General features: G+C 40.4%; 1 protein-coding gene, 1 long non-coding RNA gene and 1 pseudogene across 2 annotated transcripts; all 3 read left to right on the forward strand.

Moving 5' to 3' along the window:
* Nucleotides 1–19514: 19514 nt before the first annotated feature.
* On the forward strand, nt 19515–74149 carry LOC123925924. The gene is made up of 3 exons (XR_006815108.1): nt 19515–19681; nt 59893–59964; nt 74053–74149. It is a non-coding gene; the product is annotated as an uncharacterized LOC123925924 (long non-coding RNA).
* Nucleotides 74150–76950: 2801 nt separating this feature from the next.
* LOC123925681 (60S ribosomal protein L29-like) lies at nt 76951–77268 on the forward strand. Its single transcript, XM_045979045.1, has one exon. The coding sequence runs from the start codon at nt 76951–76953 to the stop codon at nt 77266–77268; it is 318 nt and encodes a 105-aa protein (XP_045835001.1).
* Nucleotides 77269–123604: 46336 nt separating this feature from the next.
* Nucleotides 123605–124690, forward strand: LOC123925682 (annotated as a pseudogene).
* The last annotated feature ends 19252 nt before the right edge of the window (nt 124691–143942 follow it).

A 143942-nucleotide genomic window follows, 5' to 3' on the forward strand; every position in this document is an offset into this window, starting at 1 on the left:
CACTGTTGGTGGGAATGCAAGCTGGTGCAACCACTCTGGAAAACAGCATGGAGGTTCCTCAAAATGTTGAAAATAGAACTACCCTATGACCCAGCAATTGCACTACTGGGTATTTACCCTAAAGATACAGACGTAGTGATCCGAAGGGGCACGTGTACCCGAATGTTTATAGCAGCAATGTCTACAATAGCCAGACTATGGAAAGAACCTAGATGTCCATCAACAGATGAATGGATAAAGAAGATGTGGTATATATACTTAATGGAATACTATGCAGCCATCAAAAGAAATGAAATCTTGCCATTTGCGACGACGTGGATGGAACTAGAGCGTATCATGCTTAGTGAAATAAGTCAATCGGAGAAAGACAACTATCATATGATCTCCCTGATATGAGGACATGGAGAAGCAACATGGGGGGGTAGGGGGATAGGAGAAGAATAAATGAAACAAGATGGGATTGGGAGGGAGACAAACCATAAATGACTCTTAATCTCACAAAACAAACTGGGGGTTGCTGGGGGGAGGTGGGATTGGGAGAGGGGGAGCGGGCTATGGACATTGGGGAGGGGAGGCGAACCATAAGAGACTATGGACTCTGAAAAACAACCTGAGGGTTTTGAAGGGTCAGGGGTGGGAGGTTGGGGCAACCTGAGGGTTTTGAAGGGTCAGGGGTGGGAGGTTGGGGGAACAGGTGGTGGGTAATGGGGAGGGCACGTTTTGCATGGAGCACTGGGTGTTGTGCAAAAAGAATGAATACTGTTACGCTGAAAAAATAAATAAAATGGGAAAAAAAAATAAGAGCTATTTTGTTGGACACCTACTATGTGCCAGGTATTTTGCACATATCACTTTTTTTCCTTAAGTTTTCTTTTCAACATTTTAAAAAAAGATTTTATTTATTTATTTGACAGAGAGAAAGAGCATAAGCAGGGGGACCAGCTGGCAGGGGGAAAGGGAGAAGCTGACTCACTGCTGATGGTGCGGCTAGACCCTGGGATCATGACCTAAGCCAAAGGCAGACGGTTAAATGACTGAGCCACTAAGGTACCCCAATGTATATCACTTTATTTAACTCTTAACAACCCTGAAACTTTGGTATTTTACTAATGACCAAGGCTGAGAAAGGTTAACTGCCTTTAGTCACACTGCTAGCATTTGGGGAACTGGAATTTGAATTCAGCCTTGTTTAGAAGCTCTCTCTGTACTTCTTTCTATGTTATACTAATACATCAATATGATAGAATATTGGACTACCCTTAAAATAGTAAATATGATGACTTTATCAATATAGAAGAAAATGTATATGAAGAATGTAAATACAATATTATATAAAAACATAAAAATTCAGCCTAAAATCGTTTACAAAAGGGAACTCGGAGAAAATAAAATAGTTGTTGCTTTAAAGCAATGAGATTATGTTTTGATAATTTTTTAAAGATTCATTTATTTATTTGAGAGAGAGAGAGAGCAAGCATGCATATAGGGAAGGAGAGAATCTCTAGCAGACTCACCTTTGACCACAGAGCCTGATACGGGCTTGATCTCATGATAGAGACCTGAGCCCAAACCAAGTCAGTCGCTCAACTGACTGAGCCACCCAGACACCCATTGTTTTGATAAATTTATATCTATGTATTTCTTTTTTTTGGAGGGGGGAGCAATTATAAATATTACTTTTAAATTTTTTGTTTACAACTGTTAGAATATAGAAATTTGTGTGTTGACCTTGCTGTATCTTGCAATCTTGCTAAACTCAGTCATTAGTTCTAGATTTTCTTTTTGGGGGGATAGATTCCTTGGAGTTTTCTTTGTAGACAATCATGTCATCTGCAAATAGGGAAGATCTTATTTCTTCCTTTCCGATCTGTATGCCTGTTATTTCTTTTTCTTAACTTCCCCTCGCTAGGACTTCCGTGTGTTGTTGAACAGGAGTAGAGGGATGGACAGCCTTGACTTGCTCTTTATTTTAGGGAGAAGCACATAGCCTTACATCATTAAGTACGATATTAGTTGTAGGGTTTTTTTTTTTCCTCCCTAAGATTTTATTTATTTATTTGAGAGCAAGACAGAGAGAACACGTGTTGGGGGGAGAAGCAGAGGGCGATAGAGAAGCAGACACCCTGCTGAGCAGGAACCCCATGTGGGGCTCGATCCCAGGACCCTGAGATCAGGACCTGAGCCGAAGGCAGTTGCTTAACCCACTGAGCCACCTAGGCACCCCTAGCTGTACGTTTTTTGAGGATGCTTTTACCATGTTGAGGAAAGTTCCTTCTATCCCTATTTGGTTGAGAGGCTTTTTTTTTTTTTTAAAGATTTTATTTATTTATTTGACAGAGAGAAACAAGTAGACAGAGAGGCAGGCAGAGAGAGAGAGAGGGAAGCAGGCTCGCTGCTGAGCAGAGAACCCGATGCGGGACTCGATCCCACGACCCTGAGATCATGACCTGAGCCGAAGGCAGTGGCTTAACCCACTGAGCCACCCAGGCGCCCCGAGGCTTTTTTTTTTTTAAATCATGAATTGATGCTTAATGTTTCAAATTCTTTTTCGCATCAATTAATATAGTCATGTGATTTTTCTTCTGTAGACTGTTAAGCTAATTTTATTAATTTTCTAATATTGAACAAACTTTTCCTTCTTAGAATAAACCCCACTTGGTCATGATGTGTTACTCTATTTTTATATTACTGGATTCAATTTTCAAATATTTTGTTGAAGATTTTTCTATGTTCATGAGGGACATTGATACGTGGTTTTCTTTTCCTGTAATGTTTTTGGTTTTAGTACTATGGTAATAATATTTGTATCTTCTATGTTTTTGTCAATTTTCTGTTTGCTACTCTGTTACTGAGAGAGAAGTACTGAAGTTCCCAACTATGATGTGAATTTATGTATTCCTTTTTCACTTCTGACAGATTTTGCTTCCTGTATTTTGAAAATCTATGGTTAGATGCATAAACAATTGGAATTCTTACACCCTCTCAATGAACTGACTCCTCTATTGCTATGAAATGACCTTCTTTATCCCTGCTGATTTTCTTTGCTGTGAACTCTGCCTTTTCTGATATCAACCTGTTTCAGTTTTCTTTCAGTTAGAGTTTTCAAAGTATATCTTTTTTCATTCTTTAGCATTGAATCTATAGATCATATTTGAAATGAGTTTCTCATATATAAAAGGGTTTTTTTGTTATTGTTTGGTTTTTGGTCCATTTTGACTAATCTGTCATGTCTCACTGGCTCAAATTCCACTTTAGCCAAGGAAATAGTGAGCACCGATTTGTTAAGCCTGGCATTTATCGTGACAAGAGGGAAAAAGATCACCTGACTGGGCAGCAAATTAGAGAATAAATCAATAAGTAGAATTGAGTCTCCCTTTTCCCATAATCCTATGGCTGCCACACAGCTGACCAAAGTTTTAGAGAGGGGAAAATTGTTCTCTCACAGAAAAGTGTTTTAACAGATATTTTTGCTGAGATCGTATCTCAAGGATAGGCTGGCGCAAAACTAACTTGTATTTGCACAATAGCAGTTGTGTTCCCGTGTTAGTGCTGAAGTAAGGTAAAGGTAATTTTAAGTAATCTGATGTACAACTGTGGTCTTTCTGTGTAGACTGAAGAGTATTGACTCCCGCTTGGAGTCATATCCCCACCCTGCTGAAATATAACAGTCATGTGATTTGCTTTGACCAGTGAAATATGAGTGAACAGGATATGCATCAACTTATAGGAGGAAGTTTTAAGAGCCAGTGGTTAACTATGTTCTCTTTTTTTCTTTGCCGTCACGCCCTTCAGTGTTCCAAAGTAGTATGAGTAAGAAACAAATTCGTAGTGATGCCTGGGTGGCTCAGCTGGTTAAGCGGCTTCTTTTGGCTCAGGTCATGATCCCAGGGTGGTGGGATCGAGTCCCACATTAGGCTCCCTGCTCAGTAGGGAGCCCTCTTCTCCCTCTCCCTTTGCCTGCTGCTCCCTCTGCTTGTGCTCACTTCTTTTTCTGTCAAATAAATAAATAAAAACCTTAAAAAAAAAAAAAAAGAAACAAATTTGTAAGTCTCTGAGATTTTGGAGACATTTGTTACTAATAACTAATAATAATTAGCCTATACTCCTATTTTTTACATATGAGTTACTGCCTTTAAGCTTTCCTGTCTCATCTCTCTCCTGCTTCCATTTTTTTTGTGCTTAGTTTTCCTCTTTTTATACCTTTATATTTTGCCATTATCCTGTCCTTGAGAATCTGTTTTTATTTATTTTGTCTATTTATTGTTTTAACTGTCCTTGAGAATTTGAATCAACAAAAAGCAGAGAAACAGTTAACTAGCCTGGAGCCTTGAAGATTTTAAATTTCCTCTTGTTCTACAAAGTCCAGGTAATTGATTTGTTCGTTTTTTAAAGATTTTATTTATTTATTTGAAAGAGGGAAAGAGAGAGAGCACAGGAGCAGGGCCAGACGGAGAAGCAGACTCCCTGAGTAGGGAGCCTGATGTGTGACTCAGTGAGAGACTCAATCCTACAACCCTGGGATCATGACCTGAGCTGAAGGCAGATGCTTAACTGACTGAGCCACCCAGGTACCCCAATCCAGGTAGTTTTTACAAGAATCTTAGGCTTACTACCATTTAGGCAGAAAACTAGAAACCTGAGAATTAAACATTTCATAAAAATGCTTACATTTGACTAGCGTTATAAATGCTTACCCTTACTTCACTTTTCATTATTGACTTTATAGTAAATACTTAATGTAAATTTAAAGCAATTTAAAGTATATATTGTAATCTTAATTCTATTCTCTATAACAATAATACTAATATAAACTTTAAAATAAAGGTTTTAAATTAACACTCTGGTCACTTGAAGAAAAAGAATGTCAACAAATAAACCTTCTTAAATTCTCTTCCAAGCTCTTAATGAAAAGAATTCCCATGACTCCCATACCTCTTTATGAGTTTGAGAGGAAAGATTCCTCTATAGTGCTCCTAGATATTCTGATTCAGTACATATCTGGAAACCATTGCGTTAAATGGTAGTGAATCCCTAGGATAACTGGAACAGAAATGTTTCATCCTCAATTCTCAGGCTGTACTTTCTTTCAAGTACTAATTAGGAATTTGGAACAGCTGATGCATGTATTATCCCCACCATATGTTGAAGCTCTAATCCCCAATATGATGGTATTGGAGCCAGACCTTTGGGAGGTAGTTAAGTTTACATGAGATCATGAGGGTAGAATCCCCATTATAGGATTAATATCTGCATAAGAGGAAGAAATCCGAGCTCACTATCTACAGTGTGAGGGCACAGTGAAAAGGCTGCTGTTTGCAGAGGAGGAGGAGGGCTCTCACCAGACATGGAATTTGCCAAAGCACCTTGATCTAGGACTTCCAGCCTCCAGAACCAAGAGAATTAAGTGTTTTTTTTGTGTGTGTTAAGCCAGTTGGTATATGGTGTTAACCTTAATAAAACTGCAGTTATTCTATCACTAAAGGATGGGTTTACTAGGGAATAGCTGAGAACTGCAATCTGGCAGACAAGCAGAGGCAAAACTGTACATAAATCCAGAGATCAAAGGGACGGAATGCTTTTTTGATGGAGAAAAGAGATCAGTTGGGAAGGCTGTTATAAACTAAAAGTCCACCGGAGTAAACTGAGTATAGTGGCTTCTCATTGGCTGAGCTATTGCTGTGGGATAAGGAACTCCTCTCTTCCTCCCTTCTTTCTCCTCCCCTTTCCTAAATGAGGCAAACCAGACAGTGTCTTTTATCATGTTAGTATGGTGACTATTGAACCTCATCGAAGGATGGGGGCTGGTAGCGGGGAAAACCAACACTGTGATTAGAGACTGGAACTTTCAGTCCCACTCCCCTGACCTGGGAGGTGAGAGGGGCTGGAGGTTGATTCATTCATCAGTGGTCAATGATTAATCAATCATGCCTATGTAATGAAACCTCCATAAAAACCCCAAAGGATGAGGTTTGGAGAATTTTAAGGTTGGGGAACTTACACGTGATGCTGTGCTGGGCCCCAAACTCCACAAGGACAGAAGCTCCTTTGTTTTGGGAAATACCATCTGTCTCATCTATCCATTGATTCATATTCTTTACTACCCTTTGCAATAAATGGGTAATCTAATGAGTAAATGGGTTTCCTGAGTTCTGTGAGCTGCTTTAGCAAATTAATCAAGCCCAAGGAGAGAGTTAAGAGGAATCTGTGACTTCTAGCCAGTCAGTCACGAGTACAAGTAACAACCTGGGCTGTGCTTGGCATCTGAAATGGAGGGCAGTCTTGTAAGACAGAGCCCTTAAGCTGTGGAATCTGTACTATCAGCAAGTAGGTAATGATGTAGTTTTGGAATGTGCGTGAGGTTTGGGGGGGTGAGGTCTGGTGCCGACAGCTGAGAAAGAATTCTTGAGATGTCTTTGGTGCAAACAGGTGATTTTATTAAAACACAGAGCAGGACCTGTGGGCAGAAAGGGGCACTGGGTTTGTGAGGAGTGACTGATTATATATTGCGGGGTCAAGGGACGTTAGGAAAAAGGGAGGTGTCAGAAAGGACTTTCATATGCTAAAGAAGACCGACACTGGTGGCCTTGCTATTAACAAGCTAAGGCTGTTTTTCCCTCTAGCAAAGCATTAACAATAAGATAGTTGGAAGTTTCCTAGAGGAATTTCACACATATCCCACCCAGGAGTTGGGAGTTTGGGGAAGTTGCAGGGAGTCAATTTGTGCTGTGTCTTCTGCTAGCCTTCTGCTCCCTCATCAGATAGCGTCAGAATTCAGTTAAATTATAGGACACCCAGCTGGTGTGGAAGAATTGGTGGCATGTAAAACCCCCACAAGCTGAAATTGGGAGAAGAACCATTATTCCCAGTCACCTCCTTAAAATTATTAAATCAAGGGGTAGAGCACAGGAATAATTTTTTTAAATTAATAGACTTAATTTTCTTAGTATAGTTTTAGGATTACAGAAAAATTGAGCAAATAATACAGATCTCATATTCTGTCCTTAGATCTCTGTAGTCTTCCTCATTATTAGCATCTTTACATTAGTATGTAATATATTAATTAGTGCAATTAATGAGCTGATACAGATACATTACTAATAACTAAAGTCCATAGTTTATTCAGATTTGCTTCATTTTTACCTGTCTTTTTTATGTTCCAGGATCCTATCCTGGATGTCATATTACAGTAAGATGACATGTCATCCTTTTTTTTCTCTTTTTTTAAGATTTATTTATTATTTATTTGAGAGAGAGAACGAGCACTTGCAAGGACAGGGGGAAGGGAGTGCAGAGAGCAGACTCCTCGCTGAGCAGGGAGACTGATGTGGGACTTGATCCCAGGAACCTGAGATGATGATCTGAGCTGAAGGCAGATGCTTAACTGACTGAGTCACCCAGGCGCCCCACGTTTATTTATTTTTAAAGATTTTATTTATTTATTTGACAGACAGAGATCACAAGTAGGCAGAGAGAGAGGGGGAAGGAGGCTCCCTGCTGAGGATCATGACCTGAGCCAAAGGCAGAGGCTTTAACCCACTGAGCCACCCAGGTGCCCTAGGCACCCCACATTTAGATGGTATGTCTTCTTAGGCTCCTCTTAATTGTGACACTTTCTCAGACTTTTCTTATTTTTGATAACCTTGACAATGTTGAGAAGTACTCGTCAGGTATATTGTATCATTCCCCTCTACTGAAATTTGGCTTAAATTTTTTTCATGATTAGACTAAAGTTATGAGGGTCCCTGGTTGGCTCAGATGATTAAGCATCTGCCTTCGACTTGAGTCCTGGAGTCCTAGGATTGAGGCCTGCATTGGGCTCCTTGCTCGGCAGGGAGCCTGCTTCTCCCTCTGCCTCTCTCTCTCTTTCTGTCTCTCATGAATAAATAAATCTTAAAAAAAAAAAAAAAAAGACTAAGTTTATGAGTTTGGGGAGGAAATTCACCAAGCATTTTTAACAGGTACTCAAGTGATTTTTATGTTCACACAGTAGTTAGAGGCCCTGCTGTTCATATATGTATTATCTAGTAATTGTGACTGTAGGTGCAGCTTTGTGTATTATACAGCTATACTGATATTTTCAAGGACAGAAACCATGTCTTACTCATCTTACTCATCTTTGAATTCTTAGAGTTCAGCATAGGACTTATCACATAGTACCTATTACAGGTATTATAATATACTTGTATATTAGTTGTTGTTATAGTTACACAAGTCCATTCATACCAGAAAAGGTAACTAAATATAAGGAAAGAAATAACTGTTCCTCTGAAAACAAAATGAACATGAATCACCAAAAATAATGGGTATGGACTGAATGTTTGTGTCCCCCAAATGAATATGTTGAAACCCCAACCACCAACAGGACTCTGTTAAAGATAGGGCTTCTATGGAGGTAATTAAGGTTAAATAATGTCATAAGGGTAGGGCTCTCATCCAATAGGATTAATGTTGTTATAAGAAGAACAAGAGACGTCAGAGAATTCATCCCCTTTCATTCCATACTATGCAAGGACACAGCAAAAAGATGTGTGTTCTCACCAGAACTTACCATCCTGGCTCCCTGATCTAGGACTTCCAGCTTCCAGAACTTTGGGAAAATAAAATTTTGTTAAGCCATCCAGTTGGTAGTATTGTATTATGGCAAGCCCAAGCAAACTAAAACAGATTTGGTACCAAGAAGTAGGATGTTGCTATTATAATAAAAACCTAAAAATGTGGACGTGGCTTTGAAACTGGGCTATGGGTAGAGGCCAGAAGAGTTTTGAAGTGCATGTTACAAAATCCTAGATTGTCATGAAGGGATTTTTGGAAGAAATATGTATGTTAAAGGTGATTATGATGAGAGCTTAGAAAGAGAAAAAGAGCTAGAGGGGCCCCTGGGTGGTTCAGTCTTTTAAGCATCTGCCTTTGGCTCAGGTCATGATCCCAGAGTCCTGGGGTTGAGCTGCACTTCGTGTTCCCTGCTTGGAGGGGAGTCTGCTTCTCCCTCTACCTCTGGCCCCCACCCTACTCTCTCTCTCGCTCTGTCTGTCTCTTAAATAAATAAAATCTTTATTTTCTTATAATAATTTTATAGAGAGAGAGCACAAGCAGAGAGAGCAGCAGGCAGAGGGAGAAGCAAGCCTCCCCCACCACCACAGCAAGGAGCCCAATGCCGCTGATCCCATCACAACCCAAGTGGAAGGCAGATGCTTAACTGACTGAGCCACCCAGTCACCCCAATAAAATCTTTAAAAAAAGAAAAAAGAGCTAGAGAGAAAGCCTCCATTGTCTTTCTTTCTTTCCTTCTTTTTTAAAGACTTTATTTATTTATTTGACAGAGAGAGACACACAGAGAGAAAGAACATGAGTGGGGGAGTGGGAGAGGGAGAAGCAGGCCTCCTACCAAGCAGGGAGCCTGAAGCAAGACTCGATCCCAGGTCCCCGGGACCATGACTTGAGCCAAAGGCAGATGCTTAACAATTGAGCCACCCAGGTGCCCCAGGCCTCCGTCTTCTTAGAGAATATATGAATAGTCATGAACAGAATTTTAGTGGAAATATGAATGCTGAAGGCCATTCTGGTGAAGTCTCAGATAGAAATAAGGAACAGTTATTGGAAAATGGAGAAAAGGTGATTCCTGTTATAAAGCAGCAAAGAACTTGGCTGAATTGTGTTCTACTGTTTCACGGAAGAAAGAACTTGTGAACAATGAAACTGGATATTTGACTGAGGAGATTTAAAAAAATTTTTTTTAAGATTTTATTTATTTGTTTGAGAGAGAGCGCACAAGCGGGGCAGAGGGAGAGGGAGAAGCAGACTCCCCGCTGAGCAGGGACAACCCCCCCTCCCCCAACACAGGGCTCAATCCCAGGATCCTGACAGAGCTGAAGGCAGACACTTAACCAAGTGAGCCACCCTGCTGCCTCGACTGAGGAGGTTTCTAAGTAAGATGTTAAAGGCTGTAGCCTCGGTCCTCCTGACTACTACTAGTGAAGTGTGAGAAGGGAGAGCTGAATTGAGGAAGAAATTACTAAAACCAAAAAAGAACCAAAATTTAAAGCTCTGGAAAATTCTCAGCCTATCCATGACGCAAAATAAGAGAATGCTTATTCTGAGGACAACACTAAAGGTGTGGCTGAACAACCATTTGGTAAAGATATTAATATGGGTGTGAACCCTGAATTTAATCATCGCCTCAACAGACAGGCAGAACAAGAAATGGATTATACCAACAGAGACACTGCCAGTTGGCCCTAATATGGACAGAAAAAAATGAGGAAATGAAGAAAGGCTGCTGGACTTTTGTATTGTACAAAACTGGACGATAGAGCTCTTCTGCTGAAACATAGTTTTTTCTTTAAGAAAAAGGAAAGATGACTTTGAAGGTAGTCCAGAGATCTTTGGGGCTTCCATATCCACCATGGGCCCAGTGTGCAAGTTTTTCTCCTTGGTTTCAGAGGGTGGGGTCCTTGTAGAACAGCAGAGCATTGGGCCAAAAAAAATTATTCTCAAGCCTTAAGATCTAGCAGAGTTATATAAGTCCTGGGAATGTAATGTACATCATGGTGACTATAATCAATATTGTATTATATATTGGATAGATGCTAAGTGAGTAGATCTTAAAAGTTCTCATCACCAGGAAGCAAAATTGTAAATATGTGTGGTGATGGATGTTAACTAAACTTAGTGTGGTAATCATTTTGCAACATATCGCTTCTCGGCCTTTTGGCTAAGATCAAGTGTAATCATTTTGCAACATATACATATATCACATCATGTTATACACCTAAACCTAATACAATGTTATATGTCAATTATACCTCAATTGAAAGAATCTTTTAATTAAAAATAAGATCTAATGGGATTTGCTTTGCTTGGTTTAGACTTGCTTGGGACTCACTTGTCCCCCTTCCTTCTTTCCTCCTTCTCCTTTTTGGAATGGGAATGTATATCTGGCCCATTATTGTACTTTGGAAGCACATAACTGGGTTTCACAGATTCTTAGCTGGAGAGAATTCTGCCTCAGGATGAATCATACTTCTTAAGTCTTACCAATAACTGATTTAGATGATAATTAAATGAGACTTTGGACTTCAGATTTTAGAGTTGATGCTAGAACAAGTTAAGACTTTTGGGGTTACTGGAATAGACTGAATGTATTATATATACAAGAAGGACATGAGCTTGGGAATCTCAATGGCAGACTAATGTAATAACTGTCAAATTGGTTGAGGGCAAGAGAATACTAAAAGATGAGAGAAAAAATGTAGAAATCTAGAATTCTGCATTCAGATTGCTCGGTGAGTATCTTTAAGTTCTTAACCTGCATGGAAGAAATTGAAGTTTGCAACAACAGCAGTGCATTATGGGTATGGTTCATGGAAGTATACTGATGAACTCCAATCAGAACCTGAATTCAAAAAGTCTTGGCCCTACATCAAAGCTCTGATAAATATTCATATGCTTTAAGTTAAAACAAAATGTTTAAGTACACCTGTATCAATTAGGAATGACAGTTGAGGGGCACCTGGGTGACTCAGTGGGTTAAAGCCTCTGCCTTCTGCTCAGGTCATGATCCCAGAGTCCTGGGATCAAGTCCCACATCAGGCTCTCTGCTCAGCAGGGAGTCTGCTTCCTCCTCTCTCTCTGCCTACTTGTGATCTCTGTCTGTCAAATAAATAAATAAAATCTTAAAAAAGAAAAAAGGAATGACATTTGACTGTTAGTATCCAAGGTCCACATTTATTGTATAATAAGTAAGTCATACAAGGGCTTATTTTCTCACTGAGAACAAGGCCAGAGATAGGCAGCAAAGTTATCAACAATCAGACTCCTATACCATCTCTGGTGGCATTTAAGCTGACACTTAGAGCCCTAGCCATTATAAATGAATTCCAAACAGGAAGCAAGAGAAAAAGGAGAACAAGAAAGGTCCATCCCAGAAATCACACTCAACAGAATCCATTTGTATCTCAGTGACCAGCTCTAACTGCAAAGGCGGCTGAGAAGTGTCTTTTGTTTAGTACACTGCCTATGCAGAATGAAATACCAGTTTTATTGGTAAGGATGAAAGAGAACGAGTTTCTTTTCAAAAATTCAAGTATAAGTAACATATGGTATTACATTAGTTTCAGGTGTAAAGAATGAAAATTATTTGGGCAACTAACAGACCCTGCCAGTGTAGATAATTTTGTAATGATTCTTTGTTTTAGTCACTTAAAATTAAATGACCAATTAACTGGCCCTAATGGCACGGAGTAGAAGAGCATGTATTCTAGAGCCTATTCAGGTGGGATATGTGGGATGCTCTGATGGGATGGGGGGCCACCAAATGTGGGGTGACCCGATTGGGCGGAAGCCAGAGATGCGGGGGCAGTGAAAGAATTCACCCAAAGCAGAACCAAGGAGATAAAAGTTTATTGAATACACCAGAAGGGAGCAACAGGCAGAACAGTAGTGCAGACTATTTGCAACAATGTGGTGGTGAGGGGCTGGTGTTATAAGGCAGAGTGAGAGAGTATGGGAACACATGGAATTTTCCCTTTTTAGGTAGTCTTAGGAACTGTGCCTGTTTGTATTTGTCAGTTAGGTCAGTGGTCACTGTGAGCCCTTTTACCTTTCTCAGGTTTCCATTACTCAAGCTTGTTGCCTAATAGCTGCCTCTATAGGATACCGCAAAGCTGACTGGTGTACCTTTTTTACCCATGTGGCATCCAAAAGGGATAGATTCAGTGAAAGTCTGAAAATATGAGACTTGAAAGTTCGTTAGAGTTTAGTGCTAGAGATGCAGATGTGAGTGAGTCCTAACCCGTGGTTTGGACAGCCTGTTGGATGAACTCATAAAAAGGTAGAAAGAAGAAAGCCTAGGATATTAGCTCAAGCGATTGCAGTTAAATAGAATAAGAGTGAAGAAAATAAAGAAAAACCAGAAAGGATAGAAAGTTATATCATGAAGATGAAGAAAAAAGGGAGTGACCAGCATCAAATGAGATAAAAAGATAAATGCGGATTCATAGAGCAAGCAGTGGATATAGGATGGGGAGGGTCTCACTTCTCAGTATATAGACTTTCTCATTTAATCCTTTTTTTTTTTTTTGCTTGACCTGGTGTGCCTAAATCTCCTCTGGTTCCAACTCTCTACCAGTTCTAGGGTTAAGCTACTCACTTGGTTATTTGTCCTAAGGATGGTGACCTAGATCTAGAAGTCTAATTACTCTGTACAGATTTTGAATCGATCCTCTGGTGTTTCCTTCCACACCCTCCCATTGATGTGGTATCCGCAATTTACTTATGAGTCTGCAGTATAATACGGCATGTCTTTGTCTCCTGTTCCTGGCAAAGAAAGAGCTTATAAAAACTCTGGAATTTCCTGAGTGATAGGAGTATCTTTTGCTTATTCAGGAGGCTCCACTTTTTTTTTTTTTTTTTTTTTTTTAGGAGAGTGGGAGATGAGTGGTGGTGCAGAGGGAGAGAGAGAATCTTAAGCAAGCTCCATGCCCAGTCCACCTCTGGGGCTCAATCTCATGACTCTGAGATCATGACCTGAGCCGAAATCAAGTCAGACACTTAACCAACTTAGCTACCCAGGTGCCCCCAAGAGGATCCTCTTTTGAGTACACTTGAGTTCATGCTAATTTAGGGGAGGGCCCCTAAATAGACTCAGGATGGTGCTGGTCACCAGAAAGACCAAATGTCTGGAGGGTTAGAACTTTTAGCCCCACCCACAGACCTCCAGGAAAGGGAGAGGGGGAGTAGAGATTAAGCTCTATAAAAACTCTTAAGGAAATCTGATGAGTTTCCGGGTTGGTGAACATCATGGAGGTGCTGGGAGGGTGGTGCATAGAGAGCATGGAAACTCTGTGCCCCTTCCCCCCTTCTTTGTATCTTTCCATGTGGCTGTTGCATTGTATGCTTTATAACAAATCAATAAACATAAGTAAATATTTCCTTCAGTTCCGTGAGCTGTTCTATCAAATTACTAAACCAGAGAAAGGAGTCCTAGGAATTCCAATTTATGGTTATTTGGTCAGAAGTACAAGTGACAGTCTGGACTTGCAGTTGGCATCTGAGGTGGAGGTAGTCTTCACGGCTGAGTCAGGGTTCTCTAGAGGAACAGAACCAATAGGATAGACGGATGATAAGATAGATGATAGATGATAGATAGATGAGATTTGCTGTAGGAGTTGGCTCAGATGATTGTGGAGGGCAAGAAGTCCTACACTCTGCTGTCTGCAAGCTGGAGAAATAGGAAAGCTGGTAATATAATTCTGTTTGAGTCTGAAGGATGCAGAATGGCCCGGTCTGAGTACCCAGAGAATGAGTGCCACAGGACTAGCCAAGAGGGTCCTTGGCTTCATGCAGGATGGAAATCAAATGAGCCAGCAGAAGTGAAAGCAGAGTTTATTGAAGATGTTTGTAGATACAGACAGATACAGACAAGAGTATCCCGGAGACTTGGAAAGGTAAGAAGCATGAGTCTTGTCTTTGCTTGGGTCCTGGAGTTTTTATTGTCCATCGTGGTCTGGTGCACAGTCTTTAACTTCTGGGATCTGATGCTGTCTCCAGGTAGACAGTGTCAGAATTAAGTTAAATTTGTAGGACACCCAGGGGCACCTGGGTGGCTCAGTGGGTTAAAGCCTCTGCCTTCAGCTCAGGTCATGATGCCAGTGTCCTGGGATTGAGCCCCACATCAGGCTCTCTGCTCACCAGGGAGCCTGCCTCCCCCCTCTCTCTGCTTGCCTCTCTGCCTACTTGTGATCTCTGTCAAATAAATAAATAAAATCTTTAAAAAAAAATTTGTAGGACACCCAGTTAGTGTCCACTGCAAATTGGAGAACTGATGTGGGATAATCCCCCCACATCTGGTGTCAAAGGTATTGAGAATAGAGTGAGAAAAACGGAATTTTCCTTTACAGAGGCTTCCTGGAGTTCTGAATTATGAATTACTATACTTCTAATTGTCATTCCCCTCTGCATTCATCTTTCTTAGTTCCAACAATTTCTTTATCCTCTTTCCTTCTTCCACTAAGAACACTCCAACATCTCTCATTCTGTTTCCCACTTTCTTAGTCCTTGTGGGTTTTTATATTTTCTCATTTCGGTGAGGGTTCATAGGGAAACAAGACTAACGTATGTTTGATTGCTCATGTTAAAAGTCACTCTGTATGCTGGCGAGGATGCGGAGAAAGGGGAACCCTCCTCCACTGTTGGTGGGAATGCAAGCTGGTGCAACCACTCTGGAAAACAGCATGGAGGTTCCTCAAAATGTTGAAAATAGAACTACCCTATGACCCAGCAATTGCACTACTGGGTATTTACCCTAAAGATAGAAACGTAGTGATCCGAAGGGGCACGTGCACCCAAATGTTTATAGCAGCAATGTCTACAATAGCCAAACTATGGAAAGAACCTAGATGTCCATCAACAGATGAATGGATAAAGAAGATGTGGTATATATACACAATGGAATACTATGCAGCCATCAAAAGAAATGAAATCTTGCCATTTGCGACGACGTGGATGGAACTAGAGGGTATCATGCTTAGTGAAATAAGTCAATCGGAGAAAGACAACTGTCACATGATCTCCCTGATATGAGGACGTGGAGATGCAACATGGGGGGTTAGGGGGATAGGAGAAGAATAAATGAAACAAGATGGGACTGGGAGGGAGACAAACCATAAATGACTCTTAATCTCACAAAACAAACTGGGGGTTGCTGGGGGAGGTGGGATTGGGAGAGGGGGAGGGGGTTATGGATATTGGGGAGGGTATATGCTATCGTGAGTGCTGTGAAGTGTGTAAACCTGATGATTCACAGATCTGTAAAAATACATTATATGTTTATAAAAAAAAAAAAAGAAAGGATGAATACCCAACTTTTGTAGCAACATGGACGGGACTGGAAGTGATTATGCTGAGTGAAATAAGTCAAGCAGAGAAAGTCAAGTATCATATGGTTTCACTTATTTGTGGAGCATAACAAATGACATGGAGGACATTGGGAGATGGAGAGGAGAAGGAAGTTGAGGGAAATTGGAAGGGGAGGCGAACCATAAGAGACTATGGACTCTGAAAAAGAACCTGAGGGTTTTGAAGGGTCAGGGGTGGGAGTTTGGGGGAACAGGTGGTGGGTAATAGGGAGGGCACGTATTGCATGGAGCACTGGGTGTTGTGCAAAAACAATGAATACTGTTACGCTGAAAAAATAAATAAATAAATTTTAACCCTCAAAAAAAAAAAAGTCACTCTGTAGAACATGTTTTCAAAATTATGAATTCTTTTAAAATCAGTTATGTGGTTATAAAATGCTTAAGTGATATCCTTTTTTTTTTTCAATACAGTAGGTCTCCTTTATCCATGGTTTCACTTTCTGAGACTGCAGTTACCAAGGCCGGCCAACCTCAGGCCTAAAGCGGATGATCCTTCTCCTGATGTATATAGTCAGGTCAATTGTCTAGTGCCACCTCACAATACAAACATCATCCACTTCACTTCAAGTCATCACATGGGCATTTTACCATCTCACAGCCTCACAAAAAGGGTGAGTACCACTGTTAAGATATTTTGAGAGAGACCAACATTCATGTAACTTTTATTACAGTATATTCTTATGATTGTTCTATCTTATTATTGCTTATTATCAGTCTCTTGCTGTGTCTAATTTATAAAATAAACTTTATCATAGCTTTGTATGCATAGGAAAAAAAAACTGTATAGATAGGGCTTGGTACCTTTGCTAATTTCAGGGATCTCCTGGGGGTCTTGAATGCAGGCCCTGCAGATAAAGGGGCAGTACAGAATCTTATTTTTCTGATTAGAAATGTTTGCTCATTGGGACACCTGAGTGGCTCAGTCGGTTAAGCGTCTGCCTTGGGTTCAGGTAATGATCCTAGGGTCCTTGGGATCGAGCCCTACATCAGGCTCCCTGCTCAGCAGGGAAACTGCTTCTCTCTATCCCTCTGCTGCTCCCCCTTCTTGTGCTCTCTCTCTCTCTGTATCAAATTAAAAAAAAAAAATCTTTAAAAGAAAGAAAGAAATGTTTGCTTATTAGAGTAACCCAAAGGATACAGAAATATCTAACAAAGGGAAGGCCTTTCACAGTTATAGCCTTAGACAAAGTTACAGGTTGGTCTTTTTTTTTTTTTTTTTAAGATTTTATTTTATTTATTTGACAGATAGAGAGCACAAGTAGGGAGAGGCAGGCAGAGAGAGAGAGAGGAGGAAGCAGGCTCCCTGCCAAGCATAGAGCCCGATGCAGGGCTCGATCCCAGGACTCTGGGATCATGACCTGAGTGAAAGGCAGAGGCTTTAACCCACTGAGCCACCCAGGCGCCCCAACAGGTTGGTCTCTTGAGTATACTACTGTTTAGTGATTCTGTATTTGTAAAATATAAGATAGGAAAAAAACAACAGAAAGATAACACTAAAATAGTAACAGCAGTTAACTCTAGAGATTGGGACTAAAGGACTTTTTCCCCTTCTACTGACTTAGCTGTATTTTCTAATGTGCCCAAATTAACATCTAATTATTTATTTTTTGAACATTTATATTTTAAAAACCATGAAATGTTAAGATTTAAGTCTCTTCCTCAAAATAAATGTAATTATGTTCAAACTTTTGCAATTTTTAAAAATTAAAAAAATGTTTTTATTAACATATAATGTATTATTTGCCCCAGGGTACAGGTCTGTGAATCGTCAGGCTTACATACTCACAGCACTCACCATAGCACATACCCTCCCCAATGTCCATAAAACTTTCGCAATTTTTGAAATAAAAGTTTTCATTTCACTTAATATTCCAAGAATAAAAAAGAATTCCAAGAATAGTAAAAGGCTCTCTGATGTCTACAGATTATAAAAGAATTTTAAAATTATAATAAAATCAAAGAATCAATACAATCTACCATACAGTTTCCATCACTTAAATACGTAATTTGTGTTTAAGTACTTAAGGGTTTCATAGATGAACAAGCTCTTAATTTTCCCTTTTAACATCATTCACCAGATGGTGTAGAAATCTTTGATCTGCAAGCCTTGAGGGGTTTTCAGGCCTCCAGCTGAGGTGTTACTTCCCCCAAACTTTATGTGGTTCCTGTCCACTCTCTGGGACAGAATAATTAGACGTTTAGAGTAAAGTTATTGATCAATCACCATAAAGTTAGATAATTTGCCAAAGACAACAGAATGAATTTTACAACGCTGTTCATGGATTGTTTTTAAGATTTTATTTATTTGAGAGAGAGAGAGAGAGAGAGAGAGACAAACAGAGATAGCGACAGAGCAAACGGAGCAGGGAGGAAAGGGTGAAGTAGGTTCCCCACTGAGCCGGGAGTCTGATGAAGGGATGGATCCCAGGACCCCGGGATCCTGACCTAAGCAGAAGGTAGACGCTTAACTAATTGAGATACCCAGGGTAACAAATCAGGGTACTTCTACAGAGTATTCTATTTTCTACAGAGTAATTCAGAAAGATTGCCTTAAAAGATGTCAACCTTTCCACCTAAATGTCCTGTTGATATCTCAAACCCAAAGACCATTTATTTTGAACCGTAATCATTCAAAAATTGGTTATCAACTTTCATCCCAAACACAAGCTTAGTTCTATCTGGTTCCTACACGAGTACAGGGACGTGGCCTGTTCATCTCTAACAGCCCCTCCTAGCCATTTCACCGTCCAAGCGAGCTTTCTCGCCCGGATTGTTGGGTATAGTAGGTCTCTCCCCTCCCTGCTTTCCCGGCCCTTGGCTAACCCATGCAGCAGCCAGTAGCTGGCCCGACCCTTCAACCTATGCCTCGCCTTCCCTTCCTCCTCCTCCGCAGTCCCATGTCTGCAGTGGGTCCGGTCTTGGGGAGGGGGTGGTGGTGGGAAACCTCAGTTGACTCCTGCAGCCCACTAACCACGAGTGCGAGGAAGATTAAGACGCTCCCAATTCAAGGACAAGCATGAACCGGTCACTCCCTTCCACCGCCCAGGTGCCCAGCCCCGCGTCCCGACTAGGGCGTGAGAGTGAAAGACCCGCGAGCGCGCTCCCGCCCGCCTCCCGGCGCGCGCGGGGCCTGAGGAGCCGGGCCAATCAGAGCGCGCCTCGCCTCTACGCCCCCAGCTCCGCGCGCGTCCGTCCTCCTGTGAGGGCCCCTTCCTAATACAAAAGCCTGCTAGCGGACCTTCCCTTTGCTACGCACTCTCAAGTCTTCGCCCATAGAAACGCCCTTCCCGGAGGAGGCCTTGAGGCCCCTCCCGAGGGAGGGAAAGCGGGTGGTGGGGGAAGGGTGGGAAGTGAGGAAGGGTTTTTCACTTTCAAGAAAACACCTTTCCCTTTTCAGACTTTCCCCCATTCGCCTCTCTGGATAGAAAGTCCCTACACCGGCGTAAGTCAATATCAAATGTTGTGTTAAAGGACTGCGGTATTAGTTTTTCTTTCAAATGATAAGTTCTCGTAAAGTAATGCGGCCTCCGTGCATTACCCAGAATTCCCAAGGTCCCGCGTGGCGTGTTTCCGGTCTGCGTGCTGCGGCGGAGCCGCAAGGCGAGGCTCCAGCGTTCGCGAGCCTTTTCACGCCGCCCCGCCCCTGAGGGTCCTACCCCCGTGCCCGGTTCCTCCCCCCACCTCCGCAAAGTAATAGTTTCCTTGTATTTTATGATGGTAAGAAGAAAACTGCTTTCAAAAAGCGTCTGCTCCCTGCAAAACTGATAGTAAGTACATAAATGTTTATAAAAGAAAGTTGAACTCACCACTCACCCACAATCTCACCACCCAGAAATAACAGTATTAACACCCTGCTATTTAAAACTGGGAGACTTCACATAGGCACATAAAGTTTTGATTTGTTTTGTTTTGTTTTAAAGACAGAAGTGTCTCATAGCGTTCCAGGTAAATTTAAATAATCATTTTTAATGGCTGTGTGGATATAATTTGTTCAACCAGTCCCTAAATTGTTGGACTTTTAGGGTATTTACAGTTTTTCACATGTACAAATAATACTAGATGCCATCAAAAGGAATGCAGTTTCGTCATTCGTAATGATGTGGATGGAGCTAGAGTGTATTATGCTAAAGAAAATAAGAGAAAGACAAATGCCATATGATTTCACTCATATGGAATTTAAGAAACAGATGAACAAAGGAGAAGGAGAGAAAAAGAGAGAGAGGCAAACCATAAAATCTTATCTAGAGAACGAACTGAAGGCTGCTGAGGAAAGTAGGTGGTGGGGGATGGGCAAAATGGGTGATGGGTATTAAGGAGGGGACTTGTGATGAGTACTGGGTGTTAAATATTTATTTATTAATTTTGAGAGAGAGTATGTGTGCATGCAAGCAGGATAGGAGCAGAGAGAGAGAGAGAAAGAAAAAAAATCCAAAGCAGACTTCGTGCTCAGCAGAGTACCCTGAGGGGCTTGATCTCACTACCCTGGGATCATGGCGTGATCGGAAATCAAAGAGTATGCTGCTTAACTGACTGAGGCACCCAGGTGCCCTTGTTTTTGTTGTTGTTGCTGTTTTTAGAGATTTGTTTATGACAGAGAGAGAGTGAGAGAGGGAACACAAGCATGGGGGAGCTGGTGAGGGAGAAGCAAGCTCCCCGCTCTGTGGGGAACCCAATATGGGGCTCGATCCCAGGACGCTGGGATCATGACCAGAGCTAAAGGCAGCAGCTTAACCCACTGAGCCACCCAGGTCCCTCACCCAGGGGCTCTTGTACTGAGTGTTATATGTAAGTGATGAATCACTAAATTCTACTTCTGAAATTCTAAATGTTAAATAACTAGAATTTAAATAAAAACTTAAAAAAAGAATATTACTCAAAAAACTCTGCTAGGTAAGTATTCTCATAGATAAATCTGTACATATTTCTGATTATTTCCTTATAATAAATTCATGGAAATATAATTACTGGATGAAAGGAATATACTCTTATAAGAAGAGTCTAGATGATGTTACCAGACTCTCCCCATGAAATATATTTATTACTTTTCTACCTGTGTCTTCAACTTCTTGCTAATCTTCAGTACTGTTAGGCTTTGAGATCTTTATCACCTTTTGAACACTTTTATCATCTTTGTCATCTTGTTTTAATTTACATTTTTTTGACTATAAAACAACATCATTCGTATATTTATTGGCTCTGTTTTTGTGCATTGCTTGTCAATTACTCCTGGTTTAAAACTGAAGTATTTACATTTAAAAATTACAAGTGTTTTTGTATAGCAGGAATATTAACCTTTGAATGAAATGTAATTACAGATATTACCATATCTTTAAAGATTTTCTTTATTTCAGATAGAACTTGAGAGAGCACAAGTGGTGGGGGGAGGGGTAGTGGGAGAAGCAGGCTCCCCACTGAGCAGGGAACCCAATGTGGGGCACAGTCCCAGGATCCCAGGATCATGACCTGAGTTGAAGGCAGATGCTTAACCAACTAAGCCACACATTATTACCATTTTTTTTTTTAACGCAGCTACATCTTCCACCTTATAGACATGGTGGGGGTTCAGTTTAGAGAATTCAACTACGGGTGTTGTTTTATTTTAAAGACTTCATTTATTTGACAGAGATCAGAAGTAGTCAGAGAGGCTGGCAGAGAGAGAGAAGGAAGCAGGCTCCCTGCTGAGCAGAGACCCAGATGTGGGACTCGATCCCAAGACCCTGGGATCATGACCTGAGCTGAAGGCAGAGGCTTTAACCCACTGAGCCACCCAGGTGCCCCAATATTACCATTTTTTAATTCATTTTTTAAATATGGCCTATGGTGGTCATTTGCTGAAGGAGAGAAAAGTCTTCCAAAAAAGAAGAACATATAATGTCAGATGGACTAACATAGCAAAGAATACAATTCATCTCTAAGTTATTTGTATGTCAAAAGTTTAAATTAAAATGCAAAAAAATATAGATCTTAAGAAAATGATACTAAAATTCACTTGAGAAAGTACAGTTGACCCTTGAATAACACAGATTTGAACTGCTTCCATCCACTTATATGTGGATTTTTTTGATAACAGTATAGTACTGTAAATGTATTTTCCTTATGATTTTCTTAATATTTTTCTCTGGCTTACTTTATTGTACAAAATATGTGTTAACAGTTTATGTTGTCAGTAAGGATAGTCAGTTTATTATTAATAAAGTTTTTTGGGGTGCCTAGGTGGCTCAATTTGTTAGGTGTCCAACTTTTTTTTTTTTTTTTAAAGATTTATTTTTTTGACAGATAGAGATTACAAGTAGGCAGAGAGGCAGGGAAGCAGGCTCCCAGCCAAGCAGAGAGCCCAATGCGGGGCTCGATCCCAGGAGCCTGGGATCATGACCTGAGCCGAATACAGAGGCTTTAACCCGCTGAGCCACCCAGGCGCCCCTAGGTGTCCAACTTTTGACCTCAGCTCACATCTTGATCTCAGGGTGGCAAATTCAGGCCCTCTGTTGGGCTCCACACTGGGCATGGAGCCTTCTTAAATAATAATAATAACAAAGTTTTGGGGGAGTCAAGAGTTACGTGTGGGTTTTCTACTTGGGAGGGTTGGTGCCCCTAATTCCTGTGTTGTTCAAGAGACAACTGTAAATGGTCATAACTTTTGTTTTTAAGATTTTATTTGTTTATTTGTCAGAGAGACAGAGGAGAGAGTGAGGGCACAAGCAGAGGGAATGGCAGGCGGAGGGAGAAGCAGTCTCCCCACTGAGCAAGGAGCGTGATGTGCACTGATTCCAGAATCCTAGGATCATGACCTGAGCGGAAGGCAGAGACTTAACCGGATTAGCCACCCAGGAGTCTCTGGTCATAGCTTTTTTTTCTTTCTTTCTTTCTTTTTTTTTCCTGGTCATAACTTTTAAAGAAACTTATTTAGAAGGGGGAGAGGGAAGTGGAGTAGAGGAGAATGGACTCTCCTGACATGATTTGTACACTAAATATAAAGATAACTAGAGGGGCGCCTGAGTGGTTCAGTGGGTTAAGGCCTCTGCCTTCAGCTCGGGTCATGATCCCATGTCCTGGGATGGAGCCCCTCATCTAGCCCCGCATCAGGCTCTCTGCTCAGCAGGGAGCTTGCTTCCTCCCTCCCTCTCTGCCTACTTGTGATCTCTGTCTGTCAAATAAATAAATAAAATCTAAATATATATGTAAAGATAACTAGGAATACAAGAAAAAATATGTGGTAAGGTTATATAAAGTGTATACCATAAAATTATGCACAATTTTGTACTATGTAAAAACTCAGTTTATGTAGAATTAATCAGAATCAGAACCCATAAGTAAGTAAAATAAGTAGAAGTTAAGGTGATGTGATTTTTTTTAAAGATTTTGTTTATTTGGGGCGCCTGGGTGGCTCAGTGGATTGGGCCGCTGCCTTCCACTCAGGTCATGATCTCAGGGTCCTGGGATCGAGCCCCGCATCAGGCTCTCTGCTCCGCAGGGAGCCTGCTTCCTCCTCTCTCTCTGCCTGCCTCTCTGTCTACTTGTGATCTCTCTCTCTGTCAAATAAATAAATAAAATCTTAAAAAAAAAACACAAAAACTAGGATGATATTTAAAAAAAAAAAAAGATTTTGTTTATTTATTTGAGAGGTGCCTGGGTGGCTCAGTGGATTAAGCCTCTGCCTTTGGCTCAGGTCATCATCTCAGGATCAAGCCTGGAATCAAGCCCTGCCTCAGGCTCTCTGCTCAACGGGGAGTCTGTTTCCCCCTCTCTCTCTGCCTGCCTCTTTGCCTACTTGTGATCTCTCTCTCTGTCAAATAAATAAATAAAATCTATTTAAAAATACTTATTTATTTTTTTGACGGAGAGAGAGAGCACAAGTGGGGAGAAGGGGCAGAGGAAGAGGGAGAAGCAGAGTCCCCGCTGAGTAGGGAGCCAGACTCAGGACTCAATCCCAGGACCCAGAGATCATGACCTGAGCCAAAGGCAGACCCTTAACCAACTGAGCAACCCAGGCACCCCAAGGTGAAGGGATTTTTGTTTGTAAGTTTCTCATTTTTATGTAGGCATATGTTATTTTTTCCTTTGTTTCTGGCTTTGATGTCCTGTTTATCTGTGTATTCTTGTCGCATTTTTGATATCTTTTAAGAAATTTTTCAATTTTTAATCCATCTAAAATTTATTTATAAGAAGGCAGGGAAGTACCTAGCTTGATTTTTCTTTTTTTCCTCAGTGACTTGCTGGTTGCTCACCCACCATTTATTTAATACTCAGTCTTCACTATAGATTTAAAATCTGTACAGCACTGTTTCCATATGTACTTTATTTTCTATAACATTGATTTATATGTTACTAGATGGCAATATTATTATTTTAATATATCTTAACATCGTTTTTAAATTTGTGGTGGGGTAAATCCCTGCTTAGTAGATTTCTTTTTCAGAGTATTCTTTAAGAACTGTCTTTTAAAAATCTATTTGATATATAGAAAACTTAAAAACCATAACATGAGGGGTGCCTGGGTGGCTCAGTGGGTTAAGCCTCTGCTTTTGGCTCAGGTCATCATCTCAGGGTTCTGGGATCAAGTCCTGCATCGGGCTCTCTGCTCGGCAGAGAGTCTGCTTCCTCCTCTCTGCCTGCCTCTCTGCCTACTTGTGATCTCTCTCTCTGTCAAATAAATAAATAAAATCTTTAAAAAAAAAAACCATGAACTAAGAACTACAACATTACCAGTAACTTGCATCAGTCCATGTTCTCTTCCCATTCTACCCTGTGTCATCCTTGCCATAGATATAGTGTTTCATTGTCTCTTTTATAGTAACTTTAAACTTACTTTGTCAAATTAGAAGAGTTGTGATTTTGATTGAAATTGCATTCGTTTTTTGGATTAATTTAGGGAAAATGGGCATATCATAAAAACAACTCTGTAGTTTTTATTTAGTGCTGTTTGTGTTTTTTAATCTATAGAACTCGATTGTTAACCATCCTCATTTTACAGATGAGGAAACTCATGCATAGATTACTTGTTCAGGTCAGGAAACAGAGTCTGTGCTCTTTACCTCTATGTCATATTGCCTCTCCACAATATGGAATCTGCTCATCTATAACAGACATGCCCTTCAACTTGTCTGTACTACTCCCCCATGTCCCAGTATGCATCTTTATCTTCTGTTAATGAGTAGATGCTTACTTGACCCTCCCCTCCTCTGCTATAGCTGATTAGACTAGCAGGTTGGTAGAAAGCTGGTCCAATCAGATTGTTACTCCCAGAAATTTGCAATTAGTCTTACCTGGTCTCTTGACCTAGAAAATGATGACACAAAGATAAAGCAGGGAGAGATGTCTGACCCACAGATAGGTAGCGTAGAGAAAGTGGGCCCTGAGAGGCAGTCAGGAGAGAAGCAGAGCTAAGAAGCCAGAAGAGGGTGGAAGGACAGCTGCCTGAGATTCTGGGGCTTTTTTCACTTTATATTCACCTGATTACTTTTCCTTTTGAAACCAGTTATGCCATCTAAAAACATGGCCCCTTGATTTACCCATTTTCTTTTGGTTTCCTAGTAGCATTTTCTTTACATAAGTCCTGTACATTTCAGGGCACCTGGGTGGCTCAGTTGTTAAGCTTCTGCCTTCAGCTCAGGTCATGATCCCAGGGTCCTGGGATTAAGCCGCACATCAGGCTCCCTGCTCAGGGGGAAGCCTGCTTCTCCCTCTCCCCTTCCCCCTGCTTGTGTTCCCTCTCTCACTGAGTCTCTCTGTCCAATAAATAAATAAAATACTAAAAAAAAATCCTGCACATTTCTTGTTCAGTTCATCCTTAAATATATTTTAGTTGTTTTTTGCTCTTTATAATGATAATATGTTTACTGTTGCTCCCTTTACATCTTAATCTATAGAAATTTTGCTTTCATCAGCTGAGACTGCTAGATGTCAGTGGTTTGTAAATGTGAATTAGTCTTTTAAATGCATTTTGAAATAGTGTTCCTACTAAATATATTTTTTAGTTCTATACTTTAAATTGTTCTGCTTATGATTCATGTGAGGATGATGATGATTCATCTGATGGAAATGAGCCACAAGAATCCCAAGAAGTATAGAATTTCCTGTAAACTGATTTAAAAAGTCTCACATGTGAATAAGAAACATGGAGTTTTTCAACACTGTTTAGCTGATATTAAAACATAAAACGAGGAAAGCACTTTTCTTTTTTTTTTTTGGAAAGCACTTTTCAATAAGACCACTTTTTCAGATACAAAATAATAAATATAGGTCATTATTTTGAATATAGTAGATAAAAAAATAGAGAGTAAGAGAAATTGATATCTCATACTTAATATAGGCATTCTCCTTTATCTAAAACCCTTGGGCCAGATGTGTTTCAGAACAGAGTTGTTAGGATTTTAGACAGGAATATAATGCATATACCATATTTTCTGTAATACCTCAGTGGGTGTGGAATAGCATCTTATAATGAAACATATTAATATTCATGCCAATAAGAATGCATTAGTATTAACCTTAAGTATGATAAAATAAAGGCTATATAATCTATATAATATTTGTATATATATAGATTATATATCAGGTCAGATTTGCTGCTAAATGAGTTTGCCTTAACCTTATGAAAAACTTTAGGTTTCTAAAGCTTTTCTGAATTTTGGAATTTCAGATAATGATTTATAGACCTATGCAAGCAAATATGTTCAGATTTCAACAACTGGCCAGCTCTGGGGGTCAGTGAAAGACTTCTTTGAAGTCCTGGCTATGTTAGATAGTCCTGTGATTTGGGATGTTTAGTCTGAAGGCAAAGAAGTACATTTTTAGAAGAACAAAATAGATTTTGAAATAATTATTAAAAAAGTAATGGGTAAAATATCTTAACTTCTATTCCTTTTTTTCCCCTAAGATTTTACTTATTTATTTGAGAAAGAGAGAGAGAGGGGAGGATGGAAGATGAAGAGACGATCTTAAGCAGACTTTGTGCTGAGCCCAGAGCTTGGAGCCTAGAGTAGGACTCCATCGCAGGATCCTCAGATCATAACCTGAGCCAAAACCAAGAGTCAGACACTCATTGTTCAACCTACTGAGCCACCCAGATGGCCCATTAACTTGCATGCTTGAGCTTTGTCATCAGTCATTATTTCAGTGTGTGATGTTTTAGTTGAAAAGAATTGGAATAAGCACTAACAGTTCCTAGAAAATCTTAACTTAAAAAATTGCTGTATTTTTCCTTCAACTTATCAATGAAGGGATCCTTTTTTTTTTTTTTAATTTCTTAAAATTTTTTTGTGTTCCAAGAACTGAAGGGATCCTTGATGTTTTTATTTCTACCACATAGATTCCTTTCCTTCTAAATATCCTCTGACTGTGATGGTACTGTTTCAGTTGACTCTTTTAAAGTACCCAGATTAAGTAACCTATTCAGTCATCATTCACATTGAGTGCCTACTCTGTGTCAAACAGTGGGAGGTGCTGAGGATACAGGCTGGTAGTAGAGAAGCACACATAAATAGGATACTGTAATATCGTGAGATAAGTGATGTGATAGGATAAGTACAGTGTGCCATGGAACACCATGTTCTGGGGTAAGAGAAGGACTGAAGGTTAAGTAAAATATTAGGCAAGTGAATGGGGGAGGAAAATAAAAAATGTTCTAACAGGGATTTTCAAAGTGTGATTGGTTCATGGACCAGCAACATCAACATTCACCTGGGAACTTGTCAAAAATTCAGGTTCTTAGGCCCTATCACAGATCTACTTAATTAAAAACTTGGGCTGAGGGGCGCCAGGGTGGCTCAGTGGTTTAAGCCATTGCCTTCGGCTCGGGTCGTGATCTCAGGGTCCTGGGATCGAGTCCCGCATCGGACTCGCTGCTCGGCAGGGAGCCTGCTTCCTCTCACTCTCTCTGCCTGCCTCTCTGCCTACTTGTGATCTCTCTCTGTCAAATAAATGGATAAAATCTTTTTAAAAAATAAAATAAATAAATAAATAAAAACTTGGGGTGAAACCTAACAATCTGTGTTTTTTTTTTTAAAGATTTTATTTGTCAGAGAGAGAGAGAGAGCGTGCGAGAGAGCGAGCACAGGCAGACAGAGGTAGAGGGAGAAGCAGGCTCCCTGCCGAGCAAGGAGCCCAATGCGGGACTCGATCCCAAGATACTGGGAGCATGACCTGAGCCAAAGGCAGCCGCCTAACCAACTGAGCCACCCAGGCATCCCAACGATCTGTGTTTTAATAAGCCTGACCATCTAGGGCACCTGGGTGGCTCAGTTGGTTAAGCCTCCGACTCTTGGTTTCAGTTCAGGTGATAATCTCCGGGTCCTGAGATCAAGTGCCCCATCAGGCTCACTCTCAATATGGAGTCTACTTGAGATTGTCTCCCTCTCCCTCTGTCCCTACCCCTGCCTTCTCGCTCGCTTTCTCTCTCACTCTCTCTTTCACGTGCACACAACACTCATTCTCTCTCAAATAAGTAAATAAATAAGTAAAATCTTAAAATAAGAACCTGACCATCCAAGTGATTCTCATGTACACCAAAGTTTGAGGACCCACTGTTCTAATCAGCAAATGTGATAAAACAAGAGTGTATAGGCAATCTCGCCATAAATGAGGTCTATATGGGATTCAGGTAGCAGAATCTGTCATGGAAGTGCCAGATGAGATTGCAAAGGTGAGCATGCTTCATTTGGGGTCTTTTAGGCCATGTTAAAGAGTTTGGACTTCATTTATTCAACAAATATTTATACTATGTCTACATTAAGAGTATAATGTGCAATATGGATTCCCTGCTGTCAGGGAACTTAACAATATATATGTTAGGTGGTAAAAAAAAAATGCTATGACACAACAACTTGGATGAATCTCCAGAGAATTATGCTGACTAGAAAAAGGCAATCCCAAAAGGTTAATAGTGTATAATTCCATTTATATAACATTCTTGAAATAACAAAACTATAGAAATGGAGAACAGATTAGTGGTTGCCAGGGGTTACGGCTGGGGTGGAGGTTGGAGGGAAGTGGTGTGGCTTTAAAAGAGCGACACAAGCCCTGTGGTGATGGAACTGTGGAAATGTTCCGTATGTTAACCGTATCAATGTCAGTATCCTAGTTGGGATATTGTGTTATAGCTTTATAAAATGTGACCGTTGGAGGAAACTGAGTAAAGAATATGCAGACTCTATCTGTATTATTTCTTACAACTGCCTATGAATCTACAATGTTTCAAAATAAAGTTGTTGGGGTTTTTTTTTTTTTTTAAAGATTTATTTATTTGACAGATAGAGATTACAAGTAGGCAGGGAGGCAGGCAGAGAGAGAGGAGGAAGCAGGCTCCCAGCTAAGCAGAGAGCCCGATGCGGGGCTCGATCCCAGCACCCCGGGATCATGACCTGAGCTGAAGGCAGAGGCTTTAACCCGCTGAGCCACCCAGGCGCCCCTAAAGCTGTTGGGTTTTTACAAAAGATTTTATTTATTTATTTGACAGAGACAGAGCGTACAAGCAGGGAAGCGGCAGGCAGAGGGAGAGGGAGAAGCAATCCCCTCACTGAGCAGAGAGCCTGACACAGGTCTTGACTCCTGGGATCATGACCTGAGCCTAAGGCAGATGCTTAACTGACTGAGCCATCCAGGTGCCCCAAGAAAGTGTTTTTCAGTGCTATAAATATAAATCGGGATAGGGACTGAAAAAGATGAGAGGATTTATTTTATTTGGGATATTTAGGAAAAGCCTAGCTGATAAAGGAAGTTAGAGAATAACATATGAATATCTGGAAAATATTAGGAGTATAAAGGCCATGAGAATATGCTTGGTGTGGGTAAGGAATAGCAAGGACACCATTGCGGCTAGAGTGGGGTGAGCAAGAAGAACAGCAATGGGAAATGAAATCAGAGAGATGATATAGATGATGGTTGTAGAGACAGATCAGATACGGACAGGCTTATAGGTCACAATTAAAGACTTTTCATTCTGAGTAAAATGGGAAGCTATAGAAGAGTTTTAAGCAGAAAAGTAACAATCAAATTTACATTTTTAAAAAATTTATTTGAGAAAGAGAAAGAGAGAGGGTGAAGCAGGCCCCTGCTTAGCAGGGAGCCTGATGCGGGACTCCATCCCAGGACCCTGGGATCATGACCTGAGCCAAAGCAGACACTTAACTGACTGAGCCACCCAGATGCCCTCAAATTTACATTTTAAAAATATCACTTCACTAGGTAAAAAACTGAGTGGCAGGAACATGAGATTATGGGGGTTTGGACTAAGGGGGCAAAAGGTTAGTGGTTTAGTTTTGGGCTTGTTGAGATGTCTACAGATATCTCAGTGGCAATATTATATAGCCTATTGGACATGTAAACGTGTCTGGAGTTTGGGTGGGAGTTGGGCTAGATATATGAATTTAGCAGGCAATAGCATATAGGTATTTAAAGTTATGGTCTGGTGCTCGCTTCGGCAGCACATATACTAAAGTTATGGTCTGGATGAGAACTCCAACAAATGTGTGTGTATATAGATTGGGAAGAGAAGAGGATTTCTACTTTTTAAAGGTTGGAAGATAAAGGAGAACTCAACAAAGAGTGCAGAGAAGAAAAGGACACTGAGATAGGAGAAAAACTGGGGGGGGGGGAGGGTATCTTGGTATTTCAGGAAGAAAAGAAAAACTAATAGAATGAAGTAAGAACTGAGATTTATCCTTTAGATTTGACTGCACGGAGGTCATTGGTGATTTTGGTAAGTGCAGTTTTGATGACAGTAGGAGGAAGACCTGATTGGAGTGAGCTCAAGAGAGAAAGGAGAGTCACTAGAAATTAAGTATAGGCAGTTCTTTGGAAGAATTTTGATCACAGGAAAGGAGATGCAAAGAGAAAGTAGCTTTTTTTTGTTTGTTTGTTTGGTTTTTGTTTTTTTTTTAAAGATTTTATTTACTTATTTGACAGAGATCACAGAGAAGCAGGCAGAGAGAGAGGAGGAAGCAGACTCCCCGCTGAGCAGAGAGCCTGATGCGGGGCTTGATCCCAGGACCCTGGGATCATGACCTGAGCTGAAGGCAGAGGCTTTAGCCCACTGAGCCACCCAGGCGCCCCGAAAAAGTAGCTTTATCCTATGAACAATGGGGGAGTTAATGAGCTCTTGGTGTCCACCCTTTCAAGGACAGTTTAAAGTATTTGATATGACTAGGCACCTGGCTGGCTCAATAGAAAGAGCATGTGACGCTTGATCTTGGTGGTCTTTGAGTGTGAGCCCCATATAGAGTATAGAGATTACTGAAAAACTAAATAAACTTCAAAAGTAATACATACTTCCATACATACATATTTTAGTATATGTGCTGCCGAAGCGAGCACTTCCATACATACATAAAACACTTGATATGACTGCTTCATTAATGTGTCTTCATTAGCTATTACATTGGGAGAGATTATGCTAGCTAACATCTTTATGTACAGTGAAACAATGTCATCGAAAGTCAGTAACTCACTAAAGACTATTGGATATCAGATTTTGGTTGTCTGCTTTAAGTAATAAGATTTGTTCTTTATCTGTGAGTGTTCATATACATATACATTTATACATATATGTATATACACATTAAATATATGTACTATATAGGTATATAGTGTGTGTATATGTATACAAATACACATACATAAATTTGCTTAAAAAGATATTTAAAGTCCCTTTCATGTAGGTTAGACTTAAAATACTCCTTGGTTCCAGAGAGAAATAGAGAAGTGGAACCAATTTTAGTAAATTTTTTTTTTTTTCTTAAAAAGGAAGAGAGAGAAGGGGGGGTGGGGGAGAAGAGGCAGAGGGAGAAAGAGAATCTTAAGTGGGCTCCACACCTGAATCAGGGCTTGATCTCACAACCCTGAGATCATGGCCTGAGTGGAAATCAAGAATCAGACACTTAACCAACTGAGTCCCAGTAGGTGTTTTCTAAATTACATCATTATATTATTGGTTAGAATTCTGCTTTTAATGGACTAGTCTCTTAAAAGGTACAGACATAAAAACTAGAGGTAGGAGGAAGGGAAGGAGGGATCCTGTGGGAGGAAGGGAGGATCATTCTCTTGTGAGGCAGGAGTTTTGGACATTTCTGCTATGTGGGCTGAATAGTATATAAGCCAGTTTTCAGAGAAAATAGTTATATGTAACATTTACCAAAAATGTACTGTCAAACTACAAGGCTCCGTGCAGAGAGGTAACCTGCCCAAAGCCCTACAGCCTATAAGAGGTAGAATCAGGATTTGAACATGGGCATTCTAGGTCAGGAACCTAAGAGTTTCACCATCACTCTCAGCAGATAAACAGAAACAAATGGCAGCAGTGCTGCTTGAAATTGCCTAAGCAGAAAGCAAAAAGAGAAGTAATTATAAAGGCAGCGAACCTGGGTGCCTCCTGGGATTCCAGACCAGGACCCGGACAAAGTCTCTGGAAGGACTGAGTTGGTGATTCATCAGGAAGCAGGTAGGATATTCTAATTCCCAAATGGCAGACTCCGTATGTGCTTCAAGCGATATATGTTTCGGGCTTCTACAAATAAAATATTTTATCTTCAATTAGGTTCTTTTCCATAAATGTACAACAGCAATCAACAGGCAAAATAACATATAAAAGCCTTTCATCAAGTGTAAGAGAAGCAGCACAGCACCATCCTAGGTCCCTAAAGATTTGGGTTTTGCTCATTCATAAATGCTCATGGAAACTTTTGGGAGTGATGGATATGTTTGATATATTTAATGCCTTGATTGTGGTGTTAGTTTTACAGATGTGTACATATGTCAGAACTTAACACTTTAAATAATGTGCAGTTTACTGTAAATCATTTTTACCTCACCAAAGTTGTTTAAAATAGTTTCTGAGTGCCCACAGGGTTGCTGGCACCAGGCTACAGAGAGAATATAGGCAGAACCCTATCCCTCAAAGGACTTTTACTCAAGTGTGGGGCCCGGGCTGGAAGCACACAAGTCACAGAGGAACAGAGAGAGTATGTAACATAGAGAATCATGTGCTTTGCCTCCATTTCCTTATCACATCTGCTCCCCTACCTCAAAGGATATAGTAAAAATCCAATGAAAGCACTTTGTGACAAATGCTATAAAAATATAAAGGGGTTGTTTTCAAAACGGGATTTTTTTTTTTAGATTTTATTTATTTATTTGATAGAACACAAGCAGGGAGAAAGACAGGCAAAGGGAGAGGGAGAAACAGACCTGCTGAGTGGGAAGCCTGATGCGGGGCTCAGTCCCAGGGCCCTGGAATCATGACCTGAGCCGAAGACAGACGCTTAGCCCACTGAGCCACCCAGACACCCCCAAAACTAAGATGATTTCAGTTAAACAACTTGTTTAGAATCCTTGATGAGTCATTTTCAGATAATGCCAATATAAAGTAACTACTGAGCATGTTATATCTACACACAAAGTAATAAAAAATAGACTTGACTTTGCCATTATTATCACAGTAATTTCATTTGTGTGACTTTAGGTAAGTGACTTCTTCTCTAAGCCATCTCTATAAAATGGAAATATTAAAATTGACCTCCAGGGTAGTTGTGAGAATTACATGAAATAATGTATGTTAACTGTTTAATACAGAGCAATAATGAAAAGTACACCTGATTTGAATTTTTTAAAGAAAAACTATTCATTCCTTTTGAACTAACTAGTTCACATCTAACATTTTCTCTTTCATTAAGCTATTTGTACACATAGGGAATTTTTCATAATAAGTTTCACCCCATAACAATTACCACAGTAATTCCAAATTCGTTTCTGTCTTATTGTAGTTGTAGGTTGGAGGATAGAAAAGATGAAGAGTTGGATAAATCTGGTTGTCACCCTGCAGTCCTTGAGTAATTCAGTCTGTTTTTATCCCACTTTGATGGCTCCAAATAATTACAGGATGATAGTTTTATATGTCCTGTTTGGGGTTTATTTGGTCCCTTTGATTGTTGCCTTTGATAGTGGAAGAAATACTGATAAGGTCAGTTGGGGTGAAGAAATAATGTATACTCAACTCAGGCCATTAGTTCCTCCTACTTCAGTGGCTGATCCGTAAAATGAGGTAAAGAATACAATTTTATTTTTATTTTTATTTTCTTTATTTAAATTCAATTAGCCAACATATGGTACATCATTAGTTTCAGATGTAATATTTAGTAATTCATCAGTTACATATAACACTGCAATTTTATTTTTAAACTTTTTTCCTATGGACTTTTTTTTTATTGAGGTATAGTTGACATACAATGTTACATTAGTTTCAGGCATACAATGTAGTGACTTGACAATTCTATACACATTAAGCTATGCTCACTAAGGTAAGTGTAGTTATAATACAACATTATTTAATATTATTGGTGGTATTCATCATGCTGTACTTTTCATCCCCGTAACTTACTTATTTTATAACTGGAAGTTTGAACCTCTTAATCCCCTTTACCTGTTTTGCCCATTCCCCCTAAACTCTTCCCCTCTGGCAGCCACCAGTTTATTCTCTGTATTTATGATTCTGTTTCTGTTTGTTCATTTGTTTTGTTTTTTAGATTCCACATATAAGTGAAGTCATATGGTATTTGTCCTTTTCTGATTTAGTTCACTTAGCATAATACTGTCTAGGTCCATCCTTATCCTGAAAGGCAAGATTTCATTCTTTTTTTTTTTTTTACGATTTTATTTATTTATTTGATAGAGATTACAAGTAGTCAGAGAGGCAAGCAGGGAGAGAGGAGGAAGCAGGCTCCCCGCTGATCAGAGAGCCTGATGCAGGGCTCGACCATGACCTGAGGCGAAGGCAGAGGCTTTAACCCACTGAGCCACCCAGGTGCCCCAATGTCATTCTTTTTTATGGCTGAGTAATATTCCATTAAATATAGTCCTATATATACCTATATGTATTACATCTTCTTTATCCATTTATCTATTGGTGGACACTTAGGTTGCTTCAGATTCTTTGTTCATGCTGTTTTCTCTGCTTTGAATGCCCTTCTCCTTGAATGATTAACATCCTTTTGATTCAGTTTGTGATTTATCTCCTTATTCATTTACTGAATGCCTGCTACATTCCAGGCATGTTCTAGATGCTAAGGAGAGAGCAGTGAAGCAAAGATCCCTGCCCTCAGAGACCTCCCCTAATTACCCAAATGAAGCCCTCTTCCCTGTTACTGTCCTCCTTCCATCCTTGTTTGTGTCCCTTTTTAGTACTCACTGCAGTTTGCAACTATTTTACTTCTTTGCTTGTCTGCCTTCTCCCTCAACTGAAATAGAAGCTCCATGATGGCTGGGGCCTTATCCATTTGCTATTGTATCCCCCATGCCTGGGATGTGGTGTTAATAGACACTAAATGAGGAATCATCAGCATCTGAAGAAATTTTACAATGACGTCTGCTAAGAACTAAAGCTAAAGAAGATGTGAATTATGTTTAGTGCAGATTCAATATAGAAAATTAGTAGTTTTAAAAATGAGTAATCTATAGTAAAGTCCTAGCTCATAATAAATGCCCATCAAGATAATATTTGAATATATAAATGAGTGAATAAGTTTGAATTTTTTGCCATAAGTCCCATATTGGACATTTGTAATAACTTGAATACCAACCAATATTTTTTTTTCATCTCACCTGATTCTATCTCATTTAATGTTCAAATTCTTGGCCAAGGAGCCAGCAAGTGCAATAATTCCCTTTAATAAACCCATAAATTTATTTTCTATGGTACTTATTTTTTTTAAGATTTTATTTTAAGGTTGTCTCTACATCCAATGTGGGGCCCGAATTTACAACCCCGAGATCAAGAGTCACATGGTCCACCAACTGAGCCAGCCAGTTGTCCCTTCTATGTTTGTTTGTTTGTTTTTTAAAGTAGGCTCTACTGGGTGATGGACACTGGGGAGAATTTGTATTGTAATGAGCACTGATATTATATAAGACTGATGAATAACAGAACTGTACCCCTGAAGCCCATAATACATTATATGTTAATTAATTTAAATTTTTTTAAAAAGTAAAAAAAGGAAGAAAGTATGCTGTATGCCCAGTGTGGAGTCCAACATAGGACTTGCACTCATGACCCTTACGTCAAGACCTGAGCTGAAATCAAGAGTGGGATGCCTAACTGACTGAGCCACCCAGGCAACCTGAAAATCTCCATTTTACAGCTATCTTAGTGGTAACTGATTAAGGCTATATTCAAGGCAGTTGGGCGAAAGACTCGAGCACAGAATATTCACACAATCTTACTTTTACTCCACTGATCAGGTATTAATTAACTAGCACATATAAAGATAGATAAAAGAATCATCAAAATTTTATGGAAAACTAACCCCCACGAAAGAAAAGCACTAAATTTGGGGCACCTGGGTGGCTCAGTTGGTTAAGCGTCTGCCTTCAGCTCAGGTCCTGATCCCAGGGTCCTGGGATTGAGTCCTGTGTTGGGCTCTCCGCTAAGTGGGGAGCTTGCTTCTCCTTCTCCCTCTGCCTCCTGCTCTCCCTGCTTGTGCTTTCTTTTTCTCTCTCTGTCAAATAAGTAAAATCTTAAAAAAAAAAAAAAAAGGCACTAAATTCAACAAATGGAACTAAACTCTCAAGAGAGTTGATACAGCAAACAAAAGAACTCTGGGTGAGGAAACAAAATTAGTATTTTTAGTGTGTTGTGAAAGGATTCTGCAACCACATCAAAGACTCAGTTTGAAATCTTGGAAATTACATTTTTGGGTTTTGAAATAAATCAATAGAAGGTTTATTAATAGGAGAGAGGTGGCTGAAGAATAAATTAGTGAGTGGAAGGTAGAGGCCAAGGAATTCTTCTTCAGTGCATTTCAAAATAGATCTGAAAGTTTAAATATTCATATATAGAAGCACTAGAAAAGAGAAAGGAGAGCATGTAGAGGAGAAAATAAAGTAACGATAAAAGCAGATTGCTCAGAGTTAAGAAAGATACAAGTCAGGGCCTTAAGAGGATGAGCAAACTGGGTGAGGGGAATGGTAGAAACAGGTCTCCAGTTATGGAATGAAAAAGTCATGGTGATAAAAGGTACAGCATAGGGCATATAGTCAGTGGCATTGTAATGATGTCGTATGGTGACAGATGGTAGCTACACTTGTGGTGAGCATAGTATAACGTATAGACTTGTTAAATCACTCTGTTGTACTCTTGAAACTAATGTAACATTGCATGTCAAACTATTTCAGTGAAAAAAAGAAAAGCTACAAATCTTCAAATTGAAAATGTTAACCAAGATGAATGAAGTAGAACCAACACCTAGACTTGTCATAGTGAAATTTTAGAAAACTAGGAATAAAGATCAAATCCTGGAAGCTTCCAAAGGGGTAAACAGGTTAAGCTTAAAGCAATGCAAATCATGGCATCAGATTTCTCACTGACAGCACTGCTGGAAGATGATGGAACGGTATCTTGAAAGATGTGGGGGAAATGATACTGAGAAAAACTAGGTTTTAAGTAGAAGTACAAAATAAAATTTCTTTTGTATACCCAAAGGTCCAGAAATTTTACCTCCTACAGATCTTTGTTGAAATAATTAGTTGAGAATGTACTTTAGCAAAGTGAACAATGAATCCAAGAGAAAGGAAGATGTAGGATTGTGAAAGGGAGAGTGGGTAGGCTTGAGGTACAGTGTGTTCTGGGTTACTGCTAATTACCCTGTATCCAGAACTTCCAAGGCCACATCAAATAGGACGCATTCCAATCCTAGATGATACTTAGGATTTTCCATCACCAAAAAGTTTCTCTTTTATAAAGATAATTAGAAATTTTGTTGGATGTAAAGGACTCTTCCAACATAGAATGAAACTCGAATATGGCTTTACTCTATTGTTTCTTATAGGATTAGAGTTAAGGTCACATTTGCTGTGAAAATAATTACACGATAGTACTCATCCCTGCATTTTGCCAGTTGTAAAAGTTTGCATTAAAAGGGACAGCATAGGAAATGCTTTATTTCTTTTGGGTTTCTTTTGGGAGTCACTTGGGTGGCTCAGTGGGTTAAGCCTCTGCCTTCCACTCAGGTCATGATCTCAGGGTCCTGGGATTGAGAGCCCTGTATCAGCCTCTCTGCTCAGCGGGAAGCCTGCTTCTCCCTCTCTCTCTGCCTGCCTCTCTGCCTACTTGTGATCTCTCTGTCAATTAAATAAATAAAATCTTTAAAAAGAAAAAGGTTCTTTCTTAAGAGGCATATAAAGTTGGGAACTGGTATAGTAAATTGTTCTGTGAAGTCAGACCTATCTGGGTTTGAATTACAACCCTGTGATTTCATCTTGAGTAAAATCCTTTCTGAACCTTGGTTTATTCACACATCACAGTCATAAGATCTCCCTCTCAGGTTTGTGTCAGTATTTAAGAAGTTAAAATATGTAAAGTAGTATAGTGTGCCAAGAATTTCAACCCTCCTTGCACATTAGAATCATTGGTGGGGCTTTTAGAAACTATAGATATTCAAGCCTCGCCCCCTAGAGATTAAGTTTCAGTAGGTTTCAGGTTGGTATATTTTACATTTTCCAAAAATTGAGGTGTAATTAATATGCAGTGTTATATTGGTCTCAGGTATATGATGATTTAATAATCATATACGTTCTATACATGCTCAGCACTCATCGCAATAAGTGTACTCTTAATCCTCTTTATCTATTTCACTCATTCCCCCACCTACCTCCCCTTTGGCAACCACCAGTTTGTTCTATGTATTTAAGAGTCTGTTTTTTGATCTCTTTTTTCTTTGTTTTCTTAAATTCCACATATGAGTGAAATTATATGGTATTTGTCTTTTTCTGTCTGACTTCTTTCACTTAGCATAATACCCTTTAGGTCATGTTGTTGCAAATGACAAAATCTTATTCTTTTTTATGGCAAGGCAATATTCCATGTTACGTATATACCACAACTTCTTTATTCATCTGTGGATGGACACTTGGATTCCTTCCATAACATGCCTATTGTAAATAATGCTGCAATAAACATAGGAATACATCTATCTTTTTGAATTGGCGTTTTCATTTTCCTTGGGTAAATACCCAGTAGTGGAATTACTGGATCATGTGGTAATTTTATTTTTAATTTTTTGAGCAACCTCCATGCTGTTTTCTACAGTGACTGCACCAGTTTCATTCCCATGAACAGTGCATGAAGGGCCTTTTTTTCCACATCCTTGTCAACACTTGTTATTTCTTGTCTTTTTGATTTTAGCTATTCTGAGAGGTACCTTAGAAAAAATGTTTTTTTGAGGTCCTCTGCCCATTTTATTAATTGGATTTTTTTGGCATTGAGTTGTATAAGTTCTTTATATATTTTGGATGTTAACCCTTTACAGATATATCCTTTGCAAATATCTTCTCCCATTCAGTAAGTTGCTTATTGTTTTGATGATGGTTTCCTTTGCTGTGCAGAAACTTCTTATTTTGATGTAGTCCCAATAGTTTAATTTTACTTTTATTTCCCTTGCCCTAAGGCCTATGTCCAAGAGACTACTGCCTATGTTTTCTTTGAGGAATTTTATGGCTTCAGGTCTCACATTTAGGTTTTTAATCCATTTTGAGTTTACTTTTTGTTTGCTAAATTTTAAAAGCTTCCCGAGTGATTCTAAAGTATTGACAAGGTTGAGAAAAATTGACAAGTACATATATGGCTCGCACAAAGTAAGCACCTAATAAATGGTAACTTAAAAAAAATTGGGGAAAATGTAATAGAAAACTTCTAGACAGAGGTGGATTTAATTTAAAGCAAATGAGGCTTATGTTTCATGACCCTTAACAAGCACAGTCTCCTCCTAAGGCTCAGAGAGGTCTCTGTGACGGGAGGAGAGTAGTCAGCAGCCTAAGCCCTGTGGAGAGCTGCCCTACACAGGGCCACCTGCCTATGCTACCTAATTCTCTTTCACTTCCCTGTTTCTGTTTATTCCAACTGCAGAAGGAACTTTATTTTTTAAAAGATTTTATTTATTTATGTGACACAGAGAGAATGAGAGCACAAGCAGGGAGAGTGGCAGAGAGACAGAGAAGCAGGTTCCCCACTGCTCAGGGAGCCTGATGCGGGGCTTGATCCCAGGACCCTGGAATCATTACCTGAGGCCAAGGCAGACAGACACTTAACCAACTGAGCCAACGAAGCACCCAGAAGGAACATTAGATAATAAGAATTAGCAAGATTTCAGAACAAGGATAAAAATTATGTCTGTGGTAAGACCTCAGTATACCCCACAAATAGGTAATTCTTGTTACTCTATTTTACTAGTGTTGAAACCAGCACCCAGAGATGATATGATCTGCCTCAAGTCCCAAATCAGCAAATAGTAGCAGTAGCAGCCGCACAGTAATAGTATCTGTGAGTCTTGTCTTACAGCCCTGTGCCTAAGCGCACAAATATATCTCTTGAGCGACTGTGCAGGTCTGTGCTGGCTAATCATGCATAAACTGAAGAGGATGGTATCATTGACCTTTCAAAACTTGCCCCATTCTTTGAGTAATTGATACGTCTTCATGACTTACTAGCTTGTGACCTCAAAACAAGGCCATGTGCCTTAATATCCAGACCATAGCTCTGAGCCCATGGAGCTGAGGAGTCTGTTCCTTTGCTGAATTTATATGCTCCTCCCCACCTCCCCCAAATCCAAGGAGTGCTTAGGAGTGCTTGTCATCTCCATCAGTCCCTCGCTTCCAAAGTGGCTTCCTCTAAGGCCCTGGGAGAAGCCCTTGCAGTACATTCACATGGGTGTGTGTTTTTTTAGAATCTGCATTTTAATTGCAATAATTTCAGACTTCTGTCTATTTCTACTACAACTTTTGCTCCTTTATTCTCTCCCTGTCTGGGGTAGTATTGGAGTGGCTGTGGACCTTTTTATAGGATCTGGCTAAGAGGAGAGTGAATACTACATATGTTGTACCTCCTTTTTTTTTTTTTTTACAGAGCAAGTTAACTTGGAAATAGGCTGTTTTTTACACCTTTAATGTCAGATATTGACATACAATAAAGGGCTTATATTTAAAGTGTATAATTTGGTATGTTTTGACTCATGTATAGCCTGAGAAACCATTACCAAATCAAGATGATGAACAGATCCATCACACTTAAAATGTTTCCTCATGCCTCTTTGTAATTCCTCCCCCTTGTTCTCACTCCCATCCTTAACCACTGATTTCTGTCAGTTTAGTTTGCATTTTCTATAACTTTCTATAAATGGAATCATACAGTATACTCCTTTTTTCTGGCTTTGTTTTCTCAACATAGTTATTTTGGGATTCACGCATGTTGTGTGTATCAGTAGTTTGTTCCTTTTTATTACTGTTATATTCCATTTTATGAATATGAATATATTCATTGGATTTTTGGATTTTTTCTAGTGTAGGGGTTATTACAAATCTGTGAAAATTTGCATATAATTCTTTGTACCTTCATCTCTCTTGGTTAATATCTGGAAGGAGAATGGCTGGGTCAGATGGTAGCTTTATAGTTAATTTTTAAGAAATTGCTACGTCTTCCAAAGTGATTGTATCATTTTGCATTTCCACTAGCAATGTATGGAAGTTCTAGTTGATCTGTATTCTTGCTGATTCTTAGTATGGTCAGTCTTATATTTTAGCCATTCTAATAAGGGTAGCAGAATTTCACTGTGATTTTAATTGACATTTCCCTAATAGCTAATGGTGTAGATTTTCATTGTGCTTGATATCTTTATTCTTCTCAGTGAGGTGTCTTTTCAGATATTTTCACATTTAAAAATGTTTTGTGTTGTTTGTTTCCTTATTATTGAGTTTTGAGAGTTCTTTATATATTCTGAATATTCCCAGATGTGGTCAAGCTCCATATGGCCAAAATGAAGCAATCAGTATGGATGACAGAGTATTTCCAAAGCTGATTACTGTGTCTTGAATAATGCCACTGTGGGACACCCCCTACCATAACCTGCAATGTAGTCCATGCAGCACTGGCCCAAAATACCCCGTATGGGAAAACTCCCTGTGTTTTTCCTCTACTCTCACACGACTGCCACACTTCACGTCACTTCAGACACCAGATGTGTGGATGTCCCACACATCAGGCAATTCTCTGATACCAGCTGGGTGTTCTACAATTTAACTCAATTCTGGGGTTATCTACTTGGAGTTAATATCAGGTCCCACATGTTAAGTCTCAGTCCCACAAGATTGCCTACCCCTACTTCGGATGCCGATCTCAAGCCCCAAGGGGTCATCTGTACTTTTGACTGACCATCTGTAAATCTCATGTCACACTCCTTGGGTTTGATAATTTGCTACAGTGACTCACAGAACTCAGGAAAAAGCTAAATTACTTTTACCAGTTTATTATAAAAAGCTATGATAAAGGATACAAAGTGACATCCAGATGGAAGAGATGCCTAAGGCAAGCTATAGGGAGTAGGGCTCAGAGCTTTGAAGTCCTTGCCAGGTGCCACCCTCCCCAGAACCTCCATCCTCCATCCGCAGTGTGTTCAGCAAGCTGGAAAATCTCTGGAACTCATACTTTTGGTTTTATGGAGTCATCATCATGTATGTATGGTTGATCAACACCTCAATTTTTAGCCTCCTCTTCCTGGAGTATAGGGGGTGCGGCTGAAAGTTCTAAGTTTCTAACCATGGAATGGTCTTTCTGGTGACCAGCCCCTACCTGGAGCCCACCAATCATTGACTCGTGAGTACAAAAGATACTCCATCACTTAGGAAATTACAAGGGTTTTTAGGAGCTCTGTGCTAGGAACTGGGGACAGAGGTCAATATATATATTTTCTATTATTTCACATACTCCAAGTCCTTTTCACAGCTTTTCTTCTAGCATAGGGGAAAGAGAAGTTCAGACATGCAGGTTATCCTGCCTACTGTCTAGTCTTAAAATCTCCCATTAACAAATACTTTAATAAAAATACAAATACCTCTTGCAAAAACAAATACCTCTTGCAAGAACCATCACTTTTAGGGACATTCCAGTCTACATAGGCAGTTAGAAAAACAAAGGAGAAAAACAGCTTTCTTACTCTGAAAGCATGTAGTCCTGCTAATAATACTCCCAATTTGTATCCCTAAATGAAAGGCTTAACATTTTAAGTTTTCAAATGCTTTACAACAGCCTGCACGTCTTCACAGTTGTCTCCAAGAGCAGTTGATGGATTCCTGTTTGTCGTTTACATTTTGCAGGTTCCATTTTCATCTCTACTTTTAGAGACAGAGTATTTGTAATAAATATCACCTCTTCCATTTCTCAAAACACTGAGCTTCCTTATCCGCTTGACACTGAAATGCACGTACACGTGTGTGTGTATGTGTGTACACAAATGTATATACTACTTTATATATATATAATGTATATGAGTTGTGAATGTTCCATATAGAAAAGTATATAGGGGCACCTGGGTGGCTCAGTGGGTTAAAGCCTCTGCCTTCAGCTCAGGTCATGATCTCAGGGTGCTGGGATCGAGCCCCGCATCAGGCTCCCTGCTCAGCGGGGAGCCTGCTTCCCTTCCTCTCTCTTTCTGCCTCTCTGCCTATTTGTGATCTTTCTCTGTCAAATGAATGAAATCGTTAAGAAAAAAAAAAAGTATGTTTATTTGCAACTTTCCCTTCTAAAGAACTTCGGTTGGGAAGTCTCTGGATCAATGAACAAGTATTTTGGAGGTTTCTAATGGTCCTAAATGTGTGAGCCTGGCATCTAGCCATTTTGAAACACTGGCAAAACTGATAGAGGAGTAAGGGAGTTACCCTAAATGGGGCCAAGCAGTGGGTGGCAGAATATTCTTTCCATCCTAAACTTTTCCTTGCTGCTATAACCTTTACCTGTGCAAAAACAAAGGTTTTACAAAGGGGCATAGAATAGGAACATTTATTGCAGAATTTTGAAAGACTTTGGAAACTAAACCAACTCAACCAAAGGAATTTTTAAAATCCCAGTTGTTTGCAGAACATTTATTATAGGATCAAAAAGCATTATACCCCTCAACATCCTCTGACTACCTTGTCATATTCAGTATAGCACTGTCATCATCTTCATCATCATTATCACATAAGCATTGGTTTTGTTTATTAGCATTGGCCAGTTACCAAACTACATGCTTTATACATTTATCTTTCAGGAACTCAGAACAGCCCTGTGTGTTAGATATTATTATCCCTTTTCACAGATTAAAAAGCAGAAGCATGGAGAAATTAATTTCCCTGCAGTCACAAACTAATAAGTGAAGTTAAAAATCAAACACAGACCCATTTAAACAGAGTCATGCTCATAATAAGCTTACCATATTCACCCCTTCACTCAATAATTGATCTTTGTAGAGGCAGATTTACCATGAACTAGTGAAGCTTAAGTTCACACCCATGAGTTGTACAAACCCCTTCCAAAGCCTTGGGCATGGGGGTCCCTAATGATGTGTCCATATGGCCATGTGCCTTTGTAAAACGAGCTATCAGTTAAGATGCTTTTCCTTCCATTCAACTCCTCCTCCATCACACTTCCCCTTACATCAGAGGGCATTGGAATTTGCTGTGGACATTCTAATACTGAACTGCAGATTTGGGGATACATTTAGTTTGGGTTTTGTGTGATATTTTATGTAGTTCATGATCACTTGTGTACAGTCGAACAGTTGCTATCTATGTTGGTATAGGAATGGCTTTTAGTAATAATCACTGATGGTGCCAACTCACCTGGTGTTGTGACATTTAAACTAAAAGAGTTAACTAGCAGTGAGTGAATCAAAGAAAATAGAAAATGGAATTAGAATGAAAATTATATTTTTGACATCTTAAACTAGTATAAGAATTCGTAAATCTTAAGCTCCTTACTATTAGAATTAACTGATTAAACCATTAATGAAGTTAAGTACAGTATAATCTCTAATACATTTTAGAGAGATTTTTATTAAGTGGTTTATATAAATGAGCATCATTTTTCTGAGTAATGTGCTTATAAGAAGCAGCTCATTTCCCTGGTGGTGCCTGATGAAGCATAAATTTGATGAGAAAGAACCCTGGCATATGATCATATGTAATGTGTGATGAATTTGTAACATTGGCCCTCCCAGTTTAAACTGTCAGATGAGCAGTGAGAAACCTGTCTGGCACATATTTAAGGAGGCATTTGTCAAACGAATGAGCAAATGAATGAGTGAATGAATCATTAAATTTATAGGGTTTACATATCATTCGATTTACATGATCAAGACCCCCTGGTTCAGAGAGGCGGAGTGTGATTTACTTCCTAACATTCAGTGGCAGGGTGAGATAAGGACTCAGGTTTCCGAACTCGCAATCCTATGTTCTTTTTTTTTTTTTTTTTAAGCTTTTACTTATTCATTAGAGAGAGAGCACAGGTGGAAGGGAGAGGCAGAAGGAGAGAGAGAAGTGGGTTCCCCACTGAGCAGGGACCAGATGAAACCCATCCCAGGACCTGGAGATCATGACCTGAGCCGAAGGCAGATGCTTAATAACTGAGCCACCCAGGCACCCCTCAATCTTTTGTTCTTTAATAAGATTTCAGATTGTGAAAATTTTCTAGAAGTCTTTAAAAAATCTCGGGTGCCTGGGTGGCTCAGTGGGTTAAGCCACTGCCTTCGGCTCAGGTCATGATCTCAGGGTCCTGGGATCGAGTCCCACATCAGGCTCTCTGCTCGGCAGGGAGCCTGCTTCCTCCTCTCTCTCTGCCTGCCTCTCTGCCTGCTTCTGATCTTTCTCTGTCAAATAAATAAATAAAATCTTTAATAAAAAAAATCTCTACCAATTCCAATGACTCAAAGTACCTCTTTTATATCCTAGAGAGATTATTGTCCTATGGAAAAGAATTCTTCCTTAGAAAATACAAGAAATTAGGTAGTGATAGTTTTAAATATTCCCTCATGTTATCTGACCTGGTTCTGATAAACAAATGCCAAAAGGGCCTTGGGGGGCCATTTTATTTTATTTTATTTTAAAGATTTTATTTATTTGAGAGAGAGTACAAGCAGGGGGAGTGGCAGAGGCAGAAGGAGAGGGAGAAGTGGGCTCCCCGGGGAGCCTGACACAGGGCTCAATCCCAGGACCCTGGGATCATGATCTAAGCTCAAGGCAGACGTTTAACTGGCTGAGCCACGCAGATGCCCCTTTTACTTTATTTTATTTTATTTTTTAAAATGGGGGGCCCTTTAGATCAAGGGTTTTCAAACTGAGGGTCTTGACCTATTAGTAGTTAGTGAAATCAATTTAGTGGCTGAATTTTTTCACTAGAATAAAGAAAATTCAGATTGTATTGCCACATGGTAAGAGACTAGTTTAGGGAAAACTTTTGTATGCAACCGGCCACAATATAATTTTGTTTGTTTTGTTTTGTTTACTGTGGATTACGGTCAAAATTGAAAACAAATCACAAACAAAAAAACTAGGAGTGGTGACCCGAGTGCCTAGAACAGAATAAGAACGTAACATCAGTGAGTCATCTGGGTGGCTCAGTCGGTTGTCTCCCTTTAGCTCAGGTCATAATCTCAGTGTCCTGGGATCAAGTCCTGCTTCGGGCTCCTTCCTCAGCCGAGAGCCTGCTTCTCCCTCTGTCTGCCACTCCCCCTGCTTGTGCTCTCTCACAAATAAATAAATTTTCTTTCTTTCTTTCTTTTTTTTAAGATTACTTATTTATTATTTGAAAGAGAGAGAGAGATCACGAGCAGGCAGGTGGGGGAAGGGAGAAGCAGACTTCCCGGTGAGCAGGGAGCCCAATGCAGGACTCAATCCCAGGATCCTGGGATCATGATCTGGGATCATAACTTGAGCTGAAGGCAGACACGTCACCAAGTGAGCCACTCAGGCTCCCCACTCTGACAAATAAATTTTTAAAATCCTAAAAAATATATATATAACCTCAGCATAATATGTATTTGGGGGGAATAAGCCTGGGGACATAAATTTAATTATTTGGGGTTAAAGAGAAGAGGAGGGAGGAAGACTGCCACAGTTAGGCCAGCTCTTAAGCTCAGAGCTCCTGTGGTATGGTTGGAGGTCAAGGCCTGGAGGTCTTTACATAATTGGTTGGAGACTTAGGACCCTGGAAGTCTCTCATTGGGTCCAGATTCAGCCTGAGCTTAGGCCTCTAATGGAATCTGATATGGACAGGTTTGCAAGAGGCCTGTTTGGAGCAGAGATCTCAATGGGCTTGGGGGACAATCAAGGTTGTTGACTTTAAAGTTGGTTGAGCTCCAGTTATAAGTATAGTTGGGGGGCTGGGAGGCTCAGTCAGTTAGGCGTTTGCCTTCTGCTCAGGTCATGATCTCAGGGTCCTGGGATCAAGTCCCATGTCAGGCCCCTTACTCAGCAAGGAGTCTGCTTCTCCCTTTCCCTCTGGCCTTCCCCACTGCTTGTGCTCACTTGCTCTCTCTTTCTCTCCCTCTGTATGAAATAAATCTTTAAAAAAAAAAAAGCACTGTTGGTTTTATTCAGTCCTAGATTCTGAAGGAGTGGCATTAAGGGTTGTGTCTATGGATTTGTGGAGGATTCTATAGGCAATGGAGTGGAGGTAGGCAAGGATGATACTATGGGTTTAGGAAGTTATCACTATTACCTATTTTTCTTCAGACTGCTTACTTAGTAACAGAACAGTTATATATTTAAAATATTGTGCTATTGAGAATAATATCCAAGTAGAAAAATGATTATAGAAGTGCTATACCCGCCTTTTCATTAGCATTCCTAGTGAATCTTTTTCCATTCCTTTATTATTTTCTTTTTTTGACATGTTGTTTTAAGTGTGTCTCTTGTAAATAGGAGATAGTTATTTTTATTTACTTAAAAGATATCAAAATGTTAAACAGTACTTTGATTCAAATATCTTAAAGAAGCAATTATAATAATTTAAAATGGTAATTATAGGGGCACCTGACTGGCTCAGTCAGTAGAGTATGCAACTCTTAATCTCAGGGATGTGAGTTTGAGCGCCATGTTGGATGTAGAGATTAGTTGTTTTGTTTTGTTTTTTAAAGATTTTGTTTATTTATTAGAAAGAGAGAGAGCGTGCATGCGTGTGCTCAGGGGGAGGGGCAGGCAGAGGGAGAAGAAGGCTCCCTGCTGAGCAAGGAGCCTGGTGTGAGACTGGATCCCAGGGCCCTGAAATCCTGACCCGTGTTGAAGGCAGATGCTTAACCCACTGAGCCACCCAGGCATCCTGGGTGTAGAGATTACTTAAAAATAAAATCTTTTAAAGTAAGTAAATAGATAAAATTCTTAATTATATAACTGGAAGAGTTAAAACAAATAATTCGCCAACTAGTTTGAAATACAATTTGGAAATCTGAATCTGTAAAATTACAATTACTATGTAATAAGTCACCGTAAAAGAAAGAGAGAAGGGTGGGAGCAAATGGTATTATCAGGTCTTATTAAACCAATTGCAGATTATTAGGGATTTGATATCTACCAATATAACTGAGAAGAAGAAAAAAATAAATTAAAAATATAAAAAGTATGGCTATTATATTTATAGAAAAATACAGTTTTATGATTCCACTCTCAAGAATGCAAAGAGGGACATGCCTGGGTGGCTCAGTGGGTTAAGCCTCTGCCTTTGGCTCAGGTCCATGATCTCAGGGTCCCAGGATTGAGCCTAGCATCTAGCTCTCTGCTCAGCAGTGAGCCTGTTTCCCCCTCTCCCTCTGCTTGCCTCTCTGCCTACTTGTGCTCTCTCTCTCTCTGTCAAATAAATAAATTAAATCTTAAAAAAGAAAAAAGAATTCAAAGAATTGAGTATAGTTTTGTTGTTACTTTTTTTTAATATTTCTTTTTTTTTTAAGATTTTATTTATTTATTTATTTGTCAGAGAGAGAGAGAGAGAGAACACAAGCAGGCAGAGTGGCAGGCAGAGGCAGAGAGAGAAGCAGGCTCCCCGCCGAGCAAGGAGCCCGATGCGGAACTCGATCCCAGGACTCTGGGATCCTGACCTGAGCTGAAGGCAGCGGCTTAACCAACTGAGCCACCCAGGCGTCCCTGTTGTTACTGTTTTTACTTGTTTTATCCAGTAGCAGGATAGATTTGGGTTGAAATATTGTGCTCTTTTACCTGATCCAGTTTGTCATGTTGTGAAGAAGGCTAGCTAAGGATCAGAACCAGGAAAATCACCTGGCCCACACTGGCATCGAACATGTGGGATTATATGCATCAGATAACTTGGAGCACCTGGGAGGCTCAGTTGGTTGAGCGTCTGCCTTTGGCTCAGGTCATGGTCCTAGGATTGAGCCTTGCATTGGGCTCCCTGCTCAGTGGGGAGTTTGCTTCTCCCTCTCCCTCTGTGTGCTTGCTCTCTCTCTTTCTCTCTCTCAAACAAATGAATCTTAAAAAAAAAAAAAACAAGCATCAGATAACTCTTTAAATGGACCCACTATAAATAACTATAAAATATATTATTATGCACATTGCCATAATTCCAGCAGCTACATTTTCTGTTCTGATTATCTTTGCAGAGGGTAAATTTCTTCTCTGTTTCAGTGTTAACAGAAAGTGGATTAAAACTAGATGGTCAATGTGGTCAAACACGGACCAACCCAATGGGGGCAACAGATTCCATAAGGATTCATTTTCAAACCCTTGCTAAGGCAAAACCTAACTCATAATAGTCATATTTCCAGGTAAAACAGAAATACCTTGTGGGCTCTAGTAAGCTAACTTAAACAGTAGCATTTACTAGTATATCAAATGTCCCCTGCAATAGTCATGGTTAATTAGTATAAGGCAGTAATTGTACCCATGTTATGGAAACACCAAGATAATATCTGAATAAAGCGGTAATTATATCAGAAAGGATTTAAAAGATAACTCTATCAGAACTCATGTCACCAAACTTATTGGGAAATGATTATTGTTGAGGCTGAATGATACTCAGAGGTTTAATTCTCTCTACTTTTGTGTATCTTTGAAATTTTCCATTAAAGAAGTGATAAGCAAACAACAAAAGTGTGGAAAGACCTAAATCACTTTTTTACTTCTGTGAAAGTAAAAAATAAAGTTTTAAGTGATAGGTTCTAGAAAAAGCAAATACTACAGTGAGTTTAAGTGGCCTTTACAACAAATCGGATTCATAGTCATTAAAATTTTTGCATGGATTTTTGTGTGTATATGTGTGGGCTTCAGTGCTCATAATATATGTGGCAAGTTTGAGTAAAAGTTTTTATAAAATGTATGTCACAGTATAAATGTCAGATATTATTTATTTTGAAAATTACCAGTGGCCAATGTCACTGAAGCTGATAGATAGAGGGCAGCATGGTCTTGTCATTTTAGCAACACATCCTAAGGGATGGGCTGTGATCCCAGTTTTGCTTACTAAAGAAACAGACCAATCTAATTATTATTTAAATGACACATAATAAGGGTTCAACACGGTAATGGAACAGTATGATAAAATGGGTATGGCATAATGATAGGTCTGGAGTCACACTTGGGCTAGAATCCTGGCTTGGCCACTTAGAGCCATGTGATCATGGGCAAATTATTTAAATTTATTAGAGCAGGCTCAGTTTCCTCTTTTCTAAACAATAATAGCTAGCTCAGAGGGTTATTGTAAGGATAAAATGAGATACAGCCCACTAAGTAACTAGAACAGTCTCTGGCATATAGTATATATAATAAATGGTGGTGGTTATTATTATCTGCCCCATTGACTATGATATATTCTCTCCATAGTGGTAAGTAGAAGGTAGAAATATCCACAGTGGTAAGTGGAATATACAAATAGAAATATTTTTTGATTGCTCTAGGTGTTCTAAGATAGACCATGTATGCAGGACAGCCTAGCTCTTGACAGGAGCAGCATTATTCAAATGCAGTTTCTTTGTGTCAGCCTATCAGGCATCTGTACTTTTGGATATCTTAACATCTAGGTGCCTGCAGCTTCCTGAGGCTAGCATTTTGAGGAATCAGCCAAGTAGAAAGCAGGGCTCCTAAAACCTGTTCCACCTTCTAATTTTGCACTTGCCATCTCCACAGCTGGATGATCTTCTAGGCACCCCCAATTCCAACTGATCTGGGTCCAGGTTTGCCCCTGGTGCCATGACAATTGCCCAGAGTTCCCAAAGCCAGATGTCACTACTACTATCTTACCCCTCAGATCAGATCACCTCTTGTATGCCATTGTCTGGATACAGTTTAGCTGCTCTCCCTGGATTTAGATGTTAAGACTTTATACACCTCTCTAGCTAAGAGAGGCTCCACCTTTTCAATCAGTTGCTTTCGTACTACTGCCTTATCCAAGACTCTGTTTCCCACCCACCTCAACCCTCTTAGCATGCTACAAGACATGAATAAGTACCTGTCCTATAGAATATAGTCACTAAATATTTGTTGAATTAATGATGTTCATGTTAGTGATGGGAATGGGAGGATATTCAGCTGGTATGGGCACGAGTTCGAGTAATTCTATAAGTAATTGTGTATCTAATACTTAGCACTAGATCTTATCTTGATGTCTTTCTTGTCAATTGATTTTTTTAAAGATTTTATTTATTTATTTGACAGAGAGAGATCACAAGTAGATAGAGAGGCAAGCAGAGAGAGAGAGAGGGAAGCAGGCTCCCTGCTGAGCAGAGAGCCTGATGCAGGACTCGATCCCAGGACCCTGAGATCATGACCTGAGCCGAAGGCAGTGGCTTAACCCACTGAGCCACCCAGGTGCCCTTGTCATTTGATTTTTGAATCTCATTCTCTGGTATATTCCTGGGAAAGGCACATGCGAACAGCAGTCCTTGATAACCATTTATTTGTGCCCTTTATATATTTTTTTTTCTCATTAAACTTTTGTTCTAATGGGTCTCAAACTTCATTTTTTTTTTCATTTTTTTTTTAAGATTTTATTTATTTGACAGAGAGAGAGAGAGAGATCACAAGTAGGCAGAGAGGCAGGCAGAGAGAGGGGGGGAAGCAGGCTCCCTGCTGAGCAGAGAGCCCGATGCGGGGCTCGATCCCAGGACCCTGAGATCATGACCTGAGCCGAAGGCAGAGGCTTAACCCACTGAGCCACCCAGGCGCCACTCAAACTTCATTTTTTAAAAGAATTTATTAATTTACTTGGAGAGAGAGCAAGCACAAGCAGGGGGGCAGCAGGCATGGGGAAAAGCAGGCTCCCCGCTCAGTCACAGTGCAGGACTTGATTCCAGGACCCTGGAAGGCTCAAGCCGAAGGCAGACACTTAATCAACTGAACTACCCAGGCTTTTGTGACAGATTTTTGGTCAAGTTGTTTCCATTAAAAAGCACTGATTTTAAAAACTAATAACTTAAAACTCACACACACACACACACACACACACACAAATGGTCTACAAAACATTCTCCTTTCCTTCTGAAGGTTTTGCAATGCATTTTTATCATTAACCAGTCTTTACTATTAAACATAAATGGCCAATTGACACAAACCGTTCTGAGACTGTTCTTCCACAACCAAGTAAGACTCGGGTGGCAGGTATTGGGGATAATACTCATTTAGCCTTCTGAGCTTTCTGGGCAGACTTGGTGACCTTGCCAGCTCCAGCTACTTTCTTGTCCACTGCTTTGATGACACATACAACAAGCATCTATCTGTCTCATGTCACGAACAGCAAAATGGCCCAGAGGAGGATAGTCAGAGAAGCTCTCAACACACATAGGCTTGCCAGGAACCATATCAGCAATGGCAGCATCACCAGATTTAAAGAACTTGGGACCATCTTCCAGCTTTTTTCCAGAATGATGATCCATCTTCTTCTTCAGCACAGCAAACTTGCAAGCAATGTGAGCTGTGTTACAATTCAGCACAGGTATATATCCAGCACTGATTTGGCCTGGATGGTTCAGGATAATCACCTGAGCCATGAAGCCAGCTGCTTCCATGGGTGGGTCATTTTTGCTGTCACCAGCCACATTGCCATGATGAACATTTTTTTTTTTAAAGATTTATTTATTTGACAGATAGAGATTACAAGTAGGCAGAGAGGCAGGCAGAGAGAGAGAGAGGAGGAAGCAGGCTCCCAGCCAAGCAGAGAGCCCGATGCGGGGCTCGATCCCAGGACCCTGGGATCATGACCCGAGCTGAAGGCAGAGGCTTTAACCCGCTGAGTCACCCAGGCGCCCCCATGATGAACATCTTTGACAGATATATTCTTGACATTGGAGCCCACTTTGTTCACAGGAAGAGCCTCACTCAAAGCTTCATTATACACTTCAACAGACTTTACTGTAACATTGACTGGTGCAAAGGTGATCACCATTGCCAGGTTTAAGAATACCAGTCTCCACTCAAACCACAGGCACAGCACCAATACCACCAACTTTGTAGATGTCCTGGAGAGGCAGATGCAAGGGCTTGTCAGTTGGACGAGTTGGAGGCAGAATGCAATCCAGAGCTTGAAGCAGTGTGGTTCCACTGCCATTCCCATTTACTGGTGACTTTCCATACTTTTAACCAAGGCGTGTTAGCACTTGGCTCCAGCATGTTGTCACCATTCCAACCAGGAATTGGCACAAATGCTACTGTGTCAGGGTTATAGCCAATATTCTTAATGAAGGTGCTGACTTCCTTAATGATTTCCTCGTATCTCTTCTGGCTGTAGGGTGGCTCAATGGAATCCATTTTGTTAACACCAACAATTAGTTGTTTTACACCCAGTGTGTAAGCCAGAAGGGCATGCTCATGGGTCTGCCCATTCTTGGAGCTACGTGCTTCAAATTCACCAACACCAGCAGCAATAATCAGGACAACACAGTCACCCTGAGATGGGCCTAATATCATGTTTTTGATAAAGTCTGTGGACTAGAGCATCAGTAATGGTCAAATAATACTTGCTGGTATCATATTTCCACAAGGAGATATCAGTGGTGATACCACGTTCACGTTCATCTTTCAGTTTTTCTAGAACCAAGCATATTTCAAGGAGCCCTTACCCATCTCAGCATACTCCTTCTCAAGTTTTTCAGTACTTTTGTCAATCCCACCACATTTGTATATCAGGTGACCAGTAGTGGTAGACTTGCCCTAATCTACGTGTCCAATGATGACAATGTTGATGTGAGTCTTTTCCTTTCGCATTTTGGTTTAGATTGAGCGGTGGTTTTCATGACACCTATGTTGTGGTGGCAAACCCATTGCAAAGAAATCTGTGCCATTTATATTTGAGTCAGTTCTGCCCCACAATGGTGATTTCAGCCTTCAACGTCTCAAACTTCTCAAAGCTCTGGTCACTCCCTTCTATCATTGGCAATAGCAAATCTACCCCTACACAACAAAGGAAATAGAAGCCCCGTTTTCTCAATATAAAACATAAGACTACTCCCCTCCTTACTGTTGTCACAACAGAGAGCCTATTATTATTGCTCTTTAAAGTTAATCCCTCTTCTCTTTGTTTAGATTCCATTCCCTTCCTCTAAGGAAGATTACATTGTCAGTTATCCTTTTATTTTCTTCTATGTTCAAACTTTCTTTCTCCTGATTAGACCCTTCTTATCAAGTTTTAAATACATTCAAATCATCCCCAATTTTTTAAAAGGTCACTCAATCCCACATCCCCCTTCCAACTGTCATTGTATAATCTCCTTCCCTTGTGGACACACTTTTTCAACATATGATTTGTACATGCTGTGTAGCTGCTATGGGTGCCTTCTCAATATCCATCTCCCCTGCTTTCTACAGAAACTGATTCTGTTAAGAACGATAATGAGTCAAACTAAAGAGCTACATTTCCCAGCTGCCCTTCCTTATCACTAGGAGTAGCCATATGACACAGTTCTGGCCAATGATAAGTAAGTTGAAGTCAGCTAAGGATTTACAGAAAGTGTTTGTTTTCCTGGTATTAGGTACCAGACCTTTCCCCTTAATGTGTTTCTTCTGTCTATCTGAAACACTGGCTTGAGAGTTAGCAGCCATCTTGCATGCACAATGGGAAAAAAGCCACATACTAAGGATGACAGAGCATAAAGAAGGACTCTAGGACATTGGTGACATAATGGAATCACTGCCCCAGTCTTAACTGTCTCCCTCCATCATTCTTGTTATGTGAGGAAAAGAACCTTATTTAGTTAAGCTACTGTCATCAGGATCCATTACATGTGACCAAATGCAACTCTTAATCTACAATTCTCCCTACATTTCCTCACCTTCTCCTTATTCTCAAATCATTCCATTCTGGCTTCTGGCCCATCATTCCACTGGGCTCACCAATGACCTGCATGTTGTGAAATCCAGGGGATATTTTCAGTTCTCATATTTCTTAACCTCTCAGCAGCATTTGACTCTTGTCCATGGCCTCCTCTTTGGAAACACTGTCTTCCTATGGCTTCCATGACCAATACTCTCTGAGTTTGTTCCTTCACTTGGAGTTGCTCCCTCTCTGTTTCCTTTGTGGATTCCTCTTCCTCTTCTAGCCACATTCAGTCTCTCAGTCTCCGAGACAGACCATGGCCTTAGTTACATGTTCATCCCTCTGTTGCAAATGTTCTCCTCTCCTTCCTTTTGCCAGCTTAGTCTTTCTTAATCCTTCAGTTCTCCATCCATTCTTCGCTTGCACAGGGAAGCTTCCTCTGACCTCCTTGTGAGGTCATATTTCCCCATTGTATATTCCTTCATAGCTCTTACATAGTTACAACCTCACCTTTTTTAGTGTGACTCTTTGAGTAAGCTGCCTCCCTCAGAATGTAGGCTCCATGAAGACAGGGATGATCTACTTTTGCTCATCATTGTATCCTGAGAATGCAAAATGTTCCCCAACACATAATATGTGCTCAATAAATCAGTTCCTGGATGCATAAATGGGTGAATATATAGTTACATGGTGATTTAATTGCCTACCTGTTTATCATCATCTTCTTCCAGCTCCATGAGAGAAGGAAACATGTCTATTTTGTTCACAACCACATATGCATTGTCTAACACATACTACATGGAACATAGTAGGAAACACAATATATTTTTAATGAATTAAAGAATGAAAGAGTAGGGTACCAAGAGAGACATTCCAATAGTTCCTTCCCTAAGATGTCAGTGTTTGGATATTATTTTACTATCTTTTTTTTAAAAAAAACATTTTTTATGAATTACATTTCCTTTTTTTTAAAGATTTTATTTATTTATTTGACAGAGAGAGATCATAAGTAGGCAGAGAGGGAGGCAGGGAGAGAGAGAGAGGGAAGCAGGCTCTCTGCTCAGTAGAGAACCCAATGCAGGACTCAATCCCAGGACCCTGAGATCATGACCTGAGCCGAAGGCAGAAGCTTAACCCACTGAGCCACCCAGGTGTCCTATTTTACTATCTTTTTATAAAGTTTCTGGTTACAATAGAGTACCAGATACCTTTATTGTCTCTAGAGAAGAGTCTTTTGGAAAAAGACTGCTATCTGCTACCTTGTTCTCCTTACCATATGTCATGTCTAAAATAGGTTGTCTATAAAGATCTTGAATCTCTACACTTTCCCTTTTCATTGCCACCACCCTAGTCAAGCTCACATATTTCCCCTGGAGTGAATTGGACCACACACCTTTCTCTAAGCATGATTTATTAAATTATATATAAGCTTGGGTGATTCAGAGTTTTGACTGTACCTCAGGGCCAAGAATCATATCTGTTTATGTTACTTCCAAAGAAATCTAAGTACACATGGCACATACGTAATTTTTTATTTTGTTGTGGCAGAGAATTATTTCTGTTCTGGATTTGAAAAATATTTCATTTACTTAAGGAAAAGAAGTATCTTTAAACTAGCAACAAATCTTTGTTTTCAAATGACCAAACTGAAAACATTCCAAAAAAGCCAGTAACCTTTTAAATCCTCCTACCTTCCTGCCCCATGAATTCTTAGTCATTGAGGTACCTGAGATGTTCATTGTGGTTGACAAGAAGAGTAATTTATGCAACTGTGACAGATTTGAGGATGCCGCCAGCCTTGTAGTTAGCATATCTGGATCCTGCCCTTCCACCGAGGCCAAGCCACCTGTCTTTCTTCCTCGATAGATCTTCCTTTCACTCACTCATTGCTGTGCCATCTTGACTTATCTTCTCTGTCTAATAAACATGTGTTTGTATATATCCCTTCTCTCCATATCCATGCCTGGGAAGGATGCAACCCATATCTTACACGTTGTTGTATCCTCAGGACCTAGTACAAAGTCTCGTTGATACAACGTTTTGCTGATGCTGATGCTTATTTTCTTTTGCTAATAAAATTTACCCATCACCTATGACTGTGCCAGGCACTATGTTAATGCTCAGTAGGTACTACTGCTGTTCCCTTTTCACTGACGGGAATTTAACACTTGCACAGTGTTGTAGCTAGTGAGTAACAGACCTACGGCTCAAACCCAGGTTATCAGATTCCAGAGCTGGTGCTCTTAACCACTAGGCAATCCTGCCCTTCATGAATATTCATAGGTTACATACTCCAGCCAGGCTGCATTTGCTCCCAACTTTCAGAAGGCAGTGAGACCAGCTTTGCTTACAGCTGATCAGAAGCATTTCAAGTTCGTTTCAAATGAAGTTATAAGTCTGCAGATAATTAAGAAAGAAACCATATTTGGAAACAGCAGGAAGGGGTGATGTATAGAGGCCCACTTTGACATTTTGAAGTGCATTTAAACAAATAGCTCATGGCTATAAAAGTCCCTACACTGAGATTCCAGAAGTATTAAAAATAAAATTGCCTGGGTGCCTGGGTGACTCAGTTGGTTAAGCAACTGCCTTCAGCTCAGGTCATGATCCCAGAGTCCTGGGATCAAGTCCCACATCAGGCTCCCAGCTCCATGGAGAGCCTGCTTCTCCCTCTGACCTTCTCCCCTCTCACGCTCTCTCTCACTGTCTCTCTCTCAAATAAATAAATAAAATCTTTAAAAAAAAACTTTTAAAAATAAAATTGCCTTATTAATTTTTTAGAGAATTGTAAATGACAACCTTTCATCTCTGGGGAAATCTTTCCCTAGAGCTCAAAGCTTCCTGGTGTCTAGGATGAATAAGTTGGCCTCCATCCTTGGCATGTATCCATTCTCTGTCCCAGAGGGTCAAAGAAAACTATCTCATTTTAAAATGTAAGCATTATTTGTTGAAGTTTCTAGCCAGTTAAACTGGAAGCAGGAAAATCCATTTCATGTGGCGTGAGAATAGAAAGCATTTCGCTGCAGTTCAGCATAATGAGGGAAGACTAGTCAAAGTTATTATTAAGGTTTAGTCTCCTCGTCTAGTTGATAAGGACAATTAATACTCTTCCTGACAAGAAAAAAAAAGCTTTATGAAGTCTTGACCATTGATACTTTAACCAGCTTGCCCTTTTGTGTTTTGAGTGAGAGTCTCTATTTCATGAACAACTGAGTTTCCTTGAAAGCCCCAGAGAATCCAACAGTTGCAGAAAAGTCTAGGAGTAAGATAACCCAGAGACTTGAACCTGCAGCAAAATGGAGTTTCTTCAAATTAGGCATTAGAAGCAGCAGATAAAAGCAACTGGCAACTGGAGATATCCTTGTTATTCTCTGGGCTACAGTCATGCTGGCAGAAGCTTTAACTAACTAAATTTACTTGTGAGTTCTCCAAAGGGAGTGACTGTGTTGCACCAGGGTCATTTTTCATAACATACTACTTAACAAATAAGTTCCTAGGACCTTGTAATATACTTGACTTCTGAACCTCAATATAAGGATTAAAATGCCAGTATGTCTATTACATATCCCAACTACAAAAAATATGAGTTTAACTGTTCCCTGGAAATAGAAACTCCAATAATAGTTACGACTTATTGGAGTCTTCATTTTGAAAGACTTAAAGCCTCCAGGAGGTATTTATCCAAAATTAGCATTCAGTAACAACACCTTGGGATATCCCTGTTTTGGCAGCATCTGTAGCCAGATCTGGTTACAGTTAATAAACTAATGCTGGAGCTGCTGACCTTAGGAAGACAACTTCTGTCTAACAGTAGGTCCATATTCTGGTCAATAAGAAGTTTACTTGCTCAATTAAGTTGGCCTGAGGCCTGTTCTATTTGCTCCAATATCTGGCCAGCATTGTAGCCTCTTCACAAAGACTTAATAGAGTTTTTATCTCTTCTTCACATAATTTGCTCTGTAATTGATGGAGCATTACATTTCCTGAAAGAAATACTGTTTTGTGGCTGAATACATACCATTCACTAATTTATTAATTAATCCAATATATATTGAATACCTCCTATGTGTCAAGTACTTGGCAGGTCATGGAGATACAAAAATTAATGATGAGGAATCTCTACTAATAACTCAGTAGCCCAGTAATTGTTTGAGGGATCCAGATTTCTATCTATATTTTATCCAGGCAGCCTAATCTACAAAGCCCCGTTCAGGTCTTATCTCCTCATTCATTCATTTAGGAAAACTTTGTTAGTTTCCCCAAACCGTGAGGCACTGGAATGAAAAAGATGAGGATTATAAGTCTCCAAATCACTGGGAGCTTCCAGCTTTATAGAGAGGTCAGCGATGTAGACAGGACCAGATTATTGAAGATGTTTCACGTCAGGCTAATCAAGGAATATAGGTTTTATCTTTTAGCAGTGAGGAGCTTTGTGACGTTATAAAGGAAAACAGAAGCACGGTTAAATTTACACATTAGAAAAATCAGTTTGACAATGCCAAGGAAGAGTGGCCAGCAAGAAGGAAATCAGAGGGAGGAGAAATCAAATTCCAAAGCAGTTGAATAAATATAAATAACAAGATTTTAATAACAAATTGAATGTGAAGACTGAGGGAGAGGATGAAGTCTAGAAAGACTTCTAAGAGATTTCTGTTCTGAGTGGCACTAGCAGCAGGAGAAAGAGAATAAAGTTAGTAGAAAAATGAATTCAATTTTCCATGTATTTTGGGTGCCTGGGTGGCTCAATTGGTTAAGCATCTGATTCTTGATTTTGGCTCAGGTCATGATCTCAGGGTCATGAGATGGAGGCCTGCTTTGGACTCTGCGCTGAACAGGGAGTCTCTCCCTTTCCCACTGCCCCTCCCACTGCTCATGCTCTTTCTCTCTCTTTCTCAAATAAATAAATCTTTACAAAAATTTTATTTGGAATGTGTTTTGTTGCAGGTGCCTTTGGAACATCCATGTGTCAACATAAAGTTTGCTGTTGTAAATGTTTGTCTGAAACTCATGAAAGAGGTAAGGATTCAAACTCCACAACTTATAGATTGTAACTGAAACATAATTACAAATGATATTGCCAGTTATGTAGCCATCCCATATTACTCCCTAGTCTCAAATGTCTTGTACTCATCCAGCATTCATTTTTAAATTTATTTATTATTCATTAATTCATTCTTTCCCTTGGTTGACTAATGTGGAAGAATCTCCAGTTCATACTCCTGGCGACATTAAAGATCCTGGGTGTACACAGATAAATAAGCTTTAATTCCCTACCCTAAAGGTAACCTGGCTGTTATATTATAGATATAATATAATGTTATATATATATATATTATATATATATATATAATATATATATATAATATAATGTTAGATTATAAACTAATTCTGTAATTCTGTTGTGTGTCTTAGTCTCTAAGAAGAAGATAAACTCTCAAAGTAAGACACTCCCTTAAGCTCCTTAAGAAAATCCCGGGAAAGACCTAGTACAAGTTCTGCTCTTTGTAGATGCTTAATGTGAACCTTGAGTGATAGATTACTTATTTAAAAACATGGATCACTTTAAGAGCTGTCTGGGTGGCTCATTCAGTTAAGCGTCTGAGCAGGGAGCCTGCTTCTCCCCCTCCCTCTGCCTGCCACTCCCCCTGCTTGTGTGTGCCCTCTCTTTTTCTCTTTCTGTGTGTCAAATAAATAAATAAAACCTTAAAAAAAAAAAAGACTATTTAGAGGCCAAAGGCAGAGACCTATGACTTTTTAAAAATAGGAAGATAGCATGTATACATAAAAGTTCATGAAAGTAAGCTTGAGGGCGCCTGGGTGGCTCAGTTGGTTGAGCGACTGCCTTCAGCTCAGGTCATGATCCTGGAGTCCTGGGATCAAGTCCTGCGTCGGGTTCCCAGCTCCACAGGGGGTCTGCTTCTCTCTCTGACCTTCTCCCCCTCATACTCTCTCTCTCTCTCAAATAAATAAATAAAATCTTGTGGTGCCTGGGTGGCTCAGTGGGTTAAGCCTCTGCCTTCAGCTCAGGTCATGATCCCAGGGTCTTGGCATCGAGTCCCACATCGGGCTCTCTGCTTGGCAGGGAGCCTGCTTCCTCCTCTCTCTCTGCCTGCCTCTCTGCCTACTTGTGATCTCTCTGTCAAATAAATAAATAAATAATCTAAATAAATAAATAAATAAAATCTTAAGAAAAAATAAAAGTAAGCTTGATAAAATTTTATAAAATGAACATACATACATAAAACCTAGGCTAAGAAACAGATAATTACCAAAACCCCAGAAGCCCTCTTCTGCCTTCTTCTAGTTACTACACATCGTGGCCACTTTGTTGCTAGGAAGTTCTCTGTCAATGCCTGAGCATGGTGTAGATACTAGTGACTGGATATTTCTGCCCAGCATGGGTCCCCTCTGTGAGCTGGCCAAGATTTTCTCAGAGCTTCTTCCTACTCTGTCTGAGGCTCTTCCTACTCAGTCCTCTTTTCTCTCCTCTCTCCTTTCCCAGGTGTCATACCTACATCATGGTCTAAAGACTTACCGTGTCTACTCCTTTAATAGATGTTACCAGCAATAAATCTCTTGCAATTCTAACTCTGCCTTGATGTCTGCTGCCCAGAGAACCCATCAACACAGATGGTACCTGAGCTGAAGGCAGACACTTAACTGATTGAGCCACCCAGGCGCCCCAATTCAAACCCTTTTAAATGCAGGTGGTCAAGGGAGGAAGAGACTACACAGAAGGATAATGGAATTGGCTGGGTATTAAATAGTTGCATTGACAGCCTACAGAAGAAAAATTGGAAATTGAGGGCAGTTAACAGAGAGTTATGGCTAAATATGAAAGCCAGCAGGCCTCTTTGGTAGCTTATGAAGTAGTAAAACTAGTACCACCCAGGACCAAATTCAGGGTTTGACAGTTAAGAGCCCCCCAAACAGAGGAATGCTCTGCCATATCAGGTCTGTTATACGCTGGTTGAGAAAACCTAGGACCCTGAAATGACGCTGGGAATGTCTGGGTGGATACCCTCAGAGATAGTGGCTCTGCAGTCTTCCTTGGACCTCAGACAGATGTGGCCAACCCCTCCTGTGCAGCAAGACACTGTAGAGGCCTCTCTTCAAGGCAACAGATGCTCCCCCTCCCCCCAGGAACTGTGCCCACCTCCTCTTCTGGCTGCCAGGTTGATAATTACCCTTAAATCCCCACATAACTTGACTGGGACACAGTGGACCTGTTGAGGGCACTAGTGTTCCTCTCTCAGCTCATACCCGTAGCCATAGGGGCCACCCAGTATAATCAGCTGAAGGCGAAGGAAAAAGTCCAGCCTTGGTTTACAGATGGGTCAGCTCAATTGTGGGTCCAAACTTTGTCATTGGAACTGGCACAATGGGGACATGAGTGGAGTGGCCACAGCGGAAGAGACAGAAGCTACATATAGGGCTAAAAGCATGGACTCCCACTTATCAAAACTGGCCTCATTATTACTGCCTCTGAATATCTACCCTGTCAGCAAGAGAGACCAATATTCAGGCCATTATATGGCTCTATTCCTTGAGGAGACTGATAATAAGTAGACTAACTGGGGCCCTTGGGCCCCAGAAGACACAGAGATTCATTCTCACAAAGATAGACATTCAAATATGGATTTGCTTTTCCTGTCCTCAAGAGCTTCAGCCATTACCACTTTCCAGGGTTTTGCACAGTGACCCACAGGCATGGAATCCCACATGACAGCATCTGACTAGGGGACCTTGTTCTGAACACAGGAGGTATGGATATGGGGCCATGACCTTGGGATTCACTGCAGCATCCAGAAGCTGCTGGCCTGGTAGAGTGATGGGATGACCTGTGGAAAGCATAACTGAAACATTACCTTGGAGACAAGACGCTTACTGACTGGGCAGTCCTCCAGGATGCAGCATATGCCTTGAATCAGAGGTTTCTATATGGTACTGTGTTCCTGGGAAGACGAAAATAGGTGCCTTGGAACCAAGAAGTGGAAGCAGGAAGGACTCCACTTACCATTTCTCCAGTGACCCACTGGAAGATTTTATGCTGCCCATCCCTGCAACTCTGGGCTCTACAGGGTTGGAGAGCCTGATACGGGGATGCACTCTTGCCATTGGACACAATGAACTACAAGCTGTGGCTGCTACCTGGACATCTTGGATTCCTATGTCTAGGTCCCAGCAGGCAAGAAGAGTCACCATCTTAGCAGAGGTCATTGTCCCTGATCAGCAGGTGGAGGCAGGGCTCCTGTTACACATGGGGACAGGTAAAAATATGTGTAGAATTCAGGTGGCCCACATGGGTTCCTCTTGGTGCTTTATTGTTGAATTGCAAACTTGGATGAACAAGTGACAAACGTATTAGCACAGATAGAGAACATTCCATCAGTGCAGAAAGTGTTATGGGACTATGCAGGTCTAGATGGACTGGTTGACTTCCAGCTGGTTAAATTTACTTCTCTGAGCCTTAGTTTTCTCATTAACAAACTGATGACAGCATTTTAAAGGATTGTTGTGAGTAGTAAGAGAGGTAATGTGTGTCATTGAGCACAGTGCCTGCCACACAGAAAAGAATGAATGGTAGTTATTTGAAAACTAAGTCTCTGTACATGCTTTGTATATGCTTCTACCACTCTCTGCCACCTGTGCCTGGTTATTCCTTGGTATTCTTAAGCAGGGCAGGAATTAGTGAGGATGGCAGTGAGAAGTAGGGAAGGGCCTAGCATCTGGGTGCTTGCATGCACCCCAGCTCAGCCCTGTGGTTAATTTATGAACACTGTTTGCAGCTACTATTATCTTTAGTTCTTCCCCTCCTCCTTATCTGTTCAGATGGCTTTTGCTCTGGAACTCCAAGTCCTACATGCCCCCCCCCCCCCCCCCCCCCCCCCCCCCCCCCCCCCCCCGCCTTCTACTCTGAACTGGAACAAATGATTAACCACACAAAGCAGTCATCAACAGTCTTTCCAAGGACATCAATGACCTCATTAAGTCCATGCTAAGGGGCACTTTCTCCTCAACCTCTGCAGTGTCTGACACTGTTGCTTCTTCCTCCTCATCCTGGTTTTCCTCTAACATCCTACAGACTATTCCAACTCCTCCTCCTCCTGCTTTTGCAAAGGCAAATGTCTTTACTGCTCCCTAGGCCTGAACCTTCCCTGGGCACAATCTCATTTACTCCTAAACTCAGTTCTCCTAAACTGATAGCTCCCAAACCTATCCCAGCTTCCACTTCAGCTTCAAGCCCAACCTACTGCTCCTTTCTGGCCCCTTCTCCCGCATGACCCACCTCTGAATTCATGCTTATTCCCCTCAAACCAGTTTCCCAGGTTGCTGTCAGTGGGGGAAGAGAACACACACTGACTCCAAGCTCCTGTGGCCACATCTTGTGCTAGGTCTTTCATTTTGTCTTCACAACTACTCTGTGAGGAAGGAACTGTGATCTACATTTTACATCTGGGAGGAAAAAAAGACTCAGAAGAAGAAGAAACCAAAATCTAGGTCTCTCTGAATCGAGACTCCATTTTCTTTCTAATCCATAGGACCACCTCCCATAATTCAATCAGTGAATTGATGCTTTCTGCCAGGACGAGTAATATACCATCTACCCCCTAATGGTTTGCACTTTAGTGAGAGAGACAGAGAAGATACAGGTAAATTCAGTGATACAATAGTGCTATGGTAAGGTCCAGTGGGAATGCACAGGGGGGAACCTAACTCAGGCTTTGGGGTCAGAAAAGCCTCTACCAAAGAGAAAATATCTCTGCTGAATCAAGGAAGACTAGTAAGAATCACAAAGGAAGAGAACTGGGTTAGGAAGCATGATCTCAGGCAGAGCTTATAATGAGAACAAATGCCTGAAATGGGGAGAGTTGGAAGGCTGCTCGCAGTTCAGGGTGGCTGGAGCCAAACCAGAGGTAGCGTGAGACAGAGGTGAGCAAGGCCAGCTGGAATCTAGGTTGAGGGTACAGGAAACCATTAGATCCTTTTAGCAGAGGAGATTTGCATATGAGGTTTGCATATGAGAAAGAATCTCTCTGGCTAGAAGGTAGAGAATGGACTCTAGGGAACTAAAGAGGAGACAGCAGGGAAACCCATCAGCAGGCCAAGGCCACAGTCCAGGTAAGAGATGATGACAGTGCAAATTAAAGTAATGGCCCCCTAGATAAGGAGGGGTAGAAAGAAATCCAGGTTGGAGACTGCATGGTTGATTAGATGTTATTAGATGTGGAAAACAGCTAAAGAATCAAGGATAATATTCATGTTTGGAAGTGGGCAACTGTGCGGATGGTAGAGTCATTAGAGAGATACACAAGAAAGGGCAAGTATGAAGGAATATTGATGCATTTCACTTGAGACATGTGGAAGTGGGACACCCAGAGCAGGCTGTCTGATAGACAGTGGTCTACAGGTTTGTGGCTGAGGAGAAGGGACTTAAGCAGTAGCGATATATGAATACTCCAAAAGATATAAAATGAGGGGAGAAGTGGGTTGAAGAAGGAACTGAGACACACGAACATTTAGGGGTTAAGTAGGAGAAGAAAGACCTTCAAGGAGACTGAGAAGAAGCCAGAGAAGCAGGAGGAAAAACCAAAAAAGTGTAGTCCTGTATAAGCAAAGGGAAGAAAGGAGTAGAGGTAAAGATGCTGACAGTATGACTAGCTTCAACAGTAGGGCAGTTATGGGTGTACTTTCTGAGGGCAATCTAAGCCAGTCTGCAGTGGGGTGAGGGGAGACTGGATGGTAAGCAAATGTAGACGGTGAGCCTAGAAAACTCCTTCAAGTTTGAGCTTCATGTTGGGTGTAGAGATTACTTAAATGAATAAAACTTTAAAAAAAGAAAAGAAAAGAAAACTCCTTCAAAATACCTGTTTGCATGGGATTGGGAGGGAAACAAACCATAAGAGACTCTTAATCTCCCAAAACAAACTGAGCATTGCTGAGGGGTGGGGAAACAGGGATAGGGTGGTTGGGTTATGGACATTGGGGAGGGTATGGACTATGTTGAGTGCTGTGAAATGTGTATGCCTGACGATTCACAGACCTGTACCCCTGGGGCAAATAACACATTATATGTTAATAAAAATAATTTTTAAAAAATCTATTTGCAATAAGTTCACTGAAAAGACTAAGCGAGATGATGAAAGTAAAGCAATGAGCACAGCACGTGACACAACAATAATTCAGTAAATGTTAGCTACCACTACTATTACTATATATTAAGGAATATATCTTGGGGTGTGTGGGTGGCTCAGTTGGTTAAATGTTCAACTCTTGATCTCTACTCAGGGCTTGAGCTCCTTGTGGTGAATTTGAGCCCTACTTTGGGCTCCACATTGGGCATAGAGCCTAGTTTAAAAAAAAAAAAGGAATATATCTTCAGGAAGAGGAACGACAGTGGTAAACCATGCGATGTAAGTTTAGGGAGGAATTTTTTTTAAGGCCTCTCTCTACCATATTGAAAAAAAAGGGTAAAATTTTTATTTATTTATTTATTAGATCTTATTTATTTATTTGAGAGAGGCAGAGCGTGAGCAGAGAGAGAGGCATAAGGAGAAGCAGTCTCCCCACTGAGCAGGGAACCTGATGTGGGACTCCATCATAGGACCCTGGGGTCATGACCCACCGAAGACAGACACTCAACTGACTGAGTTACTCAGGCACCGCCCCCCCCACAAAAAAGTTTTTAAACCGTCATCAAAGAAATATATGTAGATGGTTAAATAAATAAATAAATAAATAAATAAATAAAAGCAAAGTCCTCTGAGCCAACTTTGTTAGCCCAGAAGCAAACACTTTGAACTACTTCTGTGTTGTGGTAACCTCCTTATCACTAATAACCTCCTAATGACTGTTTCTTGGTTTAAGCCTTAGACATTATCTACTAACTTCCTGCTATGCTAAATGAGAATTAAGTTCACTTATACCTTTCTCTTTTTTGTCATCCAAAGTGGTTGTGTCACCATGCATGGGCCACAAAACCTACATATGCTCTATTTTTCATTCCATTAATCACAGCATTTCTTTCTTTCTTTCTTTCTTTCTTTCTTTCTTTCTTTCTTTCTTTCTTTTTCAAGATTCTATTTATTTATTTGACAGAGAGAGAGATCACAAGTAGGCAGAGAGGCAGGCAGAGAGAGGAGGGGAAGCAGGCTCCCCACAGAGCGGAAAGCCCAATGCCGGCTCTATCCCAGGACCCTGAGACCATGACCTGAGCCAAAGGCAGAGGTTAACCCACTGAGCCACCCCGGTGCCCCTAATCACAGCATTTCTTGACTCTCTACATTTAAGATGAGGATGTTAGTAGCTTACTCTTCCCACCACCTCTCAAGGGGAAAGGTTAGTTTTTGTTTTATTTTTTAAATGTGAGAGATTCTTGAATAAGGTTAAAAGGAAAGGAATCAATGGAAGTGAACAACTGAAGAATTAGATGGCAAACAGTGCCCTGGTCCCTGGAGAGACAAGAGGATGACTTCAGAGTCCAGTATGGGATATCTCCTCCATAATGGCACAAGTCTAGGAAATTTCCAGAACGTGAGGAACTCCTTTGTGCCCTAGATCCAATCAGCTATAAAATTCCACAGATTCCAACTCTTCTGTTACCATCTTTCTATTCATTTCTCTTCTGCACGTGTCATTGGCCTTTCAATATTTCTGACTTGGACAGCAGACTTCTAACTGATTTCTCTCTTTCTCTTCACTTGCCCCACTCACACAATGGGTCCCAGCCCAGCAGGGGTTATTGAAAAGGTGCAAGCTGGGAGTAATGAGGTAAAGGCCAGGGCAAATGGAGCCTGTTCCCCAGGTACAAGCATCATTTCTCAGGACTGCCCATTCCAACAGAGCTTCAGGGTCTTACCAGAAGAAGTAAAGGCTGGTTAGGCCCCCCAAAATGTGCCTGTTGCAAAGTCAAGTAACCATAGCATGGGCTTTGGTTGAGAAATTCTCTTCATATATCCTTCAGAATATCCAAAGGAAGAAATACAAACACCAACCAACATTTAAATGTTCAGTATCACTAGTGTAGAGTGACAGCCATGAGAAGAGGTGTGTATTATTTTTTGAAGGGCTTCTTTTGTGCCCATTATTAAATTAAATTAGTAACTGGACAGCTCAGCTGGGTGGTGCTTTCCCCTGCTTCTCTGGTCTCAGTCCTTTGGGAACTGGATATGCCTGGCATAGGGCACTATCCTCGGAGAGCATGTGAGGCATGTACCTCTGTCACGGAAGCTCTGACACTGAGCGAGATTATTTTTAGAGGTGACCTTCTAGGTTCCAAGGAAAAGTAAACAGACAGATGCACATGATTTCCTCTGAGAGACTATCAGTAAACAAATTGGCATGTGTGCACTCACTATTATCCCGTGTTCTGAATGCAGGGTTCTTAAAGAATAAGCTCAGGGGAAAAGCTTTGTTGAAAGCCGTAACCAATCGGAATGAAGAAAGGGGAAACTGAGTGAAAGTTCAGTTTCTAGCTACTGGGTCAGAAAACCACAGATGAAACACCTTATCTAGTCCAAATTCTCGGAAAACGTGTTTTATTTTATTTTAATTTTTAAAGATTTTATTTATTCATTTGAGAGAGAGAGAGCTAGAGAGCGCACAAACAGGGAGAGAGGCAGAGGGAGAGGGAGAAGCAGACTCCCCACTGAGCTGGGAGCTGACATGGGGCTCGATCCCAGGACCTAGAGATCATGACCTGAGCTAAAGGCAGACGCTTAACCATCTGAGCCACCCAGGCACCCCAACATGTTGTTTTAAATAACATTTCAACACTTTCTCATAAAAACATTGCTAAAATGTATTATTTAATTTCTTACCTTTTATTTTTTATTACTCTTTTTGTTTTACCTTTGTGGTTTTTCCTGTGTGATGCTTATTATTTTTAAGTGAACATTGTAAGAAAATGTAGAAAGGGAAAAAAAATCTCCATAATCCTTCTGCTTATTAATATTTTGTTATAAAAAAGAATGCTTTGTTATATATCCTTGAGATTTTTTTGCACATACTTATATCTGTATATCAACAAAAGAAAAATGTACTGTCTTATAACTTTCTTTTTTTTTTTTAAAGATTTTATTTATTTATTTGACAGACAGAGATGACAAGTAGGCAGAGAGGCAGGCAGAGAGAGAGGGGGGAAGCAGACTCCCCACTGAGCAGAGAGCCCGATGTGGGGCTCGATCCCATGACCTGAGCTGAAGGCAGAGGCCTTAACCCACTGAGCCACCCAGGCGCCCCTAACTTTCTTTTGTCATCCAGTACTGTATCTTTTTTTTGACGATTTTATTTATTTATTGGACAGAGAGAGCACAAGCAGGGAGAGTGACAGACAGAGGGAGAGGGAGAAACAGGCTCCCCTCAGAGCATGGGGAGCCCAATGTGGGACACCATCCCAGGACCTGGGGTCATGACCTGTGCCAAAGGTAGTCACTTAACCAACTGAGCCACCCAGGTGCCCCAGTACTATATCTTGCCATCTTTACATGTTGGTATATATAGGTCTCTCTCATTCTATTGATGGTTGTATAGATCATTTCCAGTGTTTTACTGTTACAAACAGCATGCATAAGGAAGCACCTTTGCACAGATACCTTTGAGCACTTGCATGAAACTTTCTGTTGGACAGGTTGTGGGAGAAATTTCTGGATCAAAATGTTTATACATTTTAAAATTTTGATGTAATTATTGTGCTTCATCTGTCCCATGAAACATGAAAATAAGCTCATTTCTCATGAACACTTAGCACTTAACACAATGCTTGGCACATGTTTATTAATTGCTGGTTAGATTAAAGCATCAAATATTAGTTACTGTTATGGCCGTGAAACAGTAATGCCTTTGATTCTACTGAAGCACATTGCCCTGCCTGTCTACTCTTAAAGCAATGGAGGTGTTTAAGTGATGATAAAATGCTAGATTGATTGTAGCAGTTGTCATCATAATAAATATAATAAACAAGTGCATTCCAGAATTCATAGCACTTCTGATTGTCTCCTTGGTGATAAGCTATTGTTGTCACCTGAAATCAGAATTTTATCATAAACGGAGTCTAGACATCAAATAGTTTTTTAAAATATATATATATATATAAAGAAGCGAAGTTGAAAAGTTTTCAAACTAATAGATTCTACTTAAAACGGCCCTTATTCCCCACCACACTTTCTTGACTTAAATACACAGATTCAGCATAATTTTATTTCATTTGATTATGTCATATAAACAAGGCACATTATTGACTGAGATATGTTTCTTCAGATTTGCTTAGTTCTGTCAGTTTACCTGCCTAGAGCTTTCTGTCTTGCCCTTCTAATTTCCTACTTCAGGTCAGCCAAGGATTGGAAATAAGATAGGCTTAATAGAACATATGTCAATTGGTGGTATCTGAGTGTAAGTCTAAGCTTTTCTTGTGAGTGAAACATGGGAGTCTTGGTACAACTTTTTGTCAGCTGTTTTAGCTCTTCGGGACAGCTTGTGTGTGTGCGTGTACATTCACATGCACTTCCTAAATTTTAGCAGCTTAGGAACATGTTGCCATGTTCTGGAGAGATGAGATGATACTGTATATAAATATTTATATGGCATATAATACCCGGGATACCTGGAACTTAGAACCCTTCAGATTTAAAAATTTGCCCAATTCTAAGGAAACAAATGGCCAAAGGGTTTGTCTTCAAATGCCCTTAGCATTTGATGCAGGTCTATTTAAAGGACAGTGAAATAATCTTTTTTTTCATCCTTTTGCTGATACCATCCTTTGGATGATGCCAACTTTGGTTTCATCATCCATAATTTCAGGAATGTGGCAGGCAGAATAATGGCTGGTCCTCATACCTGGCAACCAGGTCCTAATTCCTGAAATCTGTGAACAGGTTACCTTAGCAAAGAGATTTTGCAGATATGATTTAAATTAAGGATCTTGAGGTAGGGAGATTATCCTGGATCATCCAGGTGAGCCCAGAGAAATTACAGGGGTCCTTATAGAGAGAGTCAGAGTCAAAAGAAAATATGTCAACAAAAGCAGAGGTCAGAGTGATACTATTGCTGGAGGAAAAGACCGTGAGCCAAGGAATGCAGGTGGCCTTTAGAAGTTGGACAAGGCAGGGAAATGGATTCTCCCTGAGAGCTTCCAGAAAGGAATGCAGCTCACTGCCAACACCTTGATCTTAGTTCAGTAAGAACTTTTTAGATTTCTGACCTCCAGAACTGTAAGATAATAAATTTGTAGGGGTTTTTTAAGTCCCTGAGTTTATGGCAATTTGTTGTAACAGCAATAGGAAATTAACACGGTGTCTTACCATAAGGTGGTACAAGTTTGAGTTTTGATTGAAAGATGCTATTCTTTTGCATTTTAATAAAATACTTAAGGAATGTGAAAATGTTTAAAGAAAAAGTTGAAAAAAATAACCACATAATAATAGTTAACATCTACTGACCACTTACTATACACCCAACATTGTGATTCACAAAATTTCATTTAAGGTTTACAACAATCCTATGATGTTATAATGGCACTAATCTGTTTATTTGACTGATAAGAAAGCAAATATAAAAGAGGTGAAGAATTTAATTAACTTCAAAAACAAAGAGATTAGCTGAACTCTTCAGTGGAAAAGTGTACAATTCCATCCTCTCAAATCAAGCAGGAAAAAGTTGAAAGTAGTTACCATAAAAAATCAGGCAAAGGTAAAACTTGCAGGGGATAGATGATGCCCTAAGTTGTAAAAATAAATCCCATCTGAAATGCTTTGAGTTCCTACCACATGGCTATTACAAGCTATTACAAGTTCCCAGCGATTACAAGCTGGGACTGGCATACCCAGTAGAACCCTCAGAAGGTGCACTCCTTCCTCTCCCACCTAACCTTCCCCTGTCTGGAATCTTTGACCAAAACCCCAAACCATAACCCCAATCTCACATTTTTTACTGAACCCTGAACATATCAGATTAATAGTGCCAAGATAAATCTACTGTCTTCTTCCTTGGGTAATGTCACTGGATAATGGTTGTGGCCCCACTAATACACACATGCTGATGAAATTAACATCATTTTAATGCCACCTTCTATTTACAAGATGTAGTAACAAACTTATAACTCACTGTGTTGCCTGTGTACATATTCTCTGTATTTAAGATACTTGGAATATTTTAGAGGGTCTCACAGATTGGGGAAAAACCTGACAATAGACTGATTTTTAATTGAAATACATATTTTTTAAAGATTTTATTTGAGAGAGAGAGAACATGCGTGCAGGCACACACAAGCAGGGCAGGGGGCGGTGGGCAGAGGGAGAGGGAGAAGCAGACTCCCCATGAAGCACGGAGTCCACTACATGTGGGGCTATATCCCAGGACCCTGGGATCATGACCTGAACCTGAAGGCAGACATTTAACAGACTGAGCCACCCCAGGCATCCTTAATTGAAATATTTAGGATTTGACCAATTAGGGATATAGTGAATATTTCATTAATTAAGTGAATTTGACTTAATGTATAGGTTTGATTTTTATGCTGCACAGATGCCTAAGAGAATTTGATCTAGTAGATTTACACTAACACTATAACATTTGTTGAGCATTTAGTACTCTCCCAACACTGTTTTAAGTGCTTTGCATGCACTAACTCAGGTAAGGCTCACAGCAACTCTGGGAGTTGTGTACTATTGCTACCTCCACCTTCAGGTGATAAAACAGAGGCACAAAGAGTTACGGGACTTAACCAAGGTCACACAGCCAGTCAGTAGCAGAGCAGTCTGGCTGGCAGCCGGCTCTTCTTACCAGTGTCCTTCTAGTGCTCATGGAGTATTCATAGGAATACTCTGTAAGTGCTCTGGACTAGGCAGAAGATGGGCCATGATGATTTAGAGTGTAAATCTGCCTTGTTAGGGGCATGAAATACCTGAGACAATCAGATACAGCAATGTGTGATTTTGACATATTTTAAGGGAATTTAATAAACCAAATTTATAAACTGCAAATGTGTAAGACAGTTTGCTTTGCTGGATTTGGATGCTTTTGTTACTTTAATATGTAATGCTTAAGAAAATTCTATCACATTTATAATAGTGTTTATATGGAAAGTTTACTATGTCAAATTAGTTCACTGAGTATTAAGCAAAGAACAAGTGGAAGTGTTTCATTTTTAACATAAAACTGATAGATTTATAAATGAATTTGAGATTTGTGTTTACATACTTAATAGCAGCTAGGCTTCAAATTTATAACACTAATAAATTAAATATCAATTTAAAAACAAGAAGCTTTTGGGGTTCTTTCCCATGCACAAGAAGTCCCTTCTGACATTTAAATCTTCAGTGACAGTTCGTAAAGTTATAGACCTATTTTACAGAGAGGAAAACTGAAATAAAGAAAAGTAACTTCCCAAGTGGGAAGTGGTGGATCCTGCATTCTGGCCCAGCCAATACCAGACCACCAAAGCCAGCACATTCGGACATTTTCCTGTATTGCCTCAATGTTTGGGGAGTCTATTTTTATAGAAAACAAATTCCAAATACATAACCTGGAAAAATATATACCCATGTAACAACGCTGGTTTTGCCTGGACTATAATTCTAACGGGCTCTTATTTTAATTTCTGTATTACTTAAGATTTGAGTAAAAGGAGTTCTCTTCCCTCTCACCCCATTTTTCAACTAATCTTTTTGCTGCCAATTTAAAATTAATAGAATTCTGTGCCTCTTTATATTTTAATTTCTTCTGTGTTGTCAGTCAGCATTTTGTGGTCATTTATTAATGTCTACCTCCTGAGCTTTTTTTTTTTTTTTAAATTTCTGCTTATGTTTCTTTGTTTCAAATACCCCCTCAATGGACATCATTCCTGAGTCAAACCTTTTCTTATACATACACTCATCCCCATAAACTTGTAGAATTAGTCACTCCTTCAATTAGGCTACTTTTGTACCTACTATATGCTTTTATTAGACATGTAACACTGAATTAGTTGTTTTTTACTTATAGGCCCATCTTCCCTATTAGTGTTTGTGATATATATTTCTTTTCGCTGGATCTAGCACAGGATTTGGTCGGTTAAACCAAACTTTAATTAATTAATTAATTAATTTTTTTTTTTTTTGTGCAAAAAAGGTGGCTTTATTAAAGCATGAAGACAAGATCCATGGGCAGAAAGAGCTGCTAAACCAAACATATTTTGCAGTTACAGAAGCTGAAGAATGCTTCAGATAAGTAAGCGGAGGTATTTTTTGTTTTGGTTTGGTTTATATTTTCTCTTATTCTCTAGGAAGATTCTTTTACTTTATTAGTCTCTGGATGGTATATATTATTTTTTCAAAGGGGTTATTTTAGAGTCTGTTCAGAGCCAGTGATCAAAGACAATGTGTTTGTGGTTTATGAGATATGGGAAGAGATGCTGTGTTAGTGGGTTTCCACTGGCTACTGAGTGGAACATCCTTGAAGAATTGATAAAGCCACTCACTGTTCTTTGAGGGGTTGTTAGCACCATAGCAGGTATGGAGAAAGGGGAAACCAACAGAAAGCTGCTGCCAACCTGGGTGTGGCTTAGTCCAGAATTGTGCATTGTTTTGAGTGCTTGTCTTTAGGAATATCAAATGGGGTGCTTTAATTTTGCTCTTATAGTTTCTCCGTTAAAGTATGCTTTGCAAAGACAATTGTATACCACCACCACCACCACCCTTTAAAGGCTCATTAGTCTCCTTTGGTCCTTTAACTCTGGTCCAGCATTGGGATAGATGACACAATCAAGACTTAAGTTAAACGCGGAGGAATTCAGTTAAGAAGCTGTTCCAAAGCCAGAAAAATTGAATTCTCTGAAAACATTGATCATTTGCTAGGAGAGTGGAGCCATGTCACATTTTAACAACTTGGGAGGGAGGGAAAATCTTGTTTTTGCTTTCCTTGAGGTTCCCCCTGTCCAGCTGCTTTCAGGCTAACCTAGCCACCACATCTGGTATGTATTTCTAAGTGTCCAGTTATCTACTTAAAAGAAGAAAAGTTAACCCCTTAACTAGAACAATAGAAATATTGTTCTAGTTCCCAATATTGTTCCCAATACTTCTACTGGGGCCAGGAATACTTCAGTTACTTATCGTGACCCCAGGACGTTTGCGTTTTATCCCATACTCTTTCAGAGGTGGAAATCTTGGGAATAGAATGGTGTTTTGTATCCCCTCGCTTGCCGCAGTTAGGAGGCTGTTTGGGAGCGGAGACGGTGACACCAGGGCTGCCCCCCGCCACTTTCTCCAGTCCCAAGTCTGCAGCCCCATCGGGAAAGTGAGAATGAAAACAGAAGCTACTCCGATTGCCTCCTATCTGGCTGAGACCTGCCTTGGTCACTTAGGCTCTGTGAGAGGATGGGAAGCTCCTCGAGTGCCTTCTCTGGGTAGAGGGGTGGGGTGGGGGTGTGGGGTGTGTGTGTGTGTGTGTGTGTGTGTGTGTGTGTGTGTAGGAGGTCCTCCTTTCTTACAGCGCGCGGACTGGTGTAGCTTGACCAACCATTTTGGGGAGGTATGATGACCCCCACCCTCCCCACCTCGCTGATTCCCCAGCCAGTGAATATCCACCCCAATGAGGTCCCGCCCGCCCTCTGCTTCCACCCTTGAGGCCACGCCTCCTTGGGGCCCAAGCCCGCGGGGTTGGGGGGGCGGAGCTTCGATGGGAGCACTTCCTTTTCTTCCTCCTCCCCTCTTTCATCTCCACCTCGGTGCTGTGGGGAGTTGCCCCATCCGAAGGCCTGGCAGAGACTGGGACCGGAGAACCCAGGGTATTTTCTCATTAGGGCCGTGTCTGGGCCTGATCATCCGGAGGTGGAGGGTTGAGTCTCTTTCTCCCGGGCACATCTCTGCATTGAGAACCTATGTGTGTGGGGATGGATCCTGAAGAACCGTTTGGGCACTTCTTCCTCCTGATGCGCCAGCCCCACCCAAGTGGAAGTGATAAGAGGGGGAATAGGTAAATAGATTGTTGAAAGGAGAGTGCTCCAGGATTGCGAAGTGCCTATCCGAAGAAAAATCAGGGAGCAAGGTCAAAACAGTACTAAAATTTTTTTTAAAGTGAGTTCAGTTAAAAAATACAAATGGCTGGAATCACCATCAAAGTATTGCTAATTTCAAACTGCCTTTTAATTAATTACAGCTAACAGGATGCCTGTTAATTACAGTTCACACGAGTCCTAATACTTGCAGACCAAGTTCAGATCGGATTATTTAGAGAAATGCAGGTAGGAAGCAGGAAAATGGGGTATCGATGTTTTCAGAGTTCCTTTCAGGTACCTAAAAGATAGTGGGGAGGGGAGGGGGACTTCCAACAAATATATATCCCAGGCGTAAACAAGATGAGCATAAAGCCACTGTCATCTGTGCTTCTCCATGTCTGACATCAGATTGTATTCACAAGTTGCTCACTGGAGTAAGCCCTTGTGATCTAAATGAAGCTAGGTGACTGAGCACATACAGTTGTTTGCCAATGTTCTCAGATGCTGAATAACATTGCCTAACACACTTGTAGGGAGTTTAAAGGAAAAAAAACACCTGGTTCAAGTGCTTAGAATTGTATTCAACAATTATAGAAGCTATCGTTTAGCTTCTGTGAATTTTTGCCTAAAGAAATATGTAGTTGTGAGACCTACTTTATAACTACCTATTCATTGTGAAACTTTGTCCTTTTAGAAATTATTCGGCAGTGATTGGTGGTAGAGTGAAAGATGCACACAACCATATATGCCTGTCAGTGCTAACAAGGATATCATGAAAATTCTGAGGGTTGTGGGCAAATGAGATATAAGATCATGCTGTTTCTCCAGTGTTGCTTCTGCTTCTGACATAAGGAATAAATGAATATGGGAGTCCCAGACAGTTCAGGGGCTGCAGGCTTCATGCAGACGTGGCCAAGTCCAAGAACTGTACCACAGACAACCAGTCACAAAAATGGCACAGAAACAGCATTTTTAAAAACCCTGGTCACAAAGATCAGAATCTTAAGAGGATAGACACTGAGTTCCTGAGGAGCATGTGCTTTGCCAGGAAGCATAACAATAAGGGCCTGAAGAAGGTGCAGGACAACTCCACCAAGGCCGTGAGAGCATGTGCTGAGGCTATGAAGGCCTTAATCAAGCCCAAGGAGATCAGACCCAGCATACTAAGTGGCTGTAGGTGTAAGCTCAGTCAACTTGCCTACATTGCTCACCCCAAGCTTAGGAAACGTGTGGGTGCTGTATTGCCAAGGGTCTCAACCTTTGGCCTCAACCAGCCAAAGGCCAAGGCTCAAACCAAGGCCCGGGCTATGCCTGTGGCTCAGGCTCCCAAAGGTGCTCCCAACTCCCCATAAAGGCTCTAGTGTAGACTCTTGTGTCTGCCAATGTGAGTTCTGGTGTTACACCCACCCCCTCTCTGGGCTTCTGCTTGCATGGCGCTGTTGTCTTCCTGTGCTATTTATACAGAGAAACATGAGACAGGATCTGTCAAAAAGAAAAATAATAAAACAAATGAATATGGTGAATAGTCAGAAGAGAGGAAGAAATGATGAGTTCATAGATTTCTATATGAAAGACCCCAGGTAGGGGCACCTGGGTGGCTCAGTGGGTTAAAGCCTCTGCCTTCGGCTCAGGTCATGATCCCAGGGTTCTGGGATAGAGCCCTGCATCTGGCTCTCTGCTTGGCAGGGAGTGTGTTTCCTCCTCTCCCTCTGCCTGCCTCTCTGCCTACTTGTGATCTCTGTCTGTCAAATAAATAAAGTCTTTTAAAAAAAATGTTTAAAACTGGCTTTCTTAGAATGCTTAAACTGATAGTGGCTGTCTCCACCCAATAGATGTATATGTATTGCTCAGTTTAACAGCAGCAGTAATGACAAACTCCACAAGGCCTCAGGATAGGAGATATGACCAATGAGATTTCATGGTTAGGAATTCTGTACAACTTTAACTTTTCCAAGAGAATATTCTCTTCAGTGGCTATTGTGAAGATAGTGACATATCTTGAGTGAAAAAGAAAACGATGGTGAGAGAAAGAGTAAGTCTTAGGGCAATTTGATAAGGATGCATATTTACCACCCTTTGTGAAATGCAGAGGAAACTGACCCAGTGCTGCCATCAGGAGAGTACTTTGCAAATTTGAGCATAAGAGGAGAAAATGACCATTCTTGTTAATTAGATGTAACCAGGATTGATGGTTGGGGAACAGCACAGAGCCTGAGATGAGACCTCTTTGTGGAGCACTTAGCCTTCCTGATGGTTGATACTCTCTTTACTATTTTACTTTTTTAACATTTGTTTAATATTAGTACATTTAATTGGCAATGAAAGCAGCTGCATCTTCTCAGACATGCATAAGCCTATAATTGATAAACTACTAAAAATGTTTCTACTCCAACTAATTCCTAGTATGGTTTTAATTTATTCATAGAACTTATAATGATTCATTCCAGAAATGTACCATTTACTAGAACCATCTGAACAAGTGGCAACAACTTTAATAAGGGGATATGTTATCCATTATAAATGACCATTTCCCCCGTCCAGCAGCAAATCACCTTGAATTCCTATGTCTGTATGATAAAAATTGAAATACAATTTCAAAACTATACTTCTAGGGCACCTGGGTGGCTCAATTTTTAAGCGTCTGCTTTTGGCTCAGGTCATGATCCCAGGGTCCTGGGATAGAGTTCCGCATTGGGTCCCTGCTCAGCAGGAAGCCTGCTTCTCCCTCTTCCACTCCCCCTGCTTGGGTTCCCTCTCTTGCTGTCTCTCTCTCTACCTCTGTGTCAAATAAATAAATAAATTAATTAATTAAATAAAACAAAACTATATATCGAAATTTTTTTTAAGATTTTGTTTATTTATTAGAGAGAGAGGGAGAGCACAGAAGGAGAGGGAGAGGGAGAAGCAGACTCTTACTGAGCAAAGAACCCAGCATGAGACTCAATCCCAGGAGCTTGGGATCATGACCTAGTTGAAGGCAGATGCTTAACTGACTGAGCAACCCAGGCACCCCTATACTTCGAATTCTTAAGATACTTTTTGGCAGGGTATTTTAAGAATCTTTAAAAGCTCATGACCTTTGATTCAATAACTACCCTTCTAGAAATCTACCCAAAGAAGATAGAAATTAAAGATTAGATATAAAACACATTCACAGCATTTATAATGTCAAAGATTGGAAAATCTAACCTAAACATAATAAGATCTTTAAATAAACCAATATATCAATTTATGCTTATCTTAAAATATAGTCATTTAAAATTTAAAGAAATTTTAAAATGTGTTTCAAATAATATGATCTTATAGAGTATCATTCAAGTTTGTAAAAATATATGTATATGCATAGAAAAAGGAAAAGAAACAACTAGATAAGAATGTTATCTGTGGGGCGCCTGAGTGGCTCAGTGGGTTAAGCCGCTGCCTTCGGCTCAGGTCATGATCTCAGGGTCCTGGGATTGAGTCCCGCATCGGTCTCTCTGCTCAGCAGCGAGCCTGCTTCCCGCTCTCTCTGCCTGCCTCTCTGTCTACTTGTGATCTCTCTCTGTCAAATAAATAATAAAATCTTAAAAAAAAAAAAGAATGTTATCTGTAGTTATTGCTGATTAGTAAGATTATGGGCCATTTAAATTTTCTTTATCTTTTAATTTTTCATATTCTTTATAATGAACATGCTTTTTATAGTAAAGAAAACAAATGCTACTTTTTAAAAAATATTTTATTTGTTTATTAGAGAGAGAGAGAGCAAGTGACCATGCACAGGGGGGAGGGGCAGAAGCAGAGGGAGAAGCAGGCTTCCCGCTGAACAGGGAGCCAGATGTGGGATTTGATTCAAGGATCCTGGGATCATGACCTGAGCCAAGGCTTAATGGACTGAGCGAACCAGATGCCCCATAAATGCTACTTTTTAAAAAGAGAATGATTACAGGGCTTAATAAACACTTTTTGATTCATAACTAATAGAATGAGGTATTAGTACTTAAGCATGGTAAATAGCCCAAAAATAATCCCAAACAATGACTACTTTAAATAATTTTTTTAAGATTTTATTTATATTTGTTTATTTGACAGACAGAGACCATAAGTAGGCAGAGAAGCAGGCAGAGAGAGAGGAGGAAGCAGGCTTCCTGCTGAGCAGACAGCCTGATGTGGGGTTCGATCCCAGGACCCTGGGATCATGACCTGAGCTGAAGGCAGAGGCTTTAACCCACTGAGCCACCCAGGCGCCCCTCAAATAATGACTACTTTAGAAACAAGCAGTCTCACTCTGCCTTCTCCTTTCTTTCATTCTTGTCCTCTTCTAGTTGTTAAAAATGTTTCCTGTAGTGGGGTGCCTGGGTGGCTCAGTCAGCTTAGCATTTGACTCTTGATTTCAGCTCAGGTCATGATCTCAGAGTCATAAGATCAGTCCCTGTCTGGCTTGCACTGGGCCTGCTTGGGATTTTCTCCCTCTCTCCCTCTGCATTCCCAAGGCATGCGTACAGACAGACACACACACACTCTCTCTCTCTCAAAAAAAAAAAAAAAAAAAAAAAAATTTGTTTCTTATGGTTGAAAGCCAATTATTACCAAAGTAGAATAGTATAACGTGAATTAAGTCTAAAAGCTTGTACCTACATAAGCCTAAAGTGCTAACTTAAAAAAAGATTAATAACACAAGCCCCCAAACAAAGGTTATGTATCATGACATGTTTCCTTCTTTCTAATAGCCTGAGAGCCCCAGGACCTGTGCTGAATAGTGCAGAATTGCCATAACTGAGGGGTTTTTTTCACCTAAAATATTCATATACACTTAAATTTAAACATGTCCTTGGAAGATATCTGGAAGGCTACCCCTTGATATCAAGGGGTAATAAGTCTCTGGGTTGGTAGAATCATTAATGTTTTTAGGACATTTTTGTCCATATTTTCAGACTGCCCTGTAATGTGCAAATATAGCCTTGTGTTTAAAAAAAAAAAAATGCTATCCAGTGCTGTCAGAATTAGTCTCTTGGAGACCTTGCTAACTCACAATTAGGAAGACAAATTATCAATTACAATATGGAGTTCTGACAGACTAAATAATATGGCTTTATATTTGGTATCTGCCCAGTACTTGGGGAAAAAATAATTCCTTTGAACTCATCTATGAAGCAATTTAGGAAGCCCTCTTGGAAAACTCAGTTGTACAACAACCATTTAAAGAGATTAAATTTATATCTTCCATTGGCAGTTATTTCATTGGAGTCATACATCGATGAATGATTTAAAACAAGACAGGTACTCCAATAGAAAATTAAACAAATACAAAATCCCATGGGGAAACCAACAAGTTTCCTAAAAGAACAGGATCAAGTTAATAACTGGTGTTTAAATAAAAACCCCTGGGACATTTTTGCATGTCAGAGCTTTTAGAGATGGAACATTACTAGTGGGTTGGTAACAAGGTCCATATTACAAAGTATCTTCTTATAAAAATTTGTTTTGATTCAAACCTATGCAATAGAAAATGATTCCTAAGTTTAATTTACAAATTAAGTTTGTTCACTGAACAAAACATATAGTTTTAAGTTTTCTCCCTAAATTTGAACATCTAGATGAAAAAGTTTCAATCAATTTGAGTATACACCTAACAAAATGAAACAAAAGCCATTAAGATCGAGGCAATATTATGCACTGAAAAACACTTTGAACCTGGGATCTACTCCCGACACTGAGCTAACTAGCTTGTAATCTTGGAGTTCATTTTCTACTACTTTAAAGTAAGGTGGTTAAACAGGATCATCTGCAAAGATTTGTTCATATTTCACACTCTATAATTTGAAAACAAACATAGGAAGGTACTAAAAGATGGAGAGAAGGTAGATTCTAAAAGGTGGAGAGAAGGTAGTCACTAGCACAAATTAAAGAAGACCCCAGGGGCACCTGGCTGGCTCAGTGGGTAGAGCATGTGACTCTTAATTTAGAGGTCCTCAGTCTGTGCCCCGCATTGAGTGTAGAGATTACTTAACAACAACAACAACAACAACAAGCCCCAACAAAAGCCTACTCTTTTTAGCCAAAGTACCTGAAAAAGGACAGCCTAGCAAGACAGACTTGTAAGCAACAAGAGCCCTACTCTAGCCAAACAGGACAGAAACAAACAAATAAAACTGTGGCCCCAACCCCACCCATGTCAGTGGAGGCCTAGGGGAGAGCTCAGACTTCTACTTTTGCCAGGCAGTAATGAAGTAGTTTAACCCTCCCCCCTCACCACCACCACCAGCGTGATATCAGAGGAAGCCTAGTGGAGAGTCAGGACTTTCACAACCACTGGCAGTAATGAGGCCAGAGGTCACTCACTCCTACTGCTGCATTGTCACTGGAGTCCACATGAGGAATGTTAAGGCCTCTTACCCCTCCCTACCAAGGATGTATCAGTCAGTGGAGGCCTAGTAAAGAGCTATAACTCACATCTCCCCCCTTAGGTAAGGAAAAGCACCCCCCACCTCAGGTGCTAACACAGGCTGAGTCAAGGCTGAAAGTCCAATACCCAAAAGAACTTCTACATCCTAACTCACAATAATGCGGTGATCACTCCCCCATGTCCCATGCTTCTCCTGTTGGAGCCCTGTCAGAGAAAGTCAGCTAAAGCATAAGGTTTAAATAAGATCCATATGGTTTCCTTTGAAACACAGAAGTTTTTAATCTTGATGAAGTCAAATTTATCTCTTTTTTTCTTTTATTGCTCATGCTTTTGGTGTCATATCTAATAATCCTTTGCCAAATCCCAAATCATGTTTTCCCCTTATGTTTTCTTGTAAGAGTTTCATAGTTTTAGCTTCTACATAGAGGTCTTTGATCCATTTTGAGCTAATTTTTGTATATGGTGTAGGGTAAGATTCCAACTTCATACTTTTGCCTGTGGCTATCTAGTTGTCTCATCATTTGTCAGAAAGAACATTCTTCCCCATTGAATAGTCTTGGCACTCTTGTCAAAAATCAGTTGACCATAGATGTATGATTTACTTCTGGACAATCAGTTCTATTCTATTGATCTATATATCTCTCCTTGTGCCAGTACCACATTGTCTTGATTACTGTTGCTTTGTAGTAAGTTTTGAAATCAGGAAGTATGAGTCTTCCAACTTTCCTCTACTTTTTCAAGATTAATTAGGTTATTCTGGGTCCTTTGCAATTCCATATGAATATTTTTTTTTTAAGAATTTTATTTATTTATTTATTTATTTATTTGACAGACAGAGAGAGCACAAACAGGAGGAGTGGCAGGCAGAGGGAAAGGGAGAAGCAGGCCCCTCACTGAGCAGAGAGCCTGACATGGGGCTCCATCCCAGGATCATGGGATCATGACCTGAGCCAAAGGCAGACGCTTAACCAACTGAGCCACCCAGGCACCCCTATTTTTCCTAATATATATCTAATGTTAACATTAGATATATCACATTGATTAATTTGTGAATACTGAATCACCCTTTCATCCGAGGAATAAATCCCACCTAATGATGGTAAAGATTTTTTTTTTTTAATGCATGGTTGAACTTAGTTCTAATTTTTGTTGAAAATTTTTGTATCTGTGTTAATCAGAGATATTGGCCTCTTTTTTTGTAATGTCTTTATCTGATTTGGGCATTAGGATAATACTGGCCTTATAGAATATATTTGGAAGCTTTGCTTCATTTTATATTTTTTGGAATAGTTTGAGAAGAATAGGTATTAACTTTTCTTTAAATGCTTTGTAGAATTCACCCATGAAACCATTGGTTTTATTTTTTGTTTTTTATTTTTTAAAGATTTTATTTATTTATTTGACAGAGAGCATAAGAGGAGAGAAGGTCAGAGGGAGAAGCAGATTCCCAACAGAGCTGGGAGCCCAGTGTGGGACTTGATCCCGGACCTGAGCCGAAGGCAGTTGCTTAACTAACTGAGCCACCCAGGCAACCAAGCTATTGGTTTTAGATTTCCGTTTGATTGATCGGGTTTTTTTGATTATTGATTGAATTTCATCACTAGTAATCAGTCTGTTCAGATTTTCTATTTCTTCCTGATTTGGTTTTGGGAAATTATGTTTCTAAGAATTCGTCCAGTTTCTTCTAGGTTGTCCAGTTTGTTGGCATATAATTTTTCATAATATTCTCTTATAATACATTTAATTTCTGTGGTGTCAGTTATTTCTCCTCCTCTCTCCCCCAACTTTCTTCTAACCTCATTTTCTACCAGGCATCCCTATATACTGTGTTTCATACAGGCTTTTGTGCTATTTTTTTTAACACACCAAGCACATTCATCTCTTAGAGCATTTGTATTTTCTGTTTGCTCTCTCCAGAACACCCTTCCTCTAGATACTTGCAAAGTTTCCTCTTGCTTTCAGGTCTCTGGTAGAAGGTGATGGTTCTGATAGAATGTGATGACTGCCTATCAACATAGTCACTCTCTAGCTCCTGACTCTTTCTACATAGCACTTACCAACACCATTACATACCTGTTTGCTTATCATCTGTCTTGTTTTCTAGATCATAAGCTCCATGATGGCAAGGATTTTGTTCACTACTAAATCCCAAGAGCCTATGTCAGTATTTGGACTTTTATTTATTTATTTATTTATTTATTTATTTATTTATTTGACAGAGAGAGAGCAAGCATAAGCAGAGTGAGCAGCAGGCAGAGGGAGAAGAAGAAGCAGGATCCCCAGTGAGCAGGGAACCCCATGTGGGACTCGATCCCAGGACCCTGGGATCATGACCTGAGCTAAAGACAGCCTCTTAATCGACTGAGTCACCCAGGTGTCCCCTATGTCAGTATTTAGAACATAGAAGATGCTCAGTAAATACTTGGTAAATGAATGACTTAAGATAATAGAGGAAATGGAACAGTAGATTTTCCATAGAGGCTACCAAGCAGAAAGACAGAAGTGAGAAGAACATGAAGGAAAAATCATACCAATATACTTTGAATATGCTCAAAGTGAGTTGACTGCTGCCTGAGTAATAAAGATTTTGTTCCTGCCTTCAAGTTCAGGAGTTGACAAGGTAATAGCTTGATAATATCTATAACAGAAGTAAGACAATGTACAGAAGGAATATAATTTTATGAGACAATAGAAGTATCTGCATTCATATTTTTGTAAATCTTTCTATGGAATTAGAAATGGTAAAGTATGAGGAGAAAGCTTATTTTGGGGTTATATAATACATAAGACAATTTTGGATGATGGTTATGACTATGGCTTGCCATAAACTTTGGTCACATTTTCTGAGTAGTTTTGATTCCTTACTAAAGAGTGTGACAACAAGTTTGGCCTGATTTAGCGTCCTAAGACAGCAGTAAGCCACCTACTTCATACCAGCATAACCTACTTTTAGACTAATTTCTAGATAGATAGATGGTATCAAGGCCCTCTTGTGGATGATTCTTGGATTTAGAAATTTTTTAAAAAGATTATTTATTTATTTATTTATTAAGATTTTATTTATTTATTTGAGATAGAGCAAGAATGAGAGAGCACAAGCCGGGGAGCAGCAGGCAGAGAGAAGCAGGCTCCCCACTGAGCAGGGAGCCTGATGCGAGGCAGGATCCCAGGACTCTGGGATCATGACCTGAGCCAAAGGCAGACACTTAATCGACTGAGCCACTCAGGTTCCTCAATTTAGAAACTTATGATTGCTTCTGATATCACATTCCAGCTCAGAAATACTGGAATACTTCATATCCTTAATATTCAATGTCCAGTCAAGCAATAACTGTCATAGAACCTGGGCCTGGAAGATCCAGAGCCAGGATCTAGCCCAGTGTAGGAGTGTAATTGACCAGATGATTTATCAGCAGCTCTGTTCTGAAAGTGAAATAATTATATTTATATTTATATCTTATATTTGGTGGAATTCAGTAGTGAAGCCATCTGGGCCTGGGCTTTTCTTTGTGGGTAGTTTTTTATTATTAATTTATCTATTGACTTGTTGTAGATCTATTCAAATTGTCTATTTCTTCTTGAGTTAGTTGTGGTAGTCTGTGTCTTTCTAGGAATTTGTGTATTTCATCTAAGTTATCTAGTTTTTTGACATACAATTGTGTGCCATGGTATTCCTCTTCATAGTATTCCTCCTTATCACTTATGGCTAAACTGAACTAAATATTCCTCATACTGGCTCATGGTTTCCTGCCCTTTTGTTTTCGCACTTGGAATACCCTCAACTTAATCTGTACCTATTAAAATGTATTGGATATCTACTGGGACCAAAACATTCTTCAAGTTCTCTAGGGAATGCGTGAACAATAGATATGATAAGGTCTTGGCTTTGGAATAGATAGCTGTCAACAATGTTAAGTGCTGCAAGAGAGGTCAAAGAGACCAAGAAATGGCACTTAAATTTAACAATCTTGAAGTCAGTGTCAGATTTGAAAAGAACAATTCCAGGACAATGTGGAAGCAGATAAGAAGAAAATAATGAGTAAGTAGAACAATACATGAGCTCCAAGGAAGTAGGGATTTTGTTCCTTTTATTTACTTTGTTCCCCATCATATAGACCATGCCTGGTATATTGAAAGCTCTCCATAAATATTAGTTAAATAAATGAATTAATTAATCCATTGGTAAGTGGTAGTTAAAAAAAATAGAGGCAATGGGAATAATAAAGGAGAGACTAGAATAATGTTGCAATTGAAGAAGGGCGCAAGTAGAACATGCTTTTAGGGGGAGGACTCCAGTGGAAAAGTGGAAATCAAAGATGTTTAAAAAAAGAGAGAGAGAGAGAGATGGTAAAAGAGTTGGGGTGCCTGGCTGGCTCAGTCAATAGAGCATGCAGCTCTTGATCTTGGGGTCATGTGTTCAAGCCCCATCTTGGGTTGGGGTCGAGATTACTTTTAAAAAAAGATGTAGGGGCGCCTGGGTGGCTCAGTGGATTAAGCTGCTGCCTTTGGCTCAGGTCATGATCTCAGGGTCCTGGGATCAAGCCCCGCATCCGGCTCTCTGCTCTGCAGGGAGCCTGCTTCCTCCTCACTCTCTGCCTCTCTCTCTGCCTGCCTCTCTGCCTACTTGTGATCTCTCTCTCTGTCAAATAAATAAATAAAATCTTTAAAAAAAAAAAGATGTAAAATAGGGAAAACATTATCATTATGCAATGTTATCATTAAAGCAATAGGAAAACAGTATCATTAAAGCAATAGGAAAAGGTCACAAATAGTGGAATAGGAAGAGGCAAGTCCCACCTAATGTGTAAATAGACTCATTTGCAACTCTTTGCAAAAAAAGAAAATTATTCCTCCTAATGGGTTCCCTGTTCACATTAACTGCCAGAAAATCCAAGCACCCAAGCTAGAGACTCTGGTTTTCTTTAACACCTTCTTCTCTTATGTCTTCTTGCCCGCTTAAAGGAAAAGAAAGTTATCTCAATTCCACTTCTATAATGCTCCATTTACACTCCCATCTTCCATCCCCACTGGCCCTACCCTAGATAAGACATCAACATTTTCTTTCTTTCTTTTTTTTAAGATTTTATTTATTTATTTGACAGAAAGAGACACAGCAAAAGGAGGAACACAAGCAGGGGGATTGGGAGGAGAGAAGCAGGCTTCTTGCTGAGCAGGGAGCCTGATGCGGGGCTTGATCCCAAGACCCTGGGATCATGACCTGAGCTGAAGGCAGACACTCAAAGACTGAGCCACCCAGGCACCCCCATCAACATTTTCTTTCTTTCTTTCTTTTTAATATTTTATTTTATTTATTTGACAAAGAGAGAGAGATCACAAGCAGGCAGAGAGGCAGGCAGAGAGAGAGGGAGAAGCAGGCTCCCCGCTGAGCGGAGAGCCTGATGTGGGGCTCGATCCCAGGACCCTGAGATCATGACCTGAGCCGAAGGCAGAGGCTTAACCCGCTGAACCCCCCAGGCACCCACATCAACATTTTCTTGAATATTGATGAAGGATAGTTGGAAGGCAGGCAGGCAGAGACGAGGGGCCCCCACCCTAAGAGGAAACCACCCTTAAAAGGATTTTACACCACCCTCAAAGGAGCCCTTAACCCCCCCTTCCTATGGATAGGTGACAAACCTGATTGGATGACAGTGCAGGGAGGGTTAATCAGATTAAAATGCCCTCTAACAAGTCCATAAAAACCCCTAGACTTAGAAACTCTGGTGGCAACTTTCTTGGGTCCCTTTCCTCTTTAGGAGCTTTGTACTCTAAACTTTACTATCACTCAAAAACCTTGCTTTTCTGCCCACCACTCTGTCTGGTCTACCCCTTCATTCTTTGAAGTGGCGTGACCAAGAATCACAGGCACTGCTAACAGAAGAAAAAAATCCTATAACAATATTTTAATGATTTTCTGACGATATTCTGAATTCAATAGCTTTCAGCTCTCAGTCCCTTCTTTATACTGCCATCAGAACTATAGTCTTAAAACACAGATATGATCATACCATTTTCCTCTTCAAAAGAGCCATAATAGATCATTTCTGTCTTTTACATTTCTTCATTTATTGAGTGCCTTGCATATGCTAGGTGCTGGGGATATACTAGTGAGTTATTATAAGGGGGGTGTTTCAAATTAGGGGTAAAGAAATGGTCACAACAAAATGAAGATACTTAAGAATGAAGTGTCATTTTTCTCCTAGGAGATTGACAGGTTTAAGAAGAATGAAAATACTCAGTGTTGGCAAATTTGTTGGAAAACAAGCAACCTTATCCCACTACTGGTGAATGTTACTAGATACCAACTTTTTAGAGGGCAGTTTAGCGATACTTGTTAGGACAAATTGGTATCATCAAAATTTTAACAATAGTTATCTCCAGGGTTGTGGATTTATGAAAGACTAACTTGCTACTTCTCATAGTATTTTTCACTACTTCCTATAGCATTTAAGTATTTATAATATTTATATTTTTCAATTTGAAAAAATGAAGACACAAAAATGGAAAAAACTACCTTTCTTAGACAGTTTCACACTTTTAGGTCAACATTCAAGGCTGTTTAAAATGAGTCCCTTATGTAGTCCCACCTTCCACCATTCCCATTTTTTACCCAGGGCTGTCCAGGCAGTGCTTTTCACTCTTCTGTGCCTCTTATATTCCTCTAACTAGAATGCCTTCCTCCTCTCCTTTATTAATCAAAACAGTACTCATCTTCCCAGAACAGCTTAGGAGTCACTTCCCTTTCTCTGTGAAACTTGTCCTCCCATCTGGTTTAAAATGCCCCTCATTACTGCTGAGGGGGTTGTTTGTTTATACCTTGAAGAGAGCACAGCTTGCGTTGTTGTTACTTGTGTCTGATGTCTCCCTTGCCCTCTTTTATTCTCCACTTTATTTGCTTTTTCTTTGAGATAAATGTTAATTTCAAAATACTACTCAGATTCCTGTATGTTCCATACCTAAATCCACACTTAAATTACAGTTTTTAGAGATGCATAGCTCAGCAGTGCAAGTCACAAAATGCTACTTTGTATTAATTTGTATTTGAAGAGAGTGCAGGAATTAATTAAACATGTCTATAGATGCCTCCTGTTTATTCTCTGACAATGAGCCGGAATTATTACCTCACTTTAAGCCTTTCTCTGGTGATTTGTTTACAGAGAGTTGTGCTAAATAGCTGAATTGTTGTCATGACCCTTTGCCTAGATCTTTTCAAAACAGTCATTAGACTTGAGTTTTACATAACACACACACACACACACACACACAATCTCATAACGAAGAGACAAACTGAAAACAATTCTTAGAATTTTAAGCTAGCACTGTGTTAAGATTGGATTTATGGTAATAGGCATAGCCCACAATTTTATAAGTCAGCAATAATTAAATCTGACCACTTATAAGCGCTGAAGTGTCTGTGGTTGCCAAACTGTGATAAAGTGTAAAATTAACTAATTACCTTACATGAACTTGATCAATAGGGCTCCTTTCCATAAACCAGAGAATTAACTACTTTTTGCTCTTTTGGTGACTACACAGTTTCAGGTCCCCAAGTGGGAGTAGCTCTTAAAGCAAAAGTGGCAGCCCCATTATCATTTGTAAATTTCCACTAAGAAGCCAGCCTGGCAGTGTCTGTTGGCCATGCAGCCTGTGACCTTTCTAACAGCCTGATACTCGTCATTGTTTTGTTTATGAGCATCTATCTATGCCGTTGAAAGTTCTGGGGAGAGAGTTTCAAAAAAAAGAAAACTGAAACTAAGAAAGAAATCAAAAGCAAAAAGCTAGAAACTATTTCTTTAGCCCTTTCTTTATGATCTCAGGACTTCAGGGACCTTGAAAGATTGATTTCCTCTCACTCAAGTTTCTTATAAAATTAGCTTTGGCTCATACATTTGTAACACAGTAGTTAATTTTACAAGATAAGCAGTATAGGGGAAATGTATCTGAGGGGAAAATCAAGTGCTTGCAAGCTCAAGAGACACTTATAAGGTCACAGAACAAAGCTGGTTAGTAAAGTGGTCCCACTGTAGACCTGCAAATAGCAAAGGGTCTGCTTCAGGTTAATTTCAGTGTATCTTTCATCACATTTCACTTTTCTTCTCAGCCAGTATTAAATATAAGTGGGCCTACTCAAACCTGTTCTGTGAGTCTTTTGAATTACTCAGTCGAAGAGCAATCATGATTTAAGTTGAGAAATTTGAACTTTGTTTTAGCATCCACTTCCCTGAAATAGTCTCAGAGACTATACTAGCCACAACTATGAGTGTATTAATCGGGAATTCATGTTCACAGTTGCTTATGCCATTTCAAGAAATTAAATGTACTTTCAGATAAGCACCTTTGGCTCTCTGAGTTGGAAGGAATATTACAGTCTTTTAATTCAATCCTCTCCCTTTATAGAAGGGGTTTCTAAGGCTTAGAATGGCTCCTAAAGGGGGCGCCTGGGTGGCTCAGTGGGTTAAGCCTCTGCCTTCGGCTCAGGTCATGATCTCGGGGTCCTGGGATCGAGTTCCTCATTGGGCTCTCTGCTCAGCAGTGAGCCTGCTTCCCTTCCTCTCTCTGCCTGCCTCTCTGCCTACTTGTGATCTCTCTCTGTCAAATAAATAAATAAAATCTTAAAAAAAAAAAAAAAAGAGAGAATGGCTTCTAAAGTTGAGGCTCTTTGCTTAGGAGCAGAGCTGGAATTAGAACCAGGTGTCTCAGCTAACCCAGACTCCAAATCTAGAGCTCTTTATACTCACAGTGAGTAAACGCCAGAATAATTTCTCACTTATACAGTCAGAGAAAGTCTCTGTGAATTAATTAATCTTTTTATTTGGATATGTTAATCTTTTAAAATATGCAGAAGACTCATTTCAGTATATGTCAGCACTGGGAAAATACTCACAGATAAACGGCCTTAAGAAGCATCTTAGAGGGGTGCCTGGGTGGTTCATTTGGTTGAGCATCTGCCTTCAGCTCAGATCATGATCCCTGGGTCTTGGGATGGAGCCCTGCAGCAGTGTCCCTGCTCAGCAGAGGAGTCTGGTTCTCCCTCTCCTTCGAAGTCTCCCTCTCCCTTTGCTCCTGTTCTCTCTCTCTCTCTGAGATAAATAAATAAAACCTTTAAAAAAAAAAAAAGGCATCTTAGAGATACCTTCTAAAGTGGTTTGATGGGACTGGCCTGTAAAACTGCCCAATAATGCACAAATTATAAATTTTCAAGAAAACATTAACTGGAACTATTACATTACTTTTTTTTTTTTTTAAGATTTCATTTATTTATTTATTTGTCAGAGAGAGACACAATAAGAGAGGGAACATAAGCAGGGAGAGTGGGAGGGAGAAGCAGGCTTCCCACTGAGCAGGGAACCCAATGCAGGGTTCCATCCCTGAGCTGAGCCACCCAGGTGCCCGGGACTATGACATTTCTACCTGACTATCAAAATGCTGTGTTGATCAACTGTATCAAAATTCCCCTCAGGTGAGCCATATCATTGAGGTTCCTCTCTGTGGATGTAGCACTTCACAGGCAAGTTCTAAGGGGGACAGAATTCCTGTGAAACACACAAGGCTACTTATGCTCACCTCCTCTTAATATTTTTCCTTAAGACATGAACTTGGCATTTCCCAAGTGTGTCACTTAGAATGTTAACTTAGATTTGAAAAAATGGTTCAATGATCAAGTAAATTTAAGAAATAGAGTTAACTTAGTCTTTTTATTATGCTAATTTGATTTATTCATTCAAAAATATTTATTCAGGGGCGCCTGGGTGGCTCAGTGGGTTAAGCCCCTGCCTTCGGCTCAGGTCATGATCCCAGGGTCCTGGGATCGAGCCCTACATCGGGCTCTCTGCTCAGCGGGGAGCCTGCTTCCCCCTCTCTCTCTGCCTGCCTCTCTGCCTACTTGTGATCTCTGTCTATCAAATAAATAAATAAAATCTTTAAAAAAAAAAAAAATATTTATTCAGTGCCTGCTATGTGTCAGGCACTGTCGTAGATGCTTAGGATACAGAAGCTAAGGACATAATCTCTGCTTTTGGGAAGCTCATAGACAATATACAGTAGGTAGCTTTTTTGTATGCTGAATTAATTCTTTTTTTTTTAATATTTATTTGAGAGAGAGAGAAAGAGAGGGCAGAGGGTGGGGCAGAAGGAGAGTGAGAGGAAGAGGGAGATAGAAACAAGACTCCCCACTGATCGCTGAGCCCAATGTGGGGCTCAATCCTGTGACCCTGATACCATGACCTGAGCCAGAATCAAGAGTTGGACACTCACTCAACTGAGCCACCCAGGCGCCCTTCTGCTGAATTAATTCTTAAGTTAAATTCCCAGGAAAGGACAATGAATTGCATAATTAATAATTTGCAATAATACTAAGTGCTATGAAAGAAAAATCCAAAGTGGTATGGGAAGATATAATAAGAGAATTTATTAGAGACTTATTACCTCCTGGAGGGTTGCTCCAAATGTGGTTCTGAATCTGGCTGTGGGTAAAGAGAACTCGGTATTTTGAAAACCCCTCTTGATATCTCTGTTCTCTTCCACAGCCCTCCCTTCCTTCTGTGAAGACTCCACACCACACCCAGGAGCTCCATTTTGGGGGAGAGCAAAATCCCAGCACAGCCAGCTACTGTGACCTCAGGCTCTTCTTCTCTCCCCCAAATGTTCTAGATGAGCAACAAACAACAACTGGCCCTGAAAGCAGGGCCAAGTGACAGAAATTTAAACATGAAAGAGTGACTCAAGGCTCTCACCATTAAAGACTGACATTTCTTTTTAAACTTGACATCTAAGCAAACTTTTTCTGAAATGTAAAAAATACTCCCTTTTTTTCAAAAACCATGGAAGTGTTCATACCCTTTGATTCAGCAATCCCATTCCTGGGAATTTCACTTGAGGATTAATTCATCAGAAAAGTAAAACTGCATACACCAAGTTGGTCATTGTAATGTTAAGTGTAATAATAAGGAGGGGAAAAAGTGAACAATCTAAATATTCTGCAGCTGGGAAGCTGTTAGATTGTGGTATATTAATTTCAGGGATTTGGTAAATGGTGGAAAATATGAATGAAGTAGTGGCAAAATTATATGCTAAAGAATACAAACTATATAAAAATGGGTATGTGAAACACAGAGAGCAAAGTAAAATGGAAAAGTAGAGTCAGTTTGCCGGGGTAGTAGGACAACAGAATAGAAGCCCATCATGAACTGGCCTATGCAGACAGGAGAAAATTCATTGGCTCAAATAACCAAACCTTAGGTAGAACAGCCAGTGATGCCACTGGCTTCAGGGATGTCTTGAAAGAGGAACACAAATTGCCATCAGGACTTTATATCCCTCTCTTTCTACTTCTCTGTGGACAGAGCCTTTTTCCTGTTTACCCAGATTCTTGCCAAGATGAGAGTCTCATCTTCCCACAATGAGTTTAGATCACTATAAACTCATATTCTTGTATCTTCCAACTAGGATGAGTTTAAGAACAATTTAAGAACTCAGGTTTAAAGGGCGCCTGGGTGGCTCAGTGGGTTAAGCCTCTGCTTTCGGCTCAGGTCATGATCTCAGGGTCCTGAGATCGAGCCCCGCACTGGGCTCTCTGCTCAGTAGGGAGCCTGCTTTCCCCTGTCTTTCTCTGCCTGCCTCTCTGCCTACTTGTGATCTCTCTCTCTGTCAAATAAATAAATAAAATCTCTAGAAAAAAAAAAAAAAGAACTCAGGTTTAAGAACAATTCTGGGAATGGGTTGTGATTGGCCTGGCTTCAGTCATGTACCCATCCCTGGGCCAGTAATGGCCAGGTTTTCATGATTAGTACCCACCTATCAACGTACCATATGGTCAAGGAGTGTGGGTCATTTAAGAAGACAGTCACTTACTTTTGGGGCACCTGGGTGGTTCAGTCAGTTGAGCACCTGACTCTTGATTTCGGCTCAGGTCATGATCTCAGGGTAATGCGATTGAGCCCCATGTCAGACTCCATGCTCAGCATGGAGCCTGCTTGATATTCTCTCACTCTGTCACTCTCTGCCGCTCCCCTGAAACTCGTGCATGCTTTCTGTCTCTCTAAAAAGAAAAAAAGAGGAAGAAGAAAGTGGAGAAGGAGGAAGAGGGGGAGGAGGGGAAAAAGAAGAAAAGGAAGAAGAAGACTATCAGTTCTGTTAGGATCCTATGTCTAGAAGAAGAGGGAAGCATTTCCGTAAAAGGAGAGAGGTGCTGCTCTCAATGGAAATTAATTTGCCTGTGGTTCAATTTAATGTTTTAGAAAAAAATATCTTAATCTCTTAATACTACTCCCAATAGCAGGTTGTGATTTCCTGATGCAGTGTGTTTTACTATAAGACCACACAGTACAGCAGAAAGAACACTACACTGAATGCCAGGAAAATGGATTCTCCTAGCTCTACCATGAATCAACTATGTCCTTGGACTTGTTCTTAAACTTCTCTGGATTTCAGTTTCTTTGTCTGTCATTTCCATGAGGGCCGGAACCAAGACTATCTGAAATGGAGATTTGCAGTTAGTCAAAACCTCTGGGCTGGGTTGGATAGAGAAGGAAGCTGAAGTATGATAATGGTTGCAGCAAAGCCCTCAGATAGTCATGGGGAGCCCTAGACTTAAGATAATCTTTCAGAGTTGTTACAGATTTTACCAAGTGGACCTACTTTATATCCCCTTTATAGACTAGATATACACTGTCCATGGGAAAGGACCTTAAACATGGGTGAAGCAGTTTCCCGAGCCTCAGACAACTCCTCAGGCACCTCTCAGCTGGGAGTTGATGGCAACCAAGACCCCCGGCTCCTGAAAGAGGGAGTGCCTTGGTCCTGAAAGAGCATATCTGAGCAGAACACTGTGACATCTACTACAATCAGTATGTTCATAGAATGATACGTATAGTGCCTGGCGCAGGGTAGGTGCTTATTTATTATGTGTTAAATGAATAAACCATGCAAAAAGCAAGGTGTGGAGAGGTGCCTGGGTGGCTCAGTCGGTTGGATGTCCAAATCTTGGTTACAGCTCAGGTCATGATTTTATGGGTCATAGGATCGACCCACATCAGGCTCCATGCTCAGTGGGGAGTCTGTGTGAAGATTCTCTCCCTCTGCCTTGCCCCTACTCATGTGGGCTCTCTTTCTTTCTCTCTCTCTCTCTCTAAAATAAATAAAATAAACCTTTTTTTCTTTTTTTTAAAGGAAAGGTGTGGATTAGATAATCCCTCCTGGCAATATTGTATACATTTATCTATCTCCCAGAGGATGTGTGGAAAGGGTGATTAATCAAAATCCTTATAGTTTTTGTTATTGCTCTTTTTTTTTTTTTAAGATTTTATTTATTTATTTGACAGAGATCACAAGCAGGCAGAGAGGCGGGGAGAGAGAGAGGAAGAAGCAGGCTCCCCACTGAGCAGAGAGCCCGATGCAGGGCTTGATCCCAGGACCCTGGGATCATGACCTGAGCCGAAGGCAGAGGCTTTAATCCACTGAGCCACCCAGGTGCCCTTGTTGTTGCTCTTTTTAAATAAAGGAGTGGGACTAGAACTAGGAGAAGATTGTTTACTAAAATTAATGTTGACTGATCTGATTTGGCTAGAGAGCATAAAGCATTCTTTGTGATTGAGTTAACAGTGGAAAACATTAAGGAAGCAATTATTATAGATATTACATAGAGTCACACTGTGCTGTCCAATACAGTAGCTGCTAGCCACAGGAGGCTATTTCATTTAAACCAATTAAAATGAAATAAAATATAAAATTCATTTCCTCAGTCACACTACTCACATATCAATTGCTCTGTAGTCATATGTGGCTACTGACTATCACATTAAACACTCAGAATATTTCCATCACAGAGAGTTCTAGTGAACAGTACTGGTCTACACTGAAGAGTTGTGTTCTTTACTTTCATTCAACAAAAATCTAATTTACTCTCATGAATTCTGCTGCTCATTATAGTGAGATGGCTGAAACTGGAGCCAAAACTTTGAAAGGCTTGGGGGAAAAGAATTGCCCTGTATCCACATTTCTTCTTAGAAATCCAAGTGGTGTGGCACATGGGTGGCTAAGTCAGTTACGCGTCTGGTCTGCCTTCAGCTCAGGTCATGATCCCAGGGTCTTGGGCTCAAGGCCAGCGTCCGGCTCCCTGCTTTGCGGGAGGCCTGCTTCTCCCTCTGCCTGCTGCTTGTGGTCTTTCTCACTGACAAATCAGTAAATACATACATACATACATACATAAAATCTTAAGAAAGTAATCCAAGTAGCACAGGACAGTATGAAAATGGAACATTTGTTGTAATTTCATCCTGCTGCTGTCATCTGGCTCATCTGGATGTAACCAGGACTAAAAGCCCTGGGCTTCTGGAGTGTGCTCTGCTCTTGGCTCCCTACAGCAAGGGAGGCAGGACCGCTCCTTCAAGCTTCAAACTGTCCAGGTTTAGACATTCAACAACCAGATTTTCAAAAGAATAAGTCATTTTTTTACTATCCTCCAGAAAATTAACTGTGAATTGTTATTCTCTTAATGTCAGTATCAGAGGTAAACATATTTGATGTTTCCAGTCTACTATAGTTATTTTTCTTATACAAACAGTTCCATCTCTGGGCATTGGAAGCATCTTCAAGTTGGCTGTAAAGTCCTTTTGACACAACCTCAGCAGGCTTTGATAATTTCTTTACTATCTGTTACTACAGTTTGTACACATTTTCTAATCTATTTGCTTTGATATTCCTCTGTGAAGACACCAGTCACTCATAACCATGCAGCCTCAGAACTGAGATTTTTTTATATAAGAACATAGAGGGGTGCTTGGGTGGCTCAGTGAGTTGAGTGTTGGACTCTTGATTTTGGCTCAGGTCACGATCTCAGGGTTTTGAGATCAAGCCTCACATCAGGCTCTGCTTGGCGTGGAACCTGCTTAAGATTCTCTCTCCCCCTCTCCCCCTGCCCCTCCTCCCCAACTGAGCTCTCTCTCTCTCAAAACAAAACAAAACAAAACAAACCTTTAAAAAAGGAACATAAAGATACAGTCCTTGTATCTTCAATATATTATGAGTAATTTATATTCATTCATTTTTTAAACAAATAGTTATTGAGAATTGGCAATTATCAGGCACTAGTACAATTCTCAGTGCAGCAGGAAAAACAATAAAAATTATGTAAATAGTTACATGTATTGGTTATATGTAAGCATGTTGTAGTGAAAAGCACTATAAGAGAAAAGGAGGGGGCACAATGAGAATATATGACACTAGTCAGAAGTTGGGGAAGGCTTTCCTGAAAAAGTCAGAGAGAAGCTGAAATGCCAAGGGTAAGTCGGATGATGCAAAGGAATAGACACAGAATATCATGTGCAAAGTCTGGAGGTGGAAAATACCACATTCAGGGAACTGTAAGTCTTGCATGAGTTGGACCGTGGTAAGAACGGAAAGGTACATGATGGAGCTGGAAATGCATGGGAAGGTCAAATCATTCAGAGCCTTGTGGATCAGGTTAAGGATTTTAGACTTCATCCTAAAAAGGATGGGAAGCCACTGGAATGTTTTAAGAGAGAAACAACATGGTCAGATTTCCATTTTTATGAGACCACTGTACCTGTTGTGTGGAGAATGAATTGGTAGGGGCAAGAACAAAAATGAAAATTGGGAGTTATTACCGGTGAAAAATCGTAGCATTTTGAACTAAGGGGACAGCCATCAAAATAGAAGTAGATAGATTGAAGAGATTTATAGACATCCAAAAGCCAGCTTTGTGTTTACTGGGGAAACAACAGAAGCATTCTCCCTAAACAGAGTGTTTTTAGCTAAGTGTCTTTTTTACAGGAGTAGAGATAGAACAGCGTGTGCAAAGGTCTGGCAGTGGGAAATACTTTGTCACATTCAAGGAACTGAAAGTCCTGCTTGAGGTGGCCTGTGGTAAGAGAAGAAGACAGAGTTATGTGTTGAAGTTGGAAAGGCAGTGAGTCCTGAAGTAGTGAAGAGAAAGTGACGGAGTGGAGGCCAGGGAGACAGGCAGAGTGGCTGGCTGCTTGGGGAGTAAGGATAGAGTGCTAGCTGATCTTTGCTTCTTGATGGAGGTGCTCAGCCCCACCGGTTTCCTCCAAGATGGCAGCATAGGGATTCTTCACCTCTACCTTCAGGGTAGCACTGTACACAAACTAGGCATTCTAAGGTCGCTGGGCTGAGGGACGTTGCTTCTTCCTAGCTCTCACTGGAAGTTGGTGACTTAGCAGTGCATTTTTCAGTTCTTCACAGGATATAGGCTGTTCTTTTCACAAGACATCCCTACATTTGACTTCATACCAGGAGGGAATGAACTTGGCATTGTTTTTCCAGGAGTGGGATGAGTGTAAGAACCTCTACTCTCTCCAGGCCAGCCCTCCTGTGGTGAAATCTGCTGCACATAGGCCCGAAAGCCAGCTTATCACAGGTGGAAGTTTGTGGTTAGGAATGGAGGAAAGCTAACCTGATAGTTGAACAAGACCCTGATCTCATTTACCAGTATCCTGCCCAAGAGAGTTAACAAAGGATGTTGCAGTGTAGACCTAAGAAATGCGATTTTACACACCTAACTAATGCCTGAATTCCTGTCCCACAGAAGCTTGGGCCCTGGAAAGGTGACTTGAAGTCCATTTCCTGGAACAAAGGCACACAGCAGTCCTGCTTCATGAGCTGCCAAGTAAAACTGTCAGAATCTATTTAAGAAAACCAGGCCAGTCTGGCTGTGTTTATTGAGAGTAGCCATATGAGACAAAGAGGAAAAGAGTTTTCGTTCAGTTCATTCAGAGATATTTATTGGGCGGCTATCATGTGCCAAGTCTTGTTCTAGCTGGTAAGCCTACAGAAATGAGCCAAGCAGACAAAATACTTGCTCTCACAAAGCTTACATTCTCGTGGGAGGATAACAGACAAAATGTGTATATATTAGGAGATGGTAAATATTAAAGCTTCAGTTAGCATAAAAAAGTATATGTAGGATATTTTTAGGACACAAAATGGGTGTTGATAAAGATCATGGATAAGGTGAATATTAGTTATTATAGTAGATATTAGAGTGACCATTGAAGAGCTTTCTGAGGTGATATTTAAGTTAAAACCTGAAAGATGAGGAACCAACCTTGTGAAGTGTGAGCAAGAGGGAAAGAGAAATGTTACAAAGGCCTGAGTGAGGCAAGAACTTGGAGTGCTCAAAAGGCAGAAAGAAGGCCAATTTCTGCACTAAGCTAGGGGAGAGATCCTAAACACGTGACTGGGGAGGCAGGCATGCCATGATAAGGAACATGGGTTTTTCCTAACTCACTGTGCTCCTTATGGCACAATTATCTATTCTACTGTAACACTGCCCACTCAGAATTCACTGGCCCCGTGGCTACCTGGGCTTACCTTAGAGAGACGACATCTTAAGAAAGTCCCAAGAATGGCCAGAAACAGACATAATAAAAACCATGCTCTAAAGCTCATATACAACACTCCTGGGGAGCTTCTGGGATTTGCACTCAGGTGCTTTACTTTCCTGTTAAATACCCTTTTAATAAATTTCCTTATCTGATTTCCAAGCCCACAGCAGATTACAAGGGTAGGAAAGGTCAGGCACTCTGCTCAGTTGACATTTTAATTCAGTGAGTCATTTTGCTTGGAAACCACCTTTCCCAATGACTGACCTCATCCTGTTCTGAAGGACTCCAGGACTCATCTGAACACCCTCATGACGTACATTTACTGTACCATGATATAGTCATGATATAGTCATAAGAACACTGATACACATTAATCCTGGACACAAATCCTGATTCCAACATTCGTAATTCTGTGTCCCCATAGACTGTGAATGATTTAGGGACATTGTGTCTTAGCTTTGAATCACCCGTAACCCATCCGCCTATTCCAAGCCTGGGATAATGCTAGTCATGTAATGGTGCTTGACAAATGGATCTTGAATGAATAAATGAAAGTAGGATTGGGTAAGTTTTCCTCTTTGATCCTCAGCTGTCTCATCTATAAAAGGATGGGCTTCCTTGGAATGTTAAATAGCAATATACGTAGAAAGCACAATATAAAGTGTAATGGATGATATAAATGCAAGGTATGTGGCCACTCAGGGCTGAAGCAGAGGTGTCTTTCAGACAGTCAAGGGAACCTTTAGGTCCTTGTGTCTATGACTTGAAGTAGTTGCCACTAGATGGCAATGTTTTCTTAAGGCACATGAAGCCATTTTTGAGTCTACTCTAGTGGCCTTCAAACTTAGGGGTTCTCATACCGCTGGGAATACAGAATGCTTTCCAGGATGTGCTCAAGTATGGATAGCTTTTAGGAAATCAGTTTTCCAGTCCACAACGTCTATGTGTCTTCTTTCCTAAAACTAACCTGCTGGGAAAGTACCTGTGTTCATAATAGCCCTTCTCCAACTTTTCAAGAACAAAGACATAGCCATTATTCATTCCATATAATATTTTATAGCACAACCAGGTGAATAATATCCATCAGGTATCAACAGGGAAATCTTCTTCAGTGATTAACAAGGAACCAGTCTTTCCCTAGCTTTTACATACTTTTGTGAAGAGTGAAACTTGGCTTTAGAAATGGCGTATTTTGGCTCATGTTGTTATGGACTAAAAGAAAATATATGGTACAGTGGGGTGATGGTGATAAGATTTCTTCCATCCCCTAGGAATTGTCCAAAAAAAGCATTTACCTTTAGGATGCAAAGCATTTTTCAAAAAATTCTAAAGAGTAATTTTTTACATTCTTTTTTTTTTTTAAGAATTTTTTAATTTATTTGACAGAGAGAGATCACAAGTAGGCAGAGAGGCAGGCAGAGAGAGAAAGAGAGAAGAGGAAGTGGGCTCCGCGTTGAGCAGAGAGCCCAATGCAGGACTCAATCCCAGGACCCTGAGATCATAACCTGAGCCAAAGGCAGAGGCTTATCCCACTGAGCCACCCAGTTGCCCCTTTTTTCACATTCTTTTTTTTTTCTTTTCACTTTTTAAAAATTTCAGCATAACAGTATTCAGTGTTTTTGCACCACACCCAGTGCTCCATGCAATACGTGCCCTCCCTATTACCCACCACCTCCCACCCCGCCTTTTTTCACATTCTTAAATATAATTCTTTTCATCTATTCTCAATACTCATTTCAAAGTCATTAGCAGGAAAGAAATATGTTGGAATGGCCAAAGCATTTGATTATTTGACTTCTAAATTTTTATTTATTAGATTCTTAATTAATTAAGTTGATTATTTCAGATGTAGCTAAAATATTTTTAAAATATTTTAAAATTTAAAATATTTTTTAGAATAACCAAATTTTTCATGACCGACTAGCTAAAACCAAGTTTTCACATGATCTCTTTCAAATTTGGTACATAATTCAAGAAGATAGATACTAATGATTTTTATCAAATCATATGATAAAAAATTTACTCTAATAATAACTTGTATTTTTATTTTATCATATTTAATTTTATGTAATATTACCTATTATTTAACAAAAAGCAATTATATTTTACATTCAATTACAATTAGTTTTTATAATCTATACCTTTCTATTTCATTAAGTCAGAGGAAAAGTTTTATCATAATGTGTGATGAAATAATGGTGCTATTTCTGATTTTTATACTTGAGATTTATTTATTGTCAAAAGCAGAATCTGAAACAGATAAATAGGTACATTTGACCAAAGAAATATCAGGACTTGCTTTATAAATAGCTTATAATTGGCCATACATGACATTGCTATGTTACAAATTAGGTAATGAAGAATAGCATATTGATTTGTTACTTTGATTTCCTAAATTTAAAATTTGATTTAAAAAAAGAGATAAGTGAATTATATTAACTCTACCTTAAATTAATCTTGATCACTTTTAATCCTTATAACAACTCTTGAAATGTCCTGTTATTTTCCCTAGAGAGGTTAAGTAATTTATCCATAGTCACAAAAGCAAGAAAACACCTCTGAGCAATCCAACATAAATGTCCCCATTACTGTGTATTAAAACTTAGGCAAATCAAAAAAAAAAAACAAAATCTTGCCATTTGCAATGACGTAGATGGAACTAGAGGGTATTATGCTAAGTGATAAAAGTCAGTCAGAGAGGGGTGCCTGGGTGGCTCGGTGGGTTAAGGCCTCTGCCTTCGGTGTGTTAAGGCCTTTGCCTTCCGCTCAGGTCATGATCCCAGGATCCTGGGATCGAGCCCTGCATCGGGCTCTCTGCTCAGCAGGAAGCCTACTCCCCTTCCTTTCTCTGCCTGCCTCTCTGCCTACTTGGGATCTCTGTCAAATAAATAAATAAAATATTTTTTTTTAAAAAGTCAATCAGAGAAAGAAAATTATCTTATCTCTCTGATGTGAGGAATTTGAGAGGCAGGAGTAGGAGTTCATGAGGGGAAGGGAGGGAAAAATGAAACAAAATGAGATCAGGGAAGGAGACAAACTCTTAATCCCAGGAAACAACTGAGGACTGCTGGGGTTGGAGTGGGGAGGGATAAGGTAGCTGGATGATGGACATTGGGGAGGGTATGTGCTATGGTGAGTGCTGTGAATTGTGTAAGACATGATTCACAGACCCGTACTCCTGAAACAAATAATACATTATATGTTAATAAAAAAAAAATAAATAAATAAAATTCAGGCAAGTTATACTTTATATATTCCAATGTTACACAATAAAATAAGCTTGATCACATGACTTCCAAGCTCACAGCAAAATAGGAGAAAACTAGAAGTCAGGTAGCAGCTCTACTAGAGATAAACATTTTGACATTAGTGAGAACTGACAGTCAACAACCTAATAGCAAAGAAGAGACAAAAGAGCTATATAGAGTAATCTTTAAGATAAAAATGGAACTATTTTAGTGAAGATACTAAAAATCCTACCCTATGTTGCTGTTTTAAATTAAAGTAATATTTAATGTCTACATTATCATGATTGTAAATATTTTTAATTGAGCCAATTAAAAATTATAAAATTATTAAAAATTATAGTTATTTAAGTTGGACAATTTATTGTTTGCCCTGGAAATAATAATTGCCTCATCTTCTCCATTACTTAGTTTTCTAGATATCTATTACTGATTAATTCTCAAACTCTGGCACTACTATAAAAAATCTAACAATGCTGTCAAATACTTCAAGTAATGTTTCATTTTTTTCTTGAGGAGATCCTTCTGGAAACTTTCATTCTCTGTTCCAGTCTGGACAGGTTCCCTGTTAGCCTATTACTCATCTTTCCTTCTAGGACTTCTCATTACTACTTTCCTATAGATTCTTTTGTCTCCTGTGTTCAATCCTTTGTTTCTTAGATTCCTTCTCTCTCTTGGTTTAATGCCTTGTTTTGCTGCAGCATATTCTCCAATGTCTTCCTAAGAAAGGAAGAAGAGGAGGTAATTTAAGCCTCTAATCTGAAAACAGCTATATTCTGCCCTCAAACTTGGTTAATAGTTTAGCTGGCTATAAAATTCTTCAGAATTTTGATGACCTTTTTCAATTGTCTTCTCCATTTGAGTATTACTTTTAAAGTTGAATTTTGCCCTGCTTCCCATCCTTTACATGTTACTGTTTTTCCCTGAAAGCTCCAGGATTCAGAAGTTTCAGGATGCTGAGTCTTACTTTATTAAGCTATACATTTTATAAAATATACTATTTTAAGTATATAACTATAAGAGGGTTTGTTTTTTTTTTTTTTTTTTAAGATTTATTTATTTATTTGGGAGGGGGGAAAAAGAGAGAGAGAGAAAGTGTGTGCCTGGAAGCACATGTGACCAGGGAGAGGCAGAGAGAGAGGGAGAGAAACCCTCAAGCAGACTCCCCACTGAACAGAGACTGATGCAGGGCTCCATCCTAGGACCCGGAGATGAAGAACTGAGCCTAAACCAAGAGTGGGCTGCTTAACTGACTGAACCACCCAGGCACCCCATAACTATAAGAGGGTTTGTGTGTGTGTGTGTGTGTGTGTGTGTGTGTGTGTTTAAGGTTTTGACTTTTTTTTTTTTAGGACTTTATTTATTTGACGCAGAGAGAGAGAGATCACAAGTAGGCAGACAGACAGGCAGAGAGAGAGAGAGAGGGAAACAGGCTCCCCGCTGAGCAGAGAGCCTGCCATAGGGCTTGATCCAGGACCTTGAGACCATGACCTGAGCTGAAGGCAGAGGCTTAACCCTCTGAGCCACCCAGGTGCCCCAACTATAAGAGTTTTGAAACACACACATAATAATGTAATCTCTACCACATTATTGATATAAAATATTCCCAGCATCACCTTTTACAGTTCCTCTCATTGAGTTCCTCTCAATCCTCGGTTCCTAGAAACTTCTGATTAGCTTTCTATTACTATAGTTTTGCCTATTCTAGAACTCCATATAGAGTCATGTAGGAGGGTGCCTGGGTGGCTCAGTGGGTTAAGCCACTGCCTTTGGCTCAGGTCATGATCTCAGGGTCCTGGGATCGAGTCCCGCATCGGGGTCTCTGCTCAGCAGGGAGCCTGCTTCCCTCTCTCTCTCTCTCTCTCTCTGCCTGCCTCTCTGCCTACTTGTGATCTTTCTCTGTCAAATAAATAAATAAAATCTTAAAAAAAAAAAACTCTCTTTAGAGTCATGTAGGAGATAGTTTCCTATGTCTGGTTTCTTTCCCTTGGCACTAATTCTTTTGAGATTAATCAATTTTGTCATGCGTATCAGTTTTTTCTTTACATTCCTTGTTGAGTAGTATTCCGTTTTATCAATATACCACAGTTTACACATTTACCTGGAAATGGACACCTAGGTTATTTCCAATTCTTGACTGTTATAAACAGTCATATATAAACATTTGGCTGTTATAAACTTATACCATTTGTATGAATCTCTTTTCATTTCCCCAAGGTAAATATCTAGGACTGAAGTTTCCAGGTCATTTGATAAGTATGTGTTTGTGTGTGTATATATATATATATGTATATACATATACACACACACTCATACTTAGTTTTTATTTAATTTTTTATTTTAAATTCTGCCTAAGTAACATACAGTACAATAGTAAGTATATATTAACTTTATAAGAAACTGCTTAACTGTTTTTGCAAAGTGGTTATACCATTTTGCTTTCCCAGCACTAGCACATGAAGGTTCTAGATGCTATGCATCCTCACCAATATTTGATGATGCAGTCTTTTGAGTTTTAGCCATTCTAGTGGGTATAGTGGTATCTCATTCTGGATTTAACTTGTAATTTCCTAATAACTAATATGTTGATTATCTTTTTTTTTTTTTTTTTAAAGATTTTATTTATTTATTTGACAGAGAGAGAGAACACAAGTAGGCAGAGAGGCAGGCAGAGAGAGAGGAGGAAGCAGGCTCCCCGCGGAGCAGAGAGCCCGATGCGGGGCCCGATCCCAGGACCCTGAGACCATGACCCGAGCCGAAGGCAGCGGCCCAATCCACTGAGCCACCCAGGCGCCCCTGTTGATTATCTTTTTAATTTTGATGAATTCCATGTAGCAGATTGAATAGTATTCCTCCAAAATTCATGTCCACCCAGAACTTGAGAAAGTGATCTGATTTGGAAATAAGATCTCTATAGATCTAATTAAGATAAGGATTGAGATAAGATCATACTGGATTAGGATAGGCCCTAAATCCAATGATATGATCCTTGTAAGAGACAGGAAAGGGCACACAAAGACACAGAGAAGGCCGGGAAGATGGAGGCAGAGATTGTGATTATATTGTATATAGGTTCTGGTACCAATTCCAGTATATGGGTGTTTTTCCCCACAACACCAAGCAATTCTCCCACACAGCTAGGTATCTTACAATTCAACTAATTTCTTACACTATCTACCCAGAGATAGTATCAGATTCCACAAGTTAGCCCTTCAGTCCCACAAGATCGCCTCCCACTTCAGATGTCAGTCACAAGCCCAGGTTGTTACTTATTTCTGACCAATTCACTATAAATTGGAGGTCCACCTTTCCCCTCCTTGGGTTCAATTAATTTGCTAGAGCAGCTCATACAACTCAGGAAACCCATTTACTCATTAGGTTACTCATTTATTGCAAAGTATATGAATCAACAGCCAGATGAAGAGACACATGGGATAAGGTCCCCAAATGAAGGTGGTCTGTCCCTGTGGATTTCAGTGCCTGGCACAATAGCACATAGAAGTATCCTGGTTCCCCACCTAGAAAACTTAAACCCATCTTCTGGGGTTTTTCTGGAGACTTCATTACACAGGTATAGTTGATGAAATCACTAACCAGAGATCAGGGCAGGTAGAGGATGGGACTGAAAATTCCAGCCCTCTAATTACATGGTTTGTTCTCTCAGCAGCCAGCCCCCTCCTTAGGTGGGGGTCCCTAAGTCACCTCATTAATATAACAAAAGACACATTTGTTGTTCTTACCACTGAGGAAATTCCAGAGTTTTAGGAGCTCTGTGCAAGAAAGGAGGACAAAGATCAAATATATATTTCTTATTATATACCAGAGATTACCATCAGCTAGAAGAAGCAAAGAAGGTTTCCCTTGGAGACTTCAAAGAGGATATGGCCCTGCCACTCCTTGAGTTTGGCCTCCAGAAATGTGAGAAAACTTTCCTGTGGTTTTAAGTCACCCTGTTTGGGGTAACTTGTTATGACAGCCTTGGAAAACTTATACAGTCCAATGTATCCATTTGTTTTCTTTTATTGTTCTTGCTTTTTGTGTTCTCCTTAAGAAATTTTGCTTTATACAGGTTACTAAGATTCTTTTTTTTTCCATCTAGTTTTATGGTTTTAGCTTTTACATTTAAGTCTATAATCCATTTCACATTAATATTTTATATGCTGTGCAGTAAGAATTAGGGTTAACTTTTTATTCTAGCATTATTTATTGAAAAAAAAATTTATCCATTCCCCCATTGAATTGCCTAAGAAACTTGGTCAAAAATTAATTAATCATAATTTTGTGGACTTATTTCTGGACTCTTTATTCTGTTCCCATGATCATCTTTCTACCAATATCACAATGTCTTGATTTCTATAGCTTAATAATAGGTTTTGAAAACAGATAGTGTAAGTCCTCCAACTATGCTGTTTTTCAAAACTAGGGTTCTTTAGATCTTTTGCATTTCCATCTAAATTTTAGAATCGGCTTGCCCATTTTTACAATTGGAATTTTTAATCATTTGTTGCTAGTATATAGAAATATAATAGCTTTTTTAATATTAACCTTGTATCCTGTGAACTTGCTGATTCATTTATTAGTTCTAGTAGCTTTTTGTAGAATTTTTAAAGATTTTACATAGAGGGACACCTGGGTGGCTCAGTTTTAAGCATCTGCCTTTGGTTTGGGTCATGATTCTAGGATCCTGGGATGGAGTCCTACATTGGGCTCTCTGCTCAGCAGGAGGCATTCGTCTCCTCCTTCTCTCCCCCTCCCCTGCTTGTGTTCCTTCTCTTGCTATGTCTCTCTCTGTCAAATAAATAAATAAAATCTTAAAAAAAAAAAGATTTTACATAGATAACAATGTCTTATGTGAATAGAAAGAACTTTACTTCTTTTTCACTCTGTGGAAGATACATGGAAAAAATTTAAATTTCTTTTTCTTTTATTATTTATTTATTGTTTGTTTTTGTTTGTTTATTGCCTTACAGAGAACTATCTAGGACCTCCAACACAGTGTTCAGTAGATGGTACTAAATTGTGCATTCTTGCCTTGTTCTTGATCTCAGGGGGAAATCATTCAAACTTACACCCTTTTTTTTTTCAATCTTACACTGTTAAGCATGATGCAACATTAAACCTTTTTGATCATTAAACCTTATGTTCCTGGTATAAACCCCACTTGGCCATAATGCATTATCCATTTTATATATTATTGAATTCAATTTGCTAATATTTTATTAATAATTTTACATCATGTTCATGAGGATTGCTGGTCTGTGGTTTTCTTTTCTTGTGATATTCTTGATGGTTTTGGTATCAGGGTGATGCTGACTTCATAGAATGTGTTGGAAAACATTACTCTTTCTTCGCTTTATGGAAAACTTTGTGTAGAATTGGTATGATTTCTTCCTAAATATCTGGTAGGTTCTCAGTGAAGCTGTCTGGTCCTAGCATTTTCTTTGTGGGGGTTTTCAATAAATCAGTTTCTTTAGTAGGGTAAGATTAAGTTATATAATCTCCTTTAGAATGAACGTCGGTTTGTGTCTTTAAAGGAAAATGTACATTTTATCCATGTTGTCAAAATTATTTTTGAAAGTTGTTTATAACATTATCTTATAATGCTTTTAATGTCTATAGGTTCTATAATGATATTTTCTCTCTCATTCCTGATACTGGCAATTTGTGTCATTGCTCTCTCTTTATCTTTCCTTTTTCCCCCCATGAGTCATTTGTTGTTGTTGTTTTTAAGATTTTTAAAATTTATTTGACAGAGGGAGACACAGCAAGAGAGGAAACAGAAGCAGAGGGAGTGGAAGAGGGAGAATCAGGCTTCCCACTGAGCAGGGATTCTGAGGCGGGGCTTGATCCAAAGACCCTGGGATCATGACCTGAGCTAAAGGCAGACACTTAACAACTGAGCCACCCAGAAGCCCCATCCCGATATATCTTTTTTCAGTTTGATTGCTCTCTCCATGATAGTTTCACGATTTTACTCCATTATTTTTGTTTTCTATTTCATTGATCTTTTCTTTTACCTTTATATTTCCTTTCTTCTGTATACTTTGGCTTTAATTTGTTCTTCTGTTTCTAGTTTCTGAAGGTAGAAGCTAAAGTCATAGACTCAAGACCTTTCTTCTTTTCTAATATAGGTATTTAGTGCTATAAATTTCCCATTAATACTGCCTTGGTTGTACCCACAAATGTTGATAGGTTGTTGTTATTTTCATTTAGTTCAGAATACTTTCTAACTTCCTTTTTGTTCTCTTTTTTGGCCCACAAGTTCTATAGAGTATATTTAGTTTAAGTATTTGGAGGATTTCCCAGAGATCTTTTCATTATTTAATTTTATTTTGGTGAGAGAAAATACTTTGTGTAGGTTGATTCTTTTTTAATTTATTGAGATTGGTCTTATGGTCCAGAAGATGATTAGAAATATAATCTACCTGCAGCACCTGGGTGGCTCAGCTGGTGAAGCATCTGACTCTTGATCTCAACTCAAGTGTTGATCTCAGGGTTGTGAGTTCAAGTCTCAGGTTGGGCTTCATGTTGGGTATGGAACCTACTTTAAAAAAAAATCCACCTAATGGGAAAAAATGTTATCATTATCATGCTAATAAAAGGACTAAGGTCTGAGCAACAATATGTTTCTTTTCTTTTTTAAGATTTTATTTTTAAGTAATCACCACACCCAACATGGGGCTCAAGCTCACAATTCTGCGATCAAGAGTCACCCATTGTATCAACTGAGCCAGCCAGGTGCCTCAATGTTTATCATAAATCAGTATATTGGAGTTTGGATTTTACACATCAGTCTGATGAGCTCAGTGAATATGAGTTCTTTACTGAGAGAACAAGCTGCCTCTTAATGTTCACTATGTACAATGGCAAAGATCTTAATAGAAAACTGAACATTTCAGTCTTTCAGTTATTTTCAAATATCCATATATCCATTTCAGGATATTTTCAAATATCCATATATTTTTATTCATATATTTGTTTTACCTTTAGAACATAAATGGTGATTTTAGGCCCCTGAATAAATTGTCCTTGCTTGGATTACTTTGTTTCTCATCTGAGAATTTAAAATTAAGTAAATTTAATTGACTATATTTATACATGAATGTATTTTGAGAGGAAGTCCCTGTTGCTCACTATCACTGATTTAGCAGTTTTTTGTTGTTTTTTTTTAAAGATTTTATTTATTTATTTGACAGAGAGAGATCACAAGTAGATAGAGAGGCAGGCACAGAGAGAGAGAGAGAAGCAGGCTCCCTGCTGAGCAGAGAGCCCGATGCGGGACTCGATCCCAGGACCCCGAGATCATGACCTGAGCCGAAGGCAGTGGCTTAACCCACTGAGCCACCCAGGCGCCCCCTGATTTAGCAGTTTAAGTGGCCAGTCAATATGTAGGATTTGAGCCTCCTTGGAATCAGTCTCAAAGTTCTATTCATGAACATATTGAAATTAAATATTTTCAGAGCCATTAGATGGTGTGTAAATACACTGACTCAGGATATTTTTCATTGTGCTACTAGGCATCATAACTGCAGTATCTGAATAAAAATTGCTAACCTATTAAAAGAAGTTGCTGGGGTGCCTGGCTGGCTCAGTCAGAAGCGCACGCAACTCTTGATCTTAGGGTCATGAGTTGGAGCCCCACGTTGGTGTAGAGATCACATACATAACATAAATAAAAAATTTAAAAATTTTTTTAGTTGTTGCCAGTGTCAAAAAGCAAAGACAAAGCAAAACCAATGAAAAAAGTGATCCTCTGCTTCTCCCACAAAGCAGAGGGGAGTGCCCGGGGAATAGAAAAGCCTTATCCTTCCTGTGCTGTCCTCACAGCCAATACTTAGTCTTGAGTGTACCTCAAGCCCTCCTCTGTCCTTTCATGACTGGAGCATAGTGACAGTAGGATCCGCTTCAGTCATCAAGCCCTTGTGAAACTGCTTTCTCTCATGAGGCTCTCCAGCTGCCTTTAAGCCCTCATTTTCAATACTGTCTTAATATATGTATGTAGGCCCCACATGCCCAATAGGAGGCATTGGGCCTTTCAATTGCACAATATAAAGTTGTATAGAAAACTAAGTGGCGTAGTACCAGATCTCAGGAACCAGTCATCAGTCTGGGGAGAAGGAAAACTTTTGTTCTAAAATAACCACAAGTCTAGGGGGTGCCTGGCTGGCTCAGTCAGTAGAACATGCGACTCTTGATCTTGGGGTGGTGGGTTCAAGCCCCGTGTCAGAGGGTAGATTGTAATCTTAATTTTTTAAAAAAACTTTAAAATAGCCACAAATCTGGATGTGCAAGATGAAATTATCCACTCTCATTTATAACATGTCAATGATAATTTAACCCCTTTTGTCTGGTAAGTATTTTCCAACCAATTAAACATTGTTGGCACATCATGGTAAGTTTTAAGAAAAAGAGAAAAAAGTATTACTAAATTCAACCTTAAATTTAAAGCAAAGAAATGAAAGAAACATCCCTTGCTTCTGCCACAAGCCTACAACAAGGTAGGCTTTTTCTGGAGAAAAATTTGTCCTGAAGTTCCTCCACAGCTTTTTAAAAAATAATCTATAGAATTGTAACTCCCTTCACATTCACTAATGTCTCTTTGTGGACATTGTTCAATGTGAAAGGAAGAACTGAAATAAAAATGTTCATAATTCAAGAAGTCTTTTTGTGAGAGATAATGAAGTTAGAAACAAAATCCCCACAAACCGAACGCTCCAGAGTTTCGCAAATTTCACTTTTCCGGGCTCTCATCCAAGGGTGAACAAGAAAAAAAGCACCTACACGTGGTGCCAAAACACAGAATTTTGGGTAGGGAATCAGAAAACCTAAATGCTGACCCTGGCTTTGTCACTAACTTGTTGGGGGAAATAGCAGTAAGCTGCTTAGTCTTCCTGCTCTGGAGTTCCTCATCTCTAAAGTCAGGGGATTGGATTAATAAATTCCAACATTCCTATAGACTCCTCCCTCTGTTTCTTTGGTTTCCATGACTCCCTGCTCTCTGTGTTCTCTTAATATTTCTGGTTCCTCCTTTCTCGCAATTCTTCTTCTTATTGTCGCATAAAGGTGTAAGTCTCTCTAGTAAGCTGTCGCTGACTCCCTTTTTTCTCTAATCCTCTCCTGTGATATTATATTCTCTGTGGTGGATACTGGTGTATCACCCAGACCCCTCCTTTTTTGTTCTTGTTTAAGGTTTTATTTTTAAGTAATCTCCACACCTAAGTGGAATTCCAACTCACAACCGCAAAATCAAGAGCCCCACACTCCACTGCCTGAGCCAGCCAGGTGCCTTCCAGATCTCCTCCTTCTATACTGACTTTCCTTTCCTCAGCTGCTGGGAAGGTTGGAGGATGACAGCTCTCAGCTGAGTTCCTCTCTGGGAATTGCCCTCATGCAAAGAGAGCCACCTTACCCAAGGTCACATCCTCTTCCTGAGGAAAGCCACATCCAATGTTTGTTCAGTATGGGAATGAGAAGAGCCAATCCCTTACTCCAAGATGGGATAACTTTGAGAAGCCAGCCATACATGCTCCAGAATTTTCCTGGTTTCTGTTGTAACTGCATTGCAGTTCAACTCCCCAGTTCAACAGGTGTTGATCCTGAGAGCACTCCTCAACAAACCACCTACACAAAAATATTCTTCTCAGTGTCTGTTTCTTGGAGAACCCAAGTTAAGATAGCTGGTGCCAGGAGTGATTCAAGGAAGCCGACTGTAAAATGAGATATTGGAACTAGACCACCCATCTTCCACCTGGCAGTGAGTACCCCATCACTGGTGGCCAGAGGAATGTGACACGCTCTTGCTATTCAGTACTACTATTAAAATTTTCACTAGTGGTGGAATACTAATGGAAGGGGATACAGCAGCTTTTGAGAGGTTGGGGAAAGTACTAACTAGTAGTGTTAACCAGAGTGAAATCAGATGGATTTTTCTGAGTGTCACCGATGCATTGGAAAAAAGACATCAGAAGACTAAGAGTGATTAATCATCAACTGAAAACCAGAGGGCCTCGTTGGAAGCATATACAAAGATTCTCATCTCCTGCAGCCAGAGGTCAAAAAAAAACTGTAGATGGACCCAGACCCTGGACTTAATTATAAGAGTGGTGGAAACCTAAAGAAATTGGAATTCTCTAGTCTGCTGTGTCAAGGTCAGGGCTCTGGGTAAGAGGAGGTGAAATCTCAAGACTTTGAATGGGAACATTTGGATTGATCCACACAGAAACTTTGAAACTTGGGGTGCCTGGGTGGCTCAGTCATTAGGCATCTGGCTTTAGCTCAGGTCACAATCCCAGGGTTCTGGGATGGAGCCCCGTGTCAGGCTCCCTGCTCGGCGGGAAGCCTGCTCCTCCCTCTCCCACTCCCCCTGCTTGTGTTCCCTCTCTTGCTGTGTCTCTCTCTGTCAAATAATAAAATCTTAAAAAAAAAAAAAAAAGAAAGAAAGAAAAGAAAGAAACTTTGAAACTATGAATCTCTCTAAACTTTCTGGGCCAGCGGAAGTGGCCCACTGCTCCTGTTAAGGCTTCACATAAATCATGCAGAGGCCCCTCGACCTAGATAAGAAATCAAAGAAGGATTTTCAAGAGCAGCCTGCCACTTGAATAATACAACCCAGCAAACATTATGGTATTAGAAGTGTCAGTGGTGGGAAAGGATGCCATTTGAAACTTCTGGCAACTTCCAATAGAGAATCACAATGTAGATCCCAAAGGTACTGGAGTAAGGCAATGCCAACTTCAGTGTAGAATTTTCCACCATTTGAAAAATAGCCCCAAACATGCTATTGTACTCTAGTAAAGACAGAAGATCTGATTATAGGATATCAAGTGAACACTAGGCTGCCTATTACAAGATTGTTTCTATCAGGCCCATCTGTTACACCGTGGAAGGGGTAAATAGGGGATCAGGCAGGAAAGTGTCAGGAGAGCACAGTATGTTGCATAAGCAGGTGATCCAGAACCCCCTGTCATCCTATGCTGGTACACTGGTGTCTGTCCCTCAGCTCACACCTACAGCTGCCCTGGCATAGTCAGAGGATCCACTGGGGCTTTCTTAGGCGTCTCTGACTCATTTTTGAAGGTAAATGGACAACCGTGACAGCCGTAGTGTAAGACGTTTCTGGTAGAGGCTTCCGCACAGGCTGTGGTTATCCACTTTCTGTGGGAAGAGAAGTATCATGAGGTAGGAATATACATATGGGCAGCCTTGGAAAGCTGGGCAAGTTGGTCAGGAGTCTGAAAGAATAAAGACTAAAAGATAAGGTTGAGGGCCTGTCACCCAAACCACCAAGAAAGCCACCTAGATCAGCGAGGTGCTGGCTAAGGGTAAGGGAATTCTAGAATGGGTAGTGGAGGAGGGACACCCTGAGTTATAGTTCTACCTGAAGCCAGCTATATTAGAGAGGGATGAGTCCATCCCACCAACCTTTCTTTTACAAGTTTCCCCCAGGAGGAGACCAGTTAGAATTCTGGAGGTGTTGAACTTGCTTTATAAAGCAAGTGGGTCTGAGTGGCATAATAGGTAGGCTGTCGTGGATGCTGTGCTGTATTGCCCAGGCCCCCTTTCTGGACCAAGGCACTTATTCTCCCAGATACTGGATGTGTTGGTTGCCCAAAACTCCCAGCTAAGTCTTTCTCCAAGGATTGCCTTCAGCAGATGAGCAATTTCTCCCCTCCAAGATCATTTCCCTTGCCTGGCATAAAGTCCAGGACCCTTGACCCAAGATGGGACACCTCTGAAGGCCCATCCCTGCTTGAGAAACCCCACTGGGTCATCTGAGGCCTCTGTTGCAACCGTGCTGCTGTTCAGCTCTTCTCACTGCCCATTCCTCCTGCATTCACTCCCACACAGGCATCATCCCACGGGCACGTCCGCTGTGACATCCCACACACCAGGGTTTGGGGTGTTAATATTTAATGGGTACAGTTGCAGTTTGAGAAGATGAAAAGTTCTGAAGATAGATGGTGGTGATGTTGCACAATAATGTAAATGCATTTAATGCCACTGAGCTGCACAGTTGAAAATGGTAACACTTACGTTATTCTGTTTTAACACAATAAAAAAATTCCTACTCGTGAATCTTCCTCAGGGTCTCCTTTCTTAAGGAACCTAACCAAACAACCTCTGTGAATATGGCAAAAATTGCTAGCTTCCACCAATATTCATCCTTTCTTTTTCTTTAGTAATGGAACTCAGCCCGAAACTGCAAGCAGTCTTGCCCTTGGCCGTGGGATAGCATGTGAGACGTGTAACTAGCATGTGAGACATGTGACTAAGTTTGGCCAGTTGGGTGTGAGAAGTATATGGGCCCCTTCCTGGTCATGCTGTTAAAGTAATAGGCATCCCCTCCCCTGGTCTCCACTGTTTTCTGCTGGCCATGATACAGATGCAGTGGCAGGAGCTGGAGACAGAGATGGAAGTCAGAGATAGAAGATGACAGAGTCACCCTACCAACCCTAGACTGATTATCTTAGCTGTTACAGGAGATATAAATCAACTTCTGTATTGTTTAAGCCATGGAATTTGAGGTATCTTTGTTACGACAGCTCGGCTTGTATCTTCGCACTTTGACTCCAAAATTCATTCCTCTAATCCTGACTCCTTTTACAAACAGCTCCTATTTCTTGTCCCCAGTTTTGAGACTCAGCATGTTCACACCATAATTTATCCTAATGCTTTCTTTTTTTTTTTAAAGACTTTATCCATTCACTTGTCAGAGAGAGAGAGACAGAGAGAGAAAGATCACAAGTAGGCAGAGAGGCAGGCAGAGGCAGAGGGAGAGGCAGGCTCCCCGCCGAGCAAGGAGCCGGATATGGGACTCGATCCCAGGACGCCGGGATCACGACCCGAGCCGAAGGCAGCCGCCTAACCAACTGAGCCACTCAGGCGTCCCTATCCTAATGCTTTCTAAGCTTTGTTCCTCCTTTGTTCTTTATTTCTAATAATACCACAATTTCCTGCTTTTGAAGAAAGAGCCTTGAACATTCACACAGTGGAATACAATTCAGCCATTAAAAAGGAGGAGGAGGTAGCCCGAGATATACTGATAATGGAACCACTCCCAAGATCTGTTGTTAAGTGAAGAAAGTAAAGTGCAGTACGATGTCTGTAATATACCACTACTTGTGTTAGAAAAAATAAAAGACTAGTTACCTCTGTAAATATTTGTATGTGCATAAAGTATCTTGGGGAGGATAACCAAAGTCTTGAGTTGCTGCTCTATTTATTTATTTTAGATTTTTTCTTTCTTTCTAAAGTAGTCTTTACATCCAACATGGGGCTTGAATTCACAACCCAGAGATCAAGAGTTTCATGCTCCACCGAATAAGCCGGCCAGACACCCCTGTTTGCGTTGATGCTCTAGATAGGACAGCTGGAGGACAAGGTGGCAGAAAAACTAATTTCTTACGTATACGTGTTTGAATTGTGTACTGTGTGCAAAGAGCTGCTAGATTATACAACCCAAGGATGCACTATTCAAATTTTAATTTGTGTAACCAGCACCTCTGGAATTGTGCTGTGTGTGCCCTGGGCAGCTGTTCATATCGGTCCTGTTATGCATGTTTTACATACTTAAAAAAAAGTTCAAGAAAATATGCTTACTCTTTGTTCTATAGCTTAAACAAAACAGCTATTTTCTGAAACTGTCTAGTTAAAATATCCTAGGATTTCATAGATTTCTGTCTGGATTGTTATTTACATCTCCCTTACCAACCATCAATTTAAAAATGAGCTTTTATTATCATTTTAGAGTTCCCACTCTATTTTTTTTTAAGTTTTTATTTATTTATTTGACAGAGAGAGATCACAAGTAGGCAGAGAGGCAGGCAGAGAGAGAAGGGGAAGCAGGCTCCCTGCTGAGCAGAGAGCCTGATGCGGGTCTTGATCCCAGGACCCTGAGACCATGACCTGAGCCAAAGACAGAGGCTCAACCCACTGGGCCACCCAGGCGTCCCATAGATTTCCCACTCTTCAAAAAAATAATAAAAAATAAAAAAGAGTTCCCACTCTTTTCAGGAACTTCCTTCAGCACTGAAAGGACCAGGCAGCTTTTTCCTCCAAAGAACTCCAAGGTGAGATGGGGAAGGCAGGACACTAAAACCCACATAACAGTGTGACCCCCACAATTCTCCTCCTCTTCCTAGGAGCTATCAGTGATCAGTTATTTAGTAGGGACTGAGGACCTGAAAAATGTCCTTAACTTTAGACCCTACAAATTCTGCTACTATGAATTTCCCACATATCCTAAGGAAAGCATCTGCAGTACACAAAAAGGTGTATGTACCAGAATGCTCACGTGTCTTATTTCTATTTCTGTTGTCTAAAAACAAACCACGGAGCCATAGATATAGGACTCATTAAATCTAGTACAGTTCGTCTAGGTAATGGAACTCCAGATGTTAGAAGAATAATGAAATGGGAAAATGATTACATTGTATTGATAAATGATAGCAAATTACAAGGCATAGGTAAGGGTATTATCCTAAGACAATCCCAATGTGGTGTTTTTGTTTGTTTTAAGTAAGCTCTGCACCCAACGTGGGGTTTGAACTGCCAACCCTGCGGTCAAGAGTTGCATGCTCTTGGGGCACCTGGGTGACTCAGTTTTTAAGCGTCTGCCTTTGGCTCAGGCCATGATCTCAGGGTTCTGGGATTGAGCCCTACATCAGGCTCCCTGCTTGGCGGGAGGCCTACTTCCCCTTCTCCCATTCCCTCTGCTTGTATTCCTGCTCTCGCTGTATCTCTCTCTGTCAAATAAATTAAATCTTAAAAAAAAAAAAAAAGAGTTGCATGCTCTTACCAACTGAACCAGCCAGGTGCCCCCCAATTTGTTTTTTTAAGAAATGTGTATAACTGTATCTGGAGAAGATATTCGCCAATATGTTAATACTGCCTTTCTTTGGGAGTTGGGCTTATTGTGCTTGCCTGAATTTTCTCAAGTTACAATTAATCCGTTTTCTCTTCTAATTAAAAAAATATTACCTCCACCCAAAGTCAGCTTAAGGGGTCCTTTGAGCATTTTTTGTTCCTCATTAGTCTCCCATAGTACTCTGAGGCATATATTTATACCAATTTTAAATGAGAAACATCAGTCAGTCCTGGGTTATGTAAAGAATTTTTCCTACTTGATTATATATACTACAACAAGGAGGTAAGAGTAGAGGGGAGGCAGGTGATAAGGGGGTAAGGGTGGGTAAAACAGATTAAATGGTTTTGTTACCTTTGTTGTAAGTTTTCCTTCCAGAAAAAGTAACTTAATGATTTTCTAGCTAAATGAGCTATTTTACATTTGTAGAGATGACAAACTTCACTATTTACCAGGACCATATGCTTTTTTTGGTATTCATACAGGCTTTGAAGTCTAAAATACATGCTGTTTAGGAATGTTAGTCTAGACTAGAGAATAATAGCTCTCCCCTAAATAATATATAAGTATCTTTTTAAATTACCCTTGGCAAGAGGAAATTTTAAAAATAGAAGATGTTGGTCAGAATCAAGTTCTATAAATTAGTACATTCCTTGTAAAACATTTATGGATTTGATTGAAGGATTATTTTAGACACATTTGTGTATAATATAAAGACAAATTCAATGTAAAAATTTTTAATAATGAAAAAGTGAGTCCTAAAAAGACCAGCAGGTGGCATAAATAATTTATTTAATCAAAACTGCCAAGATCTATATGGTAAAATACACTTTCCCTGACCTTTCCCCTATGAAAAAAAAATCTTGTGAATATTTAGACCAATTAAAGTATCACTAACAAGATTAACTTAGTTATAAATACAAAAATTAAAATTGCAGGACAGATGGATCTCATAGATATTAACCCAGAGCTTAATTGTAAACTTGTGTGCCCAGGCCCATCATTAAACTGAAACACAAAAGACAACATATAATGAGAGTGTCTAACCTGGATGCTCCACCCAGCACACTTCAGCATCTCTGAAGTAGGAAGAGTGTGCTGACATCAGAGCTCCAGAAAATAATGTTTTTAAAAGCTACGTGGGTGTGTACCTGCCCCCAATTAATTACTCTACAAGGATAACATGAACTGGAATGTTGGTCTCAATATTCAGTCTTTACTGGGAACTAGTAAAGTTCCAAGACACCAACCTGTCAGATAGCTTTTGGCTGCCTTGGATCTATAATAGGATATTTTCCCTATTCACCAAGAGGAAATGTTGTCTCTGCTTACTTTTTTTTCCCCCGATGTTATTGATTTCTTTGACAGACAGAGATCACAAGTAGGCAGAGAGGCAGGCAGAGAGAGGAGTAAGGAGGCTCCCTGCAGAGCAGAAAGCCTAACGTGGGGCTCGATCCCAGGACCCTGGGATCATGACTTGAGCCAAAGGCAGAGGCTTTAACCCACTGAGTCACCCAGGCGCCCCTCTGCTTACTTTTGTACCTGCTCCCCTGAAAATAGTTCCCATCTGAGAGAGACATGCCAGAGAGATAGTTGATGGTATGGTGGGATTGGCCTGGACTTAACACTGGAAGAGGAGACTTTGTCAAGTGTAGTCCTGCAGGCTCTTGATTCTTACTAGCACATAGCACAGACTCAGGTCTGTGCAGACCACATGTCATCTAAGACCTCTAGAGCACTGCTTCCTGACCTGGGACCCTCAGCTGGCACTCCAGGGGCCACAAACTGATCACTGTAGGTTAGAATCCACATAGGTGTAATTAAGAAAAAAACTGCACCAAACTATTAATAATGCTTTCTCTGGAAGGTGAGTTCATAGGAGACCATCTAATTTATGCTCACTTTTCTGCCTTTACTACCTGAGTCTTATACACAGCAGGTACTACATAAATACCGTTGAATGAATGAATATTTTTCTGTCATGTTTAAACTTTTTTGAAGTGAGCATATTACTTCTGAAATCATAATGAAAATAAACGTTTTCTAATGCTCTTGAACTCAACAAGTAAAGAATTACTCTTCTAGAGAATTTTTCACTAGGTGAAAAGCTCATTGTTTTTCTTCCATAGTCTTTGTTTGTTTTGTTTTTTAAGATTTTATTTATTTATTTTTGCAAGAGACGGAGAGAGTGAGCACAAGCCAGGGGGAAGGGGCAGAGGAAGAAGCAGACTCCCTGCTGAGCAGGGATCCCAATGCGGGACTCCATCCCAGAACCCTGGGATCATGACCTGAACAGAAGGCAGATGCTTAACTGGCTGAGCTACCCAGGATCCCTCCATAATCTTTATTTGGATGAATTTAATTTTTTTATCATTGTTGTTATTTTTATCATAACTTTTTTTTAATAAACATATAATGTATTTTTATCCCCAGGGGTACAGGTCTGTGAATCGCCAGGTTTACACACTTCACAGCACTCACCATAGCACATACCCTCCCCAATGTCCATAACCCCACCAACCCTCTCCCTACCTCCCTCCCCCCGACCCCCCTTAGTTTGTTTTGTGACATTTGGATGAATTAAATTTTTAAGTGCAAATATTACTCAATATATACAAGCTTGACAAAACCCACGTAACCTGAAGAATGTCTAAATCAGATTAACTATTCAATTATGTAAATCACCAGTGATTCATTTCAGAGACTTTCCAGGTGTCTCCACTGCCTGTTTCAGGAAACATGCTCCACTGTTACTGTACTATTTGCTTTTCTGTGGACACTTTACACACAGCTGCATTTTGAAGCATCACCTCTGAGTCTTGGCCCCTCCCACATTAGCCAGGAAGCAGTACTGAAAGTCTGCAGCTTTTTCCTCAAGTGAGACATTCACTGTCCTGCTCTGTGTTATTTGCAAGCAGTCGTCAGCTTGCAACCCAGGTAGGCCAAATATTAATCGGAAGGCAATTGGGGTGGAGGGATGTAGAACAAAGTTTTTTAAAAAACTGTGCTATAAAAAACAACAACAACTGTGCTATAAATAATGATTGGGATCCAAGTCCAACCCACAAAAGTTGGATTCACACATAATAAAGTTGAAACCATTCAAATTTTGGTATATCGATATAGTGGGCACTCAATATATATTTACTGGATAAATGAATATTGATGGGGCACCTGGGTGGCTCAGTCAATTAAGTGGCTGTCTTGGATTCAGGTCATGATCCTGGGGTCCTGGGATGGAGTTCTGCATTAGGCTTCTTTCTCAGCAGGGAGCTTGCTTCCGCCTCTGCCTGCTGCTCCCCCTGCTTGTATTCTTTCTGTGTGTGTCAAGTAAATAAAATCTTTTAAAAAATAAAAGTAAATAAATGAATGTTGATAGTGCTTCTTAGCAAAGGGAATTTAGAGACTGAGATTCTGTCTACTCTGCCTGCCCAAGGAGGCACCTACTCTGTTCCTAACACCTGGCAGCTCTTAATAGCCGCAGGTATCACAAGGTATTGCAAGTTGGATCTTGGTAACTAGGGAGATGCCTGTATTGGTGTTTTTAGGCAAAGATCTTCTCTTTGAAAGCAACTTGGGGGACTTACTTTAAGGGCACTAGCCTGTTGGTTCTCATATCTTTAGGTGTGGCAGTTCTCATAGAAGGATGGTTGTGGGCTGGAATATAAGGGGTATTTATTATGTTTGGTATTTTAGAACTTCATGTCATTTTAGTTTAGACTCCTATGGTGTTAAGGGATTGAGATTCACGTTAGCTAAATAAAGGGGTCTATTGTAAGTAGTGATCCTAAGTCTACCATTAATCCAAAAGGAATCATCACCAGGCTTCCTTTGGCTAGGGTGGAGGGTGGTTCTAGGCTCAAAGTTTTCAGAAGCCCTCAGCTGCGGGTCTCTGTGGCCTTTCCTGCTGATGCTCCTCCATTAATAGGCTGTGAATACACATCTGCCTTGTTCCACCTGCCTTCCACAGAGAAGGAGAACCTGTGGCATCAGGCGGCAGGGTGAAGGTCATCGGTTACCATGAAGATTGGCAGCCCTCTCTGATGAATTAACTGTGGCCCAGAAGGACAGGGTGCAGGGTCAGGCACAGGCACATGGGGCACAGATCATAGCTATCTACCAAGGAGGACTATGGCGGCCCTTAATTATTTATCTCTCTGGTAACCAGTAGAATGTGGCAGAAGCGACTTCTGAGTCAAAAGAGGCCATGCAGTTTCCACTTAGTTCTCCGGGAATGCTTGCTCTCAAAATGACCCCTTTTGGAAGCCAGCGGCCATGCTGTGAGAAGCCCAGGACGCTTGGAGAGGACATTGTAGGTATTCCAGTCAGTAGTCCCAGCTGAGGCCACCCTTTGCATCATACCAGCCCAGGCACCACATATGAGTGGTGGAACCTTCAGATTATCACAGCCCCTGGCTATTCAAATCACCCCCAGCATTTGAGTTCCCAGCTAAGGGCCCAGGCACCATGGAACAGAGACAAGACATCTCCGCTGCACCAGATGCACATTCCTTACCCACAGGGTTTGTGAGCTAATAAAATGATTATGGCTTTTACCACTAAATTTGGAGTAGTTTAATAAAAACAACAGTAGAACCCTAGAATATAAAGCATGACACATTCAAAAAACCCAAAAGAAGGTGGTATGGCAGACCAATGTGGGCTCTTACTGGATATTTGATTGTAACAGCCACCTCTGCTGCTTTCTACTGTGAGAAGTCCAAAATCAGATAAAGAGAAAGGCAAGATCGTCTGAAACAAGTGTGGTTGTGAAGATGTGGCTTATGCCTCTATATAATCCCTAAACCATGCAGAAAATGTCATTCATTTTCAGTCTCTCCCATTTACTATAGAGATAAATACAGAGGGCTCTGGTTCCACCCAGGTTTTGCTTTATATGAGGGCTCCTTATCGAGCAGGGCCCCACCAGGGTGACTCTCCCCCAACTCTGAGCAACAACCCAACAGATGTCTCAGCTGCCCTCCATGTGTCCCGGTTCTGCAGCTTGCTAATGCCAGGCAACTGCTGCACACCCTAGCCATGCTTCCGTCCCACCACCAGCAAAACCATCTTCCTGTTAGTCGCCCTCGTTCTCCAAATACCAGAGAAGAAAAGACAAGAAATGCTTTTGTTTCTTTTGGCCCAGGTTTGATTCCCCTGTCGCCTGGGCCATTCTACAGTGGGCACCAATTTCAAGGATACCCTGCTGTGGCTCACTCTACCCTATGTTGATTGTATGGCTTTGCATGAATTGTAAATCAGGAGGCATTAGATCTTTAGGTCAGTGCACGTGGTTTTCACTGTGGAATGCACTCAGGGTGCAGGGCAAATGCCTACTGACCCCGTGTTTATTTTTTCAGCTGGTGATTGAAGCTCTGGCCCAGTTATAATAGATGTGAATGCCAATGTCTTGTCCACTTTCAACTTTAGTGCAAATCTTGCACTGAATAGGGGTCGTGTTTCCACTCTCAGCATGTAAAATAGAAGTAATTGTCATGTATGTGTTTCCAAAGTAAATATCATTGTGTTTGCCCTCCCACCTCCACCATATAGAACTGTTTTGTTTTGTTTTTTTTTAAGACATGAACATGGAAAAATAATATTCCAGACTTCTGGGGAATGTTACTAATATCTCCAAGAATGGGGGCATCTGGGTGGTGCATTCAGTTAAGCATCTGACCCTTGGTTTAAGCTCAGGTCCTGATCTCGGGGTCGTGAGATCAAACCCTGCGTGGGGCTCCATGCTGAGTACCGAGTCTCCGTAAGACTCTTTCCCCCACCCCCATGTGATCTCTCTATCTCAAATAAATAAATTAATTTAAAAATATATATATCTCCAAGAATGGGCAGACCCATGAGCAGGTACTGCTGGCCGATATGCTGGGTGTGAAGCAACTCATTGTGGCAGTCAATAAGATGGCCGTCGTAGAGCCGCCTTATGGTGGTGCATGCTTTGAGGAGATCTGCAAGGAGGTGAAGGCCTAAACCAAGAAGATCAGTTACAACTCTGAGGTTGTCGCCTTTGTGCCCATCTCAGGCTGGCATGGGGACAGCACCAAGATGTCCTGGTTCAGAGGCTGGAAGATCACCAGGAAGGAAGGAAACGTGGTGGCCACGACATTACTAGAAGCACTGGACTCCATCATTCCCCCTGCCTGCCCTATGGACAAGCTCCAGCGGCTGCCTCTGCAGGATGTATAAAGATGGGGGCATTGGTACCATGCCTGTGGGCTGGGGGGAAACAGGCTTCCTCAAGCCTTTGCCCCCTGCAACATCACCATGGATGTCAAGTCTATAAAGGTGCACCACGAGGTGGCTGAGGCCCTGTGGAGTGACAATGTGGGCTTCAAAGTGAAGAATGTCAGTGAAGGACATCAGGTGGGGCTGCGTGGTGGGAGACAAAGAATGACCTGTCCTTAGACGTGGGGAGCACCATCTCCCAGGTGATCATTCTCAACCACCCCTGCAGCATTGCAGCTGGCTACTCCCCAGTTCTGGACTGCCACACGGCCCAAATCGCCTGCAAGCTTGCAGATGTCAGGGAGAAGATTGGCACTCAGGCAAGAAGCCGGAAGACAGTCCCAAAGCCCCAAAACCTGGGGATTCAGCCATCATTCAGATGATTCCATGGAAGTTCATGTGTGTGGAAAGCTTCTCAGAATACCCACCACTTGGTGGCTTCACTGTATGTGACATGAAACAGACAGTGGCTATGGGGGTCCTCAAGAATGTAGAGAAACAGCAGCAGCTGGTGGCAAAGTCACCAAGTCTACCATGAAAGCGACCAGGAGGCAAGTGGTGACAGCCCAGGCCTTTCCAGGCCTTTCTAGGCCGGGGGCAGCCCAGGAGGAGCCACAGCTGGATAAGAACAGCTTAAGGAGAAGCCTTGGACTTATTCTTCTCTTACCTGAACTATCTTAAACCTGTCCCTGCTATTGCAGTTCTCTTTTTGGTGATGAGTTTGAGGCATGGGAATAAAGCACAGCAAGTCTTCCTTTGGGTAGGGTGGAGGGAAGCAGGCTTTTCTTTTAATTATAAAGACCTTAAAAAATTTTTTTAATTTATTCTAAGTAATCTCTATACCCGACATCAGGCTTGAACTCAAACCCTGAGATCAAGAGTCACATTCTCTTCCAATTGAACCAGCCAGGGACCCCATAATTATAATGTTTTTTAAAAAATATTCTACTCTATAATCCATGACCACTCTTCTGCCTGTAGTATTTCACACCTCCTTAACTGAATAACATACTCCTTTTCCTGTGTATTAATCATGTAACAAATATTGATTGAGTGCCTACTGTGAGTCAGATACTGAGGATTCAAGGATGCTCAAGATAGACAAGATGAGGTTTTTTTCCCTTAATGAACCTATATTTAGGTTCAGGGAGACAGACAGTAAACAAACAAATAAATAAATAGATAAGGTAATATATTTTTATTTTTTAATTTAAAAATTTTTTTAAAGTAATTTCTATGCCCAATGTGAGGCTCAGACTCACAGCTCTGAGATCAACAGTCACATGCTCTACTGACTGAGCCAGCCAGGTGCCCCAAATGAGGTTATTTTACATTGAGAAAAATGCTTTGAAGAAAATAAGCAGGGGTAATGAACAACTAATGTCACTTTAGGTAGAGTGGTCAATGCGTCTCTGAGACCTAGAACCTACAAAGGAGCTGCGGAGGTAGGCAAAGGCCAGGTCAAGCACAACCTTAGGGGCTTCTCCCCTGAGATGATTCTTCCCAAGGGAGTGACATGATTAGGTCTATATATTTTTTTTATTTTTTAAAAGATTTTATTTATTTGTTTGACAGAGAGAGATCACAAGTAGGCAGAGAGGCAGGCAGAAAGAGAGGGAAAAGCAGACTCCCCACTGAGCAGAGAGCCCGATGCAGGGCTCGATCCCAGGACCCTGAGATCATGGCCTGAGCCTCAGGCAATGGTTCAACCCACTGAGTCACCCAGGCGCCCCATAGATCTATATTTTTAAAGTCTCAAATCTTAAAGTCTCTTGGCTGACATGAGGAATGGATGGGAGGTAGGTTGGGGCTAATTCAGGAGGGTGGAAACCAGTCACTGGACTGCAATCATCCATAAGAAGAGGCTGCTTCTCTTGTGCCCTCAGTAAAATTAATGTTTTGAGTGTTTTTTAGACAACGGTCACAGATTTGCACTGATTAATTCACATGCATTGTTGGCTGCTACTAGTTGGCTAGACAGTACCCTTCTCTTAACGTTTTTAGTTCTGTGTCTCACCAGCTGAACAAATCACCATTTGAACTTGTGAAAATGCAATAAATATATTAATTCAATGCTGCAAATGTTTTGAGCACCTGGTATGTGTGAGGCACTGTGTTAGGATTTGGATATTCAAGGGCCGCCTCAGTGGCTCAGTCTGAAGTAGCTGCTTTTGGCTCAGGTTGTGATCCCAGAGCTCTGGGATCAAGCCCCACACTGGGGCTCTGCGCTCACAAGGAGTCTGCCTTTTCCTCTCCTGCTGCCCCTCCCTGTACCTTTCCTCTCGTGCTCTTGCTCTCACTCTCTCAAATAAATAAATAAATCTTTAAAAAAAAAAAAGATTTGGATATTCAAAAATAAATGAGGGGCGCCTGGGTGGCTCAGTGGGTTAAGCCTCTGCCTTCGGCTCAGATCATGATCTCAGGGTCTTGGGATTGAGCCCTGCATCGGGCTCTCTGCTCAGTGGAGAGCCTGCTTTCCCCTCTCTTTCTGCCTGCCTCTCTGCCTACTTGTGATCTCTCTCTGTCAAATAAATAAATAAAATCTTAAATATATATATATATATGACACTTGGTCACAGCTTTCCAGGAAACTCCAGTCTCGAACAAGAAGGCAGCCTACCAGAGACAAGTAAATCAGAAATGAGATCATGCTTTGCTTTCCTTGTGGGAATAGAATAAACCTCCAGAGCCCTGGGAGCAGAATGATTCCACAGATCTTTAGATGGGCTGGGGAGAAAAGAATCAGAAAGACTCAACTTACATCAGAAATGAAAAGAGAATTTGTATCCTCAACTTCGTTTCATCTGTGCAGCATTCCCTGGGGTGCAGCCCCTGCACCTGATGTGCTGGTATGATTTTCTTTTTACTTCCTGACATCTGGGATGATAGAATCCAGTGAAAAACACAGGTCCTCTAGGGGCACCTGGGTGGCTCAGTTAGTTGAGCGTCTGACTCTTGGTTTTAGCTCAGGTCTGATCTCATGGTCGTGGGATCAACCCCCACTTCAGGCTCCATTCTCTCCCCCGTCCCTCCCCCACTTGTACTCTCACTCTCTCTAAAATAAATTAAAAACAACCTTTAAAAAAAGAGGAAAAAAAAAGAGAGGTCCTCTGGCTTCAAGGAAGTTTAGAGCCAGCTTATTCATAAAAAGTGATTTCTCCAATCAAACAAAATATTTTCCACAATGCAATATCACATGTCCTTGTCAAATAAAAACTTCGATGAGTCATGACATTTAAAAAATACCTTAAATAAAAAACATACAGAGGGGCACCTGGGTGGCTCAATGGATTAAGCCTCTGCCTTCGGCTTAGGTCATGATCTCAGGGTCCTGGGATGGAGCCTGCTTCCCCCTCTCTCTTCTCTCTCTCTCTCTCTCTTCCCCCTGTCTCTCTGCCTTCTTGTGATTTCTCTCTCTTGGTCAAATAAATAAATAAAATCTTTAAAACACACACACACACACATATGGAAAAGTTCCTTTTGAAGAGGGACCCCTCCCCAACATGACAGCAAGCTAGAAACCGAAGTCTGTTACTCCCCTTTTCCTCTTAACACTTTCATGTACACGTGTATAAGGAGAATTGAACCTGCAGCAGTTTTCAACTATGGCCACATATGGAATCACACAAGAAGCTTCAGAAAAAATATTAATGCCTGGATCCCAGCCCCAGATATTCTTATTTAATTGGTCTGAGGCATGTCCTCAGCATCAGTATTTTTTTTTTTAAGATTTCATTTATTTATTTGACAGACAGAGATCACAAGCAGGCAAAGAGAGAGGAGAAAGCAGGCTTTCCGCAGAGCAGAGAGCCCGATGTGGGGCTCGATTCCAGGACCCTGGGATCATAACCCGAGCCGAAGGCAGAGGCTTTAACCCACTGAGCCACCCAGGTGCCCCGCATCAGTATTTTTTAAAACCTCTTTTTTTGGGGGCAGTTGGGTGGCTCAATCGATTAAGCTTCTGCTTTTGGCTCAGGTCATGATCCCTGTGTCCTGGCATCGAGTCCCACATCTGGCTCCCTGCTCGGCAAGGGAGTCTGATTCTCCCTCTCCCTCTGCCCCTGCTCATGTACTCTCTCTCTCTCTCTCTTTTATTCTCTCTCAAATAAATAAATAAATAAATAAATAAATAAAATCTTAAAAGGAAAAAAACCCTCCTTTTTAAAAGGATTTTATTTATTATTTGAGAGAAAGAATGAGAGAGAGAGCACAAGATGGGGAGGGTCAGAAGGAGAAACAGATTCCCCACTAAACAGGGAGCCTGATGCAGGACTCAATCTCGGCACTCCAGGATCATGACCTGAGCTGAAGGCAGTTGCTTAACAAACTGAGCCACCCAAGCGCCCTTAAAATCTTTTTTCAGGTGATTCTAATATGCAGCCAGGATTGGGAACTACTGGTCTGCTAGCCTCTTGAAGAGTTACACTCAGGACCAAAGACTGAACTATAGACTCAACGTACAACAATTTGTTTCCCTAGACTAGGTCTGGTTCCCCAATCACGTACTCCTATAGTGCCCTGTACTTTTCCTTCTTGGGATTTAAACAGTTTATAATTTTGTGTGTGTGTGTGTGTGTGTGTGTGTGTGTAAAAGAGTGAGAGAGATTGCTAGACTAACGTTAGTCGTCTTCTTGGAATATAATCTTCCTGAGGGCAAGGCATTTGTGTACTGAGGCAGTACAGTATTGTGGTTAAAAATATAAGTTCTGGGGAGGGTATGTGCTATGGTGAGTGCTGTGAAGTGTGTAAACCTGGCGATTTACAGACCTGTACCCCTGGGAATAAAAATACATTATATGTTTATTAAAAAATAAAAAATAAATAAAAAATTTAAAAAAATATATAAGTTCTGGGTGGCTCAGTCAGATAAGCGTCTGCCTTCAGGTCAGGTCCTGATCCCAGAGGCCTGGCATCAAGCTCCCTGCTCAGTGGAAAGCCTGCTTCTCCCTCTCCCACTCCCCCTGCTTAGTTCCCTCTCTTGCTGTGTGTCTCTCTCTGTCAAATAAATAAATAAAAATCTTAAAACAACAACAACAACCACCCATCACTCATTTAGCCCGTTCCTCACCCACCTCCCCTCTAGCAACCCTCAATTTGTTCCCTATAGAACAGGGGCTTGATCCCAGGACTCCAGTATCACGACTGGAGCCGAAGGCAGACACTTAACAACTGAGTCACCCAGGCACCCTGTCCCTCTCCTTTTTTACCCCCTTCCTCTATGTTTATCTGTTTTGTTTCTTAAATTATATGAGTGAGATCATATGGTAATTGTCTTTCCTGACTTATTTCACTTAACATGATACACTCTAGCTCCAACGACACCAAATGGCAAGATTTCATTCTTTTTGATGACTGAGTGATATTCCATCATATATACATATACATATATATATATACATATACATATATATATACATATACATATATATACATATACATATACATATATATATACACATATACATATATACATATATATACCACAACTTCTTTATCCATTCATCAGTCGGTGGACATTTGGGCTCTTTCTGTAGTTTGGCTATTGTTGATAATGCTACTGTAAACATCGGGGTGCATATTCCCCTCAAATCACTAATTTTGTACCCTTTGGGTCAATACCTAGTAGTTCAATTGCTGGGTTGTAGAGTAGCTCTATTTTTAACTTTTTGAGGAACCTCCATGCTGTTTTCCAGAGTGGTTGCCCCAGTTTGTATTTCCACCAACAGTGTAAGAGTGTCCCTCACCAGCATCTCTTGTTTCCTGTGTTAATTTTAGCCATTCTGACAGGTGTGGGGTGGTAGCTCATCATGGTTTTGATCTCTATTTCCCTGATGCTGAGTGATGTTGAGCATCTTTTCATGTGTCTGTTAGCCATCTGTATATCTCCTTTGGAAAAATGTCTATTCATGTCTTCTGCCCATTTCTTAACTGGATTATTTGTTTTTTGGGTGTTGAGTTTGAAAGTTCTTTATGGATTTTGGATACTAACCCTTTATCAAATATGTCATTTGTCATCTTCTCCCTTTCCATGGGTTACCTTTTAGTTTTGTTGATTGTTTCCTTTACTGTGAAGAATATTTCTATCTTGATGACATCTTGATAGTTCATTTTTGCTTTTGTTTCCCTTGACTTCAGAGATGTGTCTAGTAAGAAGTTGCTACAGCTGAGGTCAAAGAGGTTGCTTCCCGTGTTCTCCTCTAGGATTTTAACGGCTTCCTGTCTCACATTTAGGTCTCTCGTCTCCTTCATCCATTTTGAATTTATTTTTGTGTGTGGTGTAAGAGTGGTCCCGTTTCATTCTGTTGCATATTGCTGTCTAGTTTTCCCAATACCATTTGTTGAAGAGAATGTCTTTTTTCATTGGATACACTCTCCTGCTTTGTTGAAGATTAGTTGCCCATATAGATATGGGTCCATTTCTGGATTTTCTTTCTGCTCCATTGATCTATGTGTCTGTTTTTTTGCCAGCACCATACTGTCTCAATAACTTTAAGCTATATTACAAAGCCCAAAATTGTGATGCTTCCAGCTTTGCTTTGCTTTTTCAAGATTGCTTTGGCTATTCAGGATCTTTTGTTGTTCCATACTTTGGGTATTTCAAACAGAGGGAACTTAGTGTTAGGAATTGGATACATAGGCAATGGAAGTGTTGAGAAGCCAGACAGGGAGGAATGAGGCTATCTAGAGATTAGCCAGAGTAGGAAGCCTATGTTATTCCTAGAGCTAAAGGGACAATGAGAAGAGGTGGTATGACCACGGTCCAGAAGTTGGAGCCATCCATAGTAGAGACCCAAGAAGGATGGTTGTTAAGCCAGAAGCATGAGAGAGAAGCCACCTGAACCAGACAGAGATGAGGAAGAAGAAATACCTCGGTTTCTTCCTTTCTCTTGCCCTCCAGTCTTTCACCAGTGTGTTCCGTTGACCAAATCTCCCAGAAAGCCAGCTAGCAAAGGGGCTTTGGGAAATGGAAGTATTTCCTATGAAATAGATCAGAGCAGGAGAGGGCAAGGAATAGAACAAAGAGTAAAAATTATGTGTACATAGTAATATTTGTAAAATACATGTATGTATATGTTTATACATATATATAGTATATAAATATATAGATATAATTCCACTATGAATGAGATCATATGATAATTGTCTTTTTCTGATTGATTTATTTTGCTTAGCATAATACCCTCTAGTTCCATCCACATCATTGCAAATGGCAAGATTTCTTTTTTTTTTAACGATTTTATTTATTTGACAGACAGAAACCACAAGTAGGCAGAGAGGCAGGCAGAGAGAGGAGGAAGCAGGCTCCCTGCAGAGCAGAGAGCCTGACATGGGGCTCGATCCCAGGACCCTGGGATCATGACCTGAGCCGAAGGCAGAGGCTTTAACCCCTTGAGCCACCCAGGTGCCCCAAGGTTTCATTTTTTGGTGGCTGAATAGTATTCCTGTGTGTATGTGTGTGTGTGTGTGTGGGACATCTTATTTATCCATTCATCTGTTGATGAACATATCTGGGCTCTTTCCATATTTTGGCTCTTCTGGACATTGCTGCTATAAACATTGAGCTGCAGGTGCCCCTTCAAATCACTACTTTTATATCTTTGGAGTAAATCCTAGGAGTGCAATTGCTGGGTGGTGGGGTATCTCTATTTTCAACCTTTTGAGGAACCTCCATGCTATTTTCCAGAGTGGCTACACCAGTTTGCATTTCCACCAATAGTGTGAGAGGTTTCCCCTTTCTCTGCATCCTCGCCAACATCTGTTGTTCCCTGAGTTGTTAATTTTTAGCCATGCTTACTGGTGTGTGATGGTATCTCATTGTGGTTTTGATTTGTATTTACCTGATGCTGAGTGATGTTGAGCATTTTTTCATGTGTTTTTTGGCCATATAGATATCTTCTTTGGAGAAATGTCTGTTCATGTCTTCTGCCCATTTCTTGATTGGATTATTTGTCCTTTGGGTGTTGAGTTTGATAAGTTCTTTATAGATTTTGGATACTAGCCCTTTATCTGATAAGACATTTGCCTATGCCTTCTCCCATTCTGTCAGTTGTCTTTTGGTTTTGTGGATTATTTCCTTTGCTGTGCAGAAGGTTTTTATCTTAATGAACTCTCAATAGTTCATTTTTACCCTTGTTTCCCATATGTGAAATTTAAGAAACAAAACAGAGGATGTTAAGGAAAGCACATGATGTAATGAGCACTGGGTATTCTGTAAGACTGTTGAATCACTGGCCTCTACCACTGAAACTAATAACACATTATATTGTTAATTAATTGAATTTAAATTTAAAAATAAAAAATTTAATAAAGAAAATAAATACTGCATCTAAAAAAATAATAATAATAAAGAGGTAGACAGAAAATGATAAAACAAATGTAGAAAATTACCAATACACACCAAAAAAGAAAAAGATAAAAGTATTATTTTATATGTTTAAATGTAAAGTATTTATACTTTTTGTATTATTAATAAAAACACATATTAAGGGACGCCTGGGTGTCTCAGTCAGCTAAGCATTTACCTTCAACTCAGGTCATGGGTCCTGGGATCAAGGCCCACGTCATGCTCCCTGCTCAGCAGGAAGTCTGCTTCTCCCTCTGCCTCCCCACCACCCCTACCCCCATCCCTGCTCATGCTCTCTCTATCTCAAATAAATAAGATCTTTAAGAAAAAGATGGGCACCTGGGTGTCTCAGTCATTAAGCATCTGCCTTCAGTTCAGGTCATGATCCCATGGTCCTGGGATGGAGCCCCACATTGGGCTCCCTGCTCAGTGGGAAGCCTGCTTCTCCCTCTTCCAGTCCCCCTGCTTGTGTTCCCTCTCTTGCTGTGCCTCTGTCAAATGAATAAATAAAAATCTTAAAAAAAAAAAAACTTAAAAAAAAAAGAAAAAAGAAAACCACTGATCTAGATGATCAGTTAAAACACTTTTACCCAAAAATTTTTTTTTGGTTTAGTGATAAGATACTTGATAAAATTCAAATAGAATCTTGATTAGAATAATAATAATTATTATTATTATGATATAATATTTCTATTTCCTGATTTGTATAATAGTGCTATGCCTGTATAAGAGAAAAACCTTGTTTTTTAGGATGTACACATTATTTAGGGATAAAGGGGCATCATCATATGTGTATCAAACTGTTTAGGAACAAAAAATGTATATAAATGAAGTATAAATAGTTTTAGTTTAAACATTTTAAGTATAAATATATTTTATTTCAGAAAAAATGTATTTATACTAAAAGTATTTTGTTTGGGGAATCTGGATAAAGGGAATTCCTGTACTATTCTTGCAATGTTAAAATATAAGTTGAAAAAACATTTTTGCTTAATTCACATGATGGAACCGGGAGAGGGTTTGGGAGGGACTGATCAATAAGTAAGTTCAGAAAAATAAGAGAAGAGGTGCACCTGGATGACTCAGTCATTAAGCAACTGCCTTCAGCTCAGATCATGATCCCAGGTCCTAGGATCAAGCACCACGAAAGGCTCCCTGCTCAGCAGGGAGTCTAATTTTCCCTCTCCCTCTGTTGTTCTCCCTGCTTGTGCTCTCTCTCTCTCTTTCTCTCAAATAAATAAAACCTTGAAAAGAAAAAAAATAAGAGATGAGAGACAAACTTTTGGCCAAATCTGAAAGAGGGCCAGCATGGTGTCTTTCAATCTCTGGCAAGCCACACCCAGAGTGTCTGCAACTTGCAACAGATGGCCGGGGACATTCCTGCAGCTGCTGACATCTTCAGCTCTCTACCCACAAACCTCTGAAAGGTGAAGATGGAAAGCAACAGCCTGGCAGGATTTACAGAGCATTCCAATACTCTTAGCTCCCTTCCCTAGTGACAAGTCTCAAAAAGAAAGACACCAGACCAAGAGAAGAATTTTGAGAAATCTAAGACATTTGTAAATGTAAGAAGATGAAGGAAGTATGATTTACTTGGCAAGTAGAGGGGGAAAATAAACCTTAAATGATCTAGTAAATGTGTAAAAATGTGGGATGAAGCTTAAAACTCCAAAGAGGCCATCAGCATATTATAAATTAAATTTCCTGAAAGATCATCTGGGATTAAACTGGTACCCAGCATACATAAACTTCAATAGAGGCAAAGAACTTTGTCTGCTATAGGTTGAGAACATTAATCTAGTTTTCTCTAAAATCAAGACATAATATCTGAAAGCAAGGTTCAAAAATTCTATCAACCACTATTTACCAATCTTTCAGAAAATGATGGGCACCCAAGGAAAAATGTACGAAGAAAACAAAACAGGCAGTTTACTAAAAAGAAATGCAAAATACCAAAAAAAAGATAGTCTTTTTTAAACCTGCCTAATAATAAAAAGAAATACAAATGTATGCAGTGACAAAATACCATTTTTATTAATCAGATTGGCAAATTGCTTTTTCCTAAGTAAACTCATTGCCTACATGGGGCTCAAACTCATGACCCCAAGATCAAGAGTTACATGCTCTACTGACTGAGCCAGCCAGGACCCCTAGCAAATAGCTTTTAAAAAACTTTAATACCAAGTAAAGGTGGGACAAAGGAATATACATACTTACTATACATATCAAGAAAGAGCATAAATTGATGCTTTCTGGAATGTAATTTTCCCAAATCATGTTTTTTTCCCTAAACAGAAAGAGAGGGAGATGCTCCTTAGGAAGCACAAGAGGGGCCACTTGGGAAGCTAAGGCCCCCAGTCCGGAAGACCAAGTCAATAAAGACATGTAGAGGATGCAGAGTTTGGACAATTTGGGAAATTTTGAGAATTTAGGAATTGGGATTATCAGGAAATACAGTGAACATAGGAATCCTAGGATCCTCTCTGATTTAGGAAAAAAGGAACTCAGGCTTTAACTTTTAAAATTGATATCAACAATGAAAGTACTCCTGGTCATTCTTAGTACATACCTGAGTTCAATTGGCCAGCTAGATCTTCTCCTCTAAATCTAGGGTACTATTCACATACCTAATCTAGAGATCATCTATAAGAACATATCTGGGATTTTTTTTTTTTTTTTGAGGTTCATTTGAATACAATCAGATCTCAAGTAGTACTGATATATGGGAACTTCTAAAGGACAGAGAGAAACAACACAATTCATCTCAGGTCAAAAAAACTTCCCTGGTGGGGTGCCTGGGTGACTCAGTGGGTTTAAGTCTCTGCCTTTGGCTCAGGTCATGATTCCAGAGTCCTGGGATGGAGCCCTGCATCAGGCTTTCTTGCTTAGCAGGGAGCCTGCTTCCCTTCCTCTCTCTCTCTCTCTCTCTCTCTCTCTCTGCCTGCCTCTCTGCCTACTTGTGATCTCTGTCTGTCAAATAAATAAATAAAATCTTAAAAAAACAAACAAACAAAACTTCCCTGAACCACTCATTCTCTGCCTGGGCCTCTGAGATACCCCAGCCCCTCCAATTTCAGACCCTGTCCAGAGGTCGTCCTTTCCTAGAATACTCAGAGGTAGGATGTTAAGGGACAGGGCCTGTCCTCAGCATCCTCAAAATGTGGCCTAGCACAAACTTCTACTCAGAAAGAAAAATTTAAATTCCAAGTTTGACAAAAAACATCTCCATTCATACTGAACTGTAATCAGAAACCTAAGCTATTTCTACATCTTGGAAGAGATAGCCCGGATTTCCCAAAGAAATGCTTGAAGAAATCAATTCCTCAAAACTGAAATTGCTACCCTCAATCTGGGAAATTTAATTTCATGCTTCCAAATGGATATGATGCTTTGTTTTGCAGGGCACACATAGCTCTAATTATACAGAAACTGTGCAAGAAGGAACCACATGGCAATCATCATGCAGTTGGAGAGTAATTATCCGTTCCCTTCTGTTGTCTAAACCACAGCCACAAATAAAATATTAAAATTGTAAATAATATAGTAATTAATCTGTTAACTCTTTGGGCAGTGTTCTTACAGATGTATAGACCTTGGGAGAGGGAAATGTTTAATCAGAAAAATTTCAAGCCTCAATTTTCCCAAACAAAAGAACTTCAAAACAGAAGGAAAAAAAAATCTTAAGCTCTACAAAGCATCTAGCTAAAAAAAAAAAAAAAAAAAAAAACTGAACTGCCTGTTTTTTGCCTTAAGGAAACTGTAAATTATTAAGATTATCCAGCTTTGGGGACAGTGGAGCCAGAATGTTAGTCAACCCTGTTAATTTTGCTAATTATTTCAAAATAAAAAGGATCCCAACCTGGAAAATGGGATCGGTCAAAGCTGATTTGACAGGGAGGTGCTTACTATGTAAGCCTGCCTCAGGAGCCTTCTCTCCCAACTGCTTGTATATTTCTCCCGGCTCCCCAGATACTTGTTATTCAACAAATATTTGTATGAAGAGCCTACTAAAATGTCAGGTAAGGAGATTTCTAGAGAATTTCTTTGATCCCTCCAATTGCCGGGTGCAGTGCTAAGCACAGAATCCAACACAGTCCCAAAATGGGTCATGACAGGAAATTCTAAGATCGCTGCCATAAGTTTCGCGCCAGCTGTCTCAGCCACTGATTATATTAAGCAGTCAGTCTTCACTCTCTCAGTGTCTACCCTGGCCAAGCACTGTCGATCGCCTGAGCCAATCAAGTTGGCATTAGCCTTTTGGAATGTGAAGCTAGGAGAAGTTAGACTTTTCTGTCAAAGTCTGCCTCTGATTTTGTGTCCTAGGCAGACAGCATACATTAACGGGGCACCAAACTTGGCAGACGAACGTGCATCACAGACATGCGCGCGAGTCGAGAGACTAAAAAATATAGTTCCGATGCTGTAAGTTTACAGTCAAGCTAGAGATTAAGAATTTGGGGGCTGCTGTCGATTATATTACAATAATTTTTTTTAAGATTTTATTTATTTAACAGAGATCACAAGTAGGCAGAGAGGCAGGCAGAGAGAGAGAGGAAGGGAAGCAGGCTCCCCACTGAGCAGAGAGTCTGACATGGGGCTCGATCCTAGGACCCCAGGATTATGACCTGAGCCGAAGGCAGCGGCTTAACCCACTGAGCCACCCAGGTGCCCCTACAATAAAATTTTTAAAGAAAGAAGAATTTGGGTGCTGGAAAGAACTTTAGGGATAAAGAGATCAGTGAATAGGATTCTCAAGTCTCATACTCTTCAGGTGGTCAGTCATTATACATGCCCACCTCCGCCCCCTGCCAGTCACAGAGGGTCTGCTGAACCCAAAGGCTGCATAAATGTTCGCTGCCATTTTACATAGGTTATTCCATGTTATTATGTAGGTAGAACGCATATTAACTTCAGAAGGGACGAAAAGATATAGAGGAAAATGTTACCCCACCACTCCGGGTCCCCAGCCATCCAATTCCCCATCTCAGAAGCAACCCATAATACAACTTTCTTGCATGTAATAGTAGAGATGGTTTGTGCATCTGTGAACATGTAGGTGTGGAGGAAGATATGGGGGTAGATACATACAAAATAGTATATTATGACTACGGTTCTGCTCCTTGATTTTTCACTTAATTTGGAGATTATAATCTCGGAGATCCCAAGTCAGAATTTATAGGCCTCCTTTTTTTTTTTTTAAGATTTTATTTATTTATTTGACAGACAGAGATCACAAGTAGGCAGAGAGGCAGGCAGAGAGAGAAAGGGGGAAGCAGGCTCCCTGCTGAGCAGAGAGCCTGATGCGGGGCTCGATCCCAGGACCCTGAGATCATGACCTGAGCCCAAGGCAGAGGCTTTAACCCACTGAGCCACCCAGGCGCCCCTATAGGCCTCCTTTTTTAAAATTTAATTTTCCAATAAGAAATTAGTCACATGGTCCAAAATTAATTTAAAAATAAAAGTTTCTCACCCATGTCTCCAATCACCAAGAACTAACCTTTATTATTTCTTTTATAACTTTCTAGAATTTATGTTTATGCTTATAAGCCAATGAACTTATTTCCCATATTTTTACAAAAAAGGCTATGCATACTCTTCTGCACTTTCCTTTTGTCATTTACCAGTATATCTTTGCAGAACTCTATATTTCAGGTTGTGGACAGCCCCTTCCTTCTTTTGTAACAACAGTTCAATAGTGGTCTATCGCACATTGTACCATAATTGATTTACTCTTACAAGTAATGCTGTCAGTTAAGTAACCTTGTACTTGTACAATTTCCTACACATGCGAGTATTTGTAGGCTAAATTCCCAGAAGACAAATTGATGGGTCAATGGATATTTGCATTTGTAACTTTGATTTTAATTTCCGTTTCTCTTAAGAATGAATGCACGTTTTCTTTGTGCAAGCGTGATTTGTGTTGCCTTTTCTGTGAGCTACGTTTTTATATCCTTTGCCCAACACTAGGTCCTTGGCCTTCTGATGATGGATTTACGGGACTTTTTACATATCAGAGAAATTAACCCATTGCACACCTTTACCAGGTTGTTGTTGGTCATTGACTCTGTTTTTTGCCTTTTTTAATGCAGCATATTTACTTTTAAGTAGGCTTCGCACTGAACATGGGGTTTGAACTCATGACCCTGAGACCAAGGGCCACATGCTCTACCAACCATGCAGCATATTTTTCTTTTCACATTATCACATGTATTAACGTTTATAGGGATTCTGGGTTTATGTCTTCATTAGAAAGGCCTTCCCCCCCAGGAGCCTATATCAGAATATCTCACAGACTTTGCTCCAGTACTTCCATGGTTTTATTTTTTATATTTAACTCTTCAATCCAACTGGAGCTTACTCTGATATAAAAAAGTTAAGTTGCGGGACACATGACTGCTTCATTCAGGAGAGCAAGCAACTCTTGATCTTGGGTCATGAGTTTAAGCCTCATGTTGGGTGTAGAGTTTAATCTAAATCTAAAACCAAAAATGGATTCTAAAAACTAAATTGAGATCCATTTTACTTTTTTCTAGATAGCTACCCAGTGGTCCTAAAATCACTATTGAATAATCCATGTTTTCTGTAATTTACGAATGTTACTTTAAAACACATGAATTTCTCTATGTATTTGAGCCTTTTTCTCTACTTGCTGTTTTTATCCTTTGATCTGTATGTCTGTACTATTAGTGCCATAGATTGAATTACTGAAACTTAATAATATGGTTGAACATCTAGTAAGACAGTCTTCGCTCAGTATTCTTCCTGTTCAGAAATTTCCTGGTTATTCTTACTTATTTCTCCACATGAACTTTAGAATCAGTTTGTCAAGTTCCCAGAAAAATAATCCTCTGGGTATTTTTATTGGGATTGTGGTAAATATTTTTAGATTAATTTAGTGAGAATTGATATCTATGATGTTGAGTCTTCATTCCAAGAACATGGCAGTCCTATCTGTAAAGACTTTTATTCATGAGAGACAGAGATAGAGAGAGGCAGGCAGAGGCAGAGGGAGAAGCAGGCTCCCCATGGAGCAGGGAGCCAGACGTAGGACTCAATCCCAGGTTCCTGGGATTACAACCTGAGCCTAAGGCAGACATTCTTTTTTTTTTTTTTTTTTAAAGATTTTATTTATTTATTTGACAGAGAGAGAGATCACAAGTAGGCAGAGAGGCAGGCAGAGAGAGAGGAGGAAGCAGGCTCCCTGCAGAGCAGAGAGCCCGATGTGGGGCTCGATCCCAGAACCCTGAGATCATGACCTGAGCCGAAGGCAGCGGCTTAATCCACTGAGCCACCCAGGCGCCCCTGAGGCAGACATTCTTAACTAAGACAACCAGGTACCGTAAAGCCTTTTGATTATCTCAGAAATGTTTTAAACTTCTATTCAAAGAGATCCTGTACATTTTTTTAAAGATTTTATTTATTTATTTATTTAAGAGAGAGACAGAGATAGCGAGAGAGAATATGGGGAGGAGAGGGAGAAACAGGTTCCCCTCTCAGCAGGGAGCCCAATGGGGAGCTCTATCCCAGGACTCTTGGATCATGACCTGGGCCAAAGACCAACGCTAAACCAACTGAGTCACCCACTCCCCAGACCTGTACATTTCTTATTCAGTTTATTCCTAAGAATTTTGTATCTCTTTGTTTTCCTTGGTACAATTATAAATAATGTCTTTCCCCCTAAATAGTGAATATTTAAGACATCTGTACATCTGGGTCAATATTCTTTGATTTCATATATCATATCATGTCTTTGAAGCAAGGTGACATCAATGCCAAAGCACTCTAGGATATCTCAAATTATGAAACATAAAGTAAATAAGTTTTCACTGATTTTTTTTTCTTTATTTTTTAACCCCTCCCATGTTTAGGACCTGGATTTAAAATTGAAGTGTAGGGGCGCCTGGGTGGCTCAGTGGGTTAAAGCCTCTGCCTTCGGCTCAGGTCATGATCTCAGGGTCCTGGGATCAAGTCCCGCATCGGGCTCTCTGCTCAACGGGAAGCCTGCTTCCTCCTCTCTCTCTGCCTGCCTCTCCGCCTTCTTGTGATCTCTGTCTGTCAAATTAATAAATAAAATATTGAAAATTGAAGTGTAACAACAACAAAAACCCTCTCTAGCTGAAAAAAAAAGGAAAAAAAGGAAAATCAATGAAAACTTCCTTTTTAAAAAATAAGTTTTCACTACCATCCTCTAGGCATCCCTACAGACAGGGATCTTCTTCAAATGTAAACTGGATAATCTGAGTTCAATGCTTAAAATCTTCAGTCACTTCTCATTGCACTGAGAATAAAATCAATATCTAAACAGACCTGGAAAGCCCCATGAGGATCTGGCCCCTTCCTACCTCCTCTTCTATCTCTTCTACCTTACTCTTGCCTCAGATTTTTGCACATGCTTTCCAGCTGCCTGGAACATTCATTCCCATTCTTCATTCTTCCATTCTTCATTCATGGCTCAGTTCATTTTTTTTAATTAATTTCTTTATTTTAGAGAGAGAGTGTGTGAGCATGAGTGAGAGGGCAGAGGGAAAGGGGAGAGAGAGACTCTCAGACTCCATGCTGAGCACAGAGCCAGAGGCAGGGCTTGTTCTCAAGACTCTGAGATCACAACTTGAGCTGATACCAAGAGTCAGATGTTCCTCATGGCTCAGTTTAAATGTCACCTACTCTGGAGGCTTTCTCTGACCACATCTAAAGAGATTATCCTTTCTTAATGCTTTTTGGCAACCATTGGTTTCCTTCATCACAAGTATCACAATTCTTAATTACCTTAATTACCGTACTTATACATGTTAGTCTTTCAGTTTATTCCTTGTATCTCCCTACACTGTGAGCCTTGCATGGGCAGGGTCTTTTGGGTCTTGCTCACCACTGTATTCTCAGCAACAAACACCTGGCCTCCAGTACATAATAGGGGTTCAAAAATAATTGTTAAAAGAGTAAATGCATCGATTCTCAAAAAGTTCATCTATTTCCATTCCTCTTTATTTTTACTCAAACTCTTCTTCCCCCAATTCTCCTTTGCTGCCAAAATCCTACTCATCTTCCAGGGTCCAGCTCAAAGGCCAGCTTCTCCAGGACCCTTTCCCTGATGACTTGTTTACTATACATTCCAGCCCCCACCTTCATGCCACCTTCTTTCCACCCAACTTCTTCTAGCCCTATGACAACTATTTTAACCCTTCACTACTGGTACAACTCCCAACCCTGTTGCCCTGTGGAAAGGACCTCCCACCTCACTTAGAAAATAGAGACCTGGGGCGCCTGGGTGGCTCAGTGGGTTAAAGCCTCTGCCTTCAGCTCAGGTCATGATCTCAGTGTCCTGGGATCGAGTCCCGCATCGGGCTCTCTGCTCAGCAGGGAGTCTGCTTCTCCCTCTCTCTGCCTGCCTCTCTGCCTATTTGTGATCTCTCTCTCTCTGTCAAATAAATAAATAAAATCTTAAAAAAAAAAAAAAGAAAGAAAATAGAGACCTTAGGGCAAGGTCCTCCAAATGTTGTGGTTTCTTTCAGTGTAATCATTTTCAAGTCTCTTCCATCATAAAGACAAGCAAGCAAATATATAAGCAAATCCTCTCCTTCATTTGTTTCCCCCTTGTGTCAGCTATTTACTGCATGTAACAAGCTACCCCAAAATTCCATGACTAAACAGCAACCATTTATTTTATGCACAGTGCTACAGTTTGGATAAAAATCAGCAGGTAAGGGTCATCTCTGCTCCATGTGGCATCAGTTAGTCTGGCTTAACTGAGGGACTGGAGGGTCCTCTTCAAGTCGGCATATTAATAATGCTGGCTGTCAGCTGGGGCTATGAGTGGGGCCCTGATTCTTCTCCACATGGACCTCTCCTCACCATGCTTAAACCTCTGACGAACGTTGTGGCTTCATTCAAGAGTGAGTGTGTGGGGGGTGCCTGGGTGGCTCAGTCAGTTAAGTATCTGCCTTCGGCTCAGGTCATGATCCCAGGATCCTGGAGTCAAGTGCCACATCAGGCTCCCCTCTCAGTGGGGAGTCTGCTTCTCCCTCTGCTCCTCCCTCTGCTTGTGAGCACACTCTCTCTCTGTCAAATAAATAAATAAAATCTAAAAAAAAAAAAAAAAAAAGGCACCTGGGTGCCTCAGTAGGTTAAACCTCTGCCTTCGGCTAAGGTCATGATCCCAAGGTCCTGGGATCGAGTCCCACTTCAGGCTCTCTGCTCAGTGGGGAGCCTGCTTTTCTCTCTCTCTCTCTCTCTCTGCCTGCCTCTCTGCCTATGTGTGATCACTCTCTCTGTGTCAAATAAGTAAATAAAATTTAAAAAAAAAGGAATGAGTGTGTGAGGGTGGTTCAGTCAGTTAAGGGTCCAGCTCTTTGTTTCAACTCAGTTCATGATCCCATGGGTGATGGGATCAAACCCCATGTCAGCCTCCACACTCAGAGGGGAGTCTGTTTGAAGATTCTCTACCTCTGCCCCTCCTCCCACTCTCTCTCTCTCTCTCTCTCATAAATAAATTAATCTTAAAAAAAAAAAAGAGTGAGTGTGTGAGACAGAAAATAGAAGGTACCAGTTTCCTGAGGTCTGAATCCACATCACTTCCACGATGCTCTGATAGTTAAGATTCAGGGGATGGGGATCTACCTTTTGATGAGAGAATTGTCAAAAAATCTAGTTCATGTTTTAAAACCACAAAGCAGGTTCTCTCCCCATCCCTTTTGCAGCCAATCTGAGGCAGAGCATCCATGAATGGCATTACTCTTCATATAAGAAGAGGCCAGACAGCTAGCTAGATCTCACCCCACTAAGTGAGGCTACAACAAGGAGTCGGCAGTCTTCAACCTGGAAGAGGCATCCTGATCCTGGATGTCCAGCCTCCAGACTGTGAAAAATAAATTTCTGTTGTTTATAAGCACCCAGTCCATACTACTTTGTTATAGGAGCCCAAAATGACTAAGACAGATGTCAAGGATCTAGCCCAGGGTTACACAGCTGGTTAAGTGGCAACAACAAGAATCAACCCAAGCAATCTGGCTTTGGAGTCCATATGCTTAACTACCCTACACTGCCTTTCAAAATACCTTGACCATTCAATAACTAAATAGTATTCCAATGAGTTAATGAACAACAATTTGGATAACCAGTCTCCTATCATTTTACACTGCAAAAATTAGCTCTCAGAGATACTAAATAACTTGTACTTGTAGACTGATTAGTGAAAGGCCCAACTCATAATAATAGCTAATGGCCCTTATTTATGAAGTGCCTACTATACACCTGGCCCTTATTCTAGGCCCTTTGCATCTTTACCCCTCTTTAATATTAGTGTTAGATATGAGGAAACGAAACCCCAAAGAATTAAGTAATGCTCAAGAGCACACAGATGGCGAGCATCAGATCCAGGATTAAATTCTAGAACCTGGGGGCGCCTGGGTGGCTCAGTGGGTTAAAGCCTCTGCCTTCAGCTCAGGTCATGATCCCAGGATCCTGGGTTTGAGCCCCGCATCGGGCTCTCTGCTTGGCAGGGAGCCTGCTTCCTCCTCTCTCTCTGTCTGCCTCTCTGCCTACTTGTGATCTCTGTCTGTCAAATAAATAAAATCTTTAAAAAAAAAAAATTCT

Source organism: Meles meles, chromosome 15 (assembly GCF_922984935.1).
Source record: "Meles meles chromosome 15, mMelMel3.1 paternal haplotype, whole genome shotgun sequence".
NCBI classification, from domain to species: domain Eukaryota; kingdom Metazoa; phylum Chordata; class Mammalia; order Carnivora; family Mustelidae; genus Meles; species Meles meles.

Coding starts and splice junctions, on each gene's coding strand:
- LOC123925681 (XM_045979045.1), top strand. CDS start 76,951: ATGTGCTTTGCCAGGAAGCATAACAATAAGGGCCTGAAGAAGGTGCAG.